Source organism: Pholcus phalangioides, unplaced genomic scaffold (genome assembly GCF_987345545.1).
Source record: "Pholcus phalangioides strain wild (caught in Gottingen) unplaced genomic scaffold, Ppha-v1.0 ptg000042l_1, whole genome shotgun sequence".
Lineage (NCBI taxonomy): Eukaryota > Metazoa > Arthropoda > Arachnida > Araneae > Pholcidae > Pholcus > Pholcus phalangioides.
In genome coordinates, this window is record NW_028301628.1 from 30984724 (window position 1) to 31128902 (window position 144179).

Below are 144179 nucleotides of genomic sequence, written 5' to 3' on the forward strand. Positions count from 1 at the left end.
ATGCTGACGTAATACTTGAATGACCCCTTGATACTTAATCTATTCCTATATTTGTTTACAGTTAGCGAATGCGTGTGAAATGAATAAAATATTTCTTATATAGGGTAGCAACTATATTAGATGCTTCGTCACACGGGGCAAGTGCGCATTTCGGTGCCCCCTTGTAATGTTGAAGGAAAGGTTTGAGAATAAAATTTGCGCCCCCTCTGGTCCAGCGCCCGGGCACGATACCTGCTTGCTCCCACCCCCCTAGTTGTGGCCCTGCTTATAGTATCAATTTATATTACAAAGTTACCAGTACTGCGTTTGTTAGAAATGGTTAGAATTTCAAAATATTCCATTAAACATTTCTGATTAACCAGTCAAAAAATTTCAATCGATTCGCAGACCTAATATATACATTTCGCCGGTTCAAAATAAATATTCATTGTACCCAGTGCCATCTTAACGCATGGGCCCACCCGGGCGTGTCCTGAGGACCTCGAGAATAGAGGGCCTCGAAAAAATGAGAAATTTAATTTTTCGAAAATTTAATGAAAATTTTAATTTAATAAAAAAATGTTAATGAAAATTCAGGGCTTACAAAAATTAATGAAAATATAAAATTTAAGAAAATTCAAAATTTAGAATGAATCACACAATAAACTTAATTAAAGATTATTGTATAATTAATAGAAATTGGAATGAATTAATATTCCGAAATTAATCCCATAACGAATGAAATTTGGAACTTTGTGACAATGAACTTTGTTAAACAAATGAAACGACTGATCACAATTTAAAATTAATAAATAATTCCAAAACTGCTGGAAATTCATATTTAATGGAAAAATAGATTAATGAAACACCAGAATTAGTGAAATTAATAATTAAATTTCAGATTTAATGAAAAATTATTCCTCTATCGATCGATTAAATATAGTTAATGAATATTCGGAATTAAAGCCGAATTCGGAAATTTAATGGAAAACATTTCGTAGGCTATTAAAAAAACAAAAGTGGATTTTTTTTTCCTAGAAATTAATAAAAATTAATGAAAATTCAGAATTAATGACAAATTTTTAAATTTGGAATCAAAAATTAGTGAAAATTCCGTGTATCAATGAAAATCCCGAAATTAATGAATCCCCCCCCCATAATGAATTCCGAAATTAATGAATCCCCTCCCATAATGAATTCCGAAAAATAACTCCATAATGAATTAAAATTTAGAGCTAATGAAAAGGCAAAACCTTGGAAAGAACAATAATATTTAATAAAAACTCAGAAAGAGAAAATAATTATAGGAATAATTGATAGTATATGTAAATAACGTTGATATTAAACAACATTTTTCATAAGAGAATACGAGCACTATCAGAATGGCGGTTTAATTTTTAAAAAACCCCTACCGAATACGAAGAATCGTGCGCGCGGGACGCGGCTCAATTTGCGCTTTGCCTTAAGGCGACCCTGATTCTAAACCCTCACCCTCTTTAGAAGGAAAAAAAATGAAAAGCCCTCCCTCGAGAAAATTCTGCATACGTAGCCGACTGATTTAATGTATGTAATGTACATAGGAATATGCGCACAGGAGTTTTCACATAGGAATGCGATGAATTACATCATCATCTTCTGCTTCCCCCCCCCCACTCCAGAGTTTTTAGTCTATCTCTGCCAGTGGTCATAGGGGGTTCAACTGAGCTGTCGGTGAATGTCTCCTGAACACGAAATCAAGTACCCACTCCTCTTTTTTTTTTTTTTTTAATTTCACGAATACAAACATGTGTTGCACGAATACAAGTATGTAGTACACAAATCTAGAAATGTGTTACACAAATATATAATACACAAAAAAAAACAAAAAATGAATGCACACATATTACAAACAAACACTTTGTAGCCTCCGGGGACTGAAAAGTCCTTCCAGCAGGCCTAAAGGAATAAGATACAGAATATTTTTTCTTTCTCTTGCAACAGCATTATTATATCTTAACTAGCTATAATACCCGGCGCTGCCCGGGTTTTCTTCAATGAGGCTTTTTTGGATCACGTGATATCTCCCTCTCTTTTTCTTGAGGGACATACAAACCGTGTCCAAGTTAACCAATATGGCGACCTGCGCGATTCATGAAATAAACGAATCTAGATTTACACAGAAACGTAGAAATGAATATATATTTTTCTTTTTTTAAGGGGCGCTAGGTATTTCGATCCCCCCCCCCTGAACTTCAAGTTATCCATCTGTCTGTTCCAGCTTCCAAAAATCCTTAGTTAAAGCTGTGGAATTTTTTCGATGCACCTTTCACGGGCTCATAACTAATTTTAAAATATCCTAACCCACATGAATTTATGCAAATAAATATCAAAAGAGACAATATGGAGACATTAATTTTCATACTTGAGAAGATATAAATGAAATCAATGATATTGCTCGAATATCCAACTCAAAAGTATAGGTTTGGCTAATTACTTCATAATTATCCTTTAATCTCCTGGGCTTCGTACATCTCTAAGCGAACAGAATATTTCAAAAATCGAGAATTCAATACAATTTTTAAAATTATTGATGCGGTGGAAAATAGCACTAATTTCCTCATTTCTACAGTAAAATCGACAATTTTAGCACTGATTTCTATGAGGATCGCCCTTTTCCTGACTCTCAAAGCGATGCTGATGATGATTATGACATCTATTCAAAAAGCCTCATTACTGAGAGTATATTGAAAATGTGGCAAACCATTATAAAGGCATAAACTATTATACATATACTAACAGGATTAAAGAAGTGACAAACCGTTGTAAAGGCATATACACGTCTGAAACGCATTGCTAGGGAACCACGGTAACCAAAGTAAACGTTCGGAAAGTGATTGTTGAGGCCCAAAAACCATTGTTGCCGGACAGTTTTTTGCCCGTTTGGGGCATTTGCCCTGGGCTGACGAAATTTTAAAGTAGCCTATCGTTCAAGTCGGGTCCCATTTGGTATATATGCAAAATTTGGCGACGATCGATCTAAAATTGTAGATTTGTATAGAGAACATACACACACACAGAAAATCAATTTTATATATATAGATGGTTTTTAAATGAGCTCCATGATACCTCCCCACACACAACACACAGAATGGTAGTATGGGTCCAGGACAAATATTATTATTGTCTTTTACACTATAAATTCGCCCACTAAAGTACTCAGTTAGGGCGACCTGGTTCCAGAATGTGGGAGGGGGGGCGCCAATGGAAAGCATCGAGACGCTCTCGCAGAGAAAGGAAAAAAATTATTCTTACAAAAAAAATAACAAGCTGTGTGTGTGTAATTTTTAATTATTATTTATTTGTGTGGGAATTTTTAGAGGGGTGACCAGGTCAGTGAACGACCAAAAGATTGACCAGGAAATTGTGGAAGTGAGTGAGCAGCCCACCAGGAGCCCCTAGTAGTCCTACAAGCAAATTGTCGTTGACATAAATTATGCGTATAAAAGATACTTAATGCAAAGAAGGGGAAAGGAGTCCCAAAAATTTTTTCTCGTTCCCAAACTGAACAACTCTGAACAGGGACGAAATTTGAAATTTCTCTGGTAATTAAATTAAAATATATATATATATATGAGAACAGTACTTTGCAAACACCAAGTGGTGAACCGGAGCAGGTGCCCCAAAAATTTCCTGAGGGCCCCCTAAAATAAGTTGAAAAAATATCTTGTGTTTATTAATTCAATAATTTTGGTGGCATTCGTTTGGTCCGGGCTCCATTATAGAAGACCTTGACACGATGTTACTGACTCCGAGTTTCAGGGTCCATAGATTATAAAAGCATATATAAATGCGACAGTTGGGGAGGGGGCGCATGTTTTTTTTCTTGTTTTTTTCAATGTTTAGTTGCATCACACGAAATCAAATAGTGGAAATTCCCATTTCAACTGTCCTTTGCTTCATTTCTAGTTTTTTTAGTTTTGACGGCTCCTTAGATTCAGTTCAGTTTGTTTCTTTGCTCGTAGGGAGCTGTTGTGAACGAAAACTTCTGCTGTCGTCTGCTTTATTGTAGGTGCTTTGTTTTTGATGGCTCCTTATTTTCTTAAGAAAAATCTAAACTTGCCATCCAGTTCAGTTTGTGGGCTTTTCTCGTAGGGAACTACACTGAATAAAAATTGCTGCTTCTTGATCCGAAATTCATTATCACGATTTGAGTCATCTTCCTTTTTGACAGTAGATGGCAGCAAAATCAGTGTATTAGAATAGCGGAAATACACTTTATTTCTGGTCTGCTTCTTCCCTGGTTCTGTATTAAGCCGAGTTTTCCTTGGAATAGGTGTTTTGCGTCGCGTGAACCGAACTGTATAATTTCGCGTCGGCAGGAAACGTGTTACATAATCACGATACGCGTTTGTGTTTTCCTAGCGTGGCGCATCAGATCAGGGGCGACTGTATTATAGTATATGGCCTTGGCATCAGCTACTCTATGTGTCGTCTGCACGCTCCGGTTTGAAGCGAAGGGAAAGAAAACACACAAGAGTGAAGAGAACATCGGCAAAACGCGCGGCGCACGACGCATCCTCCAGAAGCAGTCAGCCAATCACGCCCGACGTAAAGCGCCGTCGTGAGCCGTATTACGTTCTGTAGGAAAACAGTCGTGCTGCTTTTCTTATTGGTGGAAGGATGGCGTGTCGCGCTGGGTGAATCACGTTGCGCGCGGCACAGGAAACCTGCTCCTAGGCAAACCCGGCTCAAGTCATTTCTAGAGCCCGAAAGTTCAGGCAAAATGCCATAAATGATTTTTTTCCCTATGGTCAAACTTTTTTGTTAAAAATGTTTTTTTTTTTAATTTTCGTACCCAGAAATGCCTATTTTAACATAGTTTCAAGTTTATTAATGAATTTCAGAGGCCATAATCTGTTAAACTTGGATATTTTGGGCAATGAGACGAAAGTAATTGCTTTTATAAAATTTTCGAACACTCAGTATTAATTATCAATCAAACACACCCCCCCCCTCTCCAGCCCCATTTATACCCAACCAAATGATCTGGGAGATTGGTTTTGGCATGAATTAACTTTGCTTTGACCGGATGGTGTTAGACAAGAGTGATTTTGTTTCAGATGGACGTAGTTTGTGCTAGAAAATCAGAGGAAAATTAGAAATTTGTTTCCGCACAGGCTGCACATAATATGCCTCACACAGGCACTGGACTGCATTGTATGTGTATCGCGGACCGATGATTGTCCTAAGAGATCACGAATTGACGTTATGGCTCACACGAGGTGGGGTAGGAGCAGACAGGTTCTGAGGCCCATGTTGTTTTGATTGTATTTTTTGCATCATAAATGCTCTGAAAAAAATCATGGCTATTTATTAAACATGCATATTCAGTATTCGATGAAATTCACAAGAGTCGCCCTCAAGGGTGTGTGACAGATGCGGTCACACAAGGCCCCACGCTCGAAGGAGTCCCACAAACGTGATAATATGAAAAAAATATATTTTTTTCTTTTTACAAAAATAGAACAACTTAGCCATGTTTCAACTACAGAAATGCTACTGATTATTCCAAATTATACAACAAATAAACGAGAATTATTCGCAAATCGAGAGAGCCGCCACCCCCCCCCCCCCAGATCATTTTCTCTACCGACTCCGCGTTATGGCGGCCCTGGAAGTGGCCTATTCCTGAGGGTCTAGTAACAATCTATATTGGAGTTGAAATCAATTTGGTGATTGTCTATCTACCCTAGACAGAGTGAGTGATAAATAGAATGCTATGTCGACTGATGCCCTTTCTTTGTCGTCGCTCGAACTACTGAGGGAGCTATATTTGCTTTTAAATAGCTGTTTGGTGTTTTCATTTTTCGTATTTTGAGTCAATATCCTTGGATTTAATTTTCTATACTGTGACATTAAGAAACAGAAAAGATTAAAAAAATGAAGTCGACAGTTTTTATGGTGCCCCTTTTCTCTTGGTGCTCTAAGCACGTGTTTATTTTACCTAATGGTTAATCCGGCCCTGTCAGAAGTGAAAGCGCAGATGTTACCCATGCTCCAGTTTATGGTGGTTAATTACACTGCTCAACACTGAATTTGTTCTCAAAGATACTCCAGTGATTTAAGGGTGATTTTGTGGTGCTGATTCCGAATCTGGTATTGTTGGTAGGCTCTAGTTTTTTAGATAAAGTCAAAATTAAATTTCAATGGCAATACATAAGCAGCATACAAATCATATTGAGTATGCTTATCGCAAAAACTAGAGCCATTTCGGCAAAACCAACATCGGTTTTTAAATCAGCAGCCCTAATATAGCTCCATAAACCATTAAAACCTTAAAGAACATGAAAAAAAAAAACTTGTTGAGCAGTGTTATTAATGAATTATAATTACTAAATAATTATAATTATTAATTAATCAATGAGCACCAGGAGCTAATAAGCTCATGATAGTTAACTGGTTCATTAAAAACGAGCTTTGGCTTTATAGAAGTCCGAATTTAAACCGTTAACAAGTGTTTTTCCGATTTCCACCAACTCGTCTTGATAAAACCAGTCCCCGAATCAATCTTAAAACAATCGTTGCTCTTTATTGGTGTAGCGACGTCATCTTTTGCACAGATGTGTAATCAATGTTGTCAAGGAAGCGTGTGTCCTCCTATTTAGGTTTCGAATCCGGGCTGGAGGCGGACGCAAAATAACGCGGTTTGAAATTGGCGCGTTCAAAATTCCTGTGCCTTGAATAAGAATTTATGCTGCCATCTATCAAAGCTATCGAGAAAACTCAAGTTCTTTTATTTGTCGCTAGACAGCAGCACACACACTGTATCACTTTAGAAATGCTTGCTCATGCTGTGTCACTTTCCTATTTGCAGATTGTATGATGAAACTTGTGTTTGTTATGATACAAAATATCAATTATGATAATGAATATCAAAATTATGGTGACATTTTTACAAATGCCCCTAAAAGGGTAAAATAAAACTGAAATGGGATGTATGGTCAGATCAAACGTCTCTAAACATTTATAGTCCGGCGGATGGCATCGATTTATTGTATTATTTATTGGCATACTCCATGGAGGAGTGTTCAATGTTGTCACTTTTGATTATATTAACGTGCATGCGGCGACAATTAATTTATTAATCCACTAATTCGGTATCGTCTGGGAGTCTGCACATTATGTGGGATGAATTAATTAATTATACAATTGATTGAATCGATTGTTTACCTTTATTAATCACATTGAAATCAATCTTTGACAGATCTTCCTGGTACATGCCTTGACATATAGATTATTATGTGACTTTTGAAGCGCTTGAACTCTATATTCAAATAATAATAATACTCAAGGTAACAAATTATCTTGGTCTATTAAGCAGTCACTCTATAATAACTGAGAAAATTTATGCAATGAAAACTTCTTCGATTTCACTAATGATTTAATATCAGTAGTCATTGATGAGAATTACATTTTCTTTGAAATACCGCTGTGTTTGTCCAATAAAGCCTGTGGTACTATCTTACAGTGTTTTACAATTAATTAGAGTATTTTCAAGAGTTTGCTATGTTGGCGTATTATAAACGGCTTGACAAATTCGAGGCTCCCCATGGCGACTGAAAAATTATTATTGATGCATAGAATTTTCTATGTATGGTCACTAGCTCAAACAAAAAAAAAATGTGTTTGGCCGTTAGATTTTTTCCCCCGATTTGTCAAGTTGTGGTGTATAATCTCAAGAATTAATAATTGCACAGGAAAATCTATCGGAGGAAAACATAGTCACAACTAGGCGTGGATCCAAGGGTATGCGTTGGAAGGGGGATGGACTATTAAGGTTTGTTGGATCATCCTGTATTTTACACGACAGACATTTCCTGTATTATTCGCCTCTTGGGAGGGGCGATCACCCCGTTTTGAATTTTCACCTGAGTGGAGGCAGACACCTTTAGCTTCGAATGAAGGGGAGAGGAACTTCTTCAGTTTTGAATAGAGCGGAGGTGAACTCTCTTCAACTATGAATAAAACTGAGGTAGGTATCTTTAGCTTCAAATGAAGCAAAGGCAGATACGATCAACTGAGAATGAAAAGAAGGCAGCCATCTTCAGCTACAAATGGAGCGGAGGCAAACATATTCAGCTGTGAAGGAAGCCAAGTTAGACATTTCAGCAGTGAAGACTGGAGACACATGCGAATCTAGGGTGATAAATTACCCCTTGCAATACATTGTGTGGATTCCTTGGATCTAACCATGTTTTACTTTCCCATACTATCCAGCTCTTGGGATGGATGAATGTCCCCAGCTCTGGATCTGCGCCTGGTCACAATTAAGGGAGGACAGAGAGGAGCCGGGTGTCCTAGCCACTGAGTTTAATATTTTTGCATTTAAAATTTCATGGAGGAGGTGCTGAGATTTACTAGCCCCGGTTGACAGTTAATTTTTTTTTCTTACTGCGACTCTGATGGGGAACTTGAGCTAGAGCTGTGTTAAACTTCCCCGTGGGAAATGCATGTATATAATGAATGCAAGACAATAAGTTCTATCATATACCAAATGTATTTGTATAATGCATTCTATTACTACTTGTGATATTATGATATTACAAGTGCGAAAATCAAAATACAAGTTCTCAAAGTTCGAAATATGAGCCCTATCTAAATGTATTTTTATACACAGTAAAACTTCAAATTACAAGTACTTAAATGAAAGTTTTTAACAAATTTTGACTTGATGAACTAGCAATATCTTTCTAACCAAGCGCGACTCTGGTCTATCACCACAAGTTATTCACTAAAATGTCCCAGTTATTTAATGCCACCAGCAGACCAGAACATGGTCTCCGCTCTGTAGATCAGGAAGCAATTTACTACTGAAATTGTGCCAGAAGTGTACATGTGTATTAAATGATCTGAGTGAGTAGCGGGCGGTAAATAGGGGGGAAGGGGTAACTGCCCTGGGCAGCAAACTTTAGATGGATGGCAGTACATTTTAGAAGAGAACAAAAACCAATGTTATGAAGTCATCAAATTTTACAGTGGCTGTCTAATAGTCATAGTGGCAGACTTGCATCACGAGGTCCCAGTTTGAACCCTGTGAGTGCCACGGTGTGCTGAAGTTGGTTTTCTTTGGTTCCCAACTTTGAGGCACGAATGCGGGTTGATCTCCCTGTTAAAAAGTCTCGCCACAGAGAGCGACAGACCTACAAACTGTACAAATATTTAATCATTACACTTCACTCACCTCACTTTTGAAATATAGATGGCAGGACTGAAAAATCGGACACACCTCTAGATAAACACTTAGTGTTAGTACACACATAATTCAGGCACATCTCGGAACAGATGCAGTATGGTCCGCCATGACTTCGGTGACCTTTTCCTCGCAATAAGTCACCAAGGCCGTCATAATGGTTCTCTGAGTTGCCATATTTTTTAACATCTTTCAAGTTTCCGCTGGTGATACCAGATTTTTCTTTTGTTCACCACGTTCTTTCAAAAATTCTAAACATCCATTGCTCTATTTCCAGCGCGTCTCTTGGATTATTATTCCTCCCTTCTGTAGCTCGCGTCATTTGGATTATTATCTAATGATCAGGTTGTATCATACCATTTTATTATTTCGTTGTATTTATTACTTATTCATCCATTGCCATGTCTTCTGTCTTATCAGTTTATTATTTAAAATGAACCTACAGAATTTTTCATGCCGGATCCGTTTATTAAAAAAAGGGTCCAGGTTTTAGGTTTAATCCATAGAATATTTATGCCGAATATTTAACTGATATTTTTTTCTGTTTTTATGCTTGGTGGTTTCTATTATGTTTTGCACACTGATTTTTTTTTTTTCGGCGACCGTAGTGTCTGACGGCCTTGGCGACTCTTCGTCGGGCCATCAGACATGTTGGGCGCCAAAAATTGCCAAGTGGCGGTCCATACGACAGCTGTTCCTTGGCTAAGAACACCACATGATCACAATCAGAAAAGCTGACAGTTTGCTTGCTCTCTGTATAGAAAGATGTTCAGCTAACATGTGCTCTCAGGAAGAAATATTCTACCTGCTTCTATAGCATAGCAGTAGCACACTCGTTCAGAATACAAGATTGGGTTCAAGTCCCTGTAGAGGTGGATGTGAATTTTTCTTTCAAAAAATCTGCATCTCTAAATCAGATGAATAACGGTCATACTCGAAACATCAAACTGTGCCACTATATCCAGGGCTGAAACTACAGGGTAGGAGGCAGAGGAGGTAATTGCCCTGGGTGGCAAATGGCAAACTTAAGGGGGGGCAGCAAATTTTAAGCAAAGAACAAAAAATATATAAATCTCTTGAATTTTTACAAGGGAGTGGTGGCGAAATTGTGTTTGTTAAAAAATTTCTACTTACAACCCTGACTGCATCTCTAAATATTATGGCATGACAAAAAAAAATCAAAAACCTCTGAAATCATTTGTTGTCACCCTGTATTATTAAATGTAGATGTGTGTGTGTTTACCACTGTAATGTAGTTTCTCAGGAGAATAGAATGTTGTCACTTCTAGCAACTCTGCATATGACCCAGGCTCCAACCCGTAGTCATGGCAAAGGTCTGTCGAGCCAAAATTTGAGTCCGTTTTCGATACCCTTCACAAAATACTAATTGAGAATTTCATTCATTTTTGGTATTTCATTTCTATTGTGACAAGTAACTAGATGTTCCGCTTTCCACAAAATTAATGACTCCACAAGAATGAGGAAGATTTTCACTAAAACAACCCTGCAAAATTTGATCATTTTTGTCACACCACTGTCATTTTCTGCACACGAGGGTTAGTTAGGGTTTAGACCAGGGCCTACAATTTATTGCCGATTCAGAATTGCAGCTCGTGACATTTTGCCTTTTTTTTTAATATATATATACTCACTGAGGGGTTGGTGATCCTTCAGTAGCAAACTTTTTCTGTGGTCATGTTGTACCTCCATGTCACGAAATTTTTTGACTAGGATGAATCAGATATCAGACTCGCAACACCTCTAAACATCCTCTGGTACTTTTGTGGAGTTAATAGACAAGAGTAATACCAATTGGGAGTTATATAATAGACCTGCAATATACAGGTGGAGTATCTTATCAACATGTGTAGCGACGCCCCAGAATTTTATTCAATGTTATGAAAATAGATTATCACAGTGAGAGCAATGTATATGTATGATCTTTCACCCAAACACAAAAGGGTTTTTCTTTTGACTACCCATATTCTGGAAATGCTCTCTGTGTGCCATCTTTTTTTTTACTGTAAATGTGATTAAATGTATATTTTCTCATTCCACATAGGTAACATGGCTCAATCACCAGGTGCAACAGTGAACGACGATGTTGATGTTATAGTTGGTTTCATCTGCCCCGTTTGCTACCACGATTTGAAGTCTTACGAGCAGCTGCATGACCACTTCGAACAGAACCACTCTACTGATGATCAGGATGTCATCCAGATGTTCAAGGACTTTTTCGGTATTCATGTTTCTCCTTTTTATCTAAATTTTGACAGAGATCTCATCAAATGTAATTCTTCTAACAAGTTTATGACCTCCAATATATGTACAGTTGAACCTTTGTTTAACTCTTTACTGGCAAAAATTCTGTGCGTAGCTGGCATCGTGGTGTCATTTTGACCCTGCAACAAGTATTTACCCTACAATGCATAATTTTTTATTTTGAGCTGATAATTTTTCCATAATTAATTGATTCTATAGAAAGCCGGGAAAAATATTTAAAAAAATCTATTCCGAATTGTACTCCTTATATACATTGTCTTAAAAATGACATACAGAGGATGTAAAATCGCATATAAAATAAATGTATTGAAGTATTATTACTTTCAAATACATAACTTCCTTCTTTGAGACTCAAACTAAAGAAAGAAAAAAATTGGGTTGCTAACTTCAGTGTAAGAAAAAAAGAAATGCAAATTAATCTCTCTCTCATTTCGACCCTACAGTGCATGTTTTTTTGGTTTTTTTTGACAGATTATAGAAGATTTTCATTTCTTTTTTTGAGTTTCGAATGGAAATGAAAACTGGGAATAATGAAAGTTTCAAACATGAAGTTGCCAATTGGCAACGGGAAAGTAAGCACATTTAAAGTAGATGTTACCGATCGGCAACAGTATGCACTGTAGGGTTAATGCATTTAATAAAATCAACAAAAAGAGTTTTCATAAAAGCAATTAGTTTTTTTTTTTACATGACTTCATCATCAATTAAGTCACTAAATAATATTTTGATTTTTGTTAATTTTTTTTTTTTTCAATAATCTTTTACTGAGACACATTCAAGAAAAATGAAGGAATACATGGTTTTTTTGAAATTTTTTTCAAACTTATTTATGAAATTTTTTGAAAGCAATTTTTGTGATTATAAAATGAACAGATATGATTAAAATGCATTCAGAAAATGAGAGAAATTTCTAAATTCAAGTAACATTTAGCATATTTTCACAAGCAACAAAGTTGCTTGTGAAAATATGCTTGTATGACATCTGAAACACAACCCTTGCAAACAACAACACAATGTGTTGATCACACAGATCTTATGTATGATTCACTAACAGCACTGCCCTCATGCTTAAATATGAATATCCAAGATTGCATGAATAATTAGAAATTGTTATAAAAATAACTGCCATTCTTCTGAGATGTCATTCCAATCTGACCACTCTGGCTGTCAAACAAAAAAAAAAACTTTACGCAAGTTATGTGGTTCTGGACATTTTCTGTGTATAAGCGAATTAAATGAATTATATTTTAGTGTTAAAAGTCACCCCGCCCCCTTCAGTTGGTGTCTTCTGTGACTGCAAAGTTCACAAGATTCAATATCCACCCCTGATATAGAGGGAGGAAAGAGCAAAACAATATCAAAAATTTGTCAAACATGTGTAAACAACTAGCTTGAAAGATACTGAAAATAAGATGGTCCTTTGATGCATTTCTTTCTCAAGGGTGCAAGATTAGATATGCTTGACGTTGAGATGACCCCACCACACCAGTTAAGGAACACCTCACACCTCTATTTGAGGGACGCATGTCCTGATCCATGTCTCTTTGAATAGGAACTTATATGCCTCTGAATAAGGGGCACCTCTATTTAAAGTGTAAAAGTGTGGTCCCGTAGGTGCCCCTTATTGAAAGGTTCCACTATGTAACCTCTAAATAAGGAATGATCATCCCAAAAGTTCTGAGCATTTTCATTGAGTCCCTCTTCTAGCTAATGTGTTTTCTTTATAACATTGAACTAAATATTCTGCTGTAACTTTGGGCAGTGGAAAGGCTATGGTGGTGTATGAACTATATTCTATAGTAATTAAATGGAAAATGCTCAGAATTCTCACCTATTTAATACTGTACTCAGTAAAATTTACATACTGGAATAAACAATTTATTCATAAACATACTTTTAAAATTTTCTTCATTTTGAATCTATGAATTTTTTTAGATAAAAAGGTGCTATTCAAGAATTTTTATCACTTATACACTAACCCCTCATTATATTGCACATCAGGAGACAAACTAAAAAAGGGTGGTGTAACCAACAACTTTACCTCTGTTCTAATACTAGTAAAATTTTTAACAGCAGCTCTAATAAAAGGCACAAAATATTTTATTTAACATCACAGGGAGACGTTTTGCTATGAAGACCTTATCATATATCAAAATTTTCTGAATTTATTTTATTTCCATTGAAAAAATTTCTCAGGCAAAGCCAAACGCAAGATCTTGAAGCAAGATAATGATTTCGAGGAGAATAGCAAATCCATTCTACCTGGCGCAATTTATGAAAACACTTCATCAAATGCTATTAATTTTTCTTTCGCTGATCAAGAAATGGGTGAGAAATGCTTCTTGTTTTTCCACCTTAATTGGAATATTTAAAAACAAAAATCACATGTGGGCATGTTTGAAATCCTGTGCATATCAGATGACATCGGAAGGTCTATAAATTAAATCATTTGATAGTTTTCTATGACTTTTCCATTTCAAAAGGTTTTTTCTTGAAATATAACCCCAAAGTAGAATATACCAAAATATGTGATGTGCATCGCAGAACAATCTGTAAGAATTTTAAAAAAAGTGTAGAAAAGACTATTATATGAATATTCAATGCAAAACATTTCTAGTCAGCCAATGGCTTGTTGCAGAATAATGTAAAACATTCTGCTTTGGGACTAATTTTATTTCTCTTTAAGTATATGTTTGTAGCACTGGTTCTCAACCTTTGGACGCCTGCTTCCCAGTTGATTTCTTTTTTGTGAGTGGAAGTCTGGTCATACACAAGACTACTGAGAAATAAATGTGTAAAAATAAAACAGTTAACTACTAACGGCCTAGTATGACTGATGTCAGGGCCCTGCGGTTGAGAAACTGGTTTATAGAGTATTATCTTTATTAATAAAAAAGAGACCTACATTCTGGGATATCACAAGATCTGCTATCTGCTATATTGTCTTAATGTTTGGTAAAGCTTAAACGTTATATTTCTAGGTCTAACTGTTTCTCACAAAGAGGAGTTTCTTTTAACCAGAGACAAAAAGATTGATAAATACGATAAGCAAACGAATAGGTTGCTCATTACTCTTGATAAACTCATCAGTGAGGCTCCTGAAGACCCAGAGAAAAGAAAAGGTAGTGTTGTTTAACTTATTATCATTTGTCTTTCTTTTAAATATATGTACAGGGAAACCTGTATAAAACGGAATGTCAAGAGACATGGTTTATGTTTTATACAGCTGTACACAAAAATATATGCAGTGAATTTATTTGTCGTTTTGCAAAACTTAAATTTCATCGTAACTACTATAAACCAACAAGTATTAAACAGAGAAATGCATATTATTATTTTGAATTTTTTCATGTTTGCTGTTTCAAATTCCTGAATAGCAATAGAATGAACATACTTCTGTCAAAAATAAAAAAAAAATTAATATTTAAAATGAAAAATTTATTGATAGAAAATTATTAAATTAAATTATATACCTGTTTTAAAAATAGTCACAATGAAATCAACAACCATTAATGTTTCTGAAAGGAAGATTCATCTTTTTAACACTTAAATTTTCCTTTTCTTTTGCCTCGATGACCCCTAATGTTTTATTTAAATCCAATACTGTACATGTTTCTTGCGGCGGCGTATCTCTACCCTGAATGAAATGCTGAAACACAGTAGAGCTAAATTGCGAACAATAATTCCATCTCCTTCACTTATTCCTCTCTTGAACTAGTTTAAATAGAAATTATTAACTTTTTCCAAGAAACAGGAGTTATTTCTAACAAAAGCCACAATTTTCATCATAAATGAAACACTAAACAGGCTTTTACTAAATTTTGCATAGTAAATCTGCTTCCACCTAAGCTGAACTCCTTACTTCCAGAGCCAGTTCGTTGAGATAGATAATAAGCATTCATCGTTTTTCTAAGATGTAAATGAGTTTCCTAACAGAAGGGGGGATCAGTAGTATTTCCTCCCATACAAAGGACAAAAACTTGCACTTTTGTGTTAGATTGTCTTAAAGAGGTTTCCCATAATTTAAAAAGCATTAATTATCCACTAGACTATTTTTCTGTTTCGTTCAAGACAGGTTTCTGTTTCATACAGTGTCCATCTTAGACAGATTTCACTTTATTAATGTTCTATCACTGCTGCTCAAAAGTTAAGCAATAAACAAAAAGTTCATCATGGCACCCGACAGAAAAAAAAATGGAAAGCCACCATATATATATTTGTATATGTTGCAAGCAATAAGTGGAAGCTATTATGCAGTAAAGAGTTTACATAGCATATTTGCAGTTCCTTACTTATTCTTCGTCTTTTTATCATTCATGAGTGAGGGGAGTGTCCAAATCGCCTGTACTTTTTCTGTGCCTTTTTTCATTCTTATTCATGAATGTTTATTGAAGTTTTTTTATTTGATCTGAGAGAATTGACTTGTATTTCTATTTTGTTTTCATTCTTTATTTTTAATGTATTTATTTTTTCAGCATTTGAAAAGGGTGTGATTCCTTGGGTATCTGATGCAGATGTTAGACTCTGTCCAGGATGTGCCAAGTCATTCGGTTTGTCTCGCAGGCGACATCATTGCAGGTTATGCGGTGGTGTGATGTGCCAGGGCTGTTCCTGTTTCATTGACTTCCATTTTGCTCGTGAGGGTTTCTTTTAACTATTTTTTGTTATTATTGCACTTTCTATAGGTTTAATAGTTAGTTTAAATTTATTTCCATAGCTGCCAAATCTCAGATTTCCATGGAGACTACTCCTCCTGGAAATTCTTCTCGTGAATTTTTACCGTGATTGTAAAAAAAATACCTACATACCTACTTTTGGGAAGAAAAAGTTATTCCCAAAGAATTTACCAGGAAAATAGACTATTGTTTTAATTTTTATTTATTCCCAAAATGACGTCACAATGTAAATTGCCGCCATTGCATCAAATCACAAAAGAAATATATTTCATTTTCGGGGTAAAAGACAAATTCACCAAACAGCCAGTGTCAATACAGCCTTTCAACATCAGAAATCAGCATGATAACATGTATATGCTTTGATTAGATGTTCTGTTGAGTCTTTATGTCTTGTTGATGATTTTTTTTGTTGGAGAAATTAAATTTGAGAGTAGTAATGACAGGTAATTTAATTTACTGTTTAGCCATGATTGGCAACTTGGTGCTAATTAGGGATGGCATGCACTGTGCGACTTTTTTGCAAAGGGAAAAAATTCCTGTAAATTTTACTTTTGTTAGTGAAAAATCCCTGTATTGTTTTTCAAAAATTGCTTTTATATTTTTGTACATATTTGGATCCATGCAAAAACCTTTTTAATTCTAATTCTCCAAAGTTGGCAGCAATAAATTGTGTTTGCATATTTTTCTGTATATTACACTAAGTATACCACAAAGCTGGGCTGGAAGAGATCTCAGCAATAGGATAAGTCAATCAGTCAAGGCAGCAGAGTTTTTCTGTTCATTCATGTACATTACACTATCATATTAAAACTTTTTTATCTGCATTTTCAAGAACGTTGATTAGGTATGGTTTTTTTTTTTCTTGTCATTAATTAATATAGACATAAACCAAAAAATAGTCAGATATCAATTTACTGACATCATAAATATTACATAATTTGAAACTGAGAGATATATTGAGGTATTTTGTTTGCTATTCTGGTGGATGTTCTTATCTATCTGTTGTGGGAAAAACCATAGTTCTCGTATCACATTAATTCAATATTGTTGTTTTATAATTATTACGTATTTATTATGTTCTATTTAAAAAAAAAAAAAATTCTCCTTTAAAGGCAGACTTATTAGAAGAAGTGATGAGGATTCCAAATTATCATCCACTGCTCCGGCTTTACAGCGACGAGGTAGCAATACTAGTCTCTTGTCCATTGTGAGCCCTACCGGTGAACCTCATATAAGGATATGCAAAGACTGCCATGTATTATTAATTCGCCGCAATCAACAGATTGATGATCTTTACAATAGGCCCGCAATAACTCAAAAATATGAAGTAAGAGCATTGTATCGATTACAGGTTATTGTTAATGCATTCATTCATTTTTGCATTTTTATGTCTGTAAATAGCCTACAATAACTTATCCATAGGCGATTTAATCATTTTTCCCATATTTTTCTTTTTCAACTTTTTTTGTATTTCTTTTTCAGAGGCTAAGAGCATATATGGAAGAAATTGAGAAGCTCTCGCCAATGTACATAAAAATGGTAGACTCTTTGAGGTAAAATATTACAGACTGAATTTTCATGCATTTCACAATTACAGTGAAACCCTAATTTAACCTATTTGGGTCCCCTCGAATTTTCTAACTATTCCATATAGAAACAGGTTTTTGTAAATGGTGCAGGTATTATTCACTCTCTTAGACATAAAGGTTACTCATATGTTTTGAATTGTGAGTTCACAATTTTACTGATTATTCTGCTTCTGGATGCAAACAAATTTGTTAATGAACTTAAAGTCTGTGTGTGTGTATATATGTGATCATCTCAATTCAGGTCAACAATTTTCTTGACTTACTGTCTGTCCCAACCAATTTGTTTAATCAGGGTTCAATTGTACGTTAACTCCTTTATGTACAGACTTTTAGCAACAAATTCAGATAATCTATGTTAGAAGTATCAGTGCTAAATCGCAAAAAACCAGTTTCCTTGTTCGAATGATAGAAATAGGAGTAAAAACAAGTGCAGTAGATTTCTCTTTTGCCCTCACCCTCGCTTTCTTACCCTCTTCCCCATGTTTTCTCTTTCTCTCTTATATGCAGTGTATATATTATAGAAAGATACATTATATGTGAGAGAGAAATCACTAAACAAGAGTGCAGAAAGAACAAGGTGGGAAAAACATTTTATGGTCATAGTGTTGCAATACAATGAAGCTTCGCAATGGTGAGAAAAGAAGTAAAAAACCAGGGAGAGCTGGAATAAATTTCTTTCAGTTACTTTAAGACAAGATTACCCCTTCCCTACTCATTCGTGATGCAGGTGGGGTTAAGGTATAGTTTTCCTTGGGGGTTTTTTTTTTTCTCATACAACGTATTACAAAATTAGAATTCTATTTTCTTTTTCATCGGCTGTTTGAAATATATGTGCAAAGCAAATAACTGTTTTGTCTTCATTATTCAAACCTTATTGATTTTTTATGTCATGATTCAACAGTGCTGGGGAAACTAGCTATCATCTTCATGATGCTCGTGAGCTCAAGATGAAGTTATCTAAACTGGCTGAAGGCATCGATGCTGTCAGGTGATTTTTTTTTTCATAAAAGTTCTTTATTAAACATTTTGATGTGTACATGATTCATGCAGTTTATATTTATTAATAAGATGTAAAAGTTTTCTGTAGATTGTGGACTTCTATTTCAGTAGTTTAAAAAAAAAAACATGTGTCATTGATTTTGCATTTAGATTATCAGGGTTGGGTTTTTGATGTCAAAAACTGGTTTAAACCATCAAAAACCTAAATGAATGCTTTTGGATAATATTTTTGACAAAATAAGTATATAACATTATGAAAATCTTACTTTTTTTGCATATTACAATATTTTTATTTTTAAAAATTAATTTATTACAATAATTGAAACAAAATATTAATTATAATTTTGAATTTTTCAGCATAAAAGAGATTTAGAACATATCAAATATAATTTTGTGGTTTATTTTATCTAAACTACTCATTACCAGTGTTCAATTTGCTAAACAAAATAGAGCTGTTTATTCAAAATATGTGATAGGAGTGTGATCAGGGTTAGGTTTTTGATCTCAAAAACGAATTAAGTATTAAAACAGTCAAGAGTTTATTGTCAATGTTGTCAAATAGTTGGTTTTTTTTCACCTGATAAATATGTTAAATAACAAAACACTTTTATGTAGATTAAAGTGTTTTACATTTTGAATTATAATTACTGAGTATAAAATATCAATTTTAGTATTTTAAGTTTTCTGATTTAAAATTTTAATCCATATTAGAAATTCTTGTGCAGCATCTGTTAATGCACTAATTAAACTCATTTATTCTCACCTAAAAATTTCTTAGCTCAGGTTGTATAAATCCAGAGTTTTAAAGAGTATTTTCAATCAAAGCACAGAGCTGGCAAGACTTGATACCCAAAGCATTGTTTGGCACATTTAGATGCAGCTTCAATTAGGAAAACCATTGCATTATAAATGCTAGTAAATATACCCTATCATAGTCAAACTTAGTCATTCATACTTTTGTATTAAGAATAAGTTAGTTTTTCTTAAGCATCATAAACAATCGGCACTGCCGAATTAAAGGACATGTTAGTCCTACAATTTGATATTTTGATTGCTAGATTTATTCTAATGTTATGCACAATAACGGTATTGTTTCAAGTATCAGTGATTAGATAATTTAACAATAACAGAAATCAGCATTACATATATTGCATGAAAGAACCTTTTAAATTCCTATCTGTTTTAAACATCTGCTGTACGCTTTTTATATCTATACACATATAAAAGCAGTTAAAGAAATTTTGGAAGGTTTTTCCTTCAGCTTTTATGCTATGTTCTATTCAAATTGTATATTTTACAAGAAAAAACATGTATACAGTGAAACTCCCCTAATGCAGCCACTCTGCGTTCCGAAAAAGTAATTACTATCTGTAGTGGTGACTGTCGAATAGGGGTTGTATGACAGAAAAAACAGATTTCAGGGAGAATGTTAAAGTAACGGTTTTCAACTTCACAAAAAATATTCTGCTCAATTTATTTGCAATGCCCAAAAACAGATACATACAATTAAACCTTGCTACAACAATACTCGATACAATGATAAATCCCTCTACAAGGGTATTTTTTCAAATCTTGTTTAGAATAACCTATAGTCTGTAATGTTAAGCTTCTCTCGCTACAACTATATCCTTTACTATGATAGACTCATATGTAACAATATTTTTAGTACTATTTTGGAAACACTACAACATTTATTATTTTTTGCTCGAAATATGTTTCACTATACTTTTTAACTCATCTCACATATTTCAGTTGTTCCGCAGACGTCCAATAATATCGGTATTGGGCATCATCTAAACGCCAAAAGTATTCAGTATTGCTACTTTTTGTGTGATACATCAAAGTATTATGATAAACTTCTTTACAGGGGCAATACATCTAACTGAATTTCTTTTATCAGCTAATCAATTGAAGTCTTTTGCAGTGAATAAATTTTCTAAAAATGAATTTTTTGGTGATACTGAGATTGTCGATTTAGAAAAGTTGCCAACAGCAGCAGAAATTTGATGGGACTAGATTATAATGTTTCTTGGATATAGCAATAACTTTTCTACAAAGATATTTGGACTGGTATCGTTGTGTATATTGAGGTTTTACTGTATTTTATGCAGAACTTAAAATGCCAGATCATCTGATCAATTCTTTAATCTGTATTATCTGGGATCTGTTCTTTCTTTATAGCAATTACTGCACATGTTCTTTTCTTTTACTCCATCATTGTTGTACTGAAATCTGTGCTAAAAAGTAGAGTATGTATCCTCAAAGCCAAAACTTCCACATCCTCTACCTGTTCAGTAAAGATCTTAGGTTATTTGTCTGGTTTACCCTGTCATCACAGTAGAAAATTTTTAAACTGTTATCAGCAACCATATAGCATTAGCCCTATTATCCTATTTACAAATGTTTCCAATCTGATAGTGTCGCACATGAACAGAAAATCTGATTGATCCGAAAAGTTATTTATAAGATGGATAAAGAATATACAGAGAAAACTACCGGCTCTGAATTCATTAGGAAGGAAAAAACAGACAAAAACTTGGTTTTTTTAACTCTTATCTATGAGAAAGTGGCCCCGAACAGGTTGGCCGCTGACCGCATACATATTGTCCATTCTGAGAAAAACTGGCCAGGAAATAAAGGTGGCCGCCTATGGAAGTTTCACTGTATATAGTCTAAAATAATGCTGTAGTGAGTAGAAAATTATTTTACTACCATATTAAGTATGCATTAAACTTTGCATGACATAGTCACTTTAAACAATATATACAACCACTGTATTTCCAATGAGAATTTTTATTTTGAAAAGCAGTATTTGAGAGTTTTTATGAAGGGTTTTTGACACATGACAGTTTAAACTGTCAAAAACTTCATGCATCGTTCATGCATCAAAAACCTGCCAATCCTGCAGATTGTGCCTGTGCACTTAAACTTTTTTCACATATATTTATCATGGACTTGATATCATGTTTGTTATTACCTATTAGTATCTGTCATTGAGTATTTTGTATTTCAGCAAAGCAATATGTAATCTACGCAGTGAGGTACAAGAGGAAGAGACTGGATCGAAATCAATGCAGTTACAAAACAGCATTCGCATGGCTGCAATCCAGTTCTTGAAACAAACTGTCTTGGGGCTTCCGCAGTTACCTTCAGATGATGAAGTTGCTCGGTTGAGAAAAGAGAGACAGGAGCAGATTAAGAAAAAAGTGCAGCTCGAAAAAGAAGCTGAAATGCTAGCCATCACCAAGAACTCACCCTCCGAGAAGTCCCATAGAAACGAAACAAGATCTGCTGCCAAGAGAAACCAAGATGCTAAGAGTCCAGTGTCAATAGAATCTGGGTGGAGCGCTAGCCCTGGAAATATCATAGATGACAACCAAAACCCTCTGATGCAACAAATGAACATAATTCGCAAATACATCAAGCAGGCAAGAATCGATCACAAATATGATGAACTGCAAATGCTGGAAGCTAACTTGAAAGAACTGGAAGCGGAATATATGAAAGATCAGCAGAGATCATCTACGTAGTGTCATTGTTTAGACAGTGTACATAGCTAGTCAACTTCACATCATTTCAGAGCGGGAAGTTACATTCCAGATTTTAATATCTCAGAAACTTCATAAAATAGTTTGAGATATTTCCACTGTTATTTCACAATTTACGTTAAATTTCTAACATCTTTATCGAATCTTTTATTAACAGTTGAGTTTATTATACACAAATTTATATTTAGAAAAAACAGTGTTAGTAAATGTCTCAAATATCAAATAATTGTGATGATTTGTGATTCATATAGTTCAGCCATTGATTTTTTTATATATTTTGTTGCCCTATTATATCATAAATCATCATTTATTTTGTTGTTTCACTAGTGATGCCTTATGGGTTATGGTATTGGATGGTTGAATTTCATTGGCTCAGTTGAGAGTCATATATATATAATTAAGATAAAAAATTCCCATTCTGTGTTTCAAGTTGTGCAAATGAGCCATTCTAATTTCTCTTGAATTTTCGGAAGAGCCATAGGCATCGACCAAGTAATTTCTTCTTCTATGCATTTTTAAAGGTAAAAAATTAGCTCCTATACAGAGTGGTCAAAAAAGTCCATGAGCACATTCTAAAATGTTTGGCTTGCGTGAAATGCTTATCACAAGAGTTCTTTTAACAAATTTGAAGAAAAGTTCAGAATTCCACTCATAGATGGTGCTCTACAACTTTTCATAACACATAAAGAGTGGCATTGTGTAGATCAGGGGTTCTTGACCTTTTGTGTTTCCAACCCTTTGTGCCAATAAGACGAAGGCCAGACACTCTTTTACGGAATAATATTTTGGCATATAATGTATAAACCAGGGGTTAATCTTTTTAATCTGTTTGGGCTAATCTTTTTAGTTAAGAGATACTTAATCTTTTTGGGCTGCAACCCAAAATCACCAAGATCAGCTTTACGACTTTGGGGATGTGTGTTCTTCAAAATTAGGGAAAACAGTTACTCAATAAGTGCATTTACAGAGGATGTATCCTTGAATGGATACATAGAAGATGTATCTTGAATGGTTTTTCAAAAAACTATCATGAAAAAATGTTGCATACTGATAAACTCTTTAAACGTGAAATATCTTAATGAAAGTTAGAGTGGGGACTACAAAAATGAGTCGTACTAAGCAGAAAAACATTCTAAGATTGTTATAAGCAAGATTGATTGTGTAACAGGACTGAGTTTCAACACCTCATCTATAGGAAGCCCCTGAGAAGCCCCAGCGAATCAAGTTTTGTCACCCATAGCTCAAAAATCCTTGGCTGTAAGTGGATTTGTATGACTCATCTTGGAAGCCTCTGTGAATCACATTTGTGTCACAAAGTTCAAAGACATTTGGCTGTAAGTGGGTTCATTTGATCCTTAGAAGCTCTTGCAAATCAAGTTTGGGTCATGACCCATAGGTCAGGAATCCCTGTCTGTTAGAGGATTTATACTAAACTCAAAAGCCACAACAAATCAAGTTCGGGTCATAACCCGTAGCTCAAGAACTGGCGGTTAGCGGATTTGAGCAACCCATCTCAAAAGCCTCTGCTAGCCACATATGGACCACGACCCATAGGTTAAGAACCCCTGGTATAAACAATGAGTTAATTCTTTTCTCATCAAAACTCACTCACCCTCCCTAAAACCCTCTCTAAGGACTCTTAGTTAAGTACTACTAGTGTAGATTGTGCAACAGATCAAAGACATTTGCAAATCTTATTTTTTGAGATGCAAAAATGAACTGTTTTGCAGTTTGGCATGCTTGTTTGCAGCTAGTTGCAAAGCTCAATAAAATTTAATCTAAAATATCCATTGGCACCCGATTAGATGTAGTACAAGCTACAAAGGGTGCTCATATTGAAATGCAAATGCTTAATTGTTGTCTTATTTTATTTGTTATGCCAAGTTTTCTGTGACACAGTGTCATCTGTGAGTAAATTTTTTTTTTTAATTTATCAAAAAAAAAAAACCTCTAAAACATGATAAGCAAAATTAATAATGCATACTGCACTTGTCAATTCAATTCATTGAATTTTAAAATGTGTTAATGGACTTTTTGCCCACCCTGTATTCCTTCATTTTGAAAGTTGTGTTCAACTTCACTCTCATAATGGTGAAATGCAATATTCCATATAATTCAAGTTTAAAATATTGTGACTGTTTTTATTGTTGTGACTGACTATATTTTATTGTGCATGCCATTCATCACATGGCATGGCACAGCAAAACAGTCACACAATAACTAAAAAAAACTAACTTTCCGCCTGTTGGCTCAGAAATGGTTCGAACTCCACCGGCGCCACAGTGGTGGTCAGCTGAAGTTGGTTTTCTGTGGTTTCCAACTTCAAGGCGCGAATACAAGCTGATCCCCCCATTAAAAAGTCTCGCCACAGAGAGCAACAGGCCTACAACGTTACAAATATTCAATCATCACACTTCACTCACAATTTGAAGTATATGGCAGCACTGAAATATCAGCCACAACACTAGCCACACACTCAGACTGTTAGGTACACTCACTTTGTTCCAGACTCTGCCATGAAGCTGGGCTGGAAGAGATCTTGGCAACAGGATAAGTCCGGTGGCAGAGACCGTGGCATTCATTCATTCATGTTGGCTCAGAACTATGAATACAGTCTAACAAAATATGCGTCTGTGAATGGCATTTAAAAAAATTATAATTTTTTTGTCACATTATTCATGTTCATTGATAGGTAACTTAGAAATGATTTTGGAACGTTTAAAATTGTGTTTGTCATCTCTAACATGGTCAAGATATATTGAATTATAGTACGATTGGGACCATTTCAGGCTGATGACTTAGCAAAGTGATTACATAGTTATAAAGAGAAATCTTTACATCTCATAACAAATAAATTCAAAAAAAACATTTATTACTATTAAATTACAAGAATAATATTACATTGTTACGTATTCTATAAACTTTATAATTTGTGAACAATCAGAAAGCTACTGCCTGACCATAAGACACAAAAAATTTTCTAAATCATTTGAATAGTGTATAACAGAATAGATCACATTTCTATGCAGAGGTGAAAAACTGGGGGGGGGGGGAGAAACGTGCAATAAACTTTTCTTTGTCTATTTGTAGATTTATGTTCTGATGTTTTTATATGCTCGTTTAAATGTATATACATTACTTGCATTTTGAAACTATTTCCTTCAACACTGTCATAGGTTAACCCTCAAGAACATGCACTTTAAACATAACATCAAAATGTGTGTGTGATAGGCCCACTGTCATTTTTAATTTTTTTAAAAATGCATTAAATACTTTACTGTGTGTGTGTATAAAAAATTTAGTTTTTCTTTAAAATGGCTTATTGGAATCATGGTTAATGTTATTATTTGGGTGTTGTTATCACTTTCCCAACGTATAACATGGGGGAAATTTTATAGTTATCAGGATTTTGGTTTATATTGTATCTTTTTTTTTCCGCCTTTTGAAGCTAAAGTTGCAAAAGATTTTTTTCTTTCCTAAAATGAGTTATCCATATCAGTCAGCAGAGTATGTAGATACAAAGAGAGAGAGAATGTATATCTCCTTTTCTTTGTTTGCAAACATTTCTGTATTACTTTCATGTAGTCTCGTTAGTAGTAACTGCTATGATCCATGTGGGTCCCTTCTGCTTTTGGTCAATTTCTGTCACATTCTCAGGGTATCTGTATCCTCAAGGGTTAGGAAATAAATTGACACTGTGCACTGTGAAACGCTCCTGTAATTATTCAGCTGTTAATAGGCATACAGCACCCGTCCTTAGTTTGATGGTGTTACAGCTCTTCTGAGCTTCCTAAATATGGTACAGAGATTACATTTTAAGATACTAATTAGTTTATGGACACTTATCTGATTAATTCTTGCATAGATTATAGAAGGACTGTGGAAATGAAATAAAAGTGTTTAATCTGAAGAATAGTTACATATTCTATGCTAGCGGTTCTCACCCTTTGGAAGCCTGTGGCCCAGTTGATTTCTTTTTTGTGAGTGGAAGGGCTGGTCATATACACAACTAATGGGAAATAAATGGGGAAAATTTAAACAGTGAATCACTTACGATCCATTTGACTGATGTCAGGGTCTGGTACCAGGTTGTGGCCTAATGGGTGAGAAATGCCCTTCTATGCCATTACATTTTTTTCTGTTGTACAAAGTTGTACTGGTAAATTAAACTGGTTTAAACCTTAAACTGCTCCAATCGTGAATAGAAGATGAGCTAAAATAGGCCACTGAATCATTTCTTAATGATTTGCATTGTGAGGTAGAAAAATATAAATTTCGCTTTTGCTCATATAAAAAAGGTATATTGCCAAACCACTTTTGCAGTTTAAGGATTAAATGAACTTATTTTGATGAAAAAAAATCTCAGCATATGTTTGTTTAAGCTTTGAGTATTAGAATCTTTAATGGTGATTATGTATTTTGCCTAAAACATGATTAATAACATCAATGTCTGGCATTTGTTTCATTTTATGAGTATATATTCACATCTTAATTATATATATGTCATATATATTTTATCTTTATATATGCTCTATGTTAAACATACTCTTAAACCCCATCACCAAAATCCTTTAATTCTTCCTCGTGGGGGAAAAAGAACTTGAAAGAAATTCAAGTTTTCAAGTTCAAGTTTTTTGCAATTACTGCAATTTCTGGAAGAAACTTGAACACTTATATCCGGTGATGTAATGTGGTTTTATTGAAAAAAATATATTTTTGAAAATTAAAACAAATGCAAATGATGCATTATCATGTGTATACAACTTTTCCTGTCTGTGGTCGCCATGCTGGACTCTCATTGTGAGGATACAGGTTCGAACCCTGTTGGCAGCACAGTAGTAGTTGACTAAGAGGGTTTTCTGCAGTTTTCTAACTTTGAGGTTCAAATACCAGCTGGCCACCCATTTAAAAAAGTCTCTCCAGAGAGAGCAAGCAGACTTATAACATGAAAATTCAAGCATTTATAGTCTTCACTTTAATATATGAAAATCAGGTGGCAGCACCAGCAAAAACACAAAATAAGCACCAATCTGGCAGCATTTGTACATTAGAGGAAACACACACTCAACACACATTCCAGCATACACCATTTCATTAAAAATTCCGCAGACGAATGGGTACGGAATGTATGTACAGTTAAGTGGTAGGCTTAGTAGTGTGTGGACTAGATATGAGATAGCCACCACTCGTGGCCAAAATGATGCACTTATTTTGTTGTGTGCATTGATACTTTTAAGGAAAACGTTTTTGCGGCTCCCACAGGCTGGAGGTTATGTACCCATCTTAAATGAAACTTTCAAACCTGTAAATGCTTCACCACCTCTTCCAGAAATGATGGTAATTCAGATTTTATTCTAGAAGCGAATTGAAATATAAGATTACACTAGAGAAAATGTGAACTTGGAAAAAGATACATAATATATTCCTAATGTGTGCTTGTGCATTCTTTCTGATATGATAATTTGTTATGTTTGAATGGCAGAATGTTCAACCCATTCAACATTTCATTCCAGTATGATATCTGAAGCTTAGTTCTGTTATATGTACATTTATATATGTGTGTATATATACATAAAGCTAAAACAATTGTATGTAAATATAATCTAATTGTTCATTTGTTATCGGTTGATTTATACAGATGTTTTTCTATGAGATTTTTTAAAGATATAATGCAGTATTAAGTATTGCTTGTTTTTTGTCGTAAAAATAAAATATCTTTGAAAAGGTAAAACATAATTGTTTGGTGCTTGACTTCTAAAAATTTCTATTGAAGTTAATGATTTCTTTCAATAATTAAGAAAGTCATATTTTTTAGTATGAAGGATTTAGATATGCATGCCCTAGTACGATGGGCAAACTTTTTTCAGGGAGAGGGCCAAAAAAGAAAAAATTTCGGCAGGCCGGACATATTTACATAATGATTTACACTGTATTTTTACACTTAGAAATGAAGTAGTGGGATGTGTTGTATACTTTGGAGACTGCTATGGTTATCACAAATTAGAGACAATATAGTTTATCCTTTATTGTGAAGAAATAGATCAGTATATTTTAATAGCTTATGTGTTAATTGCATTTTTAATTGGGTTGCTGTATTTTTGAAATATATGACAACCATATTTTTATGGGCATCTTTTTATCAGCCACCTCGTTGGGCATTTTGTCTGTTGTGGCGTAGTATTTGTTCCATTTTTACACAAATTTTAAAAATTGACTATGTACTCAAATTTATTGAACATGAAAAATATATACTGCACACACAGAAGGAAACATTTCACTTGTATTACACCCCCCCCCCCTTTCTGGATTATCAGATGTGGTGAAATTTTTTACCACCTGATTATTTTTTAAAGTAATCTCAGTCAAAATTTTTATTGCATAGAGTAGACATTTTACTATAGTAACTTTTTTTTACAAAATTTCAGAATTAAAATTGAAAAGTGTATGAATTATTTTCAGCAGAGCTGCGTTAAGTTCAATTGTTTTCTTTAAATTTAAATACCATGAATAGGGTCTCAGCATTTAAATTTCTGAACTGGCCTGAAGGGTTAATTACTTCCCACTATAAAATAGGTACTTTGTACTTTAAAAACAGAAAATGTACTCATTTTATAGTGGAATACTAAATCCAATGATTATCGTTATTACTAATTGTCAATTAACAATTTTGCTTTTTTGTCATGGTGGCTCATGCAGCGGGCTCTTGTGTGAATCAATATAAAGATAATCACTATAGTGAAAGCTGCGGCTTATTCTTACCGGGGCTTTGCTCCCGTCGTGCCACTTTTGCGATTGGGGGACTATTCATTACACTCCCATAGACTAGTAGTCCGATAATATACGCCTTACAGAAAAAAAAATTAAAATATGATAATATACGGCCAGTTAATAATATATTACGATTATTAACAATTGTCTGAAACTAATAATTTCATGGTGAATTTATTCAGTAAAAAACAGGCTTTTAGTGCTTAGAGTAAATTATAGTTAATTCATTAGTTAGTTAAATAATCATAACCAGCAAGTAGTTAATTTTGTTAGGTGCAAAATATTCATATTAAAATGCACTTATATATTTATTTTTTTTACTACAGATACATTTAATATCTTGAAGTTCGTCTAAGAAGTGATATTCAAGTTATTGAAAATATGTCATATTAATGAGAACTGCACATGAATAAGAATCACTGAATACGCATAAAAAAATTGATATCAAGTTATGCTTAATGATGAATAAATAAGCGAATTGGAATGAAATCATGTTTTTCCCAGGAATTTGATAAAGCTAACGAAAATTAAGTATTTAAGGCAGCTACACACTACTCTGACATGACATGGGATCACGTCACATAAGAGCAGAGGCCTTCACTCTTATATATCGCTCTATTTTAATTATGGTCAGCCCAATACAAAATGTGGATGATTTTCTCTGTACATTTTTCTGCTTGTTCAGAGATTGAAGAAATATGCTGTTGCTTCTGTATTACAATATTTTATGCAGTGTATTTATTTAATTTTTCACTCTGCTTATTCCAATCCTTGACAAATAATCAAGATAATACAAAAATACTTTGTAGGCTATTTATATTTCCATTCAACTCTATAAAAAAAGTTAAAACTTGCAAAAGCAAGAATGAAGCTTGAACTACCTTAAGGCAGTTCATAAAACAAAAAGGATCCTAAAATGCAGAGAACAGAAAAGATTCAAATCAGTCAATTCAATCAAGTTTGAGACACTTAAGAATTTTCTGGAATCTGTGACTCCTTCCCGGCATGCTGGAAAATGTGGAGGAATATGGTTTATATGTCAGCGATGGGCCAGATCACGACCTCCTATATAACCTTCCAGGATTGGTTATCTAGGTGGTCGTGGCCAGATGCGGCCCGCTTCGAGTTTCTATACTTTCCATAGCAGATTTTAAAAGTATACATAACTAGCAAAAATACCTGGTGCTGTCCTTGTTTTCTTCAATTACTGGGAGCATTGAAAAAGTGACAAACCATTGTGAAAGCATAAACTGTTATACATAATATTGGCAGCATCAAAGAAGTGACAAACCATTGTAATGGCATATACACGTCTGAAACGCATTGTTGGGAACCAAAGTAAATGTCCCGAAAGTGATTGTTGAGGGCCCAACAGTTTTTTGTCCATTTCGGGCATTTGCCCAGCTCTGACGAACTTTTAAAGTAGCCTACCGTTCAATCCCGGTCCTGTTTGCAAAATCAGGCGACGATCGGTCCAAAACTGTAGATTTGTATAAAGCACAGACATACTTTCACATTTATATATAAGATAGTATATGTATAGAAATTTTCAATTTCTGTGCTTTAAAACAAAATCTGTACAAAGGAGGTGTTCCATTGTTTTGCATATGCAAAATATAGCTGTGAGAATTCAAATAGAAATAAAAATATATGCGTTTCTGACTGTTGTAAAGGATAAATCATTGTGTCTCATGTGTAAGTCAATACAGACTTCTTGGACAGAGCAGGGGGTGTCCGAATGTCAGCTTGGCTCTTCCACCTATGTCAATAATACTTTTTCACTGAAGGGGGGGTGATTGCCCCTTCTCTGTATCCACCTATGATCTTATTTGGAATAAAACCGTATTCAAAAAATACAACATATCCCACTACCTCACTTCTAAGCTTACAAATTAAAATTATGAATCAATGCCAGAATACGTCCAGCGCACCAAGATTTTTTCTTTTAGTTTTTTGGCCTGCAACTAAAAAAAGTTTGCTCATAATGGTTTATGTAGTTTGCACTAATCTTCCTCAAAACAAAATAGCATTTAAATTTCAAATCTTATCTGTTTTTTGTTTTTTTCCTTCTCTGAAAAAAATGCTTCATTTTGGGAGTACCTATAACATAAAAGATGAGAGCATATCATCTAATTGATTGAGAAAAATACAAAAAAATCAAACACTGGTTCAATGTGTTATTATTCGAACAAAATTTTCCAACATATGTATACATACACAAAAAAACTAAGCGAGAAAAACTTTTTCAGCTCAAATAATCGAGAGTAGCTCTTGCTCTTTCAAGTTCATGTAAAAATGAATAGAATTCTGGAAGCTGTAACTCTGGAAAATATTTGGAAAACAACAAAATTATCAACATACATATATAAAGAATTCAATCGAAAAAGTTAAATTCTATTTGTGATGCGAAAGCATGAATTCAACATAAAAATACAGAAAAATTAACAAACTAATTTTTGAATCAAGCATTAATATTTAAAAGTTTTCATCAGCGAACTTGGAAACACCAAATACGTGACAATTGAGAAAAACTATATAGTTATATATACCCTTAAATGTGATCTTGATCATCTAAATCGTGATAAATATTTTTTCTCGTTAAATAGAGAATTTTTTTTGCCCACCCCACTTTTGTTTTCGCATTAAAAGACTGTTATGGGTTTGAGTTTATACTCAATGTCTCTCCAATTTCCTGGAGTTTAACTTTATCACAGATTTGTAGAATTTTCCGTGTTTCTGTTTGTAACCAGTGCAATAAAAAAAACTTACCAAAGCACACACTTTCACTCTTTGAGTTTCCTTTGTCAACATCTATTTTCAACTGAAGGAACACATTTCCCACTGTGTTCATCTCGCTACTTGCAGAAGTAACTGGAAATAATAAATAAATCTTGGTATCAAAATTTAATTTAACCCTTGTACTGATAGAGATTTTGGGAAACAAACTGAAAATATATAGATGGCTTTTTTTTTTTCTCAGCCAGAGATATCAAGGAAACAGTTATTTTCCGGATATTATGCTGAGGTGAGCTCGGAAAGAAAAATCACGTCTCCGCCGGGACTCGAACCCAGGCCCTCTTGCATACCGGGCAAGCATGCTCGAGCATCGAGTCCCGGCGGAGACGTGATGACTTTTCTTTCCGAGCTCACCTCAGCATAATATCCGGAAAATAACTGTTTCCTTGAAAATATATAGTTATTTTTATTTCAAAAGCTTCAACATCTTTAGAAAATCAAACAGTGTAATGAATCAACTGCTACATAAAAAACTTGAACATATATCTTGTTTATTTCACCCCTAAATAGAAAAATATAATGTTTTGTGACACAGAAATTATTCACCTCCAAATTTCCACTCCATATCCAAAAGAGGGTTTACTTCAACAGCTGTTGCAGTAGATTGAGACAATGCAGAATGTTCTTTATCCCACTGTTCCATGAGATTTGCCATAAAAGAGAACAAGTGCAATTAAAATTACAATGAAAATATTGAAAAATGTCATGTAATTATAAATAATGTTAAAGAAAATTCTTCATAATTATTTGCCACCTTGTTGAGCTTATCCGGTGTGCAAGAGGTCCTGGTTTCATTGCCAGTGGAAAGAGCGCTACTTTTACTCCACTTTGTGGTGGCACAGAGAGTTTTTCCTCTAATAGGGTTGTCAATAAATGGAATAACTTACCTCTGGGGGTCATGAATTCCAATCCACACGTTAAAAAGAAATATGAACATATTGGGATGAATCAAGAAGATATCCATACTTAGACAGCATATAAGACACCCATATTCTTTTTATGGACAGTAATATATATTAATCTTTTTTTTTTTTTTATTTCGCGATATATGTTTTTATATTGGGTTGCTGTATTTTGGTTATATTTGACACACTTTTTACAGGCATATTTTTTTCAGCCATCTTGGGTAATTAGCCTGTTGTGGCCTTCGTATTTATATTATTTATATTTGTATAACATTATGTTTCTCAGCACAGAGATTAAAACACAAAAATCTAATCAAATTATCCACAGAGAGACAAAAGAAACTAAAAAATACATTGAGAGTTATATTGTGTGTAGTAAGATAAAATTCTCAATGGCATATTTTGTTCACTGCAAACTCATTAACATGTTAAAGCCTATATGCAAAGACTCATCAGATTAAAAGCTCAATTTTTTTCAAAAGTTCATCAGCATTCTCATAAAACTCTTGCAAAATATGTATTTACAGATTAAAAAAATTACATTTAAATTATAGAAATAAAACAGTTACATAAATACCTTGTTTTTGAAAGTTTCAAGTTGTTCATCTTCCAGACCTGAAAAATAATTGAAAAAAATATGTATGTGATAAGGAAAGAACTTATACATACAGAGATAAGAAAAGTAATGTCAGACAATAAACTTATAGCAATAATTATATTTGTTTGTTATTTCTATCCTCTCTTGACTAAATTACAACTAAATACAGTTATCTTGCTTCAGACTGATTCACCTGGAACCCTTGATACCTAAAAAATTTTAATTTCTAACCCTTTATAAGATTTTATAAATTTCACTGCTCCGGAATATAACTGGAACGGAAATAACCAAACCCTTTGAAAAATGCATCTTTTTTAAGAAGACATTTTTCCGATTTTTTGAAACTGATATAGTGCCCCCTGTCACAAACTCCAAGAATAATAATTTAAAAAATCAAGGAAGAGACATACCCTATATTTTTCTACATGCATCTTCGTACACTACCCCAAAGAGAAGAGAAAGAATAGTTTTCTATTTTGAATGCAGTCTCTCTATCTTTCTGTTGTAAAAACAAGAACAATAGCACCTACTGGCTGTGATCAATAGGTTGGGAGAGAATGGAAAAAATATTTGACTGTGAAAAAACTTAGAGGGTTAAAAAGTGGAAAACATCTCCAAGAAAAAATTTGAACACAAAATATGGTTTGTCCTGGTATTAAGATTGCCACTGGCTTTTTATTAAAATTTAAGTCATGCAAAATTTCAAAAATCTACCCATTCATTCCACATCAATACAAACCTAAATTTCTCATTTCTTCTGATATTACAGATGAAGATTTGTGGAATTTTATGCCATCTGTGAATAAAAAATGAGAAAAGTTTCATCAAAAATGTGCAGATAAGGAAGAAAATTTTGTCTCAAACATATGTGATAAAAAAACATCCTAAATCTTATTTTCCCCTAAAAGCTAGATACCTTGCAGGCAATTCAGAACTGGTAGTAGGAATACATAATTGTGGAAAATCAGGTTTTCAAATCTAATATAATTTATTTGACAAGGAGGGATCTGTATTATCAATACAGGGAACTCCTCGTGTATCAATCCAAAATTAAATTACATTGCAATCAATATCAACTAGAAAAGGCTGGTAGGGAATCCATTGTGCAGTCAGATGATTATGGTGATGATTTTGTATGACCGCATATTTTTTATGATTATACCTTTCAAGATTTTGAGGAGAGATTTGATTAAAGACTCCAAATCAGATGCTTCAACATTGCAGCTTTCACTCAGTTTTTTCAGCAACTGGGGTGCCTAAAAGGAAATGAATGAAATATGACATCACAATTGACAAAGATTAATTGTGGGAAGGAACCACAATATTATCATCTAACAGCATTTCTTAGTGTACATGGTCTATTTAAATACATGAAATACTGGTAAAGTAACACCAAATGAACAAAATAAAACAACTTTCAATCAAGTTGAGTCCTATTCAATAGGTACTGAGCATTGATTAAGGAGAAAACAATTCAAATATTGAAGGACCAGAAACACCCTGCTTTGCATCTCAGAGAAAGAGGTATCAAAAGGCGTGTGTATCTTAAAAATTCAAACAACGAAAGTGTTATTAGGAGAGATAAACAATAAATGAAGAGAATTTTTTGGTCGAAAAGATTTCACAAACCTGTGGTGACTTCCCGCTGATAAGTTGGAAACAGACATCTAGAAGCTCTGAGAAATCCTGTTGGTAATTAAAAAAATGGATAATTAACCTCAGCAGTAGTCATAAAAGTATGAAAAAACTTTAAAAAAGTAAGTGACAAAATTTTTATGCAGAGGAAATTTAGCTACTTCAAGTCATACACTCTTCAAAAATATTGCATCAACTGGAACTAGAAGTTATAGTTAAATTTTATTGCAAATATAACAACTTTTTCAGCTAAGAAATTTCATCTAAGGACTATAAAAAAGCTTAAAGATAAGGATTTTTTATAGGAACAATAATCATCAATTCAGATACTGAAAACTGGTATCAAATGTGTATAATAATTGACTCAATGAAATACATTGAAACCTCCCATAACGGTCACCCCTGAAAAATAGTCCTTTGGATTAGCATCAAGGTAACCTCTGAACAAGGATTTCAAACAACTTTACTTTTCGGCATGAAAATGAAAGAAAAATAGAGAAAATAACCCTTAAGGTTTGTTTTGAAGTAAAACCTAGAACCTTTGCTTGAACATAAAACAAATAAGTAATATAGGTTTTTAATACGTTAGCAGTTCTGAAAATGTGGTCCACGGACCCTGGGGTTCCACAAGTTGTTACTTGCACGTAACCTAGACACACTTCTGAAAAGACCAAAGCTGAAATCGGTAGTAAAATATAGCAAGCGACTATGTCATCGCTTAGGGAGTCCTTGGTTTTCATGCTGTTTCACCAAAGGCACTTGGGTAAGCAAAATTTGAAAATACTGCTCTAGATAAACACAAAAAGTAGCTGATTGTGTCCAAAAATTGGTATGATCTCTTTGGAAAAAAAAATGCATCTCTGTGGATACAAGAATCACTGCACAGTACTAAGCATTGTTCATGAAATTATCACTTTTTGCCAAAACCAGCTCCACTTCATACCTAGAACTCAGATTGTCCTTTGAATAAAATCAACGTCAGAAAAAGTGTTCAATCACAAATTAACAATCTTCATGCAGTATCTTCAATGCAAAATAAATGTCAAAAGAACAGCTTATTTTAAATAATTAAACTATGGGTCAGAAAAATTTTACATGCAAACAAAAATTTTAATTTTATTACTGATTAAGAGAGTAACCTCTTAACAATTGTCACATCTGTTTGGTCCAGTTAGTGGCAGTTGTTTGTAGGTTTCACTGTTATTATATATAGTTTATCAGAAAAAAAACTTATCACAACAACAAGACACTTGTAGCAAGGACTTTTTTTTGCCTCACCTGAAGGTTCAGTTTTTTAGGCAACTCTACAGCCACCATCATATACAGCTAACCAATTCTGGTTGCGGTGATTACTCGGCTGCCATGCAGTTGTTTCTAAAACTGAAATCCAACAAAAAATCAAGAAAAATTAAATTAAAAATGCTCTTTCTTTGTTAAAATAAAATAATTTTATCATTACATATATCTCAAAATAAGTGAAGCGGGTTGAATCTGATCATGTCATCACATGTATCATTTACCAACCTCAAGTCGCAGGCACATAAAAGTTTTGACTCGCAGTCCATAACAGGATTTCTTTTATATATAGACCATATAAGGCTAAATATTAAAAAAAAAAAAACACTGGTGAAAAATAAATCTACATCCACACCAATTGGTTAAATTGGTGAATTAATGTATTCATGATTTGAACCAGTGAATGAAAACAAGAAAAGTGTGAATTTGCCTAGCAAATTTTAAATTGGTGTGAATTTAGCCTTTCAAACTATGAGTGGTGCAATGAAATGGACCAATAGTTCTTCACATTTTTATTGGGTCTTTTTACCGTCATCAGTAAGCTTCAATTCACATCATAAATGATTACAGGCTCTTCAAACAGGTAAAGGGGAGGAGCGAATCACTGAGGTTTGCATAGTGAACAAGGGGGAGTGACAGTTCCCCTACACCCTCCCACCTATGGCAATAATACTTTTTCAGTAAACATGGAAAAACTATTGCACTTCTTCTGTACCTTCACACTCTTGCAAATATTTTTCAGCTGTCACCCCAAAGACTGCTTTCTCAAGCACTCTTGGTTTACCACTGAAATAGACCGTTGACTCAGCAATAAGTATAAAATTTAAGATGTGTGTGATTCTTACATCTGTATAAACATTTCCTCAACAATAGAAACCAAAACAAGCTCATGTGCATACTTTTTGGAAACCAAAGAAATACAGTCGAGCCTGGATATAACAGTCACATGAGAATGTTAAAAACATTTGCTATAACCAATACACGATAAATACGTTTAAAACAGCATTTCTCAACCTATAGTCTGTAAAGACAGGACAGGTGGACTGCAGACAGGCTTGAAAACTTAATTAAAAATTAAAATTGTTCAAGTCTGTCACAAATATAATAATGATATTTACATAGGTTTGCATAAAATTTCTGGTCCATATACAGTATTACTACTGCTAACCACTTTCACGTACCTCACACAATCCTCTTCCGAATTTCGAATGACTCTCCACATGCAGGAACATTCTGTGTGTGTATATATGTATAGCCCTAGCGTATTCATGTTGTCCGAGTTGTGCTTGTAGACTCATATACTGCAAGTCAGAGGTTCTCAACCTTGGGTTTCCAAAGGTTGGACCTGTGCAAAGCAATCTGTTGATACTGATGTGTGCCTGTGAAATGCTTTTAAGAAGTTCTCATTAGATTTTCCTGGGGACTCTGACTGAGGATAAGTCCGGTGGCAGAGCCCCTGGAGTTCATTCATTCATGGGGGCTTTGACTGAGGTAAGGGAGCTGTGGAAGGAAAAAGTTTAAGAGCCGACTGTTACATTGTTTTTTAAACTTTTATACACATTTTATACATGATTATGCCATGCTCATTCCCTCTTCACTCAAACAGTTCTGGAAATGAACAGAGCCAACACTACCTATTATTAGAGATAAGACATCTAGCTATAGATCTTGCTGACAGAACACGCCTGTAGCCATTCCTAGAATGCTATAGTAGTACTTCACATTCTGACTTGGTCTCTAAAAGAGAATTTCTGATATTTTTTATGAAGCTTTATCCTATATTCTGGCCGAAAACTTCGTTATATCCGATATCCATAAATATGACAATCCGTTACAATCGATATTTTTACCATTATTTTGATATTGCAGGTTCACTGGGACATGAAAAAAATTCTTTATAACCGATACTTTGTAATATCCGATTTAGGTACAAGCGGGCTCGACTGCATCTAGTAGGATTGAAAAAGTACGCGGATACGCCCCCCCCCCGAACAATAAATGTAACGTACTGAATAATAGAGATCAAATAATACCACTATAAAAACACATTATGTTGAATTCGTAGCAAAGTTAAAAAGGAAATATCGATAATACAGTTTTAAAAAAAATTATCATTAGGGGGGAGGAATGCCAGCGAATTATTAATTAATGATCATTCATCAATTTGGTGTGATGTTTCATCAAATAATTGAAATAAAATAAAAGAGAATCGAAATAAACTAAATAGCGTTATAAAAAAATTTCGACTATATAGACATAAATCTTCGTTTAAATTTTTTTAAGTTTTTTTACCTAGAAATTTTAGAGATAGCTTTGGATGTAAACAAATTTTCTTCAAGACGGTTGTGACTTATCCTGAAAAAAACATAAACAATATGTTTTTTTTATGCCGCTAGTGCTGCCATCTGGTAGATTAAATTTTTTTATTGCCGGATAACAACACAGATCTTAGCAAAAAAATCTGCAGATGACTGCGTTTAAAAAGTGTGAAACGTTTTTTATATTTCTCATGGGCTTATTTTATCTTGAAAAATCGTAAAAATAATCATGAAAATCATTTCAAAATTGGCAAAATGAATGTCTCTTTTTGTGAAGCATGAAACGACGCCGCCGTAAAAATTAATTTTTAAAAATGAGTGAATTTTACATGTACGAAATTAATTTTAGCTCTTACATGTTGATTAACTAATTGATATTCAAGTTATTGTGAGACATTAATTGATTTTTTTTTAAATAATTGATATGAGTGGGTTTTTGAACTCGGCCCTTAGAAATCTGGGCTTCAAAGCTCCAGTGAATCGGACAAATGGACAGCTTCATAGGAGGAGTAGATCATCTCTGAGAGGTAATGATGGCATTTAATAATTTTGTTATTGCATGTGATTTTCAATATTATCAGTGCGTGACCCGATATCCACTTGGGCGAATAGGGTATTTTACCTCAGAATACCGCCTCCCCCCCCCCCCCCCACAATCAGTGGCGGATTTGCCACTCTTTTGATCTCTCACAACTCACATGCTTGCACTCGGTCACTCACTGACCTAGGCTCTCGTTCTCTAGGTCACTCTTTTGATCATTCACATGCTTGCGGCACATTCTTATGGTCATTCGCATGCGTGCACATGCTCTAAATCACTCTTTCTGTCACACATGCTGCGGATCACTCCTTTGGTCACTCACTGGTCTGGTCTTCCTCTCTAGGTGGCTCAATGATCTTGTCCCCTTGCTCTTTTGGTCACTCACTACCCCCAGTCTCTTGCTTTCCGGGTGTCACCTTTGGTCACTAACATGTTTGAAAACTCTATATATCACTTGATGGCAAAGCTGCATTAAGCCTTTCAAGCGGCTTTGCTTGATGGTCAGTCCTTGATTTATCCCTGCGCTCTCTGGGCGGAAGTGGACTTATGGTTTTCCTGATTGTTTAGCTACACAAATTTTGCCATCATTCTTCCACTCTACTAATTTTCTCAACCACAAATTTCCCACCCTATGAACTTGCAGCCCTGAGTATAACAAGCTAAGCCCACCCCCACCCCTTAAATATGCTTCTGGCTGTCATATAGTTTAGAGGCTCCAAAATTTAAACATCCACACACACACTGACTTACCAACTATCTTTGACCCTAGTAGGAGAGGCCATTTCATTTCTTGGGTAGCCCAAGGGTCTTGTGCCTATGTTCATTGAAAGATGTCTCATGGTTAAGGTGTGGTATACTGTTTAACACGACTATCACAACAATTGAGATACTGTTGAACTTCAGTTTTATTTTCTCATATTAGTGGAACTACGTAATATCTGACACCATGGGCCCAAAATTTTTGTTCACTAATGGAGAGTAAATATAGTGAAATACATTGAGCCCATAGGCGTACGCAGAATTTTCTTGAGGGGGATTTCAGCTTTTTTTCCTTCTGGGGGGTTTACTTTTTTCTTGTAAAATAATACTATGACAGCAAACTTAGCCATCCTTCTCCCATTCTAGTCTAATTTTCTTAACCACTCATTCCCCGAATTTATCATTCCTTGGAACTTGCCACTCTGTGTGAAAGCCTGCTTGGTCCCCTGTATATATGCCTCTGGTTAGGATCATGTGTAAACACAAACACTCATAACACCTTTATAGCATGCACCAGTTCATTATAGATTACCTCAGAAAATACTCAAGGAAATTATCTCATGCAATTGTTCTTATGCTCGTTATTATATATGGGTTTGAATGTAGCAATGCTTCATAAAGACTTTAATTCTTCTCGATCATACTGCTTAAGTTTGCAAAATGCATTTATGTACATGATTTTGTTGAAGTAGCATTTCTATCTATAATTTTATGGAAATTGCATTTTCAGATGTGGATTTACGATTAAATATAGGCGATTCAGATGAAAGTAGTTTTCTGCAATGGAAAGATGCGATGAAAATGGTTGCACGTCTTCCTGATGGAATTCCTCCGGAATTCAGAAAACAGGTCACATTCTCTCGAAATTATGTCGAAAAACTGATTATCAGTGTGAATATTATGCCCGTGTATACATGTACACTTTTCACAATCCATTTATTGATAAAGAGCAAGTTTTGTATATTTTATTACATGGTTTTTCCAGTGATAATAGTTGTGTATTTCAAATTATGAATGCAAATTTTTGAGAATATTTCTCTTGAACAAATCATAATCAGATGCAAGCAACAGGCTTATATCTAAGTTCAGTCCATGCTGCTTAATGTGATCACATTGGGACTCTGGGGTTCAGATAACAATAACTGATTGATAACTAAATCCAAAAAAAAAATCCTGGTAGTAAGTATGATGGCCATATGTCCTGTTTGGTGGAACGTGATGGGATGTAGAAAAACAGAACAACCCCTTTTTTCTTTCTCACGTAGGTAATTAGTTTCTAAATGTTGAATTGTGCCTTTTTTTCATGTTGTTCTAAACCAAAACTTTTTCTTCTTTTTTTAAGTTCAGAAATTATGAGGAGTTAAAATAGAACTGCTCAATGTGTCACCAGTTACAATACAGGTATCCTTTGCTTTACATGGTTCCGTTATGTCACGATTTTCAAAAGTTGATTTTAGGAATTCCAACCTCTAAAATTCAGCTTGGAGCTGAACTTCAATTCTGGAAATGGGCTTGCAAACTGAAGATATGCAACATAGGAAAATCCAGACGATGAAATATGCTGAATTTGATGATGTAGCTAAGACAAATATGAGAGAAATTCTCAGATACAACTCACCAAATCTCACTGATGAACAATGTTTGTTAACACATTGACAATGCCATGAAAAATTTGGCTCCAGTAAACCTAGAATTTTCATATTCGCAAGAAATATGCAGAATTCTCTGGCTTTGCTACTAAAGTTTTTGTAAGATGAAAAATACTGCTTGTCAGCCGAATCTTGACTGTTTCATTAAAAAGAGTTATCGGCCTATCATACCAGACTCTTCAGGAAAGAAAATATCCATACTCACTAGTATCAATCAGAAGTAGTAAAGGCAGCAAAAGTATTAATTTAATTCAATCATGTTGCTTGCCTTAATTCATGGGATTCATTCTTAAGTTTGAATAATTAATTCATTCAAAAAATATCCTTTTCTGTTGGGTTCAATTTTTTTAATTCTTCTGAGAAAAACCAACTCCCCCCACCCCATAGGCGGAGACAGACTTTAAAGTCTGGGGGGCAGTCATTACTGCTGAGGGGGCACGATGATGATGATGTCAATTCATATACATACACATACATTAGATCTCCCCAGTCCACTTTTGATACTGGGGGGGGGGGGCAATGCTCCCCACGCCCCTTCCCCTGTATCTTCACCCATGCCCCCCCCCTATCTTTCTCATGTTAATGGCAATGCACTTTACATGATTTCATTTTAGGTGACTATTTTGCAGAACTAATTAATCGCTTTAAGCAAGGGACGCTTGTATTTTTAATAATGTACAGTACATTCCATAGATCCCTTGAAACAGTTCTACAGCCGAGGAACTACGAATTTGGCCAGTTCTGGTGAAGAACTGAAGGGAGGGACTTTTTTTTTTAACCTTATAAATGCCTTTACTATAGGGAAGCCATTTCAAAAGCAAAAGGCTACATGTATATTGCCGCCTGGCAGTTGAGTGGTTAGGGAACTACCTTCTCACTGTGCAGGTCTGGGTTCGAATCCTGGTTCGGGCATGGATATTTACTAACACTAACAAATTCCCTGGACGGATCATACTGATCCCTTGGGAATGCGTGAGGATCGCGTTATTATTATTATATGGATCATTAAAGCTATTACAGCCTAGTTAGGACAATGTGAACTGACTGGAAATTTCTGTTGACATAGGAACTCCTACATTCTTGCAAGGTGATAAAGATAACTTATAGGAAAGAAATGAGTCTGATTCAACTTCAGCTTTAAAATATTAAAAAAGCAAAACTTTCAATGAAAAAACTGATAACATGAACCAAAGTCGTGATAATAAACAAATATTTCCCATGCTATTGGTATTGGCTTCCCTATGATATTAGTACGTTCCATACTTAGTGAAAGTGATAACAACACCCGAATGATAACATTGACCATGATTTCAATGAGCAGTATCGAATATCAATATATATAGATACTTCTTCTAAACCAGACATGCATCTCGTCCATGTTCCTCTGCGGAACCTCTAACGAATTGGTACATGTTGGAATGTGTGTGTACGTATAGTGAACCTGCCGTGAAGTGTGTTTCCGTGTAATGCTTGTTGTGTGTAGTGCTGCCATCTGCAATCAATTTTTTAAACAATGAGTTTTTTCCTCAACTCATAGAACATGAAGTGCAATGAATGAATAATTATAGCATTGTAGGCCTGTTGCTCTCTACTGCAAGCCTTTTTAACAGGGAGATCGGCTTGCATTTGCACCTCGAAGTTGGGAACTGCAGAAAATCAGCTTCAAGCGATCACCACTGCTACGTATAGTGAACCTATGCCACGGTGGGGTTTGAACCCGGATCCTCGCGATGCGAGTCCATCACTATGACCACTCGACCACCACAGTGGCAATATATATAGATACTGGTCAGTTATCAAGACCACCAATATCCAATGGAAAAACCAGCCAAGCTTATGTGGGAGTGTTAGAATGCTGTATTAAAATATGCTCATAATTACACCAATTTGAAAAAGCATGTCAAGGTTTGTCCCAATAATTTACCAGTACCCACTTTTTAACACTGATGTATAAAATTTGGATGATCCTGATTTTGTTATAAATTATAAATCATTCAAAGAAAAGATTTGATCATCAGTCAAGAAAGATTATTGACATTAAAATACCTGAGGCTCCATAATTTTCAACTTTCTTATTGTTTTATCTTATATAATAATGTTTATATATAATTCCCATATATAGCCTAGACTACTTGTATAAGCTGAGCTTTCTTTTTCAAAATTTTTTTCTTTAATTTTAAGGGGGAGGATCACTTTTACACGGATCCTTTTTTGAGGAGAAAATATCTCCCCCACTTTACCAAATGATATAGCTATGTTGTCTCTGCACGGCTAGCTTGAAGATCCTTAACGTCATTGGGCTGCTTTAGATGGCGTCACTAATCAATAGAGTGATTTTTGTAGCTATGTTCAAGCCCACACACAAAACCAGTGATGTTAAAGCCAAAGCAAAAAAAGTGAAAAATGTTGTTGACTTTGATGACTGGTGTAATTGCACCAATTTTACAGCCTCTAGATGTGGCCACTGTGGTGTTCGAGTGGTCATAGTAACAGACTCGCATCGCAAGGACCCAGGTCCGAGCTTCACCGTCACCACAGTGGTGGTCATATGAAGTTGGTTTTCTGTGGTTCCCAATTCAAGGTCAAATGCGAGCCGATCTCCCCATTAAAAAGTCTCGCCACAGAGAGCAACGGGCCTACAAACAGTACAAATATTCAATCATTACACTTCACTTCTGAAATATAGATAGCAGCACTGAAAAATCAGACACAACACTAGATTACGCACTCAACTGTTAGGTACTCACACGCTTACACTTTCACAGTTCACCAGGTAGTAAATCACCCATGTCGATAGATATGCTCTGTTTGAAGGAAAAAAACAGCCTCTAAATGTGAGCATCAGCAAGCCGTTTAAAGATTATTTAAGAAATTTATGAACTGAATCGAGAGAAGTTCCAAAGATAAAAAAACAACAAAAGATGGCCCCTTAATTAAAGAAACTTGACGTTATTAGCCTTGTACGCCAGTGGGTTCATGAGACATGGAATTCTGTTTTCACTGAAATCATCATCACATTATGTCTTTTAAAAAATTTTGTATCAGTAACATGATGGATGGAACTGAAGACGGCATCCTCTTTGAAAGTGACAATGGTGATGCCAGCACAGTTGAAGATGAAAACAAAGCTATCACACCATATGGTGACTTGGCTTTAGACGTAGAACTTAGAAAATCAGAGGAAAAAATTTATTAGAAAGTTTGAATCATTTTTTCTTCATAAATTAAATTTTCCCCTCCAAAATGTGCTGATTTTCGGGGATCAGCTTATATGGTGACTTTCAATTTATTGCGGTTTTTGTGGTCCTGAAGTTGGAGGGAGTTGGCTTGTACATGAGTATATACAGTACATTAGGGCTTTACAAATTGAAAAAAATAAGTTGAGCATCAGCAGGGCCGTAATTAGGTTGAGGCAACCAGGGCCACAAGCTGAATGGGATCTTACAAATAATATATATTTATTTTTCATAATTTTTTCCCTTTTAAAGCCCCCAAGAAAATGTCTGTCCCGGGGCACACTACTGCCCTGAGCATCAGTCAAATTTTCCATGAGCCAATAATACTTTTCTCTTGAGAAATCTCAGCCAAAAAAAAAAAATTCCATGCTTTTCTGGACCTTGGATACCATTCCTATGTTCATGATAATACAAACATAAATTCAAACTTTTTACGTTGTACTCAGACTCTAATTTAGTCATCACACAGAAAATTTTAGGTGCCAATGCTGATTTCCTAGTCACCATGGTAAGCTAGCACCTGGGATTTATCAAGCCCTGAATTGCATAGCACAAAAGCTAATAAAAATATCTTTGCTTTATAATCATTTCAGCATACAGTGCATACTTGCCTGGAAAATTTCATTATTCATAAGATTCATCATTCTCAGGAAAAATAAATTTTTTATGCCAGTTTATGATTTTTCAGTGATTTATTAAGTTGTGAATGTTAAATTTTTCTCTAAGAAAATTCAAACTTTCACTTTCACATTTTTAATACAAATTTTTTTTCATTACATTTGACATTTACAATTCAAGCTATAAAAAAAAAAATTGTTTCTCAATTTATCTCTATTCATTTTTTTAGCTGTGGTTGGCCCTTGCTAGTCGTTACATGGTCAAACAGAACATTAATTTCGAAGAAGTTGCTTCAACCTGTTTGAATGGCATGGATGATCCTGATGAAAGCGAGTTAGGAACTCAAATCATTAAGGTATTTTCTTGTTAGGTTTTTCTCCATTCCTGGGAATTTGCAGGCAGATTCATTGTTTCAAATCATTTCCAACCGATGTATTTATGCAACTTTTTTTTTTTCTGTATAATGCTTGTTATGTGTAGTGCTGCCATCAATTTTTCTAACTATGAGCGAAGTATAATGATTGAATATTTGTATTATCATGACCTATTGTACTCTGCGGTGAGACTTGTCTCTCATTCTTGCCTCAAAGCTGGGAACCACAGAAAACCAACTTCGGCCGACCACATTGTAGTGCCGGTGGAATTTAAACCCGGGTCCTCACAATGTGAGTCTATCACTCTGACCACTCGACCACCACAGTGGTCAAATATTTGGCTAATGAGCATGGACTGTTTGGGAAGAGCTTGTTTAACACATGTACGCTCGAGCACATTTGATGAAGTGAAGCCAGCAGCATTGTTGGACCATACTGTATATATACTGTGTTCATCTTGCAAAGGAAACTTTTATTTGCATTCAAAGCACTTCATACTGATTCATTGTTATGCCGCTGTGGTGGTCGAGTGGTCATAGTGACGGACTCGCTTCGCAGGGATCCGGATTTGAGCCCCACCGTCGCCACAGTGGTGGTCGGCTGAAGTTGGTTTTCTGTGGTTTCCAATTTCGAGGCGCAAATGCGAGCCGATCTCCCCGTTAAAAAGTCTCGCCACAGAGAGCAACAGACCTACAAACAGTACAAATATTCAGTCACTACACATCACTCACTTCACTTATGAGATATAGATGGCAGCACTGAAAAATCATACACAACACTAGATACGCACTCAGACTGTTAGGTACACACATAATTCCGGCACAACTCACTAGGTAGTAAATTGCCTATGGCAATAGACCTGAGTTGTGCTCGGTTTGAAAAAAAAAATGATTCATTGTTATATACTTGCCATATTTTAACGTGTACAAGGAACCCTCCTGATTTTTTGGGCTTAAAATTTGGGGGGAAGAAGTTGAAGATACACAGATAATACTATCCATGTATAAGAAACCCCTCCTATTTTAGGACCAAATTTTTGGCAAAAAGGATTCCTCATATGTGTTAAAATATGGTAATTAATATTTGATTTGGTGTTGAATGGATTATCCTATCTCCATTATTTTTCTTTGAATTTAATATTTTCATGGTACCAGTAGCTTACAGAGTGAATTAGTTCTCATTAGTCCTCACTCTATTAAACGATTTGGTGCACAAAAGTTAAATGCTGTCCTGGAGAGGTTTAGAAAGCCTTAAATAACCTTGAAGGGTAAATAACTGTGTTTATTGAAAATAAATCTTTAAGGGGTTAGAAGAAAGAAGCTAAAGGAAAATATTTTCAACATGTGCTCCTTCTAGAAAAATGAAGGGAGAAGTAGTTTAGTGTAGTAATATGTACAAAACTGATTTCAGTTGGGTTTTTTTCTCTCTCTGCATTGTGCTATGCAGCTGGCTGTCTTTTCAGCTGCCAGAAATAGAAATAAAAGCCTTCTGATGGGCAGATGGCTGCAGAGAGTCAGGAAACAATGTCATTTGATCCCCCCCTCTTCTCCCAGAGTACTAGTTAATCTTACTCATGTTGTTAGTCAATACTTGTTGCAAGACATCACAGTATTATGTTTGAGAAGAGAAGAAAAAACTTGGGATAACAATATAAATAATATTTCCTTATCAACACAATATGGTTGCAAAAAAGAAGAAAAATCAGGCACCTGTCTTTTTTTTATCTCATAAAAATAATAGTGCTTGAAGAATAGTGAATTTGATGGTTTTATTTGTCAGTGTTTGTGTGCATAACAGGGTGATTCTCCTGGAGATCCAAAACTATAGTCTGTAAAAAATTGTGATAATGGCACAAAAATTACCTTTAGTGGTGCAGAATAAGACATGTTCTTCCAAGACATGTCCTACAAGACAAAATACTTCCTTCAATATCTATCTTTCATATCTGAGTACACCAGAATTCTTTTCTCCAGATTCTTTTTTTCAATTTTTTTAATTCGTTTTCCTTTCTCCAAAGTCTTTTCCAATTTCTTTTTCCACACTTTTCTTAACCAGTCATCTGGCTACCACAGAACCTGCCCAATGAAATGCTGCCCCTCAAATGCCCTTCTTTCATATCTGAGCACAATAGAATTCTTTTCTCCTGGTTCTTTTTCAGTTTTCCAAATTCTCCTCCAATTTCTTTTTTGAATACTTTTCTTAACCAGTCATCTGGCTATGACAGCGTATAACATCATGCCAATTTTTGGTCTAATTATTTCAATTTTTTGAAAGTAATTAGCAATTATTTCAATTATCATAACTTTTTTGTTGATAATTTAAAAAGCTCAGTTAAGAACTTGATAAAGAGTCAGTTTCAATGTATTCATAAAAAATTTTGATCAGGAAAATATATTTTATTAGCTTCAAAAAAAAAGAGAGAAATTAATTTGCCAGATGACTAGTTAAAGAGGCAAAGTAAATAACTTGAATTTTTTTGTGTTTTTCACCTTTGAGTTGTTTGATTGTATAGAATTTTTTGCACACTTTGTCATTTGATTTCAAAGAAAAACAATGACAGATATGATCAAGTGATCTGAATGGCCAAATATTTTGCAAGATTATCCTGTCCTAAAATACTGCTGGCATTTGCAGTTTAAGACTATTTTTTGCATTGATTATTAGTAAGCAAGACCTATTGTTTTTTGCATCATTGAAATAAGTGTATATGTAAATTTTGAAGCCACTATCTTCATGACAATTTTTATGAATGATAGTTTGGCCCCTCCTGTAACTGAATCACTCTGTTTAATAGCTATTTTCTGAAGTTACTTATTGAAGAAATTTAAATTCATGCATTAAATTAGATTTTTTAAAAGAAATTTCATTTTCACATCATTAAAAAAAATTTCCATTTTATATTTTTTACTAAATATTTCATGGAATAACCACTAAATAGTTCTGTGAAGCTCTGTATTATTAAGAATCAATAGCATAAGATACCCTACAATAGTGTATTTTTCATAGCTTAAAAAATGTGAATTGGAATTTATATTGAAAAAAAAATCTGAAAGTGATGATTATCTTTTGTCTTTCTTTGGAAGTGCGTGATTCTGGATGTTCTGTTGCGTATTATGAATTTTTATTTTAAGGATTTACACAGAACTGGATGTAGCGTTTTTAGTGGTGATGTTGCAGAACAAAACCAAGGTCATCTGAAACATGTGCTTTTAGCTTATGCTAGGTGGAATGTCAATGTTGGATACTGCCAGGGTTTCAACATGCTTGCTGCCATCATATTAGAAGTTGTTGACTGGGTTGAGAAAGATGCCTTAAAAGTAATAAATCAGTATTTCCTAAGGAATCGCTTATTATCTAATTAGCATATCTGTTATAATCTATAATGAATCCATTACTGTTAATAGATAAAATGCCAAAAAAATTATGTTATATCAATGTTTTCTGTGTCATAAATAGTTTCATTTTATATTAGTAAGAATTTAGGTTTTTTTTGTTTTCAGTCTGTGATATTGTGTGCTTTGCCATATCTATTCATTTCCATGGTTTTTAAAGAATACACTAATAATAATTATAAACATAATTATTATTAGTGTAAATAATTATTGAATATTTTAAACATAATGTGATTTTTCCCTCTATGGACTTAACTCATATTTGTATTTCTATCTGAAAACAGATTATGATATTTTTGATTGAGGGTGTATTACCTGAAAGTTATTTTGCTAACCACTTGCGAGGTTTGTCAGTTGATATGGCAGTGTTTAGAGATCTGTTAAGGATGCGACTTTCTAGTCTCTCACAGCACCTTGATAGACTTCAAGCCAGTTCTCAAGATGGTAATTATAATGTTCTACACATGCATTTGGTCTATAAAATGATTTTTATCATTATTTTGTCATGAATGTAATGATTTTGCGGTATGAATATAATTTTATGGGAAATACTAATGTGTAATTTTTTTTTTAATTGCTGTTCAATTTTAAATTCTTGTGAATGCAGGTTTCAGCTACGAGCCCCCACTCACTAATGTATTCACTATGCAATGGTTCCTTACACTTTTTTCCAACTGTCTGCCAAAAGAAACTGTCCTGAGGGTTTGGGACTTGATATTACTAGAAGGTAATGAAGTTCTTTTGAGGACTGCTTTGGCTATTTGGGATGGATTAGCAGAGTGAGTATTGAGATTTTGGTCTAAATTTACTTTTTTTCTGACCAATTTTATTTTGTGTAGCTTGTTGGTTTCTCTTTATTTGATTCTCAGGATCAAAGTTTTATCATATGTCTTTGTACGGTTTATGGTTAGATTGGAGTTTATGCTGACTTTGCTGTTTTATTGTTTGTTTAGTCGAATAATGGCTGTAGAGAGTGCAGATGAGTTCTACTGCATAATGGGTGTTCTTACCAGAGAAATCCTTGAGTTTGGTCTTATGGATGCAAATGCTCTTTTAAAGGTGTGAATTGTACTGATTATTATCACTTTACCCAGAGGACTGTAGAAAACTGTAAACTGTTTAGAAAAAATTGAAGGAGCGATAATTAATACCCATCAAGGTAAACAGTATTAACAATTAAACCTATGATCATAATCCACTCAGTGTCAAAAAGCAAAACTTATAAATATGTCCAACCAGCTCGTATCCTCACCTCTGATATCAATCCACTGGATTTCTTCTTGTGGGGCTCATGAAAACAATGGTGTACGAGAAATCTGTAGGTTCTGTGGAAGATCTAGTCACAAGAATCCTTGTTGCAGTTGACATCACTGATACTCGTACAACACTAGGAGTCTACAAGAGGGTGTAGTGTACCAGTCTTTCATTTGCATATAAAAATTGTGTGATGACACCCTTGGGCATCAGTTTGAGCATTTCCTTTGAGTTTTCCATTGATCTGCATGGGATTTTCAACTTACGAGTTGTCTCTTTTTTTCACTGTTGAAAATCACTGTTTTCTGACACTGAGTGGATTATGACAATAGATGCCATCGTAAATATTGTTGGTCTTGATGGGTACTATCACCCCTCAAATATTTTCTAAACTGTTTATGGATGCCTTGTATATCATCTTGCAGCAGACATGCCAACTTTTGAAATCCAGAAATCCGGAGATTCTCCCAAGGGGGGTACCCCCCCCCCCCCCCGACACTCATAGACTTGATCAAAAAAAAGTTCATTTAAAAAAAAAATCGAAATTTTTTTTTTTTTTTTAATAAATTAAGCAAAAAGTTACATTCTTCCCCCTTCCCAAGGCAGGTTCTGCATTGCCCATGCAGAATAAAGAAATCACATCTACATACTGTTCATAAAGTATAAGTGTTTCTTTCCGTGGATGCTATCAGTGATTGATAATCTTTGGTATATGAATTCTTAAAAGCTTTATATTTAGCTGTATATAGCTTAAAGTTTTATATTTACTTTCTGAAAATGTTTAATCAGAAGAAACGATTTAAAAAAATTCAAATTACAAAGCTGCGGACGAAAAAACGTGTTTACCGCACAGCTGTTAATGGAATACAATAATGATTATACAAGAATTTCGGCTACCAAGGTCATGCCCCTGATAAATGATTGCAGATAAATGCTACGAAAACGAAGTCGCGTCTTTGCCAGTTGCTTAAATGCGGTCACAGAGACTTTTCTTTGCGGCTGTTTGATGGAAATGACTACGGCTATCCTCTATGGGTGTTTTCCCTAACGGCAACGGTAATCATTGATGCCACGACAACGTGAAAGCTCGCGTAAAATCTAATTTTCTTCCAAAATCCAGAGAAATTTTAACAAATCTGGAGAGAGGGAGGAAGGATGAAAAATCCTGAGTCTCCCGCCTAAATCGGGAGAGTTGGCAGGTCTGTTGCAGTAACATACATAGGATTTTCTCTTGTTCTGTGTCTTATTTTTTTTTCTTCCCTAAAGTTGGTGTTTAATTTTTACTCGGGTGTAAATGCAAAAGAAAAAAAATAAACCTTATTTCTGTGTTTCCCAGCCCCCCTTCCCATGTGTAATTTGTGACACATTGTGTCATTTATAAGAATATGAGAAGTTTACTTTTTATTTTATTCAGTTATTTAAGACCATTTCCATATTTTTATATTTCAGACTATCTGTACACTAGCTCCTTTCCCATTTCCTCAGTTGCATGAGCTCAGAGACAACTACACTTACAATATTCAGCCATTCACCAAATCATGGTCATCTGGCCGAAAGTTTCATATTTTCACTGGTGATTTTGATTACGATGAGAATGATGAAGATATGATCGCAGCTAATTGGTGCATGACAAATGAGTTCCATTCATCCAGACGCAAAAGTAATTTATTTTCATTGTAGTTTTAAAACCATAAATTGCCTCTAAGATAACTGAAATAATGCCCTCTCTATTATGTTATTTTAAGTCTCTGCTGATCCAAAGCTTTGCTTTTTGAAAAACTATTTGAATAAGTAAAGTGCATTTCATATATCTATTCCTGTAAGATTCAGGTAGTGCAGTTACTCCTTCACTAGCATTTACGAGCATAGGACCTGGTGCATTTGGAACCTCTGATGGAAGCAATAACCTCCCTTTGTCATTCTCTAATTTTAACACAGAGCGCATGACTCTGGATATCTCTGCTCTCAAGAAACAGTATGTAAAACTCAGAGAAAGGCAGAAACAAGCTCATGTTATTCTTTCAGGTATGAATTTTTATTAATTGCATGTACAATATCTTATAGATTCTTCAAACTTTTCTGCCTTATGCTTTACTTTCGTCAGTCTTTTTTAATTCAGCTTTTGACTTTTTGATGATTGATTTCCTACCTTGTTTTTCCATCATATACTTTATATTCATTGCATGCAGATTTTTGAATTCAATCATTTGCTGTGGCATTATAAGCATTTCAATACAATAATAATACAATCAAGAAAAAGCAGGGATGATGATAAACAGAAACAAATAAGTATATGTCAGAGTTCAAATAACCATGCAATTACCTGTGTAAACTCAACACAGATTCAAGTCTTTTTGGAAGAATTTTTTTCTCACAGTAGTTTAATCTACACTATTATGTCTTATTAATAGCACTGATATTTTTGTTTGCACTTTCATAGTTAATGCTGATTACTTTGTTAACTTTAGGTGCCTTCCAGAGTCAGTTTCGACCTAGATCCCACAACTCATTAGCTGTCAATCACTTGCTCATTGGAAAACAGCCACTGACACGAAGAAAATCTGTTCAGGGTCATTTGAAATTCGCTGAAAAGAACACTGTAGTTCACCGTTTTCATGGAGGCAATAAAAATAGTGCTGCTGGCAGCACCAAAGTGTCTTCCACAAGTGTTGAAACTCCAGCTTCTAAGCATGGCTCATCAACAACTGGTTATATGAAGCAGAGGAGTCTTTCAGAGACTGAATCTGGCAAACAACGCTGCTCATCTTCAACAGATAACCTTAGCCCTCTTGCTTCAGAATCAGATGATTCACCAGAATACGAGAATCCTGCCATTACACAAAAATTGAGAAATTCAGATTCTGTAGATTCCTTTGGAACTGATTTGTCAATGAACAATAGTTGCTATGCAGATAGTATCGATGTCGTGCCTAGCAAAACATGCTGTGATCTTTTGGAAGACCTTCCTGTCCATGGTAACACCAACCCTGAAATTCCTGTTGTGAACCCTTTTCCTACAAAGAGGCGAATCGGTTCAATGAAGAAAACAAAAGTGAAAAGTCCTTCATCTTTGCCTTGAATTTCCCAACACTTTGTCCTACTGTAGAAACCCTAGTTAGAGTTTCCCCTCTATATACTTTGAATGTGTTGTCCATGTTTGTCTACTTCACTTTTGCATTTGTGTTCCACACCTAGTCAGCAAGTTCGTATGGCATTTAATATTGATGCTCCTGAAAAAAAAAATTAGGTGCGCATAAAAGCCAAAAATGTGTAAAAGTACAACAAGTGCAGCTATTGAATCTGACAATACATTCTTAATCATGGTCTTTATTATTATCATTGTAAAGAAAATCGGATTCATACAAGAACTCACTTTAATGTAGGATATTGAAGAAAACAAATTGTATTCATATTAATTAATATTACCAAAACATTAAAAAGTAAAATAAAAATTCATCACCTAGTAAGTTTCCCACATGAATTAATAGTTACGATACCCAGCTCTGACCTCTCAGTGATTGGTATAGAAGACTGCTCCCATGGCCATACCTGTCGACAAGTTGAAGTATTGCACTTCTTTCAGATATTGTGGGTTCTCAAAATGTTCTTGCAGTTGTTGATACAGTCGACGGCGCTTATTACAATCATGGGTAATGTTATCATTCCAGTATGGTTTTGCAAAGAATGTAGCAGACCAATATCATTACATAGAGAAATTTTTTTTATGAGAACTTCATATAATGTCATCAATTTTTCTTCAGGCGAAATTTTTTTTGCACATTTTGAAGCTACGGTTTTTCAAACTTATTTTTCCTCTGTAAGTTATCATTATCTGGCTGGAAGGTGTTCCCCTCCCCCAAATGTTGCAAACATTTCCATACTGACCTTTTTTTATATTATCTGGTGGGCAAATGTATGATATAAAAAAGACCTTTCCTTCACTTCTTGATTAGTTTCTTTAATTCATCAGATTGAAATCAATGCATTAGCCCAGGTCGATAAGGTACTCATCAAAAGTACCAAAGAATGTTTAGAGGTGTTGCGAGTTTAATACCTGGTTTGTCCTTATCAGAAACTTTCCTGACATGGGTACAACAGAAATGGCAGCGTGACGACAGAAAAATATTGCTACTGCAGGGAGTCCCACATCAAAGGGTTAGCGCACCAACCTCTCAGTGAGTATTAAAAAATCTTCCGTTCGAAATCTGCAGTAAATTTTAAGTCTTGGTCCAATTTGCCCTCGTGTGCAGAAAATGATTGCGATGTGACCTAAGTGAGGAAATGGTCAGATTCAAATATATTTTTCCAAGAGACTTTCTCGAAGCATCTATGTAATATATTGTACAATTAAAAAAAGTATTTTAATTCGTGATATAACTACATTAGACAGTTCCAACCACAATGGCTAAAAAAATGCAGGTTTTTAACTTAAAGGGGGAGAAAAGCCCCGCTATGGAATTTTTTAAAAAATGAAATAATTTTACCATGCATCCTGTTTGATTAAGTGTGGTATATGGTCACTGTAATTGCAAACAGGATTTCGGATATATTCGAAATAACCAAATGATAAGTATATATGCTTACCATTTGGTTATTGTTATCAGAATCCTTGAGTGCTGATGTGATTACAATAAGCGGTATGGACTGTATTTTGGATGGTATATACAGTAAAACCTCGTTAAGTCGTCACCCTAATAAGTCGTAACTCCGGTTAAGTCCTAGTTTTTCTTCAGACTTGTCCAGCTTTCATAAACAACAATGTTATTAAACCCTCATTTACTCATCGCTAATTTCAGTTAACTTGTCACCATGAAAAAGTTTGAGAGAGAGGAACAGATAATTTCTATGGCTTCCTTTAAAAAAATAGCTTGTTAACAGCATTGCCATATGCTTAAAAATCACCATAAAAGCCCTATGTATCAAAACTAAACAGTTCAAGTAACAAAAGTTATGCTGGGGAAGTTCATTTGCAGACTTAAGTTTTTGAAACAGTAAGGGCTGTTCGAGCAAGACCTGATTTCTTCATGGGCCCAACAGGGCTCCAAATTTAAACAAATTATCCTTGTTGAAAAACCAGACATTTTTTTCCAAAGTTGAGGTCTTCTAATGAGTGCTTTTCCCTAAATTGGGCCCTCCACAAGTCCCTCAAAGTAGACCCTGTGTTTGAGATCACCTTGTAGTTAGTATGTGGAAGATTACCTTGATAAATTTTACCAAGATTGCCTTGTAGTTGTTTTATGAACTACTGAAAGAATTAAAACACTACAATTAAAATTATTAATTGAAGTTCTGTTGTGAAGAAAAGCTAACTATTCTATCAGTTGTTATGATTAGTCTACATTAAATCAAAAATTAAGTAAATCGAAGAATCAAATCAATCAAGTTAAAGTCAAAGGGCAATGGGCTCGGATAATAAATAATAATAGAAAACATGGACTCTACTAATTTAAGGCTTGAAATTTAAACAAAATATCTTTGTTGAAAAAAATTTGACATTCTTTAACAAGTTGAGGTCTTCTGTTTACTTTTCCCTGCCCGGGGCCCCTCCACCAAGTCAAAATTGTCGGAGATTACTTTGTAGTTGTATCATGAACTACAGATGAAGAATTCAAACACTAAAATTAAATTCGATGTATATGTAAAATTAAAAACAAAATTAAGTAAAATTAAGCAATAGAGAGTTCTGTTATGAAGAAAAGCTACTTGTTCAAACAGTTGCTTTGTTAGTCTATAAATTAAAAATTACTAGTATAAATCAAAGTGTGCCAGTATATTTTAACACAATAAGTTAAGTAATAAGAGCTCTGAAAAGGTAAAAATTTAAAATTTTTTTTGTCTGCAATCTATAAATTTTCTTAATATTGTAATTTTAATTCATATTTTAATAAATGCTGTTACTTTTAATTTATACAATTTTCACAATACTGCACATTAAAACTGACAACGCTTCTCCTAAGTCGTCACTCCGCTTAAGCCATCATAATTTTTCGATAACATGAAGTGACATCATATGACGACTTACAGCGGTTTTATTGTATACATATAAATATATTCTAGTCTTTGTTTTTGCTGGCATGTTTTCTCAGTAACCTTTCATTCCTTGAATAGATGTCATCAATTTTTCCCAAAAAAAAAAAATTGAGGAACCGGTCTTTGTTACAATGAAAAATGGAAATTTTTAGAGTAGAGAAGGGTGAAGGTTGATTTTTTTGACTATTTGTATATTTTATGGATGAAACAAAATTTAAAAGGGAATGAATAGTGCACATAACTATACAATTTTGTAATCCAACTTTGCTACTAGTCATTCCAATCACATCCAGAAACTTCAAAATTAATTTCATCAGTAATTCTCAGTACTGATGAAAATTACTGAGAAATATAGGAGGCAATTTTCTTCCTTTGTTGATGCAAAATTACAAAGATTTTGTGTTGGCAGACAGGTTTTTAAATCTGCTGAAATACAAATACCAGTGATAGGTGGCAGGTTAATGATGTTTAGTTTTAACTGTATGGTTGTGGGGTTATTATCTACACATGTGTTCATGATAAATTTTTTCCCCCTCACACTATATCAACAGCAGAAACCATTCTAATCGGTAGGCAATGTAATTGAATGTTTGATCAAACATTTGAATTTAAATAACATAAGGTTTAAATCATAGTTTCCCAAACCTTTTGTTCCATCGCTCCTTTCTTCAGAGAAATTTTTTCTCTCATTGCCCCCAAACTCAAGCAAACCCATAGGATCCTATGTTATGCCTATAGCTTCTATCGCCCCCTGTACCTTTCCATTGCCCACTTTGGGAAACACTGGCTTACATTAATTTCAAGCTTAAAATATATGTGAAATATACCATAACATCCACCTATAGAAAGCACAGAAAGAGTATTATGATCTAGATTATACCTGGTTATTCCTAGTGGAGTTCTTGGAAATTCTGTGGTGTTTGGTCAGAACATAACTCCAAAATCACATTTTTGAGATATAAGCATTTTCACTGTCATTTAAAAATAAAGCATATAACACAAATACAAATGAAAATATACATCAGCATGTTGTTTAGCCATATGCATGTATTTGTGATCTCACTTCTAATTAGTTATAATTAGCAAGACATACTACTAGATCTCAAAAAGCCATTTTTTGGAGATATCACGTTCTGATCAAACACCACAGAATTAATCTTCACACACATTTCATTAATTGTGACAAAATGCATTTACCAATGAACTTCAATAGGGAATAAAATATTTTTTTACACCTTATATAAGATGAGATACACACACAGATCTAGTCAAAACATTCCAAGTCATCAGATGCATAACCTGCAAATGCGTATTGTATTTTTACCACTGCCGTTGCAAAGTATTCAAGAATTTGTATTTGAATTGTATTAATCTATATCGATTTCCTTCAAATTGTATTACTGATTCTGGTCATTTAATTTATTTTTTACTCCATGTTGTACTTTTGATACTAGTCAGTTGTTGATCACTGAAATTTATTAGGGTCAATCAAATTTATGTGTGTTCTCTTATGTAACCTGATTGAGTTGAGTGGTTGGGAGCAGAGAAAAGTATGTTCAATAGTGCTACAAAATTAACCAAAGCCATACACAAAGAAACCAAAATTCATTCGTGTTCATTAGAAGTTGCAGTAGACGCATCAAACTTCTTGAAGCTATGGTGGTTACCATCTGTGAAGGACTTTTATTCGCTATTGGAAATATTGCGTAATAGAACCTAACCAATCAACCTAACTTTTTTTACATGGTATGATTTCACTGTACAACAATGCTCTTTATTTTCCCTCACTTCCCTTCAGACCTTTTTTTTTTCAAAGGACCAAATCTGTCACCGTGCCAGATAAGATCTACAGGATAGATGATGCAAAACCTCTAATTACTTTTTGAGCTAGAGCACCCAGCATTTTCAGCACAACAACGAGCACTGTTGAGCTACTAAATCATACCATAAGGAAGCATGCTGGTGGCTTTATGCAACTTGCCTAGTCTGTAATTGTAGTAAAGCAAACAGCCTCTCATCATGATCAGTATGCACTCTCCTCAAAAAAGTGGAATGTTGGTCTGAATACCCATAATTCCTCAAAATCTATTCCGACTTTGTTTAATTCTGCCACATTATCATACATGCTTTTTTGTCCATATCATAAAACTCACTTGATCGGGTTTCATTTGATTGACCCTTGCATTTGTGATGTTTTTATTTTCCCTGTATTCTAAAAAAAAAAACTATGTTTCCTGGTACCACACTTATTTTTTGTATAGGTATTTCTACCCCTCTTGAAAATTTATATCATAAAACTTCAGGCTGTCATCAATTTTTAATATGTCTGTGAATTGAAATTTTATGTAATTACTCGTAAAAAGGTAATTAGACCATTTGCCATAATATAGACAGCGATCCCAGATATGTTTCAAATGGTATCCACCATTCTAATTGCAACCATCTGTGCTTGATAAGATGAATGTTCCTTTATTATTGTTATTATCAAAATGTCTCATTTTAATATTGTTTGGATAATTTTTTAAATACCCAAATGTGTGGCATTCAAACCATTAAGCTGTAAAACAAGTGGAAATGCTTTGCATTATTCATTTTAACTAGAATGCATTAAGATGGGTCTATCTCAAATCCAGTTTCAAGAAACTCGTTCATCAGTTGAAGAATATTGCATTTTCTAAAAATTAATAACTGTAACCGTCACCTATATTGGTGATGTGTGTTCTAGAAATTTTGAAACAAGTGCTACAACTCTATTGGTTTATTGTATAGTTTGCATTATTTCTGCATATATATTTTGTTTTTATTGGAATGTTGTTGGAAAACTGACAAGAGCTCTAAAAATATAAATGGCCATTACACTGTTGACACTCATTATAATGACCCCTATCATTCCTTTAAAAACGAATGTTATATTGGGTGTTCATTATATCAAAAGTAAAACATATAGCACAGTTATATAAAAGTATTTAGGGCTGACCCTGCCAGTTGTTTTGATGGAATGGTTGCCATAACACTGGGTAGTTACAACGAGCAGCGACTGAATTTTCATTTCCAAACAGTTCAAATCAAATTTGAATATTGTGAAAAATATTGATCTTTTGATGAGTGTTTATGTCGTTTTAACATGAGAAGTGTTAAGGTGATATTTAGAAAATAATCTTTCATGTGGCGCATACAACCGTGATACATTTTTTCTGAGAAATACAGTAGGACTATATGTGATGTGTGGAAATTAGCGATATATGACCCTACTAAACAACTGTTAGCTTTTGCAACCAATATCATCAGTAGAATCATTTTTAGTCCAGAAAAAGTTATTCTGAATGACTTGTCACCATCCATGGTAACCATTATTAGTGAAAAAGAGGCATATTTGCATTTATATTCCAGTTTTAAACTGCATTGGACTTGAGTTGTGAATCACAACAGTATATATTTTCAATTATAACTAGAAAAATCACCCATTGCTGAATATGTGGTCGCTAAGGATAGTGAGGTACATTTTTCACTGTGCTTCTAAGAGCCCGTTTTTAAGCCGCAAGTCGGCCCAGTCATGCAAAAACTAACATTCTGATCTGATCAGCCAAGTATATTTTTAGTCCTTGAAGGTGCCTACCATAAATGCGAACAAACTGTTTGGAATAAATTACTCCATTGTGTGGAAAGTTTCGCTGATATAACCGTACTATTTTAGCATCAATTTATCAGCCACTTTTTGAATTTTTATTTCACTTACTGTAAATTCATCATAGCATGAGAAATTTTCTAAATTTTTGTTTTTCAGCAGAACTTTTTTTTTCCTTCTTTTCAATAAATTACTCGCCATAGAGAAGGGGGAGAAAAACATTTATAATGCCTGTACATTTGAATACAGTAGAACCTCCCATAATGGACACTTTTTCTAATTGTGTCAATGGGCCTCAATGTATTTTACTCCCTATAAACGGACACTCGTTAGCAGACGAAATTCCCAGTTCCATTAGTGTCCGTTTTCGTGAGGTTCTGTACTACTGTCAAAATTTGTTTTCAAGTTAATGCACACTGTGGTAATTGTGATATTGGAGAGGAAGAAAACCAGGCCATATAGTTAGGCCACAGCTTTGCTATGCAAGTCATTTAAATGAAACTAAACATGTGCGTAACATTCATTTGCACTGAAGTTTCTGATATTCAAAACAGCTGCTAGTCATTTTTCATCATGCAAATATTCGTTTTTTGAGGAAAAAAAATGTATATTTTGATACGCTGGCTTATTTTTGTAACACTTAGTGTAGAATGTATGTACTGCTGCATCTAAAGTTCTGTATTGCAGATTAGTCCGCAATTATTTTTTGCTGCATTGACTTGGGTTTAACTCATTTTTTCTGTTAGCTTTGTACGATATATAATGTGAAATCGTAAAACATTAATGTTTCGATATTATGTAATTTTACATAATGTTTGTAATGAAGCAATGGGAGACTTAGAATATGTGAGTGAACAGGTTTGACTTCACACACACAATTTCAGTGATGTGATTTGCTTCAAGTGCCATGGATATATTGTGAACAACAAATCGTTATATTCTCAAGTACACCGAAGTTGTAGGAAAATTTAATTTAGTACTTCAGTTCGATGCTTGGTGAGTTTCGATGAATACACAGAACTGTGCAGAAATATGGGGAGGCATGTGAAATTACAGCAGCTTTCTAAGCAGTTCTTTGTGCAATTCGCAGCATGCACTTGGTGGAGTAGTCGTCCACTATTCTGAAATTTTCTAAGAAGCAAGGACAGTTCGAATTTTGCATAATGGAATTCAACGTGCTGGATAACAGGCATGGCAACCTCAATTTGCTTAACAACGTTGATTTGTTGACCGGGCCATAACTTAATACTCAGGTTAATGTTATTCTGTGATTGAGCGATTTGTGTGGCTTTCCTTGTTATGCTGCTGTTACCTTTGAAATGATTTTACACAAAAATTTGAACATTTTTGACTACTCTCTCAAGCTCCATAATAATTTTCCCCCAACTCCTGTAAAATACAGGGTGATTCATATAGAACTATATCTACAGAATGAGGTGTATTAGAGATATAATTATATACTTAATATATAACTGAACTTGTATTTTGTGAGCTGTACCTTTAGGTACCATTTAGTGTGATTAGAGCAGGTGTTGGAAGTGGTTGCTGTTTTCTTGAAGATAAGCAGCCACACAATGTTTCATATTCTCAATGATGTGTTGCAGTGTTTCTTCTGTGGTTATCCTGAAAGGTGGAACAATGGGAATGTGCAGCGTTACGTGCCCTTTGAACTTAACACTGCATATGCTACATTTGTTTGTGCCATTCACAAATTATAACCCTATTTGACTCCATAATATGTGGACGTCCACAGATTATGTCCTAATGTCATGGCGCTCAGTCAGATTATTCATGGATCACGATTTTTCTCTATAGTGAATTTAATGTGAGAAAACAAAAATGATAAGAATCCTGCCAGCCTCCACCCTTGTGGGAGCCATGCATCAACTACAAAACTATTAGTAAACTCATTGGTCCAGTTCTATATGAATCACCCTGTATATAACATTGGGGGTGTCCAAAGAAGTGTAAGAAACCGTATGAAACTCATTCAAATGGCCATAGGCAGATGCAACTAAGCATATGCATAGCATTGCAATGTAATTTTCATGGAATTCTCTCTCTGTACCAGTTTTCCTAATTCTTCAGTGTACTTTGAGGACAATACTTCAAATACGGTTGAAACCTTAATTATCTGGAATTTTTTTTTTTTCCCCCATGTGATAAGAGAATAATCAGACATCCAAAATTTACCTACCAATGAACATGAAGACAGACTTCAAATGAGAATTTTTTTTTTTTCGAAGACATTGCTTGGTTTGGAGCAGCTACAACATTGCGATTCATTGGTTAAATAATATTGCTTAAAACTTGGCGATACAGTTGCAAAGCAAATGCTGAGGAAAATTTATCTGTGTCTTCAAAAAAATTTTGATAAAAAAAGTATCAATGGTACTGGAAATTTCAGATTTACCAGTTCAGACTCATTCCAGTTACATCGGATAATTAAGGTTTTACCATTCATAAAAGTACAGGGTGTCCCATAAATTTTTAAGTGGTATAAAAATTGAAGGAATCTATATTTGAATAGTTTGTGAAAAATTTTTTTCTTTTTTAATAGTTCAAATTTTTATCGATAGGGAGTGCCGCACACTGGAAATATACACAAATCAGTCTTACAAAATGCAAGGTGTATGAGTAATTGCTCATTTCGGAATTTTCCGGTTACTGGCACTTACATTAGGTTTTCATTGTGTTAACATTAGAGGAAAAAGCACTATTGGTGAAGTAGTTCTACCTCAGCCACAAATCGCCAGCTTTACAAATGTTTTGTACACCGAAGAGATTGAAAAAAGGTTCATGTCAAGAATTTTGTGATTTGCTTTCTTGCTGCACCAACAGAAATTTGAACTAGTTTTTTCTTTATTAAAAAAAATCTCCCTTGACAAGAGGTTTTCTTTGGCAAACTGCATTCAAACACGGCAATTGCTTGAATTTTTATAATTTTTTTTACTTTTTGAATTTATGGGTCATCCTGTCTATATATGGGTTAACATTTTTTAGTAGAAGAAAAAAATTCTCGTGATGTATAGCGTGTATTCTGAAATTTTGCTCATTTAACATAGAGAAAGGTGAAATTTCTATCGTATGATTTTATCCAAATCTGAAATTAAATGTAATATTTTCTAGATTGCATAGTAAGAGTGTTAATTTTACTACGAAAATGTATTGTTTCTTCGATGTATGGTGATGGTTCTAGTCATTGTTTTTCCTTGAATCTGTACATTAAATACATTATTTGTTAGTGAGACAAAAGAATCCCATTCTTTTTGCGTTTCTGATATCATTGCTCATTAGTGCTGCAATATCGCTTGTACCTGATTTCATTGTCTCATCAAAAATGCATTATTCAAGTTGTGTTAAAAATTTGATTATTGATTTTGTGGCAAGAGCACCTTCATGATATTAAGTACTTGAAAATTCTGTAGTTCGCCACATGATGGAAAAAGTCTTACAAATAAAGGGAAAATGAAAATTTTTTCAGGAACTTCATAGTGACCATATAACCAGGCCTTGAAGTAAACATAAATAGGAAAAAAATTTCAGTAAAATTGATCCAGAAGAGTATTTTTTACTTGCCCTAAACAGCTTAGTGACCCCCCTTTCCATGCTAGCAGCCACACCGACATTATTTACAATAATTTTTTTGGTTATCCTCAGACTTCAATAAATTAGGTGCCAATATTAACTTTCTAATCACCATGGATGGCCTGGTGACCTCAATTTTTTTTATATTGTACAGGTTTGTGCGCAGAGATTGATAAAAAAAAAAAAAAAAAATCATGCTCTGTATATCATGCCACAAGCATGAATGTGCTTTGGGGGAAAAAATGTGGGCAATGATGTTTGAATATTTACTCCACCCATACTATGAAAGTTATTTTCCTAAAATGTTTTGTAACATGTATTTCCAAATTTACATTTCAGGCAAAACTTAGATATAAAAATAAGGCATCCAATCAGATGATAAAAAAAAAGGGGGAAATTTACACATTCATGCTTTTGGCATGGGGGAGGGGATGATATAAACCCATTTTTCCAGGACATTCGTGTATTTTCTTTAATTATGGCCATCTTACTCTTTCTCGAGATGTTTTGTTTTTCCCTTTGTATTTTCAATGAAACCCGCTTGAATTTCTATTGTTCTTAACTATTATGTTCATGAACACCCTGCATATTCATACTGACCAGAAATCGATTCAGTTGATATGCTGAAGCAGTCATTGATGCCAAACTTCCAAATGAATAATCTCTTCCAAAAAAATAAGAAATACATAGAACCAAAGCATAACACTTTACTAATTTGTGTTGAGTACCATACAGACGTGAAAGGTCAACAATGCCATTACACAAACACATACAAAAGAGAAGAAATCGGTACAAACCCTAAATATATATATAAAAAAGCAAAAGGATCATAATGTACTATATATGCCCCCTTTCTTACATGAAATACTGGTAATGCACACACACATTTGGCTTGATTATACAATTGCAGAATACAAATGATTACTTTGATACATTGCTCTGATAGGGGGGGGGGGGAAAAAATGATTTCGCAGCTTTTAATTACAGTTTCGTTTTCCTCAATCATGAAATTTCCCACATTCACTAAGTAGTTATCGCTATGGATTTCAGGAATCAATTATTTATATCAACTGGATATTGCAATACTTAATTTTGAATTTTTCTCCACCACTTTCATGGTCCCAGAAAGGGGGGGGGGGACAATTATTATTTTTCCATACTGTAATACAAATTCACTATAGTGGGACCAGCCGAAAGATCTGAACAGGGGCCCCACTTCAGTATAGGGGGGGACCATGGATTTCTTTTAATTTGCAAGAGCTAAGTTATCCAAAAGATTTCTCCTATTCAGGACCCCCTGTCAAAAGGCTTATTATTATACAAAACAAATGTAAACTTTTGTGGGGCCCCAGCCTAGTTACAGCCCTGATCCTCTTGTATCTGTAAGAGCTAGGACATCCACAGGAGATTTCCTCCATCGCAGGCAATTTTAGAGAAAAAATCTAGGTGCCAACCAATATTTTAGGAGATAAGTGTATTTCTTGTTCTGTGCAAAGTTACGATAACACGTAGAAATGTTTAGGGGCCGTTCAAGTATTACGTCATCATCGATGGGGAGGGGAGGAGGGGGTTTCCGATTTGCTGACTTTTGATGACAAAAAGGGGGGGGGGGTTTGGATAATGCTCACATCATTAACCACCCTTTATGAAAATATGAGTTGGATTCAGAGGGGCAGAGCTGATGACCAAATTTTGCTGACAAGGGGGTTAAAAATGTGCTTACGTGCCAATATAAATTTTTTAGTTGTCATGGCACCTGGGATTTATCAAGCCCTCCTCTACTGCATTTGCAGAAGATAGGAAGCTAGGACCATGACACCCCCCTTCCCTCAAAGGACGGGGCTCCAACCCAGGGTAACTTTTTGCTCATCACACTATACAAATTCACTATAGCAGGACCCACAAAAAATCTAATCAGGGGTCCAGCCAATGATATTAGCCTAGGAGGCCCTGTGTGTGAGCATCTTAAATTGCAAAAACCTCATTAGAAAAAGGCGAAAAAATTCTTTTGTATTTTCTTCGAGGAATAAATTTTTTTGACAATTGACCATTGGTTACGACATAAATAATAATTTAAAAAACCCACACTTTTGAATGTCATCATGAACATGCGAATCCAATCTCCCAAACATGATGAAACTGTCTATGTAATCACGTTCATCAAGACACTCATGAACAAATCTCAAAGACTGCCCACCGTTTTTTTAAAATTTTCTTGTGTTTTATTATCGGTATTGAATGGTTAATGTTCTGTCTGATAAACATGATTTTAATTTATGACAGCATGGGGGTAGGGGGAACCTCAACATTTTTACTAAATGTAAATGATTTCATAGGGAAAACAAAAATTTTGTCATTTATACGATCATCAGAAATGGAGAAAACACTTAATCAATAAATATCATATATACTGTAAGTCCACACCCAACACCTCTTTGACAACCCGTCTCTGGCGGTTTTAAAAAACGTGGGATTCTCTGGCAAAGAAACGCACACAGATGCCTGCCACAAGTCTGTATCACTGCAATATCCGACGAAAGTCAAGGAGATTAAAGAGGCGACAACCTTTCAGTGCTCATTGCGAATACAGTGGACGTGCCAACTTCTGAGAATACAAATTAGGGAGATTTTCGCATGGATCCAAAAGTACCATACAAAAACTAATTCATAGAGATTTTTAAAAAACAATAACGGGATTTTTCCTTGCAAAAACGTGACATTGAGCAGGCCAGTGCCAATTACAAAGTCACCAGTCATGGCCAACCAGTGGGTTGAATTACATGTCATTATGAGTCATGCCCATTTCAGAACATAGACTTAGCAAGATACATGGTCAAGTCAGATACAAGCCATCTCACCAATTTCTGATGTCAAAAGGCTAATTGGCACTGAATGCTCGAGGAGTTTTTGCATTCCCCCGAAAATGAAATATTTTTTTGTGATTTGATGCAATGGTGACAATTTACATCACGTTTGATGTCGTTTCAATGATAAAAAAAGTCTCTCTTTTCAATAAATTTTTTCGGATTTTCGGAACATTCCCACCCCGCAAGTGGGGATTCTTTACAATGATAGAAATTTGGGACTCCCAGAAAATCTCGTAGAATTGGCATGCACACAGTGTGTATGTCTCCTGAATCATGCGCAGGCATCACCCCATGTATCTCCCAAATAACCAATTTCAACAATGAAGGAGACTCGCAGCAGTGACCCAGCACACTTCTTTGCACCCAAAAACCACTATTTCCTTTGGTTTTCACCACCACAGCATCAGAGACACATCGACAAAAGGTGTTACGTGAAGATATATTGACTGATAACAACATTTGCTGCATACCTTTTGTTTTTCGACAATCAAGAACTAGTTTTGTTACGTCATAGATAAATCGTCCCAATAAGAATTACATGCAGGCTTGGAAGATTTTGCACATTGATAAAATTCACAATGATAAATTGCACATTGTATCATATCTTCTAAATCAAATCATATACACACACATACATAAGAAAAATTAAGTGCATCGAATCAAATGACAAAAATAATTGAAAGGTGTTACATATTTTTTCGTCCTTTCTTCGATCTATCACATAAATGAACACATTTTCACTCTCACTTTGCATTTACATAACATACATTGATCAGAACAATAATAAAGAAAAGTGTCAAAATACTAATCGTTAATCGAGTAGAAAGTGTGTCTAAATCACTCAAAACACCCTAATCAGATACTCAGCATTGCGGAATTTCTTTAAGCATTTGAAGACATTAAACGGTGGATGGAAAGTGTTTAATTTTTTTTTAAAATGTATAAATCTACTCTCTAACACCCCCGCCTCCACCAAATATCGACGATGTCATAGCTGTGGACTTTGGAGAATGAGAATTCAGGAGGTTTTCGCAGGGATCCAACTTCTGTGCAAAAATAAATATAAAAGAGATTTGTGAAAACATTGCAGGGATTTTTCATTAATAAAAGTTAAATTTGTAGAGATTTTTTCCCATTGCAAAAACGTGATATCCTGCAAGCCATGGCCAACCAGTAGGTTAATTTAACCGTCATTATTACTCTAAAAAAAGATCAAATCTTGCCAACCAAAAAATCTTCATCTGGCCCAAAATGGGACTTACAGGTTCAACAGAACATGTGATCAAAGCAGATGTACACACGATCATGTCAATTTTTGGATGTCGAAAGGCTGGTCTGCAAATTTTGGTTTCTGCCCCCCCCCCAAAATGAAATTTAATTTATTCGTGATTTGACACAATAGCAATTTGCACCTCAATCGTGACATCATTTCCCAGATCAAAAATTAAAGCAAGTCCTTTTTTAGAGTAACAACATCAACACTCATTAGAAAGAAGTATGATAACACTGGTCTACAAGGTTTTTATAACGAGGAAAAATTTAGCTGTTCTCAGTTGATTTTTGAGTGACGATTCGAGATGTGACTTGGTGGGAATAAAGAACTGTTTGGGGTTGCTGGTACACCATCTTGGTTCATGTCATTTTTTTTCCGCCAAGTCATTTGTTATCAGAGAGTCTGTCCAAACTTTTTTTGTAGGATCCTGGTTTTTTTTTGTGAAAAATAAGTAATTTTGTGAGAAGCGAAATAAATAATAACATCAATAATAATGATGTTAATTTATTGCAAAAGAAATGAAACAGTTTTTTTATGAATTTCATCACCAGAAATGGTTTCATTAATTTGTATTTTGCGGGTTTGTTTCCCAGATCCAGAATTTTGTGAATTGTCTGAAAACCAGACCTAAACTTTGGCTGGATAGACCCCCCTGGTTGTGTTGTATCTCAGCACATTGCAAGCCTAAATTTTAGAATGCCAAAATAGTGCTGAATTGATAAATTATTATATAATGTTAATATATCATATAATCTAAATAATTTAATATAATCAATTACAGAACCGATTATCATTTTACATGTTTTATTTCTTTTCTTCAGAATAAAAACTCTTATTCCCAACAACAGCCACATTTTCACAGTCCTGTTAATGTCAGTTCTTCGGAGGTTTTACTGCATTATAATTTGCTATCAAGAATATGCCAATTATCTCCATTTTTAAGATGTGCAAGCTTTTCATAGTATATATATATATATACAGGGTGCATAGCAAAAAGGGTAAACATGCAGTATCCAGATATGTCAATGTTCGAAAGGGTTGTATAGTTAAAATAAACTTTTTATACAGTGCCCCCCCGTGCTCTAACTTCCAATTAGTAAGTTGTCCAATTTTGTTGGCCCCCTGAGGCCAACAAAAAAATCCAACGCTTCCAAGTCTAACATTCACAGATATTTGAATTTGAAAAACGAAGGAAAGTTGGAAAAGAACAGTTATAAATGTGGAAAAACCGGTTTAACCACATTTTTAACTTGGTTTTTCGCAACTTTCCACCATTTTTTATATTCAAATATCACAGTGAATATTACTTAGAAACATGTAATTTTTTTCCCTTGGCATCGGAAGAGACAGGACAACTTTATACCGGGGTTTTAGTGCACATCCCGGGGACTGTATAAAAAGTTTATTTTGTTTTATTTTAACAACTATACAACCCCTTGAAACATGAACAACATATCTGGATACTGCACGTTATTTGGAAACTTTTTCTAACTGGAAATATGCCTCTAGAATCAGTGGTTCGTCAGTAAAATGTCATACCTCCTGTTTGCTATGCACCATGTACATATTCCAAAAAATTACTATCGTGGATACAGAAAACACTGCATGTGATGGAGATTTTTGACAATTCAAGATTTGAATTCGGCATCCCGAAATTAGTCTGAGAAACAACTAATTTTCACTCTTTATAAAAATTGTTGACCAGCGCAATCAGGGAAAAGCAATCACAGGGAATTGTCAATAATTGCTTTAGCTAAGTGCAGTGTCTGGAAAAAATGTCTACCCATGTGATACATATATTTTTGGCAACCCCCCTTACCACATTTTTTCGGTTAACAAAGCCTTTTGTTTTGCTCTTTCAACTCGGATTCGGCACACCACCTAGAGCAGCGCCTTGCATGACCCATATGAAAGCAACAGCTAAACTGGCTTTTTAAGACGATTTTTACTTCAAAAAAAAAAACCAAACTAATAAAATCAGCAGATGTCTATCAGATTGTATTTCTAACTCTTTGATTGGACTTTCGTTTTATTGGAGCAAGGACAAATTAAGCCAAAATGCGCTAAAACGAATGACCAACTAAAAATAAGATAGAACTTGTCCTTATCTTGTCCAGAAAGTAAAACTATGCATGGTAATCTAACTCTTGGACGGCTTTCGAGATTTGTTACAAAGAGGGGAGAAAATGCAAAAGGAAAAGTAAAAAAAAATAGCACAATGGATTCTTAGTTATGCTTATTAGTAATGTTGTGTTTTGTGCTAAGTACAAAAGCTTTCAAGACCATGATAACGTAATTATAGCCAGGGTGTGACTAATTGAGAAATAATTCAGGCCACAGCAAAATATCTGAAGAGCCAAGCACATAACTTTTCTTCCTGTAGAAAAACACAATCCCCCATTACTTTCCAGGTACATAAACACTGTCTACAAAGAAAGACCCCCCCCCCTCTTCTTTTAATTGCCGTGGCAAGTAAAAAATCGGTACTGGCCCCTAAAATGTTCCTAAACTGAAGTGCAAGGATAACATAAATTTTTCCAATTTCGTAATAAAGTCTTTGACATGGGGAAAGATGTCATGAAGTCTAGAAGAAGTAAAAAACATTATTCCAGACTGTTTTTCTTGGAGGGGGGGGGGCATGTTTGTCTCCTCCTCTTTCAGTTTGTCAAGCCCTGATAAATATTGTTTTGAAAAAATGCTGTTAACATTTGTTTTTTGTCCTGCAATATGCCGCCAACATCAACCCACCTGGCGCATTTCTTAATGTTTTTAGATGTTCTCATCCAGGGCCATTTAACTAGGGTTTTGTATAAATATGACTTCACCACCCACGCAACTGTAAAATTCAATGATTGTATAACACTAGATTATTGTTCCCCACCTACAAGTTACATGATTTTCTAGTTCCAGCCCTGTCTCATTGTCCTGCCAATTGTGGTGACCTTTCAGTTAAGAATTCTTTGGAATATGGACTGGTCACCATTCAGTTCGGATGTACTGGCAACAGTTGCCCAAGCAAATAGTGCAAAATCGGGTCTGACAATAAAAATAATTACCAAACAGTGGTGGACCGTACATTGGGAATTCACCTAAGAGAGAGCGAAGGATTCCTATAATTTTTCCATGATCCTCATAACAACAGATCATTTGACAAGAGGTTTGAGCTACAAAACAGGATTTCAAACACCTGACCCTTGATGATAAGACTGAACACATCTTCATTAACGCATATATATATATATATATATATATATATATATATATATATATATGCGTTAAAGGAGCTTTATATGTATATATATATATATAAAGCTCCTTTTTCTCTCTGTTTTTAGCCCCTATGCACATGTTTTTGCATTGTTCTGCATTGACACCTCAGCTGACTGGAAATTGTTCTGCAGTAAAAATTCCTGCAACAGTGAGCGTGTTTTTTTTCTATACAGAAGTTTTTTCCCATAATTTCTTCTCTAGATTGCTCTGCAACATGAATCACAGTTTTCGGCACTGTTTTTTTTTGGGAGACGGATTTAATGTTGAAAATATATATTTTATGTTTGACTCTTTGAAAAAAATTCCCTTTCATCTGTTGAAGCCTGTCATCAATCTTTCACTTGAAGTCCATTTACATGCATTAAGTAAATTAGCTAACTAAATTTTAAATTGTTAAGTGCTAAAAAAATAAAAAATAGTGTCCACACATTTAAGCGCTCATTCGTGGTTCATACTCTGATTACTTCTCCATAAGCATGGTCAGTGCCAACATGGCGACTTTCCCCCCCCCCCGCAACTCACGCAATTCAAGACGGCTGACAAACAACACATCCGATTACACAAAAAAAATGCTGGAATTTATTACATGAAATCAATCTAATATATGATAATGAATCAAAATACATGGGCAATGCAGAAAACTACTGACCACTTATGGGTAATTAACCCATACTGTGTGGAAAGTTCGAGTTCGAACCCATACTGTGTGAAAATTCGAGCAGTATTCAAGCACTTTCCTGGGCAAAATTTAAAAATTCAAGAATTTTATACAAAATTCAATTATATAAATCATTTAAAAAAAAAGTGAAATTAGATTTTTTTAAATTTATATTCAAAAATTTTTTCCCCTTCATTTTGAAATGCTAATTTACCAAATATATATATATATAATTCTTAAAACAATTATATAGTTCTCATTCGAACTTGTAGACAACGTTAAGTTTTAAAGAGGTCTGTCTTGCTTTGAAAAAAAAAAACAATTTTAGTTTAGCAGAGGTCTGTCTTCCTGAAATTTGGGTTCATTTTATGAACCCTTTACAAAATTCTGGATCTGAAAAGCGGACCCTTTACAACACACAAATGATATCATAAATTTGGTTTTCGTTTCAGGAAGTATTTAAGGAAAATTTTCACAAAAACAGGACCCTACAAAAAAAAGTGGGTCTGAATAGACTCTTGAATTTAGTATACTAATGATATTGAAGTAGAAATCATTCTACATTTGAAAGTGTTTTAAAATTTGCCTTTGATTTGGAAAAAAAATTGTAGTCATGTATGTAGGATGACCGTATGACCCATATTTCCTGGCGGAATTTACATATTTTCATGTAATTTTGACCATCCCGACTTTGTCAGAGAAATATTTCGTTACTTCCTGTATTTTAAGCAAAGTAAATTTGAATTTTCATTCTTCACCAAAAATTAAGCATTAAAATTATTTTCTCCAATCTTTTAAGGTTATATAATTATGACTTTCAAAATATGAATATTCATCTCATATTTGTCATGTAAAATTATTATTTTCCCCATAGAAATCGATTTAAATCCACTGCTTACAATACAATGGTTTCATTTTCTGCCTTCTGTGATTTTAACAACTTCGCTTACTTTCTGCCATAATATTTTGGTGGCAATTGGCGACTTCCCCTGTATTTTTATTGAGGAAATATGTCCGGGTTTTCTATTTTTTTACAACTGACATTCATTTAAAATAATCACACATATTTCGGAGCGATATCTTGTACACAGTGTTTTGTTGCCAGATATTAAGTAACATAATTTTTTAAAAAAATCAAGCGCTTATAAGCACTTGAAAATGATTATTTGATTTTTCTTCAAGGACTGCAATGATTTTTCAAGGACTTGAAAATAAACTTTTTTTTTTAATGACTGTACGAACTCGTCATTAGATAATACGAAACTGCTGCTACTTAATTGCTAATTCACTTACCAACTAATTCACCTACGTGAACAACCCTTATCATCTTCATACATTTTAAAGTATATGACAACTCAAAAAATCTAGTTCACTAATTAATCATTTAAAGGCGTGTAAAAACGGGACTTTTACCCCAAACTTAAGACAAATTTTTGCGATTCAAATAGATTACAACCAGATTCATCAAAATTTCAGTTATCGATAAATTTATAAACGCACACATAAAAGAACAAAAAATTATAAACGAAAAGGAAAAAAAAAAGAAATACATATAAAACAAATGCATGTTTCGGAGATTGAGGAGCATTTCTACGAGTCCCCACAGTTTTTTTTTTAATACACAATGCCACACCGAAAGCAAAAGAGGCAGCCACTGTAACACAAAACACTAAAAATTAACGAGCGAGTGAGGAGGACGGGGGCAAAAACAAAACACCACCACATCATAACACTTACACAGCATGTCGAGCTATCTTATTCAATGGAGAGAACGAAACCACACTATTTTTTTTCTCCTTCGAATAGCTTCTTTCGCTGGTTGCCGAGAGAAAAAACACAAACACTGTGTAAGACATGGAAAAACCCTTTCACACCTGATGGACACTAAGAAAGAAAATGCTTGCAACGATATACTAAGCACACAATTATTTTTTTGCATAAGAGCATTTTTCACGTCAACATCACTTGATTTTTTTTCTTTCGTTAAAATGAAGTAAAAAAAAACGAAACGTCACCACTGTAGTATATTTTTTTCCTTTCTCGGAAAAGAAATATTTCTTTCCTCTCTACGATGAACAATTTATGAGGACCCTTTAACTAAAACCACTACCAAGTGATCCTCTTTGGAGGAATCCGAAGTTAAATTTGGAGCGATTCTTCTGATCAATTCCAATGCAAATGGACATGGCGGAAAAGCGTACATGACACCGCTCACCTCTTTTGTATCCCTCTTAGTGTTACACGGCAACGAGATCACTCCCGCTGCCTCTTTTTGCTTAAGGTATGACACGAGGTTCCGGAGAGGTCGCTGCTGAACGGATGCATCGTCGGTCGCGATCACAGACCCGGGGAACGTCAGGAGCAGGCAGTGGCCGGCGGCTCCGGCCGATGACACCCTGCGGGACACGTCATCAAGCTTTGGGGGATCCAGGCGCAGGCGCTGAGTGATGCGCAACATTGAAACTTCACAACTTGAATCTTTCATGAGCAGATCGACCAGAGTGGGATCGCCACTACATACATGCATCCGTGTGGGAAAAGCACTATTTTTTAACACTAAATTGCCGTGCCAAGCGATGGGACAACATTTAGCCAAATCTTGCAGGTTCGTGACACTTTCGGCAACAGTCACTGCACTTTCTCTGGCACCACCATCATGCGACTTCTTCTTGTCACTGCTGTAGTCTCCCTTGCGGTTGCGTCCAGAGGACTCGTTCTTCGAGGCGTCAAGATCATGGTCTTTCCCTGTGTTTCTGTAGTCTCCGCGGCCGTCTCCCCCATAGTTGTGAGTATCCCTCGAAGTCCGACGATTCATGCTTCCGTTACTTCGGTTCCGGCGAGGAGACGCATCCCTGCTGCCACTCCTGCGGTCATAGTCATTCCTGTCGGGACTGTGGGTCCTAGAATGCTTGTAGTACATCCCACTGTCATACTGTATTCTGTTGTCTCCGGGTGGAGCGTCAATGCTTGGACTTCTGGGACGTTTGCGACGGTCGTTGTTGTCACCCCTGGCACCTCTTGGATGGTCATCCCACCAGCCTTGGTGGTTTCGATTCCAGGTACGGAAGTCGGGATGGTCTTCTTCCGGCAACGGCCAAGGTTCGCGGGCACCACTTCTTGGAGGCCTGTCATACAAAGGATCAAACCCTTGTGCTTCGTACAAGCTGTTTCTTGGCCAGTGATTATCCACACTTGCATAGTAGTCATCAGGCGGAGGCGGAATGTCGCCTCTAACTGGCGGTCGTCTACCAGGAAGAGTTGCATAAGCCTCTTCTTCCCTGAATCCACCACGGGATGGAGACTGATAGAAACTGTATGGCCCAGGATCAGCGAAATCGACGCGGAGTCTTTTTTCTTGGCCGCCGAGCGGGAAACCCCGCATTTCTTGGCAGGCAGCTTGAGCAGCGTCGATGCTATCATACTGAATGTAGGCATGATTCTCTCCTTTGACAAAATCAATTTTCCGAATAGCACCAAAGCGATCAAATTCCCTCTCGAGATGCGACAGAGATGTCCACGGTCCTAAGCCGCCGACCCAGATACGAGTTGTAGGTGTCGCTTTCCCATATCCTATTTTGCACTGAAATTTTCCAATGTACTGTCCAGACATCTCGACTTTAGCACGATGGGCCATGTCTAAATTGAGAAACTTGATGAAGGCATATGCATTGCCTTGCCCGGGCGGTGGACGCTTCACGTCGATGTCCTCGACTATGCCATATCTTTCGAATATTCTACGCAATTCTGCCTCAGATATAGTTACTTCCAAATTTCCCACAAAAAGTGTTCGAGTAGCTTTGTCATCGTCTTCTGGCGGCACGTGATGCAAGTAGTTTGGAAACTTCTCTTTCTTGTTCTCGTCTCGCCTATGCACAGGATGATGGAAATCTCCATGCATATCACGTCTCATGTCACGGTGCGGATATGAAAGATTTCTTTCTGCATTCGGCCGACCCGAAATCACTCGCCGGCCTAAACTACCCGCACTTCCTGTCGAACGGGCTGGTGAAACACCCCGCAATCCATATTCTGGAGTAATACTCCTGTTCCTCTTATTCGCAGCACGATCATACACAGGATCTATCTGCACGGTCTTGTCAAACAGAACAAGTCGAGACTTTGCGTGACGAGCTTCACGCGCGTCTTCAAAATTCCTGAAATACAAATAGGCTAGCTTCTCGTTGCCATCTCGGAATATCTTGACCGTCAGGTCGCCGAAGCGGCCAAACTCCCGCAAGAGCGCTTCCCGAATCGAGCCCTCGCTCACCTTGTGATTCAGATTCGACACACACAGAACTTTCGGGTGGTACGACGGACCCCTATCGGACTTGACACTTCGAGAATACTCATCGTACGAATCACGCCCCACTGGCGAAAGCCGGGATCGGCTTATTGGGATTCCTCTCGGTGATGAAGAATCTCTGGTCCTACCCCTGCGTTGACCGCTGGGAGATTTCATGCTTCTTCTGTCGCGTCTATCGGGAGAACCCCTATCTCGGGGACTATCATCGTATCGAGACACCGAAGAATGAGAACGCTTGCTTTTGATTGGAGAATCTCTATCTTGTCTTTTCATCTTTTTCTTTTTTCTCTTCCACAACAAACAATCACCACACTTTCATGAAAACTTTCTACGCAAACAAATAATCAGAAATTAAACAAACCACTTTTCACATACACACACACACATAAATATATAAGGTCCTATCACTGCACTTTAAACAATCCACTCACAACACACACACAGCTTTGAAAATGACACACAGCTTTGTATATGACACACGACACACGGCCTGGTTCACAACAGGGATCGAAATATAACTATTGGGGAAAAAAAAAACAACGAGTCCACAGTTCACTATTGAGTCCTATATAACGGCTTGCACTATCGACGCGCACACACAAAACTCCGATATGTTGAACCGAGACATCGACTCATTGCACCTGAAATGAAAAGGAAAATGGTGACACACGGCACTTACGTCGTTACTGGAATGCAAACATCTACAACATGGCTCCGTAAATGAGAAATGGTACTAACCGCCATTGTGTTGATCATCACTACTGGTAAATAGCACTGACACACACAATCGATTTTGGGATTGGGAGGGGGGAATCACTCGATCAACACATCTCTCACTGATGACCGCTGCACATATAATATTTCATCAACACTCACACTAGAAAAGAAAAAAAAAAAAGATGAATATTTGAACTGAAAACAAATCGTGTCACATACAAAAAAAATCCTTTTCTCCACTATATCACAACCAGATAGAGGGCGTACTTATGAATGATATACCCGGGAAGGTTTTTTTCTAGTTTCACTTCTGTAGTCTTCGGATAAATATTTCATTTTTTCGGTTGTTTATGATACTTGATGTTGACTAATTGAGGAATATTTCTCATCAAATATTGCTTTTATGCTATTTTTTATACCACATTGTGTTAAATATTTGCTTTTCTGTTTAAAGATTTTCATTGGATCCGGCTTGTTCGACTTCCATTCGAAGTTTGTCCCGTATTTTACGATAATGTCCATATGTTTTTTAAACTTTCAAGGGACACTTTCTCATTCATTTTTTTAATTTTTAAAGAAAAGAAAATTTCTTTAATAATTATTAGCGGCTTAAAAGAATTCAAAGTTTTCATTTTTGTGATATGTTTTGTTTTCGGTGTCGAAAGAAATATTGCACTCAAGTGAATTACTAAACTGACCATATTTTCTCGAGAAAAAATTGGGAATTGGCATACCAGTCACTCCTTGGTTTACGAACGGTGTGATTTGCGAACGATTCGGTTAACGAACGGTGTGATTTGCAAACAATGCGGTTTACGAACTGTGAGATTTGCGAACAATTCTGTTCACGAACAGGAAAATAATTTTATTTGCGAATTAGTCTCCAAATTCACCATTTTCTCCAGAAAAACTTTTTGGTTGTTAATCCGATAAGAACCTTTTGGAAGAAAATTCAGCCGTTTCCACTATAGGCTATTGGGGATTGAAATTGAGCCAGACCAGAGAGAGAGGCAAAACCTTCTCCTTTGTTTACAATACGAATTAATAGCGTACTGCGCTGAGTGGAGATATTACAGCCTCCGATATAACTGCATCAAAGACTGCTCTAGGTGGCGGAGAAAATGTAGAGATGTTTTCTCGACCAGTAATATGCCGAAAAAGAAATATTCTGGTTGTCATGGGGATACGAACTTTGGAAAGAAAAGGTAGCTACCATCTCTGGGAATCGAATCTGGATCCTCTTACACACCGAGCAAGGGGGCAGGCCCCCCTATTGGATGCATTAGCCAGTTGAAGCCAGCACGCATATTGGCACCCCCCCCCCCCCGTATTGTCGAAGAAGAGGTTATAGGGGTGAAATTTGTGCCCCCTGTTGTAAGGTACTTGGAGCACCAGACCCACCTGTCCCCCCCCCGTTGCGATCCTGCAAGAGCGCTGCCTATACACCAGAGACACAACCGTCTGTTTTTCATAACATGGAGGAGAAAGCTCTTCAAAGGCACGTATCCGCATAACAACAGGGATTTCTTAACAGCATCTCATTCCCTCGGGCTAAGTGATTTTTCTGAGGGCTCTACCTGACTAGAAATACCTGCTACCCAGGAGCAGCGCCAGGCATGAGGTGACGAGGTGGCCGCCTTGCATGATTGCAGGGGTGGCATTTTTAATGGCAGATTTATTATGACGGTGTTTTTTTTTTCACTCTCTGAAATTTGTACACATCGAAATAATTTTGAAGGAAAAGCACGAGTGGATAAATAATTAGCTCAGATAAATGTAACCCTTTTCAAATGCACCAAATGCTATTCAATGCTTAATTCATCTCAACACGCCTCCTTTCTTGCACTTCCAAAAAGTGTCACCTATCTCTAGAGAAGCTGGTTCCTGGAAAAAAAAAAAAATTAGGTTCCTTCATTTTTTTTGTTAAGGATTGTTTCGTTCTTCATCAACATTTTTCCAATTGGGTTTCCTTTCTTCAGTAGAATACCCCCCAGCATAAGTGTAAATTGCATACTTGTTCATCTCCCGACAAATTCCTCTCATTTCAGTCAACACCATAATAGAAGAATCTCTAGTGTGGTACTGTTTGGCTCCGGAATCTTCTGATTGCTCATTTCTGTATACCTGTATATTTTCTCCACGCCAGGGTTTATTAACTCTGGAACCCTTGATAGTTATACGGATTTCTTTCTTTCCTACCGAGCACAACTTGGGTCTATCGCCACGGCAAGGTCATTACTAGGCTGGAGCAAACGGGGTGCTGCCCCCCCCCCCAAAATATACACTTATTTTTCATAATAATAACTCTTTCAAGGGAACCTCAAGACTACCTCAAGTCTACCCCGGAGCCGAGAGAAGGCACACTACAGCCCTGCGCCATGGGCAGTTTACTACCTAGTGAGTTGTGTCGGAAGTATAAGTGTATGTACCAAACAGGCTGAGTGCGTATCTAGTGTTGTGTCTCTAAATGTCTCTCTCTCTCTCTCTCTTGTCTTTAATTTTATATACATATAAAATTGATTTTCTGCCTATGTGTGTGTATGTTCTCTATACAAAACTAGAATTTTAGATCGATCGTCTCCAAATTTTGTATAAATACCAAATGGGACCCGATTTTAAGGATAGGCTACTTCAAAATTTCGTCAGAGTAGGGCAAATGACCGAAATGGGCGAAAAACTGTCGGGCAAAAATGGTTTTTTATCAGGGCCGTCTTAAGAGCATCATGGGCCCCAGGGCCAAGTGGTTTTTCTGAGGCCCTATCTGGTAGATTCTAGAAAATTTCTATCAGATCTAATTTTTGTGAGGCCCCTTTTCTCTTGAGGTCCCCGGGCCCCATGAGTTAAGACGGCGCTGGTTTTTGGGCCTCAACAAACTTTAGGGGTCATTCAAGTATTATGTCAGCATCGAGGGGGTTTCGGACTTGCTGACTTTTGATGACAAGGGGGGGAGGGGGGGGGGTTTGAAGGTTGCTTACATCACCAACCACCCTTTTTGAAAATATGAAATATTATAAGCTGCTAACGAAATTTTGCTGACAAGGGGGGGGGGGGTCAAAAATGGCTAAAAATTTGCTTACGTAATACTTGAATGGCCCCTTAGGAACGTTTACTTTGGTTACCGTCGTTCCCTAGCAATGTGTTTCAGACACTGAGCTATAAGGAAAGGTTTACTTATAGCTCAGCCTTTACAATGATTTAAATAAGATGCGATAATTATCGCATCTTCAATGCTGCCAGTATATATTTATAATAGTTTATGCCTTTATAATGGTTTGCCACTTTTTCAATCCTCCCAGTAACGAGGCTTTTTGAATAGACGTTAGACACATCATCAGCATCACTTTAAGGGTCAGACAAAGGATGATCCCTTAGAGGAGAAATAAAGCTTATATTTCTTCTCAATGGATGATCCCCAATAGAAATGATTGTTAAAATTGCCGATTCTACTGTAGAAATGCGGAAATTAGTGGGAATTTTCGCCACATCAATAATTTAAAAAATTGTATTGAATTCGCGATTTTTAAAATATTGAGTTCGCTTGAGTGACAATTCTTCGAATGAAATTAGCAACCGGATTTCGATTAATGTGCCACATAAAAACAACATGATATGATATTATAAAAAATTTTATAAACAATAATATTAATCAAACTATTATGTTTGCTCCAAAATTTTAACATTTGTTATTTGTGAGCGGTAAATAAACATTAGTAAAACTCGCGATACGTAGCCGTCCTCAGCGTTCATATGGTTTTGATTTGATCACAGAAAGCCCAAGATGACTAAACTTTGGGAGTTTTACTAACGTTCTTTTACCATTCACAAAACACAACTGTTAAAATTTTGAAGCACACCTAATAACTTAACTAATATCAAATCATATTGCTTTTCTTTCATGCGTTACATTAATCGAAATCCTGTCGCTGAATTTAATGGAAGAATTGTAACAGGTTTATTCAGTAGGTGGCAGAAGGGACTCTAGTTCATTGATGTTTCTCACATGTAATACAGGGGGATTCTAAATTCAAGGAACAAACTTTAGGAGGTGATACAAGGCACCTAAACAAGCATTTTTGGTCCTAGAATGTCTGGTCGAATCGCAATAGCAAAGGTGATAGAGGGTGTTTTTAGAGAGTGCTCGATAGCACTTTACCAAAAGCAAAATATCATATTTTTCCTTCGGATTTGCTGCGATTGTGCTATCAAACATTCGAGGGTGCATATACACCTACGGATTGGATTGGAGTTTGTTTTTTATTGATGCAAGGACCATTAAGGTTATGCTGCGCAAACAATGATCAAGCGGTATGATGAATATTTTTAGCATTAGTATAACGACTATATATTCTAGAAACCTTGGTATAATGACTTGTGTAGAATTTCCGTTACCAGGTTGCACAATAAGAAGACCTACCACATTACAATACCCTCACCTTGCTCACGAGCATTGGCGTATACAAGATCGACCATTAAAAGGGGGGGTTTGGGAATTTTGACCTACTGACCTTCATTGAAAATATTTTCAATTTTTTATCGTCTTTGAGAGGGCACGGGCCCGTTTGTGTTTTCTCCTACTTATTACGCCTCTGGTCACAAACGTATAAACTCAAGAATGTCTCTTTGCTAGAAAATTTCACAGCAAAAGGAAAAAAAAAAATAAAAAGGTAAGAATAACTTATCTTTTGCTAGACAACATAACAACGTACGTTAAGCAACATAACGTGGAGAATCACGATTTTAAAAACTAAGAAATAAGGGGAGTGATTCTTGGATTTTCAACAAATAAATTTTGTCTTTGGATTCGGAATAAATACATTAATTTATTAATATTCATGTTTTTTTCTTAAAAGTGCGCAAAAGCCCATTTGTGATACTTGATTGAATAAGATTTTTCTTCTAATTATTTTTAGAAATGGTCAAAACCTATACTTGATTCTCAGGGGCTTCCTAGATGATTCGTACAAACCCACTTACAGTCTTGTTAGAAATGCACTTATTGCATCACTGGTTTTACTGATTTCGAAAAAAAAAATTGTACCATTTGTCACTTAGCTGATCTTGTTGTTGATTGTGGGTCATGGCTAAAAAAGGTTAAGGGCCACTGGTCTACGTAAACTAGTCGGTTGAAGATTTGAGGTGCAATTGTGAGCTGGCATCTACTTCGAAAAAGTTTCGTCATTGTGAGCAGAACACCAAATATGCATTCAGCTACAAATACAGGGGCCATGAAAAGGCAACTTTATCAACGAGGTGGCAGAAAGAAATGAGGGAAAAATCCCCATAGCAAACTTTAAGAGCATTAAAGCATGTACTTAAAAAAGCACTGTGACGAGAACATGGTTAATTACTATCGTAACTGGAAATAATGCGTGTAAATATTCTGTTAATTACGTCTGCCGTTGAAAATGTGTCTCAAATAATGATAAGAAAATCAATTTAATACACAGTAATTTTACCTAGCCGCGTGCTGAACAAAATCACCTTACGAGCCAGCTATCGGCCACCCCCCCCCCCCCGCTATAGTTAACCACTTTACGATCAAGCGTCCAAATGCCTGTGGAATAAACTCAAACAAGCTCGCTCTCTGTTTTCTTTCCTCTCTCCTCATCATTACGAAGCTTTGTTGTAACCCTACGAAGTTGTTCTTTTTTACCTTCCTGTTATTTCTATGGCAATCATTAGTGACTTTTCCCACATATACGATGTATCCTTCTACTATATACATATGAGAGCAAAAAAAAAAACAGGTACGGTGCTTGTGAAAAGAGAAATCTACTTCGTATACCTACTTTCTTATCTCTACCCTTCCTCTTATCTATACTTATCTGTCACGTTATGCTATGTAACTATACTGTTTTTCTTTCATTTGTTTTTTTCCTTTCCTCTACTTTTTCCCCCCTTCAACTTCTTTCCTTTTTCCTAATTTGCGGTTAGGTTACGACAAGGTTACCATATTTATCACCCATTCGTCAAATGGAAATCATTAGAATTTCGTGGCAAAACCTTGTAAGCAAAGAGGTTAATGGAGGCTGCGATGTCTATTTCCACTCAGCGATGCGTGTTCATAAAAAGATGAAGTATAGGATGAGGGAGTCTCTGGTGTTTAGTAGTGTACTTTTCCGGTGTGCCAGAGGAAGCGGGTTTGATTCCGGGGAGGGAGAGATACAGCCAACTTTTCTTTCTGAAGCTTCGTATCGGCATATAACAGCCAGAAAAATTTCTTTCTGATATTTAGGAACCGCCTGAGAGAGAGAGAAAGAGAAGAACATTTTTTTTTCTTCAATTCCGAATTTTCATCAACACTCCAGATTTTCAATAACTCGAGAATTATTTATCTTTCCCATTGATTTATAATCATTTCTTTCATTAATTATGAACTTTTATTAATTTTTGAATTTTCATGTGTAAATTCTGAAACAATTTATTTTAAATATTTTTTTAAATTCCAATTTCTGAATTTCCATTAATTTTTGAATGATTTCTTTCATATAATATAATTTCTAATCCCATTCTAGAGAATTTAACCGGTTTTTGAATTTTCATCAATTTTTATGTTGATTTACATTAAATTACGTGTGTAGATTGTTGTATTGGTAGATATTTTGCAATATATTCTGGGCTTAGTGGAGAAATACACACTTTATTTCTCCTCGATGATTCTGGGGGTGTGTAGGCAATGAAAAATAAGTCCCTGATTAATGAAAATTCCGAAAAAAAGGAAAATGATTCCGTAATTTAAAAAAATAGAAACCGATGGAGGAAAAATGGTGTAAATCCTGAATTAATGGAAATTTATGATGAAAGTATCAGGATTTATATAAAAATAAAGAATTAATGTAAGTCCATGAAGGATAAAAAAATTAAAAATTTGTGCTATTTCTGGATTGATAAAAATGGGAAAATAATGAAAATCTCTCTCTCACTCTCTCTCTCCTCCCCACCCCCATGATAGATAACAATGAAAAATTAATGAAAGTTCAGGATTTACATAAAAATGAAAAAATAGTAGAGAAAATTAAATGAAAAATTAATAAAAAAAAATTAAATCCATGGTTAAAAATAAAAGTTATGATATCTCAGTATGGATGAAAATGAAATATTAATGAAAATTATAAGGATTTATACAATGAAAAAAAATTCAAATTAAAGATAGATAAAATGGTAAAAAAGAAACTATTGAAAATTCAGGATGGATGAAAATAAAAAGAAATTCAAGATTATTTAGAATTACTAAACAATTCAGGATTACTACAAATTGAAAAAAATTCTAATTGATGAAAATTCAAAGCCAATTGAACAGAATTCGCACAGAATTTATAAAAATTCGGAATCAATGAAAATTCCATTATTGAATGAGAAATAATCTCATATTAATTAAAAATTTAGAAATGATGAAAAGTCAAAACTAATGGAAGAACAAATCCACGACTAATGAAAATTCAGAATTAACGGAAATATTTCCGGAATTAATGAAAGATACAAAGTAGGCACATGTTACACGAGAAACTGTGGCCCAGCAACGTTGTTATCTGAAAAAGTGATAGTGTGAAGTTTTACTCTTTTTCTCAAAATATTCCCCTAAAACTTCAAGCCAAATTTTTCCAAAATTTGCAAAAAAAACGATATTTTTTGATGAAAAACAGAAAAATATCTCTACAAAAAAAATTACCTAAAATCTGAAGGAGCATTTTCACTCCTTAACGAAATTCAGAAGAGCAAAATTGAATTTTGATACGTGAATCACGCATATGGCAATCGCGAACGAGCAAGTGTCACGCATCTCGCGTCGCAAGCGCTTTGCTGTGCTGTCTCACACGCGCTATACAAGTGTCTCTGGACGGGTTCTGTACTGAAACGGGGCATATGGTCATGACTAGGAACTTACGAAAACTTCAGATAAATCTTAAAAATGCATCAACGAGAATCTAACCCGTTCCGTAAAAGCACAAAAAAGTTTTATCTTTGTGATTCAGATATTAAAATACATTCAAAATCTCACGAAACATTTCTTGAAAAATATGACGTAATTGGATTTCTTCGACCAATAGGCTAACTGTTGGCATTTGGGATGGAGCCGTCCTTGCAGTGAAATCCGTAGAGCCTTCCGCAAGGCTACCAACAAGGCGGAAAATCGATAATGACACATTGAGAAGCTGTTGCCATTTCTGGGAAGTTACCCTTACGAAAAAAAAATAAGAGAATTAAAAAAAAAAGGTGCATCACTTTTACTTCGTTTGTTTAAGTTTGCGGAGCGAGCTCCACACGGAGAGAGAAGGGACGAGACAGAGGGCTTTTTTTGTGTATTTAATTTTTATGTTTTTTGGCTAATGCGCTCCGCGTTTTATTGAAGATGAACCCCGACGTCAATAGGAAAGGTTTGTACAAACATTCATTGTTCAATGAAAACACTTCATTGTTTTCTGATACTATTTCATTTCTTTTTCCCCAATGAATTTAATGCCTTCTCCCCCCTTTTCTCATAGTGATGGCCATTCAAGCCAAGAAAAAACGATCGAAAGGACCGAAATCTAAGCTGAAAGGACGATCGGAAGTCCCCGAAAATAAAAAGAGGTGAAATATTTCAATATAAATATCAATAACATTTGCAATTTTTATAAAGTATCCCCCCACAAGTTTTCACATCATTAATGGTAGTTGGATCAGTTGTTGAAAATACCAGGTTCACATATACCGTGTTTGAATTGAATGAGATGTAACGAAATTTTTTAACAAATCTCAATATATTTCACTACATTGGAAACCAATGATAGTCAAATTCTCTGCGTATTCAACTATATATTGTCAAGATTCTGTATTGCACTTGTTTATATAGACAAGGGTATACTTGAACTCCACCCACTCTAATAGGGCATGAGAAAAATATCTATTTGTTAGGTGTGTGGAGTGGGGGGGGGGGAGGGTAAACAGCAAGTGTAACCAATTTTTTTGCATTAAAATAATGATCGTGATGGATCGTTACACGCTCATTTCACTGTATAAACTAGTACGTTAGAAATATTACTTAGTGGCAGGTTAAGTTCAGGTTTTTGAAAGCTAATTTCATTCCATAAGAAACCAATAACAGTTAAATGCTCCGTAAATTAACTTTGTATTCAAATCTTCCTAGGGAAAGATTCTGTGGTGTTTATGTACAAGGTTATTATACTCTTGAACTTTATTCCACTTACTCTTATAGGGCTTGCAAGATTTACCTATTTGTTAGATGGGAAGGGGGGGGGACAGCTGTAAATATACAGAGAAATCAATTTAAGTAGACCTAAAATAATAGTTACAGCTAGACGTGTTTCGGAACTGTATGAAGTTCTTCTTTCAGTAGCAGAGAAAAATTAGAAAGAAAGCAAAAAAAGGCAAATACTCCATATAGCTGGAGTTACTCGTTCATGACACATTCTTTGCCTTTCCTGCTTGCTTTCAATTTTCTTTGTTACTGAAGAAACTTCATACAGTTCCGAAACGTTTGGCTGTAGTTCTTATTATTTTGGGTCTACTTAAGTTGGTTCCCCATGGTATATTGTCTTAATCAGAAAGGCATTTTTTCTTTAAACAGCTGTAGTATAATCTTTTTTGGAGTGGAAATAATGGTTGCGATAAATCGCCAGTTCACTGATTCAACCAGCATGATAGAAGTTCCTATTCAGTGGTGACTTCATTTAAATCTGCCAAGATTCTGTAGTGCAGATGTATAGGGTATACTCACACTTTCTTCCACCCACTCTCCTATAAAGCATGAGAAAAAATTATCTATTTGTTAGCTGCGGGTGAAACAGCGATAGTATAATCCCCCTTTTTTGCAGGAAAATGACGATTACGATGAATTTTCACAGTCTGTATGGCAGAAATCATTTATTCAGTGACAGGTTCAAGTTGGGTTTGGTTATTGAAGGGTCATTTCACTTCATGAGAAACCAATAATAGTCAAATGCTCAAGGTATTTAAATCAGCCAAGGAAAATATTTTGTTGTGCACATGTTTTATATTCAACTTTATATTGAAACTTTTCTCTTCCCACTCTTAATAGGGCTTGCAAGATTTATCACTTTCTTAGATGTGTTGAAAGAGCTGTAGTATAATATTTTTCGGAAAGGAAATAATGGTTGTGATGAATTTCTACAGGCTCATTTCACTGGCAGGACCCAGTATGGCAGAAATCACTATTCATTGGCTGGTCTGGGTTGGGCTCAGTTCAGGGTCAAGGCTCGTTTCAGTCTATGCTCTGTGTATTCAAATATGTATGCAAGGCTTAGATTCTGTAGTGCACAAGTTCTGTTCCCACAAGTTTATAGTCAAGGATATACTCTGGGGACAGCTGTATTGTAACTTTTTTTTGGAACAAAAATAATGATTGCGATGAGTCGCCACAGCCTCACTTCATGGACCCAGTCAGTATGGCAGAAATTATTACTTAGTGGCAGGCCAAGGTTGGATTAGGTTTTCGAAGGCTAATTTCACTCTACGAGTCATTTGACATCTAGTCAAATGCTCTGCATATTCAACTATGTATTTAAATCAGTCGAGATTCTGTAATGCACATGCTTATAGACAAGAATAACAAACTTTTCTCCTCCCTCCACTGTAATAGAGCACGAGAGAATTATCTATTTATTAGAAGAACAGAAAAATTAGTAGCAGAGAAAAATTAGAAAGAAAGCAAAAAAAAAAAAAAGGCTAATACTCCATATAATTGGAGTTACTCGTTCACGACACATTCTTTGCCTTTCCTGTTTGCTTTCAATTTTCTTTGTTACTGAAGAAACTTCATACAGTTCCGAAACGTTTAGCTGTAGTTCTTATTATTTTTTGTCTACTTAAGTTCGTTCCCCATGGTATATTGTCTTAACCAAAAGGTGTGTGTTAATTGTGTAACCACTGCTTACAGAACAGCAGTGGTATAATCCCCCTTTTTTGCACAAAAGTAATTATTGCAATGAATTCCCAAGGCTCATTTCACTGATATGGTCATCAGTGAAATGATATTTTTGTTTATCTTCCGTACCGGTGATTCTAGAGATGTGAGGTGAGAATATTCTCGGAGGACAAGAATATTCTCCTGGATGTAAAAATTGGAGAATAATCGAGAATATTCATTTTTCTTTTAAATAATTTAAATTTTTTTACTAATTTTGTTTATATTGTGAAATATAAATCAATTTTCATTGCCTGAAACATTTACAACAAAACAATTTTTGGTATAATCACTCCCAATGACAACTTTTTTAGTACGAGGTAGAATATATGTAAGGTAGAATATATAAAAGAATATCCTCAGAATATTCTCCGGGTCATGATGAGAGGTTTTAAAAGTTTGGCTATAAAGATTTTAGAAACCATTAAATTAAAACGTTAAAAAATTATTTTAAGATTTAGATAAATTTTCAGAAATAAGTTCAAAACACAAAAGAAATTAAATCAAAGTTGATTGATAAAGGAAGCAATTATTATACAATCCCCTTCATTCTAAGAAGATACAGAACTGTTGTTTTCTTCAATGCACATACACTTACATTCTGTATCACTCCCTTTTTTTTAAAAGTTGTGTAGTTCAGCCCCGTTGGTTTAATTTTCTTGCTTTCAAACTTTAATATTGTGGTCTACAAACTTCAATATACCCATCTTCTTGACTGGAAGAGATACAGGGACAGAGAATATTCTCTCAAAGGACTACTATTATAAATTACTAGAGAATATTCTTATCAAAAATAATATTCTCAAGTTATTTATCAAGATTATTTATTATAATACATGTTATTACATATATTCTTGATAATACTCTCTGGAAAGATTTCGGTAACTGAAGAATATTCTCATTGAGGAGAATATTCTCTGGAAGGACTATTATTAATAACTTCAGAATAATTCTTATTTTCTATAAAAATATTCCCCAGTAATTTATGAAAGTAGTCCTTCCAGAGAATATTCTCAAGGATATTATATGTAACTATATTATAAATAAGAGGAGAATATTCTCATCAAGAACTTATAAGAATATTCTGAAGTTATTTATAATAGTCCTAGCAGAGAATATTCTCCGAAAGATTATTCTCGAGAATTGTACATCTCTAGGTGATTCACCGGTATGGCAGAAATCACTATTATTAAAATATATACAGGGTGATTATAATTAAAGTTCCGATACTTAGATTTTTTCCTCAAAAACTGCTTGAAAACACGGGAGAGAGATTTATGAAATAAAAAATAGTTAAATTTTTGACCACCCTGTAAAAAAAGTGGTTTTTTTTTTTATTGCATTTTCCTTTTAACCCATGGACTGTATAGTGTATATACCAAGTTTCAATAGAATAGGCCTACATCCTCCAAAACTGGCGCTACATTGGTTGGAGTAGTGTCAGTATACCGATATGTGTTGCATTGATCTGAGCAGTGTCAGTATACTGAAACTACTCAGACCTATGTAACACCCACTCTGGTAGATGTATTCCATTGATATATGGATCATTCCCAAAAAAAGAATATAAACTGTTTCTATGACATCTCATAATTTTTTTGACAAAATTTTGGAGCACTCTGGTTGTAATTTTCATTTTTCTTTCTAGTCCTTCGTTTAATTCTCTGTCATATGGTATTTCTTAATTTGTTGCACGTGGTATTTTTACTTTTTTTTTTTTAAAAATCATTGTTTGTAGCAAAACTTCAAAATCTTGCTGTCAAAAAAGTGTTAGAGACTTAGTGCCCTTAAGATCTTGGTGTAAATCTCTCGGGGAATGTTTTTAAAAAAACTTGGAATAACGTTTTATATATGTGCTGTAGATAAACAAAAGTGACAGTAAAATTTTGAAAAAAAAAAGTTTTTTTCTTATTAAAAACTATTTTTTTATTCGTGTCTCGAAATTTTTCCCATTTAAAAATGTCCACTCTGTTACGGCCATTTGGGAAATATATTTTCATACCACATTAAATCTGATAACACTTTTGATATCATTGAAAGGTTCACTTTTATTGCTTGACCAACTTTTTTGGATTTGACTTTTGCAAAATGACTCAATATTCATGCTATGTCTTTAATACAAGATTTTTCTCTGTCTTATGTCCACTCTGTTATGTCATTATCATAAATAATTAAGATTTTTTCTTTCATCTGTATCAACATCAAGTGATAGTACATGGAGATAGGTTTTAAATATATAAGTTTTTATCAATCATTTAAATTTATGAAAAAAATAATTTAGACTAATTTGTCCACTGTGTTATGTTTTCCAAAAACTCAAGCGACGCAGCAGAATGGAAACTATGATGGAAACTATTACTAAAGTAAAGGTTTCATAGTTAAGAGGCTTTAAAGTTTTAAGTTGAATTTAATAAGTTATCTATTCAATTTAAACCCTTTACCCCATTCTCCATCATGTTATTTTTTCATTTAAATACGAAAGTTAAGTAGTACAGATCATCAAAATCACTGCCAGGCACAAATAAAGGGAGATGTGTCATAAGGAGTATTTTCGTATGACTAAAGGTCATTATATGACAATACATTCTGTATTTTATGGGAAAGAACCATTATTTTCCTGTATTATTTTTGTTTCCAGGCTCTATACCCCTTCCCTAAGGGGGGCACTGGATCACTAATGTGACGTATAAACACAAGATTCATACCAACATCAAATCTGTGTACAGATGGCAAAATGTTGTGTCACTTTTTCAAAATTTCACAATTTAAAATTTGTAAACAATATTTTGCCAAAATGCGATACTGTGGCTTTTTGACTTCTTACAATTTGCTTCTGTTTTTTCCTCATTAACAAAGAGAAAGACAAACATTTTCCACATTTGAAAATTTCGACGAACAAGACTACGGAATGTGAACTCTATTTTTTGGAAAAGTGACTTATGACATTTTCTATCTGAGCACAGAAATTACCATTCAATTTCAACAAAAAAAATTTTCATTTTAAAGTTTTTGAAAATTTAAAAAAAAAAATTGGTTTTTTAAATCTTTAAGCATAAAATTAAGGGGTATCCCATGACTTCAGTGCTGAAGTGCCAAAAGTCATGAGATCTTAATATTGTGGAGGACCTCCTTTTACCCAGCAAAGTGCAGCAATATTAAGAGGTATCCCATGACTTGTGGCATTTCAGTGTACAAGTCCAGTGTCCAATTTGACCAAATTTAAAAAATTTTACCAGACCAAAATTCAAACTGGGGGGGGGGGGGAAGTAGATGTGTTTTTTGAATTTCCTCATGCAGTGGATGTTTTTGATAGGTTACAGAAGAGGATTCCGGGTTGCCTATCACATTTTGCATATAATTTTTGAGAAAATATAAGTCTATTTGCATAGCCTATTTAGAATATTTGAGATCTATCTCTTAGTTAAACATTTCTGTGCACTCAGTTGCAATGGTGTCCACTTTGTTACAGGAGGCATTTTTGCAGTTAACAGGCAAAATATTTTAGGAACACTTCAAACTAAGATGTTAAATTATAAATTACCAACCCATTGTCTAAGAAATAAAAAGTTTTGAAAGTAGCTAAATATATTTAAAAAATAAATTTTTTTAAGTGCTGTTTCGAAAAAAATCATGAAAACCCACCAAAACAACAGTAAAAAAGTCAACAAAAAAAATTCTTTTTTTTTATTTTTTAGCCTATGTGAAAGAAATAAGCTTATTCCATTATTTTAAGAGAAAAACAGCAGAAATAATTTTTTTAAAGCTATATTTGTTTTAGTAACAGTCGGCAAAATCCATGACTTTCGGTCATAAAACCAAAAAATAAAATATTATTACAAAATAAAAGTTAAAAATATTTATGAAATATCAAACTTTTCCAAGTCATTGGCTGTGATTTAAGATTAATTTTATTTTGAAAATTCGACTCAATTTTTCATTTCAAAAATGTGGAATGTACACTTTTTTTGGGAATGACCCATATACACTGCATGGACCATGGAAAATTGTAAAATACAATAAAAAGCAGCACTTTTACACCCCTGGTGGTCAGAAGCTCAACTATTTTTTAATATCAATTTCTCTCCCATGGTCTTAATCAAGATATTCTAAAAATTTGGCTGTATTCGGATGAGTAGCTTTTGAGAAACGCACTGAAACTTTAATTCTAATCACTCTGCATGTATATATGTTTTTTAAAGAGTGTATGTGGACACTTTTAGTCTGTGTACACCAAGCTTGGAAGTTTAGGCATTAAAAATGGTCGAAATAGGCAGGCAAAAAGCACTAAAAAGGCATTTATTATTTTTGAAAGCGAGTAAAGTAACTAAAAACAAATATATTAAGGATCTAAAAACTATAGCTTAAAAAATTGGTTCCACTTAATCCATCTATTGTTTTGATTATAGGTTGATAACTGCATTATTATCAAGTTAGATTGATTTCAAGCCCAAAATAAAATGTTAGTAGACCCTCAGGATTAGGCTAATTCCAGGACCACCCATTACCAGACGCGAAGCCTGTAGAGAGAAATGATCTGTGGGGCTCCCTCGAGTTGCGAATAATTCTGGTTTATTTGTTGTATTATTTGAAATAATTGTTATCATTTCTATAGTTGAAACATGACCATCTTGTTGTGTGTTGTATTTTTGTAAGAAAATTAAATTTTTCTTTTGTGACCACATATGCAAGACTTTTTCAAGTGTGGGGTCCTGTGTGGCCACATCAGTTTAATCGAAAACCGAATATGTATGTTTACTAAATAGCCATGGCAGTCTGCAGTGCATTTATGGTGTGAAAAAAAACAAGATCAAAACTGGGGCCCAGTTTCTTCTAATCTGGGCCCCAGTCTGTTCCTACCCTGCCTTGTGTGGGCCATAACGTCAATTCATGATCTCTTGGGAATCAAGCCTGCCGTTCGGAATCGGCAATAAATTGTAGGTCCCGGGGTCTAATTAGCCCTTGTTTGTAGAAAATGACTGTGGTGCAACAAAAATGATGAAATGATGATCTCTTAGGACAACCATCGGTCCACTTTAGGCAGTCCAATGCCTGAGCGAGGCATATTATGTGAAACATGTGGAGAAACAAAAATCTTTAATTTTCCTCTGCTTTTCTAACACAGAGGCTGTGTTCATGTGAAATGAATTCATTCACATTCCAATGCCGTCTGGTATTGTCATGCATTAACTTTTTTTTGACCGATCTTTCAGATCACTTGTTTGCATTTAAATGGGGCTTTAGTGGGGGGGGGGGGGCATGCTTTTTGAGGATAATTAATACTGAGAGGTTCTTGACAGATTTGATAAAAATGTTAGACCTACCAAACATCTGTCAATCAATTTTTTTCATGTATCCTGATTTTATTAAAGTTACTACTTAGGACATCTTTTTCCCCATTTGTTCTCGGAAATAAGTTATAACTTTTAAAATTCACCATTTCCAATGTGTTTATGTGTCAATTTGACCGATTATTGTGAATGACCAATTTGTTTAACGATTTTACCATTTAACAGATGAAATTGTTGATTTCTTCCAATTCGTTAAATCAGGGGTTCATGTAAATTTCATAATTTCTTTCCAATTAAAAATAATTGTGGGGAAAAAATGTTTATTAACCCATTCTAATTTTTTTTGCCATTGTCTTTTTGCTGGTTTGGAAATTCGTTTTCTTTAATGAGGATGATAATATATCTTTCGTATTGATTTCGAAAATTTTAAAGGTTATTTCATCGATTGAAACATGTAGGCTTAGCTTCCTTTTTACAAGATAGCAATTAAAATTTCACAAAATTTTTTAATCTGATGGTTATTTCTGGTATGTTAGTATTATCGACCAGTCATCTGGCTGTTATCTATAATCACAATATGGTCAAACACAATGGTGGTGCCTTTGACCGAATTACATGTCATGCTGATTTTCAGCCTATTGGACATGGACATGGTTGAATGATTCGTTATACAGCTGCTGCCACATTAAAAGACAATATTTTCACTGTTATCTTGCAATAGATGACGCTGGATAATTGTATTTCAAGGTCTGGAACACTTTTTCGTGCTTTAGGAGGCCTGGCCCCTATTTTTTCTTTGTTTTACTTCTGCAAAGATTTTTGATTCGTCAAGCACTTCGATTAAAGGCCCATTTACACGCGGTAAGTGATTAAGTTGGTAACTAAATTTTAAGTTGCTAAGTACGATACAATGTATGCAGACGATAAGGACCGTTTACACGGCTTTAGTTGGCAAGTGCACCAGTGATTTAATGGTTAAGTGGAATAAAAACGGTTTTATTTTTTCCGGTTAAGTAGACCTATGCGCATGCGCCAGTGGGCTGACCTGCCGCTCTGGACGGGTCTTTTTGCTCTCTCACTAAGGGGTTTATTTTGATCTCAAGCCTGAACCTGTTTATGCTCCGTCTTCTCCTACCGTTTCGCTAAACCTTAAAGTTTGTTCAAGAATATCTTCGCCATGAAAGTTTGTTGAACTATAGAAATGAAAACTACCTTAACAAACAGGCTAAAAATGAATAGATATTGGAAATAGTAGAAACTGAAATGTTTGATTCAAGTAAGATTCGAGTAAGATTCCAAAATATATCGGGTGCTGGTATGGAAGATTTATTATATATTAAAAAATTAAAAACTTGATGGGGGAATATTTCTATCATCCAGAACGAATTTGCTGTCATCTATTGTAAAAATACATAATCAAATATTTAACAAAGATAGCATCTGCATTGAATTTAAAAAAATAATAAAATTTCAAATAATTTTTGTTTAATGAATTTTTATTATTTAATTTTTAACCCTTAGAATTCTACAAATGCCAAGAATCTTCTCCCATAATCTTTTCGGCTTACATAATTTATCTCCTCTATAATTTCAATTAAAATATCATATAACCGATATTTATGTCAGTCTATAATATATATTGTGTATTCTGTTTTTCCCCTCTTGCATAAGGGGCCGTTCAAGTATTACGTCATCATCGATGGGGGGAGGGGGTTTCTGATTTGCTGACTTTTGATGACAAGGGGGGGGTTTGGATAATGCTTACGTCATCAACCACAATTTATGAAAATATGAGTTAGAATTTAGAGGGGCAGAGCTGATGATAAAATTTTGCTGACAAGGGGGGGGGGGGGGGTCAAAAATGGCTGAAAATTTGCTTACATAATACTTGAACGGCCCCTAAGTGAAAGTGAATAAATGTATTCTTGAAGGAAAAAAAAACATATAATGTGGCTCTGTGATCACAGTATTCATTAGTTCTACCGGATCATCTTTATCCATTGTTGCGGAAGCTATGAGCTTTGAAAAAAAAACCTCTGAATGCCAGATGTATAAAAAATCATTACTATTATTCTCCCGTGAGGTGCGTCTCTCTCCCTCACTTTGTTCATTCGAGTCGAATGTAGCGGCAACTGCGCTCGCCTCCGTAAAAATTACCCAATGAGTATCTACTTACTACTTATCGTGTGGACACCTTTCTGAACAATCTGTAACTTATAATTTAGTTACCAACTTAATCACTTACTGTGTGTAAACGGGCCTTAAGAAGAACTAGACACAATGCCTATCATATGTCTGCTCTCTTAAAAAAACTGGATAGTTCCGAACAATCTTACTTAAGACTCTACATTGAACTAAAACAGACAAAAGAAAGAGAGAAAAACTCATTGATGCATATGATTGAACAAAGTTCATTATCATAATTATTTTCATTCAAAATTTATTACTTTTGTTCTGAAATTAGATCTGATCCCCGTTCATCCACATCAGAGCAGTATTATGAGGATGACGATGAAGAAGAAGAAGTTCTAGGTTCCGATGATGATGAGCAAGAAGATCCTCAGGATTATTGTAAAGGTATTATGATTATACAGGAAACATAATTTTTCTGAGGAAAAATATTTAAAAACTATAAGAAAAAAATTAACGTTTAGCTTATTTCGCTTGAAATATTACTTATATTACATTATTGCCTTAACTAACAGGAGCGTTTCAAGTTGGTTTGTATTGCCTTTGAACATTTAGGTGACAGAAATTCAGGAAGTGGAAACAACTTTTTTTTCCTGTATACATAGTGATTAAGGCGTTAAAACTGATGTAATTTGCAAAAAAAGACAAAATATTCTTTTGATGTGATTTATATTTGAGTGTGCTGGAAAATTCTGTTATTGTACTGTTTTCTATGAAATTTTTCTGATTGCAGGTGGATACCATCCCGTGAAGATAGGCGATCTCTTTCACAGCAGATACCATGTTGTTTGCAAATTGGGATGGGGGCATTTCTCTACTGTGTGGCTCTGCTGGGACTTGGTGTCAGTATTCCTACATTTCATGCTGAAGCAGAATATATATTTTTGATTTTAAAATAAATATTTCTTTATGTAATTTACAGCAAAAAAGCATGCAGTGAAACCTGTGTATAACAATACTGTCTATAACAATAAACCTGCTTATAACGATATTTTCTTTGATCCCGGCAGAGTTGCTATTCAATAAGAAATAACACAAATACTCAAACTGTCTACAACAATAACATGTCTATAGCAATATTTTTTGTAAGTCCTACAGTTCCGTTATAGACAGGTTATACTGTATTTAGAAGAATTGATATCATTCAAAGAAAATATTAAGATTTTAATTTATTTGCAAATTATGACTTAATCAAAATTTCACCTTTTAAAATTCTCATTTAATTGAAACATTTTCATATTGAATAAGAATAACAGTTGTAACAGTTGTAAGCATTTTATATTCAGTTATCTATATATATAAAAACGAATGTCTGTTTGTCCTTAAGCATTACTACACCATTCATCCGATCGCCATGAAACTTTGGGAAGTTGTTGAGTACACTCCCCCGAAGGTTTCTGGCATAGTTTTTTTTTCGTTTCCTTCATTTCCTTGAATTTCCTTTCTTCTGAGATCGAATCAACGCGTGCTGGGTAAGCTAGTTATATATAGCTTAGTTAATTAATTGACTCGAAAGAACGATGAAAAGAAACTTTGTGATAATTGCTCTTAAAAGATAATAAAAATATATTGTGGTAATTGATGATAATAATTATACAAAAAATTCCTCATCTTTGTATTTTGTCAACACCAATCTAAATTTTGTTGCATATGTTACCTATGTTTAGTGTAAATTTAACATTTAGTATAGTGTGTTGATATTTTTTTTTACCTGACTAATTGCAGAGGCAAACGATTTGTGGCATTGAAAGTTGTAAAAAGTGAATCACATTATACTGAAACTGCATTAGACGAAATAAAGCTTCTTAGATGTGTAAGTATTTTTTTTTATAAATTTTCTTTAAATTTTGTCTTTTCTCTAACTTTTTGTTTCAATATAATTACCTTAATTTCCTGTAATAAAGCCTGATTTTCTGTTAATTTGAAGCTGTGGCATATTCAATAGCCTTTATAATACCTTTCACTGTTTTTTTTTTATTTCTGAGTTGCAGGAATGCCAGAAGCATCAGTATATTTCTTATTCAATAAACATATTTATATGTTGTCTCATTTTCACTGATTCTTTTAAAAAGGTGAAATATACAGCACTTTACAAATAAAAAGAAAATGTTTTGCCCAAAAGTGAGATTGTTTGCTGTTAGTTATTGACATTTGTGTGATCATTGTCTCCAGTCATATCTTTATGATATATAACTTTGGATGGTAAGAACTTTGAGCACTTGTTGTGAAACTTAACATGTACACATACTCTCCTCGTGTGAAGTATTGCTAAATAGTTTTTCCACCCATTATTGGCGTGTCATTTCTGCATCTTCATTTATCTTCCAGCTGATCAGCTTGGGGTTTCTGGTCATATTCCTATGTTATTGCTACCAAGTCTCCCGAATTTTAGCTTCATCTCTCGACCTCTCAAAGTTCTTAAATCTCCCAAATTTTTATGAAAATCGCAAGAAATCCCTAATTGTCCCTACAAATTCCCTACTTCATTTAAAAAGGATACCTGCTTCTGAAAACAATCCCTAAGAAATTTCTTGTGGGGCAAAAAATCTTTTGCCTCTGTTTTCTTCCCCCTTTCGAAATGACATCACACGTCATAAATGGGCGAATAATGGGAAATTCCTTTTTAATGAAGTTTTACAAACCCTCTGATGGTGACAAGAGAAGTTGTTTGTCTTATTGTGCAGGGAAATAGCTTAGCAACCATTAGTCCTAGATAATTGAAGATTATAGTGAAGCGCATGTGGTCTAAACTCTTTTGTTGAAGTTACGTACGTGCAATAACAAGACATGAATACTGATAAGCAAAAAAGATTTAATCAATTTTAAAGATACTTATTCCGATGAATTTCCTTTCATCAAATGTTCCAGAAAAAGGCACTTTTTCTTTTTGTACAAGTTGTGTTGAGGACATAAACATCGATCATGGTGGAAAGACGGACATAATCACCTATGTGAAATTAAAAAAACATCAAGCATCACAAAAAGTCATGTCTTCTTCAAAAATTGATGCTTTTTTCCTTCATCTTCCAATAATTTTGGGGTCATTAACGCAGAATGTTTGTTCACATCGTTTCTGATTGAACACAATATTTTTTTAGATCACCATTCAAGTTTTGGCCTCCACTTTCACTTGTTTTTTGCGTAGGGATTTTATTCCCTATGTTTTAATTTTTGTGTGGAAAATCCCTTTTGTATTTATTAGGGAGTGGTTTTAGTATAAAATACGGGTCAGCACAAAAATCTCCCCAATTTTCATTTTCAAAAGTCGGCAACTATACTATGTGATTGTTTTGAGTTTTGTCCCTCCCCTGAAAGTTTGTACATTGAGTTTTGAGTGGAAAATGAATTTGAGATTTGATATTTTGTATCAGATTATTGAAGCTCAGTTTCTCAAATTTTAAAGTCATTTTTGGTTCAAAACAAAGACTATATATAGTGAAACTTGCCTATAATGGTATTTCCTTTGGAATTCTTATTCAATAGGAAATGGCGCAAATGCTCAAACTCTACAACGATAACCTGTCTATAACAAAATGTTTTCTAGGTCCATAGAGAGTATTGTTCTAGACAGGTTTTACTTATATATATGATCAATGCATGTAGAAAGAAACTGACTTTTTTCAGTTACTTTTATCCATTTATTTAGCATTGATTTCTATTGCATTGCTGAAACAAAATTACTTTTTATCACATGTATTGTCTTTTGTTTTAGGTCCGTGAAAGTGACCCCAACGATTTATTTAGAGAAAAAGTAGTGCAACTTTTAGATGATTTCAAAATATCTGGTGTTAATGGAACTCGTATCCTTTCTATACACGTCTACGATATTTGGATTATAGTTTCCCGCCTTTAATTTATGAATTCAATGTTTGAGAAGATAAACTAATTATATGTTGAAACAAAAAGGTGTTTAATATTTAGTGCATATAATACATGATTTCGTTTTTATCTTCAGCTTTTTTTTCTGTGACAGTTTGGAAGGGAAATTAATATTTAAAAAATTATTTAAAGAAATATACAGTTAAACCCCGTTATAGTGCCAACCCCAGCTTATCGCCACAAATTTTCAGTGAACAAATCGTCCATATAGGGATTATTATATAAAAAACCTGTTTCAGTGCCAACTATTGCTTGGATGTATGCAAAGTCAATGTGTCATTTTCCAAGAATTTCATTCATTTTTTTTTTATCTTTTTCATTCCACTGTTATCAGCCAGCATAACTAGTGCTGTAACTAGCCATTCCTGTGCCCTGTCAAGGATTTGCATTTATGCCCCCCTTCTAAGTGGGCCCTGTGTGGATTCACCTGTTGCACCTGCCTAGTTACGGCACTGAGCATAACTATAGCTTACAGCAAATGATTTCAAGAATAAAAAGTAGCATGATCAGAGTGTCTTAGAAAGCACATTAAGAATATCTGAACGTGTGTTTGCTCGCAAACATTCGCCTTAGAGATAAACAACCAACATATTCAAAGAAAGATTTATTTATAAGGGAAGTGTACAGTGAGCAAACTGCACCAGTCTGTTCAAGGTTACAGGCATGAGTTCTTCAACAGCAGTAGGTCTCTTCCCCCCCCCCCACCCCATATGTTCAAGAGAGCATGTTTTTACTCTGTGGTCATTGAATTTCACATGGTATCTCTCTTGATTTGCTCCATTCAACCATGTCCAAAGGAGTTGTTCTTTCAACAGCGATATAATTGAAAAATAAGTAATACTAGAACCTACTTGTCTGCAGACATCAAAACCATATAAGAATTTTCCCAAATATATTAGTATTTAGAAGAGTGATATATCACTAGTCAGGGTGCAAAAACCCATAAAAATCCACTGTGGATCGGGAATTCCCCCATAGGAGATTTTTCCATGATCAATGTATTGCTGCGGGGGTTGCAAAGTTTTTCGCTACTAGTCCCGCGGACCACCGTAATTTTTTTTTTTTCTTGGTGATCCGATTGTTTAAGTCAGTGGTGTCGGACCACCAATGATTTTCAACACTGTTCAATATCTGAAAAACAGTAAATTTGTGATTATAAAAGCAGTATGGACAAAAAGTAGGGCTGCCATTATTGGCTTTTGTTTATATACTTATAAAATGTATCTCTAAATTTATGCAGAATTAAAATTTCAAAAATAAGTTTTTCTGTTGAGTTTTATGTCAAGAAATATTTCAGTAACTGTGCAGTGTTTGTAATTTTATAAATTTTAATTTAAAATTGAATGTGTATAAAATAGGTTGTTTTATTTATGGAGTAACACTAATAAGACACTGAGAGATACAGTAATTTATAAATGTGTGAATTTACATGATAGAGCTTCTCAAATGCTATTCCAACTATGATTGGATATAACTTCACACTCAATATACCAGCAAATTTCTTTTGGATGGATGTTGACATTATAAGGTGGTGCGAGAATTGTGGTCGATTGCTAATAGATGCGCGAAATATTATTTTTTGTAAAATAAATATGACAAAAAACCCTTTTCGTTCATGAATTCATTAGTGGGTGATACAGGTAGCAACTATAAATTTGTCTAGGAACAAAACTGGTAGTTCAAAATTGACTTGAGATCACTTTCTAGGTTTTGCTGTAATGTTTTTTTTTTTTAATTTTTTAAATTTGGATTAATGTAATTCATGCAAATAAATTGATACAAACGTACAAATAATATATGAAGTGACTGAATTTATTCTTGATACATACATATAATTGGTAATTTACCTGTTAGAAAAACTATTCAGCTTACGTCCTATTGCTATTATGTTTTATTTTGGTTCTTTGAATGATATAAATGTTATTTCATTGGTATCAATAAACTGCAAACAAACTCTGCTTTAAGTTTAGACTTTCATGGCATTCAGTATTTAAAAAAAAAACAATTCTTAGTTTTTAAGAAAAACTACTTAAAAACTAATACTTATGAGATTAAAAAATAAATGTTTTAGCTTAATCTTTATTTAAATAACTTTTGTTAAAAATTACTATTCTCTTTAACACATTTGATCAGATGTGTGCATGGTTTTTGAAGTTCTGGGTAATAATTTATTGAAGTTAATCATTCGTTCCAATTACCAAGGTATTCCACTTCAGAATGTCAAAACCATAACTAGACAGGTGAGAAATAACATATGCAATCTTAGTCATATCTATACTTGTTCATCAGAATTTCATTTTTTCTTTGATTAGGATGAATTTTTGCTCTAGCTTTTAAACTTGATTCTTTGATACTGATAAATGTTCTGAAAAAATTTAATATATAAACATTTTCATGTATTGCCATGTAAAAACATGGCTTGGCCTAGGTGTTCACAATTTCCCTTATTTTTTTTTAATTCCAAAAGTAGGGATGTTCATAACTTTTCTTTTTAGTCCTAAATGCTTAATGTATTTAAATTATTTTAAAGGTGATAGAAGGTTTGGATTACCTGCATCGAAAATGCAAAATAATCCATACAGATATAAAACCAGAAAATATCCTCATCGCTGTGGATGAAACGTATGTCAGGAGATTAGCTTACAAAGCAACCAGATGGCAGAAATTGGGATTGCGGCTACCTGGATCTCTAGGTTAGTACTCACTTCATATCTATTTGGTTTTATTTCAGTCGTTTAGAGCTATTTTATTATCATAATGACTTCTGAATTTGTTTGTATCTGCTTCAAGCATATGAGGCAGCATACTTCTGACATGCTATACGTTTTTTTACCCCTCAAATATTTTTGGCATTTTTGAAAACTTTGACATTTCAAAATTTTTTGTAATTAGAGTTATACCAAGTCAGGGGTTGTAAATGTACAACCACTGACTTGGTATAACAACTTGGTAAATGTAGTTGTTTGGAGAAACAATTTGAATCATTCTGTAAAGCTAAACAGCAGTTAATTGTGAAACACTCTTTTCTTTCTAAAATTTCAAGTGTATAGTGCATAGGAACTTGGTCATACATGTACACACTATAACAGGGGTTCTCAAACTTTTTCCACCTGCTGTTCCCCTTTTTCCTAATCAACGCTTCTTGGCAGCTCCCCAGAGCAGTGTAACAAAGAATTGCTTTGAAGAACTTTTGTCTGCATAACCACTCCATGGCACCCCTGACAAATGTTGGTGCTGCAGGAGAACCCCTACACTATGATATCTTTAATGGTGATGAAAGGATATATTTGTTATGTTGCCAAGATAGCACCCACAAAATTCTGCTAAATTTTGGCAAAATGCAGTAAAAAAAAAACAGCACTAACATGAGTTAAATTTGGAAACACACTCACTAATTCTTACTGTGGCTTTTGCCACACATTTGGTTCATTCCAGTGAGCACTGCACCAAAAGAATTTCAAGGGCCGAACCCAAACACCAAGATGTCTAAAAACAAAAAGAAAAAACTGAGGAAAAAAGCGAAGCGTCAGCAAGAGCTCCTGGAGATGCAGATGCAACAGTTAGAAGAACTTGAAATGGAAGAGAACATGAATCAGGTGAGTCTTCAGGATAATGGAATCAAGGTGAGTTTGTCTCTTTAGCATAAACAGTTGGTTTTCAGTTGATAAATTGATGATAAAAACGAAAGTTTGCTTCTCCCAGTTTCTCTGTACCCACTATATCAAAGCTGCAATTTCTGACTATTATCATTTAAATTAAGTGTTAAAATGTTCAGCAACTTGGCTTTTTATTGTAGACTGATCAGTTGCTCTGTGAATCAAAATCAAACTGTTTTCAAAATAGGGTTGGCCAATTCTTTGACTTTGGTTTTTAACCCTTCATTTACTGAAAGGAGTTGAAAGCACAGTTGAACCTCTGTAAGTGAGATAATCTGGTTGAGTTGATAATATTTTGCAGTCATTTTTCCCACTTTCATGTATTGGCAAGGTGGTGAGTGAATATCAATTTTAGGGATGAAACCGCTCAAGCAAAAAAGGTTATTTCCTGTCAAAAATCTTCAAACACAATACCAATAGCACTTGAGTGGGTACTGAATTTTATAGTTTATTTTCTTAATTACCTGTTAGCAAAAAGTGTACAAAGAGTGTATTTGAAGTAGAAATTGCGTTCGCAAACTGCTACACAGTGAAACACCCGTTTTACAATACTCAAGGGACTGGAGAAACTTATCGTTATAAAGCAATTATTGTTGGAATGTATGAGGGGTTAAATTCAGAGTGGTGCGAGTCAATCATCATTTTTAGAAAAAGTTCTGATTAGAATAATTGTCATAGGTTCCCATGTTAAAAATTTTGGGATTTCACAATCTGGTGGTAAACTATTGAAGCTGAGATTTATATTTTATTCTTTCAACAGTCTAGCACTTGTAGATTGTATTTCTTGATTTGAAATAGTTGCAAATGTAACTTTCACCACTTTGATTTTAATTCCCCACCTCCCAATATTAACACTATATTTAAGTGCATCAGGACCAAGTAATGTTGCTAAATAGGCAAATATTGTTGTAGAGGGTATCCTTATATAAGATTTTTACCGTATTTGTATAGTTTGGTAAGAAAAACATAGTAAATGAGCAAATTCAATCAAACAATTTTACTGAATTCTGCTTGACTGGATCGGTTCCAACAGTACCTACTTAGAAAGATTTTGCTATACCACTTCATTTTGATGCTTTCATAACTTGAATATAACCAGAGTAACAGTGTTAATCAATGAGATTTGCGAAATTGAGTTCTGGAAGTCGCCCAGAATTTTCAAAAAAATGATAATTTCTTGTGTTATAAATACAACTTTCACAACCTCCAGCAGCTTGTGGAAGCCATTTTGTTGAATAGCTTGACTTGCATGTGAAAATAACTAACAATTTTTGGCTCATTCGAAACTTTTGAACACTTCTCTCAGTTTTCTCCATTATTTTTTTAAAGCCCTGAGTTCCGATTCACAATTTGGTGATTAATTAAATAGTAATTAAACTTTCATGATTTTTTATTTTTATCATTATATTCATTATTATACAGTAGACTCTCACTAATCCTGCACGTACCTGGTGCAGAAAAAAAAAATTCACGGCCTCCTCTAGAAAATTTATAAACATAATTACTTCCCGAGTATCAGACCAGGGTGCGCTGAATTACTGGAAGGTAGTTGAGAAAAAGCTCATTCAAATAATATTAACTTATGTGCATAGACACACAAAGACATGTTTTCCCATTCTAGGTTTGTAAGAAACCTGTCTAAAAATTCTGGATTACTGGATAGGCTGGATTATAGAGTGTCTACTGTAGTTATTTCATGTTGACTAAAGTTGTCTAGTATCAAAAAAGCAAATAGGAAATTAGTTTATTAGTCAGATTCAAATACAAGTCTGTCTTAGCAACCATACTTTTTTGAGCATGTACCGTGTTATCTGATTATTTTTTTCAAGACAGTATCTGTGAAGATTTCAAAAATAATTTTGATTCTAAATATTTAAAAAAATACTGCAAAATTTGCAGTTTTCAAAATCTCATGTTCTACAAATATGCTTTTTGACCATATATTATCTCAAATTTCTGAAATCTTTTATAAATATTTCGAAGAGTTCATTTTATGCCAAGTATTACCAACAGGAATCAGTCCAGTGATGTATTGATTAAATAATTGCATCAAATTTTGCACTCAAAATAAAATACCAACACATAGCATCAATTGTAGTCACTTTGTAACTGATTTTTAAGAAACTAACATAGAACACATGCAGTTTGACCCACTTTAAACCCTGGTTTGAAAGCAATTCAGCTAAGGAAAATGAAGACAAGTTATTATTAAAGTTTTTTTTTTCTACTGATAAGCTCCAACAACATTCTATTGATTCCGATTTTCAAAATAAGATGTTTGTTTTTGTGTATTGCAGGAAAGATATGAGAATGATGATGAGAATCCTGATAATGGAAGGTTCAACGGTAGCTCTGATGAAAACATAGGTACACATATTGAGTAGTTTTGTTTGTAACATTGGGTTATCTTTTGGCATTGACTAAAGTTATTTATTCAGCTTCTTGGAGTTGCCTCATGGTGTATAATTGTACACATGGGCAGACTGAGGGAAATCAATAATGGTACTTCTCTCGAAATGTGTCTTGCATGTTATCGATTCCTCTCAGTCGTACCTGTTCCTAGTTCTCCTGCCTAGCCAGTTGGTACTCAATTTGTAGAATTTGCAGTGTCAAGTTTATTAAATTTTCCGGTGTACCTTTCAGGGTAAGTCGGGTGTATCCAAAGGATTAAATTAAATATTCTGTGTAGCAGGACTTTTATAGATTGGAAAAAGGTTGGGCACCAGCAAAATTTCATAGGTGTCAAGCATCCCTCACGTCTGAAAAAATTCTGTCCAAAGTAGTGTATTATTTGATTTGTCCAGGACTTCGTTTTTTTCTATACTAGCTGACATAAACTGAAGAGCCAAAAAAACTGGTACAGGCATGCGTATGCAAATAAAAAGATATGGAACCAATCAGAGTACGGCGCTGCGGTCGGCAAAGCCTATATAACACAAAAAGTGTCTGGCATAGTTGTTAGATCGGTTACTGCTGCTACAATGGCAGGTTATCAAGATTTAAGTGAGTTTGAACGTGGTGTTATAGTCGGCGCACGAGAGATGGGACATAGCATCTCCGAGGTAGCGATGAAATTTGGATTTTCACGTACGACCATTTTACGAGTGTACCGTGAATATCGGGAATCCAGTAAAAAATGAAATCTACGACATCGCTGCGGCCGGAAAAAGATCATGCAAGAATGGGACCAATGACGACTGACGATAATCATTAAACTTGACAGACGTGCAACCCTTCCGCAAATTGCTGCAGATTTCAATGCTGGAACATCAACAAGTGTCAGCGTGCGAACCATTTAACGAAACATCATTGATATGGGCTTTCAGAGCCGAAGGCCCACTCGTGTACCCTTGATGACTGCAGGACACAAAGCTTTACGCTTCGCCTGGGCCCGACAACACCAACATTGGACTGTTGAGGACTGGAAACAAGTTGCCTTGTCTGGCGAGTCTCGGTTCCAATTGCTTCGAGCTGATAGACGTGTACGGGTATGGAAACAACCTCATGAATCTATGGACCCTACATGTCAACAGGGGACTGCTCAAGCTGGTGGAGGCTCTGTGATGGTATGGGGCGTGTGCAGTTGGCGTGATGTGGGACCCCTGATATGCCTAGATACGACTCTGACAGGTAAGTAAGCATCCCGTCTGATCACCTGCACCCATTCATGTCCATTGTGCATTCCGACGGACTTGGACAATTTCAGCAGGACAATGCGACACCCCACACATCCAGAATTGCTACAAAGTGGCTCCAGGAACACACTTCTGAATTTAGACACTTCCGCTGGCCACCTAAATCCCCAGACATGAACATTATTGAACATATCTGGGATGCCTTGCAACGTGCTGTTCAGAAGAGATCTCCACCCCCTCTTACTCCTACGGATTTATGGACAGCCCTGCAGGCTTCATGGTGTCCATTACCTCCAGCACTACTTCAGACATTAGTCGAGTCCATGCCACGTCGTGTTGCGGCACTTCTGCGTGCTCGCGGGGGCCCTACAAGATATTAGGCAGGTGAACCAGTTTTTTTGGCTCTTCAGTGTAATTTCCAATAATTTATGCTGACCTAATACTTCAATTCAATTATCATACATGGAAAACAATTAGGTGTTGATGTTAATTTTTCAGTCGCCATGGGGACCTGCTGTCTAGGATTTTCCAAGCAAGCCTTGCTATAGAGAATTTCAATTTTGATTAATTTTTATGTTATGTTTGCTGCAACTAAAGAACCCACACAATGGTATATTTGCCCGATTTGGGAGATAAGTGGCAGCACTTAAGCGCATTAAACATTGCATTCATGTTCTGTTAACGTTAACGAAAACACAATTCTGACTGAGCTTTGTCTTTAAAAGCAAAACGGTAGTAAATTGTCTAAATTTATCTCAAAAGACCAAGTCTGATTGTCCACAGTCTGGTTGTGATTTTCTATGAACTTATGAAAGTGGTTTTACTTACACCAATAATCCGTGAATCTTGAGGGATCTGTGGGATATGTTTCAGGACAAAGAAAATAGCCATGACGTGGGGAGTGGCTATGGTATAATGCGAGGGGGTCCTTGCATAAGTCCTGGTAGAAAAACATTGTACTAAATAAAAAAAATTTTGTAGCATAAACAGTGGAATCTGTATGAAACATCAAAAAACTGAAATAGCATTCATTTTAGAGAGAAGTTAGTTTTATAAAGGTGCGCATTAGAGCATTTATCATCAATGGGACTATCTTTTGATTCTGTTCAAGGCAGGTTTCTGTCTCATACAGTGTCTGTCTTAGATAGATTTCACTGCATATGTTATACAGTAACTAGCTTTAAAAGAAATACAAAGTATCCATGAATAATGTATTGCACATCTGTCCATTCTTTGATTTTTCAGGTCAGGGTATGAGCGTCAGCGAGCCCCACTATAGGCATTCTCCCAGCTCATCTGTTTCCCCATGTTCCACTTACCCCACTATTAATTTGGAAGAGGAAGAGCAGAAGATTCCAACCATTGGAGGCATTGATCGTCGTCTATCTGCATCTGTTGAGGGACTGTGCAATGGTCACGAAGAGAATACAGATGACACGTACCTCACGACACGAGGCAGGCTTGAGAGGTCCGAAAGCACACTCACACCATCGACTCAGCACAAGCCAAAAGAGTCAGAGATGAGAAGAGTTGCTTCATGTCCAGGTAGGATTCATTAACGTTTCTCTTGAAATATTGTACGTTTCAACCACTATCTATTGCCACATTTTCATCCAGGAGAATTTTCATTTTGTCTTACTACTCATTTTTCATGATTTCAGAAAATGACAAAGCAGCCGATCATAGTCCAGATCCTGTTCATGAAGTGTGTGATATCTCTGTCAAGATAGCTGACTTGGGAAATGCTTGTTGGGTTGTAAGTATACTTGCAAATCTGTTTGGATAAAATACAGTGTGTTTGTAATTAAACTGACACTATTCAGTCATCTGTTCTTTAATCTAACAACTGGAATAACACAAAACTTGGTAGGAAGAGTAATCATGACATGAGGAAAAAGATTCCACAAAAATTTGGTAAAAAATTTTCACAGTTTTAGTGTAAGTAGCAGAAAACTTTCATGAAGAACATGCTAGAAATCAAAATGCAGGTTCACATCTATGAAGGTCACAACATCGCCAGTAATTCAGGCTTTAAAGATGTTTCTAAAGACCAAAAAGACATCCCATGGCTCAGCTCAACATGGGTGTTATGTTACCATAGTGTTTCACGTCATTGTTTTATCTTGTGCAATACAGCAGCCACTTTTCGCAAGTGTACAAACAGCCTACAGAAAGATGAGGGCAGGTAGCAGCACTACACATAACAAGCATTAAACAGAAACAAACTTCACACTTGGTTCACAGCATGCACACGCACATTCTGGCATGTACCAATTCTTTGGAAATTCCATGGAAGAATGTGTACAAGGTGCATCTACGGTTGAGTAGCAGCCTACCGAAAGGCCGTCTGTCAATGCTTTGAAAGGCATGATTCAGAAGTTTTAAGGAACAGGCTCACAGTTGACGAAGTGGAGTCAGTTTAATTACAAACACCATAATTTTACATTAATGATGTTTTTATGGGTAATTTTCAATTAAAAAAAAAAATAAGGCTAAATTTGGAATAGTGCAATAATTTATCATATTTTATTTTTTTCAAGCATCACCATTTCACAGAAGACATCCAAACTAGACAGTACCGGTGCTTAGAAGTATTGCTTGGGGCTGGGTATGGTCCTCCAGCTGATATTTGGAGTACAGCATGTATGGTGAGTACATATTATGGTGTGAGTACATGTTATGGTGTGAGTACATATTATAAGCAGGGGTTATAAATTGATTTCAGTTGTGTTTATCCTTAAATGTTCTGAAGTACAGGCTAGACAAAAAGTTTCTCGGCTGGGCTTCTCTTTTTTTTTGAGCCATGTTGAATTACTTTTGAGCCACATGGGAGACTAATGAAAGGATTGATGCAAAATTTTTTAGGTCTGTTTTTTTAAGCATGCTCTGTAGGTATCCAATATATCATGACTGCAATATGTTGCAGTTTGAAAATTCTGAGTGACACAAAATGGGAAAAAGGTCACTAGTGGAGAAAAAAGCCATGAAAAATAATAGAGATGGTCACAGAATTTTTTTTCAAGTTCCTGCTCTCAATTTTATTCCTGTGAACTATGCCCTCCCCACCTTATATTGAACTTGACGATTGATTCTGCAATCTTACAGTGGAGCTCGGCTGAAGATAATTTTCCAATTTAAAGTGCAAATGTGTCGGTTTCTGCTAAACAAAACAAATTAATAACAGCCAGTAGCACAAATAGTCATTGTCACTGTGCCAAGTCTTGATGAAATCTTTCATTTTTTCAAGCCAATGAGCTATTCTGCCAAGTAAAAGGCGTTAAATCTCCAATAAATAACGAGTGTTAAATCACCAATATCACCAAATAATGTGTTACTAAATAAGTCAAAGGAAAGTCACAATTTTCTTTTGGGTATGGATACCCTGATAACTGTAAACATGACATAATATCTTGCAGTTATGTGATGGTGGATACCTCGAGGAAAATAAATTGAATTCATGAATTTCATATTGATCCATTGGCTGCCATCTTCTGCGTGGTCCTTCTGTGCAACCAAATTTTTCATCTTGTTTATTCATATGTTTTGAAGCAAATTGTTTTTTTAAAAAACATTGATCTTAAATGCAGATGTCCCTCTCAATAATCATGCCTCTTCATAATTAAGCTCCTTCTATTGGAATCACTTTGAAAAGATTTGACATTAGAATGCAGATGAAGTCATCAGTTATATCCTGTTTTCAATGCATTACATTTTTTCCTTTGGCTCTGATATGCACCATATAATAGAAAGTTTCTGTGATAACATGTAATATGAGGGAATGATCATGATTAAAATGCTAAAATTACTACTGAGTTGTTTGAAATTAATGTTATATATTGGCATTGCTCAGGCATTCGAGTTGGCAACTGGGGACTATTTATTTGAACCTCACTCCGGAGAAGATTATTCCAGGGATGAAGATCATTTAGCTCATATTATCGAACTGTTAGGTGAAATTCCTAAGCACATAGCATTCTCTGGTAAATACTCAAGGGAATTTTTCAATAAACGAGGTAAGTCTGTGCATTTGTTCACCTTTAATAATTTTATCATTGGTTCAGAGACTGATTCTGGAAACTGATTGTTTGTGCAATTATTTGAGTCTCAGATTTTCACAATAATTTATTGTATTTAAACTCAATATCTTGCGATAAAACTGAAATTATCGGAGTCCCAATGGCCCCAAATTTTTTTCCATTCTTAAATGAACTGTCTGAATTGCTTTTGGAATTTCTGGCTCAAAGTACATGCAAAATTATGGTTTGATTGTGCTTGCATTTCAGCATTCAGTTGCATGTCTATGATCTAGGTTAGAACCCCTATTGGCTGCTCAGTAGTGATTGTCTGAAGTTGGTTTTCTCTGTTTTGTTAACTTTGAGGAACCAATGCGAGCCGTTCTCTCACTTGAAAAAGTCTCACTGCAGAGTGCAGGCAGACCTCCAACATAATACTTACATAACATAAAAATTCAGGCTCCTGTCATTTTTAATTAGGAGTATAGAAGACAAAGAAGCGCTATTAGAACATGAAACATACATGACTCTGGCAACATAAATATGCTTGGTGAGGGTTGCACACATGCATTCAGAACACACGTTACAGCATGTACCAGTTGGTTAGAAATTCTCGAGAGGAATTTTTACGAGCTTCATGAATGGTCAAGTAGTGGTACTCAGTTTAAGCCCACTGTACCATCGTGTGGGCATTATGAATGACTTGCTTTGCGAATACCCAGGATCGATCTGTGCAGTGATGGTAGGCTGAAGTTGGTTTTCCACCTTCAAGTAGCTCACACTGAGCTGATTTTTCATTTTAAAAAATTACTCTCTGTACAGTCTGGTCTAATCAAATTTATAGTTTGCGCATGGCACACCTGCTGAGTTGTTTGCTTCAAAATTCAGAAGGTGTCAACACTCATTGAACACCTAAGTCATTCCTCAGAAACAAACTTCATGTTTTAATACATGGTGTATTCTGACATACACCAATTCATTAGAAGTTCCTCAGAGGGATATTGACAAGCTGCACCTGAGATTTATTAGTGCATTAAAACCATTTTAACAGACACCACCTCAGATGCGGTCACCCCTTCTTTTACGGCCAAATTATAATTTCACCTTGTATAATAAAAGTATGCATTTCACACCACCTGATTAACGGTCACTCTCTTGTCTGTAATTATTTTTTTGTCCCACTAAATGTCTGCAAAAGAAAGGTTTTACTGTAGGATCACCCAGAAAGTAACAACCAGGCTAACATTGAAAAAAAAAACGTATAATAAAATACTTAACCTTATCTAAGTGATCTACATTTTATTTCTTGGCTTAATCATCTCCTTGATTTAAGCATTTATCATATCTGTTCTCGAGCTTTTGGATTTCATTGTTGTACTCAGTAACTGCCAGCGTATTGAGCCCGGCACTAACTGCATTTTTGATGTTGTCACTTGCAAATCTTTTTCTATTCAGGAATTTTTTCAGTTTAGCAAAGTGGTGATAATTGCTTGGAGCCAGTTTTAGGCTACACGGGGCGATGGGCGAAAACTTTCCATTGAAATGTGTTCAGCAGATTTTGAGTCGCAGCAGCAGTGTGAGGGCGTGCATTGTCATGAGTAAGCAGAATGTCATGAGAAAACATTGCTGCTATTTCGAATGGTTCGTTGCAGTTTCCTTAATGCACATTGATCATAATGCCTTTTTGCATGAAATCCACCAACACAAAACTGTTGATCCCAAAAAACTGTCACCATGAATTTTTTTGTTGAGGGAGTCTGAATTTGTGAATTTTTTGATGGATGAAGAGTGATTCCTCCGAAGGGATTGACCCTTTCTCTCTGGGGTGTAATTGCGTGACCATGTCTCATCACCCGTAACAATTACATCGAAAAAGTCCTCCTGCCTGATAGCACATCAAACATGTCAGAGCTGCATTTATTCTCATGGTTTTGCGTTGGTCAGTCAGTTGCCTTGGAAACCCACCATGGACAAATTTTGTTGTTCTGAAAATATTCGTACACAAAATTCCTAATCAAAAAATTTGAAATATTTGGAAAAAGCAATGTGCAAATTATCAAGAGTTATACATCTATCTCCCTTCCAAGATTTTTTCATTGACTTCACTCAGCAAAGCATCTGTAACGAGTGATGAGCATCTGATACGAGTATTGTCATGCTCATTAGTTCGCCCTCCCCACACTGCAGTCCGTGGCATTTTTAATCAGACAATTCATTTTAAATTAGCACAAAATCTAAAAATGAGCTTTTGCCACCAATGCTCACAAGAAACTAAAGAAGAATAGTTGGAGAAATGACTGCCTTTGAATTTTTTTTTCTCAAACCGAGCACAACTCAGGTCTATCACCATGGGTAATTTACTACCTAGTGAGTTGTTCCGGAAGTGTATGTGTACCTAACAGTCTGATTGCATATCTAGTGTTGTGTATGATTTTTCAGTGCCATCTATATTTCAGAAGTGAAGTGACTGAAGTGTTATGTCTGAATACTGTTGCTCTCTGTGGCGAGACTTTTTAAAGAGGAGATTGGTTCCCATTTGCACCTGGAAGTTGGGAACCACAGGTAACCAACTTCAGCCTATCACCACTGTGCCGGTGGGGCTTGAACCTGAGTTCTCGTGATGCGAGTTTGCCACTATGACCACTCGACCACCACAGTGGTGGCTTGAATGCTACTACTAAACCACACATGCACCTCGTCCATATTCCTTTGCAGAACCTATAACGAATTGGTACATGCAGGAGTGTACGTGTAGTGAAACCTGATGTGAAGTTTGTTTCTGTGTAATGCTTGTTATGTGTAGTGCTGTCATCTTCCACCAGTTTTTCTAACTAGGAGTGAAGTGTAATGATTGAATAATTTATTGTTGTAGGCCTGTTGCTCTCGGTGGTGAGACTTTGTAATGGGGAGATCGGCTCGCATTTGCGCCTCGAAGTTGGGAACCACAGAAAACAAACTTCAGCCGACCACCACTGTGGCGACAGTGGGGCTCGAACCCGGATCCCCGCGATGCGAGTCCGTCACTATGACCACTCGACCACCACAGCGGCTGGCTTGAATGCTGAAGATCGTGTGACCTGCGCTGCGGGAATGCACAATCGGCCGTTACAAATACAAAGGCACAACAGGCAAAATGCCAACGAGATAGCTGTTCCTTTCTGAATGACTTATGCATGATTCGTTTGGAAGAGTTGTGTAAGCTAACTTCAAATTTTCTGATAAAAAATGTCTTGCCCAGATCTACAACGTGACAGTCACCACTGATTTGATACAAAAATGGTGCAGTAGTGGGAGTGTTGTAATATAGCCTCTCAATGCAAGAATCGTGGGTTCAATCTCTGTTGGTGGCCGGCTGAAGTTGGTTTTCTAACTTTGGGGGCAGAGCTGATTTCAAAAATCTGTCCACTTGTGTGGAGCAAGCAGACAAGTCATTCATAACAAGTCACTATTTTTGCATAGCTGCTGTCTCCCAAATTTATACTCCATTTCTCGGACTTCCGAGAAATTTTAATGTCTCGTAAAATTTTTGACAGTGATTGCAAAAAAAAAAAATTCCTCCTTTCACAACTTTTTATCCCTACCATTATTTTTCAGTATAAATAAGATTTTAATTTCTTATACAAAAATTGCCACGTTTTTAAGACAAATAAATTCAATTGGTCTTAAAAACTAAAAATTTGTCTTAAAAACGTGGCAATTTTTGTATAAATTAAAACCAGGCAAAGTTACTCATTTTTTGTGATAATATTTTAATTTCTGTTTTGTAAACAACCATTAAATTTTTTTATGGTATTCACTTCATTTGGTTGATATTGTAAATTACTTTGTTTTCAAATTGACCTTGTTCTTATATCACTCCAATTTTTGTCAAGTGATGTATTCTTTTGCTTTTTTTCCAGGAGAACTTAGGCACATTACAAAGCTTAAACCTTGGGGCCTTTACGATGTCTTGACAGAGAAATATGAATGGAGTCACGAGGATGCGCAGGCGTTCACAGATTTTTTACTGCCGATGTTAGCTTTCGATCCCAATGAACGTGCAAAGGCCTCAGACTGTTTGAAGCACCCGTGGCTGAATTCGTGATTTCGCCGTTGCATAGAATAGTCCTGATATAACTCGGCACTGTTTATCTACCTTTTCTTTATCTCATTCGTGATGAGGATCGCATCATCTTACGATTAATTCCTTCTACTCCACCCCCACCCTCCTTATACTCTTTACTTTTTACTGAAAATGTTCAGTGATGATTCACAAAGCAGATTGATCGATCACGATCATCATTTTTATTTGTTTGTTTAAAACTTGTGTTCCGTAATAATCGAAAGGCAGAGCAGAATTGATTTCTCTCTTTCTCTCGGCAAGGATATTTCGTGTAACTATAAAATGTGCTGTGGTTTATGAATCGGAAGAAGGTTATACAGTGCGGTAAAGCACAAAACTGATGTAGGAATGTATGCAATTTAAAAAAATAATAATTTATGGTTTTTTCCGAAAAGAATAATGTAGAAAATTATCGTCTCTGGAATGTTGCTTGAAATGTTTCTTTCTTTGAACCTCCCCCACGATCACGATTCTAGGTATTGTATAGAATAGTTTCTTTACGTGATCAGGTACTATGAATACACTATTTCTCATTGTCTATAACCAAAATTCATTTCCTAGTATTTATTATAATTGAAAAATAACCGAAAACGTGAAAACCTCTTCCTGTGTAACAGGTGTTTCCCAATTGTTATGTGATCGATAATTAGTGAAACTTCACTGCTTTTTACGAAGTCATATTTACTGTATGGAAAGGTTAAGCATGTTTGTATGTGTATCATTCGAGTATGTCATTGTGGATAATTGTGAGGGTTGTTCTGGGCTATGGGTTTTTCCCTCTATTTTTGTGTCCTGAAAAATAATCTTCTGTATTTCCCCCTCCTTTTAATGATAAATTTGAAACAGTTCATTGGTATCAGTCAGAGATGTTTTAATGGAACGTTTTAAATTATGACGAGGAATACAGTTCTCTAATGTTCATTGAAACTTTTTGGTTTTGTGATATTTTTTACAACACAGGTGTTGCGCTGGAAACAAGAATTCGATAATTTCATAAAATACAAACTGTTGGCATGTTAATTACGATAACAGTCATGTTTATGTGATACAAGTAACTGGGCTTGACAAATCCCAGGCACCAGGTTGCTATGCAGACTTAAAAATTGGTACTGGTGCCTTAATCTATGATTGATAACTTGGAATCTGAGTACAAAACAGAATTTATATCCAGGGAAATTTATTGTGCAGAGGTAGCTCAAGAAAAAGTCTATCCATGCGGGCAGGGGTGGCTCGAGCTTACCTGCCGTCCGGGTACAAAGTCTGTGCTGTCCTCAAACAGGACCCTAATGGGATGCCGAAAGAGCTTTAGCATAGAGGGACTCTGGGATAAGCCTGTTTTTTTAAACGTTCAAAGCTACAAACGTTTCACCCCAAAACTGCTCTTGACTATACAACCTGTTTTTGAAGAAACACTCTTTTTTTCTGGCCAGAGTCACAATTCTTAATTATACTAGACAGCCTTTTCTACAAGCTTTTATCGATGAGCCATCATATTTTTCTTTCTTTTGGGTTGAATTTTAAAATTGACCTGAATCCCCAACATGGAGATTTGATCTTTGTTAATGCCAGAATACCTACTCCAAGGTTTGCAGTGCAGAAACTAGGGGGAGTTGCATGGAGGTGGGGGGGGGGGAGTTCTGGTGCTCCAGGCCCTGGACAAGTGAGAACCCATATTCATTCCTTGCCTTTATTCAACCGCTGTTAAAAATTACTGGTTGGAGCACCAAAATGGCACACTTGCCTCGTGGGATAGAGTTCATTCTTGTTTCTGGTATTAGGGCTGTAGCCCCTGTCTATTTCCTCATGCTTTCTCAACATTGTCACTGTAGGGCTCAAAAGAGTGACAGCACTGGTATCTTGTGAATTTTTTTTTCTTCCAAGTTTTTAAAAATTCATGTGTCTGAATAAAAGCCTAGGCTGTCGTCCTTTACAACTTGCCGCTTGGGTGCACTACTTTCTTAAGCCGCCCCAGCATATGGGACCTATTTTTGGCACTTCCTGCACACAATTTTTTGATTTTTTGGTCAAATCTCCCCCCCCCCCCTTCAACTCAAATTTGGCATTTCTCTTAGTGGCACCATGCACAGCTGCACGGCCCAAGAACTGCAGTGTGTGCCTACCAGCATAAAAAAGGGCCCTAAGTCCCATGTGATTCAGAAAAATATTTTAGACCATTTTTCTGGGGGGGGAGGTTGTTTAGCTCTTAAGAAATTAATAAATTTCCAATTTGTCAAGCCCTGCAAATATTCAAAAACTGAAGGAAAGGTTTTAAATGAATAATATATAGAAAATGGCATGTCAAACCTTCTCGTGTCTATGAAATTCAGAGGATAGTTTCAAAAGTAAGAGCCGATTTGTCTTGTAGAAAAAAAAAGAAAATGCATTAAAACAGTTTTAATTACATGTCTGATTTTTTGCATTCCACAATTTTTATAAGGGTTTTGCAATTGAGTAGCAATGTGTGATGGTCGTTCCAAGCTCGATGAAGTTTACAGAGGTCGCATACTTTTGTCTCAGAAACACGATTTTAATGATTGTTAGTTGAATTATATTTGCCTTATATTTGTCCCTTTACAGGGCATGACAAATGTCAGGTGTCATGGTGACTTAAAAATTGGTTTTGCATCTGAAATTTTCCTTGCACGATTACCAGCTCGGGCAAAAGAAATACACTTGAATTCTAAAGTATATGGTTGGCACCTAGATTTTTTCCTTGATTTGTCAAGCCCTGTCCCTTTGTATTAAGAAATCTGATAGCTGAGTGGACCTCTCAATTAGCAGAAATATTCATTTCCATTGTCACAACTGAATGATAAAGAGTTGAGAACTTTGCATTTGCTGAAAACCCAGATGAAGCTACTGTGCATGGTTTGTCTTCTTTTTTTAACAACCAGATGGCTCTTGCTTTTGTAGCAGCCCTGCAATATATTTCGAATCAATGTCAATTATTACCATGTTTCTTGAATGAAATAAATGAGAAAAACGTTTGAAAATACCTTAGCTTTGTCCTTTTACCGGTACCTGTTCCTCGCATTTTCGATCTCTGAGCAAACCACTTTTTTTTGCCTCCTCTTCTACAGGGTAGATACTATAGACTGCCCAAAAATAAGTTTTTTGATTTGACCAACAATTACTACGCATTAAAAATTGTCATTTTTGAATCTTGCCAAATGTACAACTTAGCATTTTTAAGCTGATAGCAATGCTATAACTCGTAGTAATCAAAAAAGCTAAAAGCTGTGTAAACCAGTTTTTTCCCTCAAAATGTTTGACTTAACAATGAAGGGGGGGGGGGGGATCACATTTTAGCAAAGTGTTGATTTTGGGAAAACTTTTTCCTTTCAAATTGATCTCATTTGGCTAACACTTAACAAATCTGATGATAAATATGCGAATATAGTGGGGTGCTTGGGGAAATTTATTTTCTGTTGGGTGTGTGGCGCATAACTGATCATCAGAAAACTGACACGTTACAAAATTTTTAAACGTAACACTGTTAATCGTTCGATCCTAAAAAAATGGAAAATACTTTTCCTCATTAGTTTTTTTACAAGGAATCGTGTGTAAAATTATTGGGTGGTCGATAGTATCCACCCTGTATATATAGGTCTTTGAGGCAGAGGTGTACGTAGGAGGAGAGAGGGTTCCCTCCAAAATGACAGAAAATATTTATTGTAAAAAATTAAAGTAATGAAAAAAAGTGCCAATTTTTTTTTTTGGGCCCCAAAAAATTTAGGCCTTGGGCTCATGTCCAATTTGATTATGCGAGAAACAGGCACTACCTTTTACCGATATTGATGCTACATCTCTCTATATACGATGCTTTATTTTGGTGATTGATTTTGTAAAGCTGACTTCCCCTATATGATGTTTATCCCCTTCACTTCTTTGTACTTGCTGAAAATCGGAAATGAGCCTACTTTATAAGCAATGATATGGAGTTAGAAAAATTGTCCCTAAACTCTAATTTTCTTCAAAATCGACCAATATTGATTCAGAATACTTGAGTGTAATTCAATGAACTGGAATACAGTCAAGCTTTGATGTCTTGAAGGGCTTCCAGAAATTTGATATTACGTTGAAATAACGTGAAATTGTTTTCGAATATTCATAGACCAGTTTTTTTTGTTGATTGCTCCAAAAGGAAAATTGCTTCAATGTTCCTCAACTGAAAAACAATTACAATTATTTAAAATGCAATTCCCGAGAAATATGGTAATATTTGTTTCCATATGTTCATGAGTTTCATAATATATATATTAGAATTATCTTCGTATAAACTCAATTCTATTTTGTTTTCCTGTTTTTTCCTCTTGATTCTGATTCTAGTGGTGGTGCCAAAAAATAAAATAAATATTGAAACTATCTTTTTTTTTTTGTTTAACTTAGATAATGCAATTTTACCGAAATGAAAATTAGCATTAATTTATCTGTTATCAATATACTTATGTATCAATGTGAGAAATCAAGGATGTATTTGATGGCTTTTCAAGCATTAATTGGAATTGGGAAAAAAAAGTGTATCAGTTTTATTCGAAGCTGAAAAAAATTCACATTCAGTAGAACCTCTCAATAACGGACACCCACACATAGCTGCCAAGTAACTCTGATTTCTACTGATTTCTCTCCAAAAAAAAGACGGCTGTTTTCATTTTTGATCCCCGAAATGTTGCAAGCGTAATGTAAATTGTCGTCATTTCATAAAATAATATAAAGTATTTCATTTTCAGGGGTGGGGAGAGAGAATCTGTCAAACACAGCCAGCGTCAATTCAGCCTTTCGACACCTGAAATTGGTGAGACTTGTGTTTGCTTCTGCTTTCACCATGTCCCATTTCAGGCCTGATTTTTTTTTTTTCTTCAAATTTATTTTACAATTTGTGTGAATACATGTTATATGATATTATTGGCAACCAAGGAGACAAATGTCCCATACTGGTGGTTGCAATGAATAGGTTTAAAAAATACAGTACAGTGATATTAGTTTCAGATATATGATGGGAAAAAAATACAAAAAAGATAGTAGTTACAGATAAAAATAGTATAATTAACAAAAAATAAATGTTAAAAATTGCAATATAAATAATAAAGGATATTCTCATGCAACGGGGAGGTGCTATAAAAATTACATATGAATAATATCAACTTGAGTTCTTAATATTGACCCAAAATACACAAAAGAAGAAAAAAAAAATATGAATAACATATTAACGATACATATAATAAATATGAAGCCAACACATGAATTTGTACAGGATTATAGAAGGTGATTTAAAGATATGATTTAATTAAGCATAATGTTAGAGGATGTAATCAGAAATGTTAATGAGTTCGAGCAGGTAAAGTTTGAGGCCTTTTTTAAAGGAAGTAAATGTAGTAATGTCAGTGATTTCTCTGGGTAGATTATTATAGAATTTCGGAATCAGTAAGCAAAAGTGTTTAAGAATATTTTTATGAACTAATGGCAGTGAGTAGATGGCATTTAGACGTGCAGAAGTATGTGATACGTTAAGAGGTAAGGAGTATTGGTTAAGGAGTTTTATTATTAATAAGGATTTATATAAAAGTAGAGGTAACACACTGGGAGAATTCTTAATCGATGAAATTGATCAAATAGAGGGGTAACATAATCATTAGTGATGCGTCTGATAGCTTTTTTTTTGGAGAGAAATTTTTTTTGATTTGAGGAAAATGATGACAATTAATCTAATCTACTGGTTGGCGATGATGTGTTTCTACAAAGACAAAAAAAATCCCTAGTTTTTTTTCAAAAATCTCTTTTATGTTAACTTTTTTTTTTATGAAATTCGGGTCAGCATGAAAACTCCCTAATCTCCAAAGTTGACAGCTCTGCCCATGGAATAGAAAATTTTATTTGCTAATGGGGAGTGTGTCCACTAATGGATAATGGAAATACTGCTACTACGATGTTCAAAAGTTCCCAGACTTTATTACAAAAGAATGAAAGAAAGAAAGAAAGAATACAGATAGAATCTGTTTATTTGGTGTTGCCTTCGAAGTAACCACCCTGTGCAATTATGAATTTTTGCCATTTTTCGTAAGAAGATATAAATGCAGATTCTAAGACTCTTTTTGCCACATCCTCCAGTGCTTTTGTTGCTGCTCACTGCACTTTGGAACCTGAGAATTGTTTCCCCTTGAAAAAATTCTTTATACAAGGAAAAAATTAACATGGGGCAAAATAATGGGGGGGGGGGAAAGCTGATTATGGAAGTTGAGAATGTGATGTTTTGACAGGTAATCTCTTGACACCAGAAGGGACTTGTGAGCTGGCACATTTTCATAATGGAGCGCCCATGACTTGGCTTTTCAAAGATCTGGGCGTCTGCGTTTCACTGCCAAATCATGCAGATGTTTGAGGGCTCACAGATCCCTCCTGATGTTGGATTATCTGTGAAAACATCACATTCTGATACTTCTCTTTTTCCGTAACCAGCGTATTCCCCCTGTTCTCACCTCGTGACTTTTTCCCCTGACAAATAATTTTCTTAAGGGGGAAGGCAACGATTCTCTCTCTTGAGTTCCGAAGAAGTGCAGCGACGAAGGTACTGGAGTATAAGAAAAAAAAGACTTACAATATCCACATTCATGTCTTTGTATAAACAATGGCAAAAATGTATATATAATTGTGTGTGTGTGCACACAGCATGGTTACTTTGAAGAAAACACCTAATAAACAGATTATATATATTCATTGTTTGTTATTAAAATAAGTTTCAGAACATTTGAACATAGTAATGCATTGAGGCCCATAGACACAATTCAACAGTGTCTGTTAACGAGAGGCATCCACTAGCAGTGGGGTGGTTGCCCATTATGGGAGGTTCCACTTCTAATTAGTGATTTCATTTTGATGTGTATACAATTCATATTTAAAATCTGCATTTCTGCGTTAATTTGAATCATTTTCTAGTCTTTTGGTCTTCAATCAGTTTTCTGATCGTAAAAATCTTGAGTTCAAGTGGGGAAAGTGAAATATAATGAATGAAATTGAAATGTTCGATCGGTACTTACACAATAAGCTTTATTATTATTCAAGCTTTTTTTTTCAAAATGCTCTATTTATCTTTTCTTTTAAGTCTGTATCGGGGTAATTTTATTTTAATTTTCCACGATAGTTTTTTCTTCATTAGTTTCGTAAAAGAAATTAGATATTCAAATGCTCAAAAACGGAGATCTGAGAACAAATAGCTGTTAGTGGTCTGGAAATATTATGTGGCCGAATAAATGTTTTTCCCTGTATGAAAATCATGTCCAGAGGGAAAAAAAAATCGTAATTATAAGGATTTCTTTTCGCCATTTAACATTAAGTGATTCAAAATTTGATATGCTATCGATAACGGTACTGGAATGGTATCGACCGTAGAGAAGAAGAAAAACTCTCAAATTGACGAAAATATTTTTTGGTGAAATTCGAATTCTTAGCAGGAATAATGTGTATAAGAGTAGCAAGAACTTTCTTCTAGTTAACATATTTAGGTTTATTGTACTTAAAATTATTCGGGTGTAAATTCTGTTTCTTTTTCTTTCATAATACATACATATTTAGTGTATATGTGTGTGTGTGTGTGTACGGTATTTCTTAGCTGCCCACGGTACTTGTAAAATATTGTGAAAAAAAAAAAACCAGTTTCTCATCGTATATTTAAAAAAAGAAAAAAAAAATTGTACAAAGTTACGCAGCAGCTCTTCCTGCCCTCGGTATGATGTGAGTCTAGTTGTTATATACATATGAACTGATTGTAGAAGTCGACCATTTCGCGTTTCTGCTTTAACAGAAGTAAATATAGCCTATGGCGCATCTCTCAATGTCTCGAGACTAATTGATCATTTGTGTGCAAGTGTTTTTTTTCTTTTCTTCGTTTTCTCGTGTTTTTTATTTTATTTCTTTTCTCGTTCATTGGAAAAGTATGAAACAAACAGCTGTAGCTGTGCTGTTGAATGTAATATTTGCAATAGACACACCAAAATAAATACTAATGCATTTACATAACCCTTGTTTCAATGTCTTTTTTTCCTCTTTAAATATATTGGGCGTTTGTAAACTTAAAAAAAAAAAAAAGAGCAATGGTAGTGCAATGAATTAGTTCAGAAAATTCGTCGACATCAGTCAGTGGATGAGTGAAACCGGCCTCTCGCTGGAGCTAAGTAATCTAGTGAGGGGGCAACTCAGTGGCAGACTGAGGGTTCTACTGCGTCAGCGAGTAAGAGTATGACTTGGTGATTGAGTGCCTGTGACAGAACGATCTAGTAAGAAACAGTATAGTGAGTGAGCAATCTAGTGGATTGATGATAGAATGGGTGACCTTGAATAATGAACCCTCTGAGTAAGGGGCCGTTCAAGTATTACGTCATCATCGATGGGGGAGAGAGGGTTTCCGATTTGATGACGGGGGAGTTGGGATAATGCTTACGTCATCAACCACTCTTTATGAAAATATTAAATATTCTTAATGGCATCTTACTCTGTGCGCCAAAAACGAGAAAAACCTTTTGATAGTTTGTGGGAACTTGAAGTAACATTCCCCCTATTGATAAGTGCCCTACAGAGCCAAGTGATCTGGACTATGTGCCACGCATCACTCAAGTGATCCGTAATTATATGTCGCAGATCACTTGATCTGAGAATGTGCCGCAGGTAACTTGAGTGATGTAGAACTGCACTGGGGGCCACTTAAGTGATCTAAAACTATGTCACTCAAGGGATCTCTAAATGTGTCCCGGGTCATTTAAGTGATCTGTAAATGTGTCGCTTAATTCATTTTTACAAAATTAGGTTTGAGGAGGGCAGGCCGCACATCAGATAACCCCCAGGGCCATATTTGGTCCAAGGGCCTTTATGCGATTTATCATTATATGGCTTAGAGGGTGGGTCGCGATGAATTTATTAAAGATATAAATTTTGAGTTCATAGCCTTCAAATAACATTAAAATTAACAAATTGATTATAATAACAAAGGTATTTCCTTCCGAAATTTCAATTAAAATTATTTTTTTGCATCAAAAAAATAAATTTTTGATTGTGGGAGGGGGTGGGGCATTAGCCCCCATGTACGTCTCTGATACGACCAATACCCATTTGGATTCAGAGGGACAGCTGCTGACGAAATTTTGCTGACAAGGGGGAGGGGAACAAAAATGGCTAAAAAGTTGCTTACGTAATACTTGAAAAGCCTCTAAATGGTAGATTGAGCAAACTAGTGCGGGAGGAAGCAACCTACTGATTGACTGAGCAGGTGAAGTAATACATATAGTATTTATAGGGTGACCGTATATTACCAGAATTCTTTAGAACATAGCCATATATTTCGTTATTATTGGGTGTCCAAATATTCCAAAAAAATGTCCAGCTTTTTCAGCGATGCTTCCATTGAATTTCTAATATTTACAACTGCTTTACCACACACACCAACTTCCATCACATCGCCATATGGCAATTGTGGGTGGGAAATGTAGTCGCTATCTATCGATGGTTGCCCCACACTTAGTAGATAAAAAACTACTCTTCGATATTCTTTCCTTGGATTCAAACCCATAGACCTTGACGTAACCTTCATGGTGAAGGATGAACATCTTACCACTGCACGCTCGGGCAAGCAATACTACCCTCTGATATTTACTGGACATTTTCGTTATGTTAAACAGTTTTTTTATGAAATAATTGAAAAAGATTTGTAGAAGCTTCTAATCTCTTGCGCCCATCAATAATTTTCAGCAACAAATTAACCATTTTGCCCACAGCTGGTGATGTCCCATATTTTCTGGTGTATAGAACCCAATTTTTTGTAATTTTTGCCATGAAATATGGTCATCGCGAATAATTTACCAACTATTCTGATTCAATATGTATATACAAGGGGTATGGCATTTTGCTGACGAACCGTTGATCCTAGAGGCATACTTCCAGTTAGAAAAAGTTTTGAAATAATGTGTAGTACTCAAGATATGTCACCATGCTTTAAGGGGTTGTATATAGTTATTAAAATAGGAAAATTAATTTTTTATGCAGTCCCTGTGTGCCCCCAAAGCCCAATTAAAAAGTTTTTGCCATCTCTCCTGATGCCAACTAAAGAAATTCTCTATGTTTCTAAGTGCAATATTCAGATATTCACATTCAAAAAATGGAAGAAAGCTGGGAGAGAAAGCTGCTCTAAATGCTGAAAAATGGTTTTATCCACATATTTAATATGTTTTTTCCCAAATTTCCTCTGTTTAGTCGAATTTGAATATCGCAGTGAATATTGCACTTAGATACATTGAATTTTTTTTAGTTGGCATCAGGAGAGACGGCAACAACTTTTTAATTGGGCTTTGAGAGGACACAGACTGCATAAAAAGTTAATTTTTCTATTTCAATAACTATACAACCCCTAGAAATATGGATGACAATCTGAGTACTACATGTTATTTGGAAACTTTTTGTAACTGGAAGTTCGCCTGTAGGATCAATGGTTCATCAGCAAAATGCCATAACCCGTTTGCTATATGTATCCTGTATATAAAAAAAAAGTTTTTTCACTGTGAACAGACCACCATATATGTTCATGGATTTAGATGGCTTTGACTACCTTTTGTATGGGGCTACTACTTCAGCTGAAGTGGTGCGATGTTGCAAGAGCTTTTTCCATGTAATGGGGATCATTTTCTAACAATAGACACAGTAGCAGCAAACTGGATACTTGCTTTTTTTCCCTCTTTTCAAGTTTTCCCCCCCTTTTTAAGTTAATGAAAACAATTAAAAAAACCAGCAAATATTAATTCATAATTTGGAAACCCTGAGAATGTCGTGAAATTCGGCATTGCAGGGCTGAATCTGGAAAGACAGATCTACTTATAGCTTCATCCTAAAATTATCTTGACACAGACTTCCGAGTTCTTTAAAATAGGAATTGTTCATGCTATCAATAATATAATAGGATAACACATGAATAATTTATGCCCACAAATGATTACCAAGATTATACTGAGTTTATTTACATCATAAGTTACACGGTAAGTAATCGCTGAGCTACACATTTCACAGAAAGGTTCAATTTACATGTATTTACATAAGATAGATTGCGGTACAGATAACGCTGGTATTTTCAAAGCCAGTCATAATGCTGCGATTGAAACAGCTCAAGAGAAATCTAGAGTCTGAAACAAGAGTTTTCAAAATTTAAGGGTGGGAAAAAAGTAATACAATAAAAGAAATATCAACTTTGCTATATATATATGACTACGGCTTATAACAAGTGATTGTCAAGGAGCTATACAAAAAAAAAATTCTTAATAGCAAGTTGGAAATTAGAATGTATTCGCTATAGTAAGGGTTCTCACAAACTTATTCCACCCATGGTGTACCTTTCCCTAATCAATGCTTATCCTCGGCTTCTCTGAGCAGTTTAACGAAAAATCTCTTGGAAAAACCTGTCAGCAGTGCACAGTTGGATAACACCACCCTGCACTAGAGCATCAACTAAATTCACAAAAATGTTTTTTTTCTTTTAATCTCTTCAAGGATTGAACTAGAAACAGATTAATACCACTTATCATGTGCACATTCTCCTTAGTGAACATTATTCTGAGGTACTTATAACAAAGGATGGACACAAAAAAAATAATTTTCAATCGTCTTCGTATAGTTTCAGCAGGAATGTTTCATCTAAAAAGACTTTTGAGAATGCAACTCGTGCTCTAGCACAGGGTCTCCAAACTACGGCCCACGAGCACCACCAATACGACCCGCCATAGTTTATTTTGATTATGAAAGCCATGAAAAAAATCTTGATATTCTGGATTTTAAAAGTTCAATTAAGCCTCGATGAAAATAAGAGAACAGGAAATTTTATTAAAAGTTAGAACATCCAAAATTAAAGAAATGTCCTATAAAATATGGGTCATTTGGTCACCTAAACATACAAGTTTCTGGGCGGCGAGCAACTGAAATAATGCATATCCGGCCCATGTACTGAAAAGTTTGTGTACCCCTGATCTAGCAAAACAAATGAATTAGAAATCTGTTGTCTCCCTTAAAATTGATGGAAAAAAATAAATAAAAATGCAATTGACAAAAAAATTATTCACAGTATCTGTGTTTGTCTAAGTTGGAAATGATAGACCAATATAGATAGAATGTGTTGCGAGTGTCAATCATAAATATCAGTTAAATGCCGAAATAGGCAAAATACCACGTCGGATTTGTCTATCTGTTAACACGCTTGAATTCAAATGATTTTTTTTGGTTTTTAATTTTGAACTAACTTTGCTGCTAACTATATTATATCTATCAGCAGATAAAACAAAGTGTCCCTGGAAATTTTTTTGGATTTTTCGGTTGACATTTATTTTTCATAATTTTTTTCTCTGAGAATGACACTTCATATATATACTTTAGATCAGTTAACTCTGCTATTGATACTGGGATTGGGGAGGCAATGCTCTCTCCCGTATCTTCCTAATCTAAGGCTATCTCAACATACATACACGACAACGACTTGATTTGATTACTTCCAGTGACTCTTTTAAGAAAGGAATGGTTCAAACAAAGAAGCTGGATTCACGACAAAATAGCATTGGGATAGGCAAGCACTCTACCACTGCTCAACAACATACACTTCCAGTGACAGGTCATTTTTCACTGCTGAAATTTTTCCCATGGTTGTGAGCATAGGCGGATACAGGGTAGGGAAGGTGTGATCGCCCCCCCCTCTTCAGTATTTATTTATTTATACAATATTGTTGGCCCTTGGGCCTATACAAGAGGATGCGATTGAGAATTACAAAGATATTGTTTGATATTGGATAAAAAACTAGTGATAGAGGGAGATTCAACAATAGAGCTTGAGAGTTTGTTCCATTCACCAATGGTATGAGGAAAGAAGCTGTATTTAAAGCAGTCAGAGGAAGTAAAAATAGGTTTTAATTTAAGGGAATGGTCGAGTCTTCTAGAGATGTAGGATGGTTTGGCCAAGACACCAGAAGTATCTATGTTGTACTGACCATGGAAAATTTTATAAAGCAATGTTAATCGAGAAATGAGACGAAGAGTAGAAGTTCATTTTTAAGTTCGGACACAGAAATGAAAGATGACCACCAGTCATGAACAAAGCAGCGGATTTATTTTGAATTGATTCAAGTTCGTCTGTATTACTGGAGGTATAGGGGTCCCAGATTTCAGCGGCATAGGAGAGAACAGGGGAGATATAAGTTTGGTAACAGAGAAGTCTGATATCCAGAGTAGAGTGTTTAAGATTGCGGCGGAGGAAGAAAAGTTTGCAAAGACACTTCTGGTAAATATAGTCGATGTGTTTGTTCCAACGTAGGTCGGCTGAAATAATGACACCGAGGTATTTGATATGAGAAACTTTGGTAAATGATTGATGGAGGAAGAAGTTTATAGGTAACTTTCATGTGAAGCATTTTTGAGATATTCATTGGCATTTGCCATAGGGAACACCAGTCGGCGATGGAAGCCAGGTTATGTTGGAGAAGTTCTTGATCAGATTGATGGTGAATGATACGGTAAATTACACAGTCATCAGCAAATAGTCTAGTGGTGCAGTTGAGGGATTGTGGAAGGTCATTGATATAAATTAGGAAAAGTAACGGGGAGAGGACCGATCCTTGAGGGGTCCCAGACTTTACGGAGGTGGATGATGAGTTATGATCATTAAAATGAACAAACTGTTTACGGTGTTTTAGGAAAGCCTCCACCCAATTAAGTAATTGAACGTTAAGGTCAAGGTGTCAGAGTTTGAGGAGAAGTTTATCGTGGGGAACTTTATCAAAGGCTTTAGAGAAATCTAGGAATACAATATCAGTTTGTAGGTTTTTATCAATGGCTTCAGAGAGGTCGTGGATGAAGAGGGCCAGTTGGGAGGTAGTAGAGAGAGATTGTCTAAAGCCGTGCTGGTTGGGGGAAAAAAAAGCTGATGGAGTCTAAGTGGATACGGATTTCTTTTGCTACAATATGTTCGAAGATTTTACAGCAGGAGGAGGTGATTGCTATTGGCCTGAAGTTAAGGGGATTGGAAAGTGGACCCGATTTGTGGATAGGAATAATTTTATTGATTTTCCAGTCGTTCGGGAGGGTAGCAGAATTTAGTGAAACATTGAACAGGATTAAAAGATAGTCGGCGACTTCATCAGCACAGAATTTAAGAATAGAATTTGGGATGTCGTCGGGGCCAACAGAATGGGGTTTCAGTTTTTTCAAAAGTTTTAGGATACCTTGTTTGGAGAAGGATATTGGGGGTGAGTTGTGGATAGAATCAAAAAATGAGTATTGGGGAGGAGAGGGGTCTATTGTGAAAACCGAGCAGAAAGCTAAATTGAATTCGGTAGCCATCTCTGAGGGAGAAGATGTATATTTATTTGAACTTCTGAGGGAAGTGGGACCAACAGATTTAGGTCTAAGGTAACTCCAGAATTTTGTTGGATTGGTTTTTAAGTAATGGGGTAGAGAATGAGAGAGGTATCTGGACTTTTGGACGGAAATGAGGTTTCTGAGGTCTCGGGTGGAGGCTGAAATTATGGATTTGAGTGAATTGGATTTGTTGGTTTTATATTTGAAGGCGATTCGGCGGATTTTCCTCTTTACATGAATAATATCTCTGGTGATCCACGGATTAAAAAAAGACTTAGGAGAAACTTTTTTAATTGGAACTGTAGTTAAGCATTTGTCTATAATACATTTAAAAGAGGTCCAGAGGGTGTGGATATTGTTAGAAGAGGATATGGATAGGAAATCATTGAAGTGAGAGCGAAAAATTGCATAAGTGGATAATTTGCCTTGTTGAAATTACGTTTAGAGGCGAGTTTGTAGGAAGGGATAGAGTGGCGGAGGGAAAAGTTAATGACTGGGATATTATGGTCCGAGCAACCCTCAAAGATGGAAGTGGAAAGGATTGAAATTCGATTGGAGGTAGCAATGAGATTAAGGTAGAGCTGGAGTAGAGGGTGGTTCTTGTGGGTTCTAAAATGGATTGGACCAAGTTAAATTTAAGGAAGATATCTAAGACTTTGTTATTAATTCTGTGATTGCCAGACAGGGATTCCATATTTTTCCAGTCAATGCCGGGAAGATTCCAGTCTCCGGAGATAAGAATAGAATGTGTATTGTAAAATTTTTCAAGAATAATTTCCAGTTCTTCAAAAAGGTAGAAATCAGGAGAGGGAGGGAAATAGACAGAAAAGATGGCAAGTGGGGGACAGTTGGGTTGAAGCCATTCGGCTCCAACAATTTTGAGTTCGGAATCTAATAGAATTTCAGTTAAAGGGATAGAATTTTTGAAAATAAGTAAGACCCCCCCCCCTTTCCCCGAGAGTTTCTATCCTTTCGAAAAGCATTGTAATCATGTGGCAAAATTTCGGAATTAGAGATTGTATTATTTAGCCATGACTTGGTAACACCTAGAAAATGGGGATTATGGATGAGTAAGAATGATTCTAGAAAATCAGTTTTATTTTTCAGGCTGCAAGTGTTAATAGTTTCCAACTGAAAGGTATTTTTTAATTTGGAGGTTGTATAGACGGAAGAGTTGCTCGGGGGGAGTAGCCTAAAGGGGGTACCGAGGAAATATGGGAGGAGAGGGAGGGCAAAGAAGGGTTCGAAGCAGCCTGAGCGGGGAAGATCGGGTGGATATCATTAATATCGGGATCCCAGACATATTGTGTTATTTATGAGTGCAAAATTGTGAATAAGTTTTAATTTAATGCAGTAAATAGTATTATTGGCAGAGGTAGATATTTGCTCCCATTCACAAAACAAATCCTCAGTGATCAGCCTTCCCCCCCCACAAGGAAACGGTATCCACATATTATCGTGAACTCTCATTGCAAAACTTTTGCTGTAACTCAATCCGTACATTGACACAGAGATGTTGAACTTTGTACATACACCAAAGACGGGGAAAACACAGAGATGTTGAACTTTGTACATACACCAAAGACGGGGAAAACACAGAGTAATGCATTACTGTGTAAAATTTGAGAAGACATTTAATACCGCTGAGTTTAAGAAATCTGAAATGGAATTTAAAATAAAGTGTTGATAAGGTCTTACTAGCTGCGTAATTATCTTTTCGAGATGATATGTTGTTACTTCCGAAAGTCCTTCATCCTGTAATGAAAACAATTGATGAAACACATTTAAATGGTTAATACATACAGATAATTTTGCAGATGTGATAATGATCCATACAGACTAAGTTATTGTGTTAAAAATATAATTTTACTGTATAAGTATTAATATAATAAGACCAGAAGTATATTGCTGTAATGATTTTCAAGAATAAGTATGCAAACACGAAAGCTCTTCCTTCTTAGCCAAGTGTGTGTCTGTGGGGGATCCAGAAGATTACTTTTCATGATAATTTGATCATTTCTGTCACACCATGGTCATTTTCTGCACACGAGGGCTAATTAGACCATGACCTACAATTTATTGCCGATTCCGAAAGGCAGGCTTGTTTTTCATACTCATCGAGAGGTTGGTGCGCTAACCCCTCGATGGGGGACTCCTTGCGGTAGCAATTTTTGCTGCGGTCAAGTCGCCGTTTTTTGTTGTACCCCTGTGTCAGGAAAGTTTTCTGACAAGGACGAACTGGGTATCGAACTCGCGACACCTCTAAACATCCTTTGGTACTTTAGGCGAGCATCTTACCGACCGGGCTACCGCGCCCCTGATTACTTTTCATGCCAGAACATATCATACGAGTGCATGTATATGTATGACCCTAACATAATCATGTCAGAATTGTGCTTGTTTTGTGTTCTCATTGGTGCTGCCATGTCTTCCATATTTTTCATTTTTGCACCATAATCTCGGCTTAGCCCTGAAACCCTGTTTTGCACGTCACTGCCAAAGTCTAAAATTGGTCAGTTTTTACGAATCAAGATGGCCAATGCCCCATAACAAAAGAACATGATTCAGGGCCATTGCCAAGTTGTCACACTTCAATTACTGTATGTCAACGCTAGCGCAATGGCAACCCATCAAAACGCAGTCACGGCACAATATTTGTTTTTTGGAAATTTGACAGAAAACTATATGTCCATATTATTATACAGTTTTTGCTCTCAAATTTCTCCTTTTTCTTCCCTCTCTCATCGCATGAAGATAATTCGATACACAGCAACTATATATCACATGTTGGCAATGAAAAAAAGAAAAAAAAAAGGATTTGGCACCTGCCAGACGGTCTTCATCATGAAACTTTGTCCAAAACCCAAATCATTTCTGAAAATCGAATTTTGGCCAAACCTCTCGTCCATTTCATGAATTGGTTGCACAATACAATCACAATACAATACAACACACATACAATCCATACTCATAATTATGTATATATTTTTTATGTCTTTATTCAAATAAACCATCCTTGCAAATTTCTTTATTGCCAGTAGCTTGACATTTTTCACTGATATACATAAACTTCTCCCCCTTCAAAATGAGAGTTTCCAATGAGTCGAACTAATGATAAGTCAAAGGTTTTCATCATCGGCCGCTATACATTTGACTCAGGGCCAATGACACATTTAACTAGGCTGGGGAAACCAGGGTCCAGAGTAGAATTGGGAGAGGCTAAAAAAAAATTACACTTATTTTGACTAATAACTGTTTCAAGAATGGCCTCAAGGAAAAATCTACTGCGGGGACCCCCAAATGGCACCCTGATTTGACTAATAAAAATTTGATGGTATCTATTATACATGGGTGGAGATACGGGATGGGGGCATAACCCCCCTAGCATCAAAGGTAGAGTTGACTGATCTGCTGTATATGTGTACATACGAATTGACATCATCATCATCATCATGGCTCCCCAGACTTCCAAGTCTATCTCCACCTATGCTATTCCAATATTAAATCATGATAAACAGTGTTTTTCCCCACGTTGTTTTATTCATGTGGCTCGTACTTTTTAGAAATTATAACAATATATTATACCCATGATCCTGTACTACATTAACTATATAGTTTTTGCTTACTTTCACTATCACAGCAGACCTGGCAGCAGCTTCTGAAAAGTATATATAGGCATAATTAGAGGCAAAAAGACAACAAAAAATGGCATAATAAATGAATTAAAGGCATGAGAATCGGGAAATTGAAAATCTTTTATAAAGAGGTTAGGAGGGAATATAATTAATTTCGATACCTGGTGCTCCTCAAGTGAGCAGGTCTAAGGCTTATAAAAATCTTTCTCACACAAAGAAAGCATATATATATATATATGTGAGAATTACCCCCTCCCCCAGTAGAGGTGGGTTTAATGGTGGGCACATCTGGTGTGCGCCCAGGACTGTCCTAAGAACATCATAGCCCCCTAGATAAAGTGATTTTTCTGAGGCCACAAGACAAATTTACATGCTTACTCTCAAAAATTCCAACTAGACCTCATTTTTGTGAAGCCCCAGGCTGTGTCCATGAGTTAAGACGGCACTGCCTGGACCCCCCTGATTACAGAAGGGCCCTGAAACCTTTACTCTTTTTTCTAAGGGGGCCCAATATTTTCTTTCGTGGCCCAAGCTTCAATAGAACTTAATCCGCCTCTGCCTCTCCCCTATTCTCCCCAGTGTCTTAACGCATGGGCCCACCCGGGCACCTCAAGAGAAGTGACGCCTTACAAAAGTGAGATCCGGTTGAAATTTTCTAGGATTTACCAGGTTGGGAATCCGGAAAACCACTTGGCCCGGGAGCCCATGATACTCTTAAGACGGCCCTGCTTCTCCCTCCCCACCAAAGGCTTCAAGATATTTGGTTGGTCACCCCTGAATGTATACTGTATAAATTTGAGATCACTACATTATTGAGCCATGCACCAATTCTTTTTTCAATCAGTTCTTGAATATATTAACATCAAACACTGGGAACTTTGGTGCCACCTGTCATCAGACTGGTAAACATCATTAAAAATTAGAAACCAATTATAGAACAGCTGCTGACATCTATTATTTATTGAAATAAAATAAAACTTCAATCTAGTATCACCCATGAAAACTAGATGGCGGTAAATACTTCAGCAAGGAAATAGCCTTCATTACATAGGTCACAGCCGTACGGTCTCGGGTGACTGCAGCTAGTCAAGACCGACCATATTTACATCAGCAACATTTTTTTACACAGATTATTTTGTACTTATTACTGAGCTTATATTACTCAATGTTATAAGCTCGATGGTACTTATCATCAGAACATTCCATAAATAAAGTCGCAAATTTGCCGCTACCTATGGCTCAACAACGGTACTAAGTGATAGCTTTTCGTTTACTTACTGAATAATAGATGGAAGCATAGGTCCTATTTTTTAATATTTTGATACATTTTTTAAGTTTTTAAATTTCGAGATAGATGGCAACAGTATTTTGGAAATAAACTTCGAACTGCATGAGTGTGACGCTGACCATATTTTCCAGGGAAATATGCCAAATAATAGGAGCTCAAATACAGGGTAACACAGGCAATTGCCAATTGTTGGGGAACATGGGAAAAAAAAAATGGAAATGGCTATAAACGCAGCACTCTTCAGGAAGGTGCATTACATTATTGTTTCAGAAATTATTGGGGAGGGGAGCCTCAGCCCCCTAGCTTTCGGCACCTATGACAAGGTGCCCCATAAACGAATATGAGTCCTACAAAATGCAGGGTGTATATGATTCACATATCATTTCTGAATGTTCTTGTTACTAGCGCTCACACAAGGTTTTTCATTGTGATGCTGACATGCGTGGATAAAGCACTGTCATTTAAGTTGTTTTACCTCACCCATGAATCGTGAGCTGAAGATTTACAAAAATTTTGAACACAAAAGAGATTGGAGAAAGGTTCAGGCACAATGAGGTAGATACAGGAAATCCTCTATCAACAAAAATTTGAACTTTTTTTTCTGCACAGAAAAAGAAAACCATGAGAATGTTTTCGCAAACAGCATTGAAATACGGTGAAACTTTGCTACAAAGTGGGAACCGTTCTGGTCCCCCTTTGATAAATCCCTCTACAACCATATTTTTTCAAGTCCTGTTTGGGAATGTCTATATTCTAATGTTTAACTGCTGCCTCTTGATATAACGATAATCCCTCTACAATATATATTTTTTGCCACAGCAGGGCTGTAGTGCGCCTTCTCAGGGTGCTGGGGCAGACTTTTATTTAAGGGCCCTTCTCGAAAGGGCTATTATTATGCAAAAACTAGTGTTAACTCCTGCAGGGGCGCCATTTAACTTGGGGCCCAGGGGGCAGTGCCCTGGTTGCCACCACTCTAGTAACGGCCCAAGTCCACAGAGTATCGTTATATCAAGGTTCCACTGTACAACAATTACTTAGATTTTTATGAATTTTTTTAACTATCTACAAATGTTTGGGACACCCTGTATGCATTGGGTACACATACTCATCTTTGATGTTGGGGTAGTTTCGTTCATACACAAACATAGAAAATTTTGGGCACCATACCAATTTTTTTAGTTGCCATGACAATTTGGTGCCTGGGATATATATCCAGCAGTTACAAAGTTAGAGTTTGAGAATACAAAACTTTCTGAATTTAGGTCAGAGTGTCGATCCGTGTGGAGAGACGCCCCGAAAAAACAGAAACAATTATTTTTGACCGTTTCTTTAAAAAATATATATATGCTTATATCTTTTAAGAAATTTGCTATAAACTGATCTATCGCCACCTCCCCTCCATTGTCCAACAATGTTTTACAAGTCTGTGGTGCCACCTACACAAATACCATCTGACAACTGTGACATCACGGATGATCCATATGTGTGTGTGCACGAGATAAAAGAGACAGTCGATCTTGAGAGACAGCAAGTAAATGTCTGATTTCTTGTGTGCCAATATTCTAACAAAATATGTAAATAAAATATCTATCATTTTAATTCAGAAATATAGCTTAAGTTAAATCGCCTCCTTCAATGATGAGCCTCCACAACTCTAACACCACTCAAATATTTCAAATTGATTTTAAACATTTTTAACGCCATTGAAACAAATTTTTAACAGGAGACTTAACAATGGTATCATTATAACAATTGAATCATTGAACCCACTGGCATCCACCCTCTAAATTTCTTACCACATCACCTTGCATCAATAAAGGAACTGGTTTTTTACATGCTGCGAGTACGAGAGGATTATGAATACTCTCCATGCCGTCCATATACCTGAGCAGGGCCCCCTAGGCTGGGATCTCCTAAGCCAGAATTTTTACAAACAATTTCATAGCAAATTTATAAAAAAAATGATGGTAATTGTTCCATGCTCCAAAGTTGGAGCCCCCATGTGTGAGCAGCATGCTATCCTCTGTGATAAAGGACCCACAATTTTGCTTACCATTCCACTCCTGATTGCAAAGCTTCGGCATTTTATGCGATCAAACAAATGAAATTAACAAAATATAAAAAAAGAAATAGGAAAACAACATGCCTGCTGTAAAGATCTTCAGAAGTTCGCAAACCATTTTCAAAGCTTCTGGATTCACTGTAAGACAAAATAAATAAAATATAAGTGCAAAACAATTTGCATTGCATACACACAGAGTGGCATTTACAGTCACGGGTGCTAAAGTATCAACTCTTTTATGAGTGCTAAGAGATTAATCACAGATATATACAGTCGAATACCTCTATAGCGAAAAGAAATCTCATTTTATATATGTATATAACAAGCACCTTTTTTAATCCCCTAAATAACTTTACATACAACCAATGGAAAAACCTGGAATTCCGTTATACCAAAGTGATTCCTATTGTCTCTTGAAGTTTGATATAACAGAATTCGACTGTATGTATATGTGTATATATATTTTATGAAAGTTAATTATACACAATTCAAAGTAATCGAATCATACTCTTAATAATAAGGTTAGTATGTAAAGAAATACTTTTGGTTCTCGACTGGTCCCTGAATTTCATTTTCATAAGTTCTTCAATGGTTTTCTGAAAGAGAAATTCACAAAGATATCAATATTTTAGCGGAATTGTCAGTCATATAATGGGGAAAAACCTCACACGATAGCTATATCCACAACAGAGATAACACTACTTTACCAATGAAGAACAACTGTTTTTTATAACACACATTTAAACTGGAAAGTGTTGCATGTGCCGTATTTTCCTCTATATAATACAGTTGAATCCCGTTTTAATGAATACCGATATAGCAAAGATCTTATTTTAATGAACACTTTTCTAATCCACCAGATAAGTTTACATAGCAGCAATGCAAAAACCTGGAATTACTTTATAATGAAATTTTGTTTTCGTTGTAATGGGATTTGACTGTATGCAGATTTTCTGTTAAAAAAAAGTGGTTAAACACATTTATAAAAATGCGGATTATCTACCGCTGTGGATAATCTGCAGAAAATGATGCTATTAGCCTGATGAGTCTGAATTTGAAAGTTTTTGGTTGATACTGTAAATTTTGTTTTGTGTGTAAATAATGCTATTGTTTCGTAAATTAATTTCATCAATTAACATACCAATGGATTAGTTCTGATTCTTGTAATAAATTGTTTTCTTCCTTTCTTCAAATTTCGCTTAAATGTCAATCAACATACAGTAGCCACATTATTGTTTTTCAAAAATATATGCTCATAAATTCTAATACACTGTCCATACAAAGCTTCGAAAAACAAAAGTTTTGTTTACGATATCAACAAAATTCTGTTATTTCCCGTAAAATAAAATTTCATTGCAAGATAAAAACTCCCTTATTCACGTTGGCATCATCAGTTCAATTTTGTAATACGTTACAAAAAGGAGGCTAACCCTGCCTGTTCCCCGCAGAATCGGATCTCGAATCCTGCCAACTATGTGGCTGCAGAAGGTGGGGGAGGCGGTGATTTTTTTTGGGTGTCAACTGAAAGGGGGAGCGCGAATTTTATTAAATCAACAAAATGCAATTTGCTTATGCTTGAAAAATGTCCAGACCCAGCGCACTGCTGTTTTCTCAACATTTTCGTTGCCAAGGTATGGCTCAAGAGTGATGGTGCACAGCGTCGCGACTTCTTATTGCTCTAAAATTTTTAATCCATCTGTTTCCCATCATTGTTTCTTAACAAAAGTTTAGGCTGCCGCCTGGGTGCGACACACCTCTTGCTTAAGCCGCCCCTGTTAAAGTTAATGATTTGTGCCTACTGTATAATGGAACTAATATGTGAAATTTGGTCAAATTTTGGCATTTCTTTATGTACATATATTTACTTGATTTTCTGTCACTTTATTCATCCTCATTTTTGACGATGCTCGAGCCAAGTAACCAGACACAAGTGGACGCTGCTGTTCTTTATTCTCTTCTCATAATACAATACAGCTTCTCTCTGCTTCCCCCCCCCATCATTTCTTGCATGCTCTTTCCTGATACACACCTCAAATTTCTGTTTTCGCTGATGACATATCCCTGTTTCAGTCCTGTTCTTTTTCTATTTTTTCTTCCCGAGAACTGAGTGTTTCGGCTTGATCTGGGCAGTTGGCCAGGCACGTCTCCCATGAATGGTTCTTAACTATGCAGCGATGGGCTTAAGCTCCTTCTGGAGTACATCTTAAATTATTCTGTGTCTAATCTAACGAAGTACAAAGAGTTATTTAATCACTACATAGCCTGTCTGAATTGTTCATCACATGTTCCCTCGAACCCCCCCCCCCTGTCTGATTGGATCGCCATACACTACAAAAGCCTACCGTTGCTGTAGACTTTGAGGTCCAGATCTGCCAATAGCGCATCCATGGGGACGCCTCCATCAATTGCATCATCTGGGCTGATTCTTCCAAAGACCCATCTTGTTGCCTATGCTTACCTAAGTGCTTCTCAATGTTTCAACCATGGCTCAGGACCTTCAGAGGAACTTTCTTACCTATAATGCGTCCATCCAGACGCCTCCAATAATGTTTCATCAACTGAACTGTTGCGGACATGGTCTATTCAGGGGGCTCATTAATGAATTTATCTTAATGTCTCAATTAAATACAATCATCATAATTTTAAAAATGTCTTTGGCTTTTTTTGTTTGACTCATTGCATCAGATATTATTTTAATGTGTTCTAGCAATACAAATTTTTAGGAACCTGGGTGATTATGAATCCGTGCCCCTCTCATGAGTCTCCCCCTTGAGCATAAATTAATAAATGTAAATTTAACTATAACTTCAAAGTTAAATAACCATTATAACATTTATGAATGCGTTGTAAAACGGTTTTGAAGTTTCATCACATGGTTGCTTTTGCGAATGGTATCGAACCAAATGGTACAGTCGAATCTCGTTATAAGATGAAATTTTTTTATAAAGGAATTCCAGATTTTTGCATTGTCCTCCTGTAAACTTATCTGGGGATTAGGAAAAGTGTTCATTGAAACGAGATTTTCGCCGTAACGGTATTCGTTTTTAACGGGATTCGACTGTATTACATTCTAATGATTGGGCGCAAGACCATAACAAGGTATTTTGCCGCCCGGGGCTGCAAAACATGATTTTATCGTTCCCACAACTATAAAATTCGACAATGTTCTTTGTTAATACCTAACAGTTCCGCCCAGGGCAGTTCCCCCCGCTCTAGTTACGGCCCTGATTGGGGGAATGTTGTCAATTACCTCTTTGAATTCGGCCCAGCAAACATTCATCAGAGGCTCATCTTCTTGCTCAGTTTCCCCGTTATTCGTTTCTGGTACAGTTGCTATTGACTCTCGTTCGTTCGACATCTTTATATAATTGTCCCACAGGTAGAACTGACGGATGAGCAACAGGAAAAATCAGACGATCCCAGGATCCCGCCAATACCTTCGCTGAAAAACGATTTTGTTGTGTCAATACACCGGGTCTTTACGCCTCTAGAGAAAAAAAAAATTTGGAAACACTATAAAACTGTTATGACCATATGTCCCAATAGCGTGACTGGTGATCGTGCTGCCATCTATCCGCACAAATCTAACATAAATGATATCCGTATTTTTATTTGAGGATTCTGTGATCCTAGGCAGGGCCGGACTCTTAGGCAGGTGGGAACAGGGCCGTCTTAAGAGCATCATGGGCCCCCGGGCCAAATGATTTTTCTGAGGGCCCTACCAGGCAAATTTTCGAAAATCTCAACCAGATCCTATTTTTGTGAAGCCCCCGGGCCGTGCTCGGGTGGGCCCATGCCTTAAGACCGCAGTGGGTGGGAATGGTGCTGAAGGGAAACATCGCCCCCGCAAAATAGATTAAAAATACTTTGTTTACATACAGAAAAATACCTACATTTTGATTTCCTAACAAAGCAACAGCTTAAAGTTCTGTCCAAGACCGGGACTCTCGTGGTCTAGGATTCTGACAACGCCCTCCTAAACCCAGGGCCTGTTTCTCATAAGTTCGGGCCCTGGGCAAATATTATTTTTAAGGGGGGGGGGGCTATACATGGCGTTCTTTGAGGCAGCGGCGTGGGGAGAGATCCATACCTTCTGCAATGCAAAAGGCAGCCAATTTCGGCGGCCTGAAAATTTGTGAGCACACGCCCCATTTTCCCATGTGGGGAAACAGGCTCTGCCAAAGCACAGCTGAAAGAGTATTTATTTGTAAATCTGGGCAAACAACCCGTCGTCTAGCCTTGACAGAAATTCCTTTGTGGTGCACTGTGCACAGTTATTGTAGACACGGCACCCACATTTTGCCACAGAATCCCTAGCATAGGCACCGAAACCTAGAGCCTAAAGCCATTTCAGCCCCCTTCCCCCACAAAGATCGAGAAAAATAATTTCGGAGGGCCGCGAAGCCATTTTCGCCCTGTGTCGCAAAATACTTAAGTCCGTCCCTGATCCTAGGACAGCAAGACTATGGAAAAAATTCGGGTTGCAGTGAGAAACTTCCGGAAATGAGTACATATGCGTTCACAACCTTGGTAACATCACCCATGCTTCCCACGGCAGGGGGGGGGGGGGAGCTGACACCAGCATTTTGTGTGTGTCCTCAGGGCTAAGGCGACTTGATAAGGGGCCCTTATTCTAGTGGCTATACTCAGGGCTACCGCGTGACCCCCTGCTGTTTCAGTTCGTAGAAGTCCATAATGTCTGGATGGAATGAAAATTGGCATAAACAGATGTCGCATTCCACAGTGAAATTGCCTTTGGGTGCCGATAAAGCACATGAACAGGGGCGGATTAAGATGTTTGAAGGCCCTAAGCACTTAAATGATTTTGGTGCCCACCCCCCCTTTATATGTATATTTTACACAATGTTGAATCTATCAATAAAAAAAAAACATTGAATGAAACTTTGTATTTCAGAAGTAACTATGACCAGCAGTGGATCCAGAAGTTGGATGGAGAGTAATCCCCCTTACAAAATTTGGATAATATGGTAAAACTTGGTCTGTCCCGTAAAATACGGGACAATCCTGCAATCTTACAGCCACCCCTCCTGACTCATCGCTGTGGATCCGTGACTGTGTCTAAGGTTGAATATATGATCTGGATATTTCTGAGCACTCACTTTCTTTATCTAAAAGCTTTCTCCTACTTTTTTTTCTAGCTCAAAGTCTTTGATAACGTCTTTAAAACTAATGCTACTTACCACATTCGTGTCTATACTTAGTAGAGATGAGCCATTGTGTATTTTTACATACTTTAATCGAGGAAAAATGGACCCTCAATCAAAAATGTTTTTTTTTCCACATTATTTGCTTCTTAACTCAACGCATCTTGAATTTTCCTTTCAGTGTTTTGATTCTAGCTTCAAAATTACAATGTTCAATTTTATTAGTTTTTTCATCTCCAAATTCAACTTGATTAGATAGACCATGGATTTACTATATAGAGTGGCCTCTGTAAATTCGCCCTTCATCTCAGCCATCAACTATTTGCCGTAGAATGGCAAATAGTTGGTTCCAATTTTAAAAATGATAAAAATGTGTCTAGAAACCACTCTCAGTTTTGAGAATGAAAATACAGTGTGTCACAAACTAAAAAAAATTGATTTTACATGGACACCCTGTCCTGAAAAAACCCAATTAGAAAGTTGTTGCAAATTCAAAAATCTGTGAAAAAAGTTGGGAAAGAACATCGTAAACTAAGGGACAACGCCTCTTTCCCTCATTTATGCTGTTCTTTCCCAACTCGTCTCCGATCAGGACCGGACTTGGGGGGTGCGAAAGGTTCGGTCGCACCGGGCCGCAATTTTTTCAAAAGAAACCTTTTCCTTTCTCGGCAGATGCTTTGGAAATTTTTGATTAAAATTAAATTTTTTTCCCATTAAACTATTATTGATTGTGAAAGGAGGCTTTCAGTTTAAAGCCCCGACAATATTATTTTTAGCGTTATTAAGTATGGCAGTAGCTTGTTTTTAAAAGAAAAAAGTGTATGTTATGCAGGTGGTCGCATTCTTTATCCGTTAAAAAAGTCTGGCCTTTCTTTCTGCCGTTAAAGAATAACAGGGCTATATTAACCAAAAAAAAAAAAAAACACCTCGCTTGGAGTATCAAACGAAAAAGGGGACTAGAAAAGATCAGTACCGTCTTAAGGCATGGGCCCACCCGGGCACGACCCGGGGGTCTCAAGAGAAAAGGGGCCTCACAAAAATGAGATACGGTTGAAATTTGCGAGCATTTGACTGGTAGGGCCTCAGAAAGGTCACTTGGCCCGGGGGCCCATGATGCTCTTAAAACGGCCCTGGAAAAGATATCTAGCAATTTTTTCCCCTTTAAAACCTCTCTTGTTGGAGTTACCATCGGGTCTGGAGGTACCAATAGTGCGCACAAGGTGAATGTTTGTACTTTCATTCGGCGATGCTTCCACTATTGATGTTCCATAGTAGACTGTAGCACGGATATCTCTAGATCAGCGGTACACAACCGGTGCTCCGCGGAGCCCTTGGGGCTCTTTGTCCACTCTCCAGGGGCTCCGCTCGAAGAAAATAAACAAACAGTAAAATTTTAAAAAGTTATTATAAATATTTTTAAATAGTAAAAATAAATCAGTAACTTTTATGGACAATTAAAAAATGGGCCTACGGGGCTCCGCCATAGAGTTTTTTTGCTAAAGAGGGCTCCGCGAGTCAAAAAAGATTGAGAACCGCTGCTCTAGATGATGACTGCCCCGGAGCGCGGCAACTGTCCTCTGGAGTGTTAACAGCATGCCTTCCTGAAACCTCTAAAATGTCACGTTTCCCTAACGTGGCTTGAGAATTTTTCAGTCATAAACATTACCATCTGAATCATTCTCTCATATATTCCGGAAGACGGACATACAATGTGTAAATTCTAAATTTTGACAATTTTTACTACTGAGCTTCCGAATAAAAAGTAAGACGTTTCTCTTTGATTTTTTTTTTCTGAATCTAATTATTCACCTAGTACAGTACCAACATTAGAGATATTTTGTTTCCATGAACAGAGCCGGATCTTGTATCCTGCGAACTACACGTCCGCAAAAGGCGCCAACTGAAAGGGGTGATATTTTTTTTTTCATCAAAGCATCATTCGCTTACACATAAAAATTGTCCAGAACCGACCCTGCTCATGAATAGTGAGTTCATGCATGAAAACATTTAAGATCACAAATTTCCGAACGTTTAGAATGTAGGCCACGCTGCTTACAGCCCCGGTAGTTCATTCACTTTCACAATCAGAAATGCCTTATGTGGTGACGACAAAGCTCAGGTATAAAAAACTAAATTCTTCATTTAACTTTGCTCCTTATAAACCATAGTTTCCACAACCTTTTTTGTCCCATCGCCTTCAGAATTTTTCTTCTCCCAACGCAATCTAACCCATAGGATCCTATGTCATACGCGTAGCTTCTACCCTCCCCCCCCCGGAACATTCCAACGTCCCCCGGGTGCGTCCCCCGGTTCCCAACGTTAACGCCCACGTTGGGAATCATTGTTATAAACAAAGCTTATATAAACTGGCCTGAAAGATCAAACTTCCAGTTCAGTAATTTTTTCAAGACCCAAGGAGATATCCAAAACAAAGAACCTCTACACAAGCAGACACTGAGCTATAAGGAAAGCCCTTTGCAAGCAGACGACAGATAAGATCGTGAAAAGTGAATTTTTCCACACTCCACTTTACAGTAATGTGCTGCCATCTAATCTCAAATTTAAAAGTGACTTATGTGGTGATGATGAAATTTGAAGTAAAAAACTATATTCTTTATTCCGCTCAGTTCCTTGTAAGCAAAGCTCATAAACTGAACTGGAAATTTCAACTGAAAGTTCGGTTATTTTATATGAGGATAAGGAGACGTCCAAAACAAGAACCTCGTAATGAGCAGACGACAGACAAGAAGTCGGTTTGTTCGGTTCCCTACAAGCTAAGCTCACAAACAGAACTGGAAGTTCAAACTGCCAGTTCGGTAATTTCTTCAGGATACAAGGAGACATCCAAAACAAATAACCTGGAGAGAAGCAGACGACAGATAGTTAAATGCGTCTTGCGCCGCTCGTTTTGCCGATGTTCTCTTCACTCTTGTGTGTTTTCTACCCCTTCAAACCAGAGCATGCAGACGACAGAGTAGCTGATGCCAAGGCCATATGCTATAATATGACCGCCCTGATCTGATGTGCCACGCTAGGAAAACACAAACGCGTAGCGTAATTATGTAACACGTTTCCGCCAGCGCGAAAACGTCTAATTCGGCTCACGCTGCGTAAAAAACCTATTCCTAGGAAAACCCGGCTTATAAATTGGGTTTTAAAGATAAAAAAAAGATAGAGAACTGAGAGAGAGTGAGTGAGAGAG

General features: G+C 35.6%; 6 protein-coding genes across 8 annotated transcripts; 3 read left to right on the top strand and 3 right to left on the bottom strand.

Moving 5' to 3' along the window:
• Positions 1–7012: 7012 nt before the first annotated feature.
• Positions 7013–23113, top strand: Rbsn-5 (Rabenosyn-5). Its single transcript, XM_089254783.1, has 9 exons — positions 7013–7310; positions 11271–11447; positions 13688–13819; positions 14473–14613; positions 15967–16128; positions 17280–17494; positions 17650–17720; positions 18658–18744; positions 21769–23113. Exons 2-9 carry the CDS (start codon positions 11276–11278, stop codon positions 22283–22285), a joined length of 1497 nt encoding a protein of 498 aa, XP_089110909.1. The 5' UTR covers positions 7013–7310; positions 11271–11275; the 3' UTR covers positions 22286–23113.
• An 8120-nt stretch (positions 23114–31233) lies between these two features.
• LOC149064796 (COMM domain-containing protein 7-like) lies at positions 31234–38667 on the bottom strand. Of its 2 annotated transcripts, none has more exons than XM_089255146.1 (9): positions 38594–38667; positions 36284–36385; positions 35000–35056; positions 34533–34626; positions 34110–34166; positions 33350–33387; positions 32414–32501; positions 31841–31942; positions 31234–31393 (listed from the first exon to the last, which is right to left on the bottom strand). In XM_089255146.1, the coding sequence occupies exons 2-9, from the start codon at positions 36323–36325 to the stop codon at positions 31317–31319; spliced, it is 555 nt and encodes a 184-aa protein (XP_089111272.1). In that variant the 5' UTR covers positions 36326–36385; positions 38594–38667; the 3' UTR covers positions 31234–31316. The 2 variants fall into 2 exon arrangements, with proteins under 2 accessions (XP_089111272.1, XP_089111273.1); XM_089255147.1 differs by lacking the exon at positions 38594–38667 and adding an exon at positions 37483–37801.
• An 87-nt stretch (positions 38668–38754) lies between these two features.
• LOC149064797 (TBC1 domain family member 30-like) lies at positions 38755–56182 on the top strand. The gene is made up of 10 exons (XM_089254570.1): positions 38755–39146; positions 40650–40768; positions 45652–45777; positions 48928–49113; positions 49473–49632; positions 49796–49967; positions 50142–50247; positions 51892–52102; positions 52267–52467; positions 52911–56182. Exons 1-10 carry the CDS (start codon positions 39044–39046, stop codon positions 53519–53521), a joined length of 1995 nt encoding a protein of 664 aa, XP_089110696.1. The 5' UTR covers positions 38755–39043; the 3' UTR covers positions 53522–56182.
• Positions 56183–73503: 17321 nt separating this feature from the next.
• Positions 73504–77023, bottom strand: nito (RNA-binding protein spenito). Its single transcript, XM_089255417.1, has one exon. The coding sequence runs from the start codon at positions 76327–76329 to the stop codon at positions 73834–73836; it is 2496 nt and encodes an 831-aa protein (XP_089111543.1). The 5' UTR covers positions 76330–77023; the 3' UTR covers positions 73504–73833.
• A 7971-nt stretch (positions 77024–84994) lies between these two features.
• On the top strand, positions 84995–114834 carry LOC149064799 (SRSF protein kinase 3-like). 2 transcript variants are annotated; one of them, XM_089255352.1, is made up of 15 exons: positions 84995–85148; positions 85257–85344; positions 95450–95562; positions 95909–96017; positions 96901–96988; positions 98888–98975; positions 101188–101294; positions 101585–101747; positions 102490–102677; positions 105008–105077; positions 107591–107890; positions 108007–108101; positions 108886–108993; positions 110196–110358; positions 114258–114834. In XM_089255352.1, the coding sequence occupies exons 1-15, from the start codon at positions 85124–85126 to the stop codon at positions 114440–114442; spliced, it is 1890 nt and encodes a 629-aa protein (XP_089111478.1). In that variant the 5' UTR covers positions 84995–85123; the 3' UTR covers positions 114443–114834. The 2 variants fall into 2 exon arrangements, with proteins under 2 accessions (XP_089111478.1, XP_089111479.1); XM_089255353.1 differs by having other exon boundaries at positions 102490–102650.
• Positions 114835–125429: 10595 nt separating this feature from the next.
• On the bottom strand, positions 125430–139274 carry LOC149064800 (centromere protein X-like). Its single transcript, XM_089255172.1, has 6 exons — positions 139063–139274; positions 136354–136408; positions 135897–135950; positions 132454–132485; positions 130526–130582; positions 125430–125616 (listed from the first exon to the last, which is right to left on the bottom strand). The coding sequence occupies exons 1-6, from the start codon at positions 139168–139170 to the stop codon at positions 125599–125601; spliced, it is 324 nt and encodes a 107-aa protein (XP_089111298.1). The 5' UTR covers positions 139171–139274; the 3' UTR covers positions 125430–125598.
• Between the last annotated feature and the right edge of the window lie 4905 nt (positions 139275–144179).

Coding starts and splice junctions, on each gene's coding strand:
- LOC149064800 (XM_089255172.1), bottom strand. CDS start 139,170: ATGTCGAACGAACGAGAGTCAATAGCAACTGTACCAGAAACGAATAAC. Junction 136,409..139,062: donor GCTGGGCCGAATTCAAAGAG/GTAATTGACAAC, acceptor TTTCTCTTTCAG/AAAACCATTGAAGAACTTAT. Junction 132,486..135,896: donor TCTGAAGATCTTTACAGCAG/GCATGTTGTTTT, acceptor TATACTTTTCAG/AAGCTGCTGCCAGGTCTGCT.
- LOC149064799 (XM_089255352.1), top strand. CDS start 85,124: ATGAACCCCGACGTCAATAGGAAAG. Junction 105,078..107,590: donor TAGCTCTGATGAAAACATAG/GTACACATATTG, acceptor TTGATTTTTCAG/GTCAGGGTATGAGCGTCAGC. Junction 108,994..110,195: donor TTTGGAGTACAGCATGTATG/GTGAGTACATAT, acceptor GGCATTGCTCAG/GCATTCGAGTTGGCAACTGG.
- LOC149064796 (XM_089255146.1), bottom strand. CDS start 36,325: ATGATGGTGGCTGTAGAGTTGCCTAAAAAACTGAACCTTCAG. Junction 35,057..36,283: donor CTAAAAAACTGAACCTTCAG/GTGAGGCAAAAA, acceptor AATTACCAACAG/GATTTCTCAGAGCTTCTAGA. Junction 31,394..31,840: donor GAGTGAAAGTGTGTGCTTTG/GTAAGTTTTTTT, acceptor AATATTTTCCAG/AGTTACAGCTTCCAGAATTC.
- LOC149064797 (XM_089254570.1), top strand. CDS start 39,044: ATGAGTGGGTTTTTGAACTCGGCCCTTAGAAATCTGGGCTTCAAAGCT. Junction 49,968..50,141: donor ATTTGGGATGGATTAGCAGA/GTGAGTATTGAG, acceptor TTGTTTGTTTAG/TCGAATAATGGCTGTAGAGA. Junction 52,468..52,910: donor AGCTCATGTTATTCTTTCAG/GTATGAATTTTT, acceptor TGTTAACTTTAG/GTGCCTTCCAGAGTCAGTTT.
- Rbsn-5 (XM_089254783.1), top strand. CDS start 11,276: ATGGCTCAATCACCAGGTGCAACAGTGAACGACGATGTTGATGTTATA. Junction 13,820..14,472: donor TTTCGCTGATCAAGAAATGG/GTGAGAAATGCT, acceptor TTATATTTCTAG/GTCTAACTGTTTCTCACAAA. Junction 14,614..15,966: donor AGACCCAGAGAAAAGAAAAG/GTAGTGTTGTTT, acceptor TTATTTTTTCAG/CATTTGAAAAGGGTGTGATT.
- nito (XM_089255417.1), bottom strand. CDS start 76,329: ATGAAAAGACAAGATAGAGATTCTCCAATCAAAAGCAAGCGTTCTCAT.